General features: G+C 46.0%; 1 protein-coding gene and 2 long non-coding RNA genes across 10 annotated transcripts; 2 read left to right on the top strand and 1 right to left on the bottom strand.

Moving 5' to 3' along the window:
- The first annotated feature begins 10,632 nt into the window (after window positions 1-10,632).
- Window positions 10,633-37,106, top strand: LOC108406213 (uncharacterized). Its single transcript, XR_005055385.2, has 11 exons — window positions 10,633-12,773; window positions 13,577-13,672; window positions 14,889-15,021; window positions 16,512-16,840; window positions 21,487-21,900; window positions 25,487-25,767; window positions 25,873-26,112; window positions 30,395-30,531; window positions 33,397-33,635; window positions 36,341-36,484; window positions 36,969-37,106. It is a non-coding gene; the product is annotated as an uncharacterized lncRNA (long non-coding RNA).
- Window positions 18,074-120,821, bottom strand: ENPP6 (ectonucleotide pyrophosphatase/phosphodiesterase 6). 8 transcript variants are annotated; one of them, XM_073219185.1, is made up of 10 exons: window positions 97,261-97,388; window positions 95,887-96,073; window positions 66,288-67,067; window positions 63,655-63,834; window positions 44,729-44,840; window positions 37,780-37,921; window positions 36,903-37,082; window positions 34,004-34,141; window positions 22,759-22,882; window positions 18,074-18,389 (listed from the first exon to the last, which is right to left on the bottom strand). In XM_073219185.1, the coding sequence occupies exons 4-10, from the start codon at window positions 63,809-63,811 to the stop codon at window positions 18,184-18,186; spliced, it is 1,059 nt and encodes a 352-aa protein (XP_073075286.1). In that variant the 5' UTR covers window positions 63,812-63,834; window positions 66,288-67,067; window positions 95,887-96,073; window positions 97,261-97,388; the 3' UTR covers window positions 18,074-18,183. The 8 variants fall into 8 exon arrangements, with proteins under 8 accessions (XP_073075286.1, XP_073075284.1, XP_073075285.1 ...); XM_073219183.1 differs by lacking the exons at window positions 66,288-67,067; window positions 95,887-96,073; window positions 97,261-97,388 and adding exons at window positions 116,240-116,362; window positions 120,598-120,821; XM_073219184.1 differs by lacking the exons at window positions 66,288-67,067; window positions 95,887-96,073; window positions 97,261-97,388 and adding exons at window positions 116,240-116,362; window positions 117,505-117,661.
- Window positions 97,619-101,671, top strand: LOC118968021 (uncharacterized). Its single transcript, XR_012124037.1, has 4 exons — window positions 97,619-98,038; window positions 98,338-98,509; window positions 99,235-99,426; window positions 100,991-101,671. It is a non-coding gene; the product is annotated as an uncharacterized lncRNA (long non-coding RNA).
- Window positions 120,822-121,896: the final 1,075 nt, after the last annotated feature.

Raw genomic sequence — 121,896 nt, 5'->3', positions numbered from 1 at the left:
TTTCAAAAAATCTTGTTCCTATGACTGAATTTTGCTGCTTATGTAACCAAGCGGATGCTTTGTGTCGACACCGCCAGCCTTGACGGTTTGAATGGCCTTGCTGACGTCCAGCAGCGCAGCAGTCCAAATACGGGCAAACACAGCAGAGGCCGTGCGTACCGCAGCTGTGGGAGCTGTAGTGATGTGCTCGGGCTACGACACACATGGGCAGAACCGCCAGAGTGTCTCCCACTGTGCCAGAGACTCCCCACGAATAAGCAGCAGATCGTCTCTGCCTGGGTCCTTGGTTAAAGCTCTTTGCAGTTTTATCAGTCATAAGATCACAGCATGGATGCAGGAGCAGGGAGCAGAATCAAACCGTCACGTAGTCATTCAACAAACATGCCCTACATGGGGCCCAACATTACCCAAGGGCGCTGCATCTGGGTCGTCAAGCTCCTTGTGTTGAGCAGGTTGTTCTGCTGTGTTGCACACAACCCTTAGCAAACAGGGCATCTGGTATGTGGCAGATAATGGGAACCCCAAAGGTAGGGCTGCAAAACCTATGAAAATAGTCATGCTGTTGTTTCCATGGAAATGCAGGGCTACCTCTGGGTTCTTCACACTTGAATTTAGGGAGAAATTTTTGCCCCGATGTTTTCAGTTAGAGATAAAGGGTAACAAGACAGTTTCAGGTGATGGAGAGAAGACGGCTGAGGCCCCCATCACTCTACTTCATAACCCTTCCCGAGTTCTTCAGTGACAACCTCATCGAGTATTAGCGTGGTGCCATTAATAAGGACTTTCAAGAAGAGGATAATAGGCATCCATCCTTATCAAGGAGGACAAGGGAGAATTGAATAAACTTAGCTGGTAATTGGAGACTTCACACAATTATCATGGAAAATAAGTTTCTGGGCTGGGAGCTTCAAGTGCACGGGACAGAGCATGTGGAGGCATCGCCAGGAAGCAAGAGGGAAGCAGGGCCCTGACTCTGGACTCAGGATTGCTGCCTTTTCTCTCTCCATCTGCCCACCCTTCCAGCACCAGAGCAGGAAGACAGGAAGGAAGGAGAGACGGAGCCTTGGAGGAAGAGGATGCCTGGCAGCTGCACCAGGTTGTCACAGGAGGCTGTTCTGGGGCTCATTTGAAGGCACGGGCAACAGGTGATAAGCATCAGACAAAACCGACTGATTGGTAAACACACTTGGAAAGGTGGACGAGAGGAAATGGGTGTATTCAGAAGAAGACGGAAACCACTACCCTGATGTCAGTCATCATCGTCACCCTGCTCGTCCCAGTTAGAGCAACTTGTACGGGGCACTGTGGTCTACCACAGGCTGCCGTATCCATTTCCTCCGTGGATCTTTAGGAATGGGATTTAAACTTGGTCAGTGCCTTTGACTGAGTGACATAAATGTTACAGATTGAATGTTTGTCTCTCCCTCAAACTCATGTGGAAGCCCTAATTCTTAATGTGGCTGTATTTGGAGATGGAGCCTATATGTAAGGTCAAATGAGGTCATATGGGTGAGGCCCTGACCTAATAGGATTAGTGCCTTCATAAAAAGCAGCACCAGAGAGCTTGCTTGCTCCCTCCCGGCGTGCACGCAGTGAGGAAAAGCCTTGTGAGACTGCGGGTGTCTCTAAGCCAGGGAGAGAGCCCTCTCCAGAACCGTAAGAAACCAGATGTCTGTTGTTTAAGCCACCCAGCCTGGTCTTTGCAGTGGCAGCCCAAACCACTTAAGAAAGTCGCCTCCAGCCGCAGAGACACCTGGAAGCAGACGGAGTCTTTCAGCTGGAGCTTCTTGTGTTCGCTGTACTTGCTGGTGGGGATGAGGAAATAGACTTAAGTCAGACCTTCTCCAAGTGGGGCACTTGGCAGTCGCTGCCTGAATATTTTGTCTCTCAGTGAAATGAGCACTGTGTGGGGTTTCAGGTAATGTCTCGGGTCCATGCAGTAGGGCAACCAACACGTCCAGATTTGTCTAGTTTAGCACTGAAATTCCCACCTCCTGGAAATCCCTTAGTTCCTAGCAAACCAGGCCTGTGGTTCACCCTGCCACCTAGTAATCTGCTGTGAGTGTCTTCATTTTAATAATGTGGCTTATGGATAACCTGGATTCATTTTCATCAGAAATTATTACCTGACTTCAGTGCGTGTTCCTTTTGTGGCTCTGGAGGGGCATCTTAGTGAGGAGGTAGGCTGCTGGCACCCACTTCACCGGGAAGGATCTTAATGTACCAAGGGCCAGCATTGGTCAAGAAGCCTGGGTGCAGCCTTGAAGGCCATTGCTAATATATATTGATCCAGTAACACCCTTGCTCTGATTGGCTGTCCAGACTAATTCTGGGGAAAGTGAACTGTTGGGAAAGCCAGGACTTGGGCCCAAGGAGTTACAGTAGTAAAACTGGGAAGCTCCTGGGCCTGTGGCTGAGCTGGGAAAGGCCTGCAGAGGAGTTCCTGGGAGGAAGTGGATGGCATCAGAGCCCCTAAGGCCTGGTATTGTGGCTCAGAAAAGGAAAGGACACCCGTGGCAGGGGGAGTGGGAGAGGGTGGTCCCTTCCCATTTCCAGTGGACTCTCCTTAGGGACTGTCACTGCTCCTGTGACTCCTAATAGTTTTGTCTCCAGGTCAGGGCAAACGGACCCTTTGATTTCCTGGAGATGGTGGTCTTTATTTATGTTTGTGCCATATCTGCAGACATGTACTCCCTGGGCCGTCTCCGCTCTGTTTCCTCAGCTGTGCTTCCATCATTTATTCTGCCAGGCGCTGCCTGGCCTTGACACAGCAAACCATTAACTTGAAATTAGGGAAGTTCTGTGAGGTCTCTAAATTCTTTCCTCTTGATTATCAGGCCCTGTGCTAGCTGAAAAGAAAGGCACTGGACTGGAAGAGGAAAAATAATTGACCTAAATGGTTGTGGAAAAGTCTAAACAGATTTTCTTTCTCTCTCTACTTGCAGTGATTTATTTTCATGGTTTTATGAGACTTTAATGAGGAAACCTTATCTCTGTGCCTGGTAATTATCAGCCAAGTTCCCATTTCCTTTCAGAAAATCCACAATAAGTGAAACAAAAATGGTGGAACTGGGAGACTCTTTGGCCTCTGACCTGTGTGGCTGAGGAATAACTCATTGCCACATGGAGTGAGTGAGTTGGGAGCATGCCTGTGACTTCTCCTGGGCACTGAATGTCATCGCCACCTTCAGGTTAGCGTGACTCAGTGTAAGTAGACTCAGATGCCACGGATCTTCCTGGAGGCTGTCCTGTGAGGTTGCTGCTTGGAGCAAGTTCAGTCACCTTCTCTGTGACTTCATAGCATTTCTAGTCCGGTCTAGTTCCTGCTAGGTGAATGAGGTCATGCCCGAAACAAAAGTCTGACAAAATGCTATGAGCTTTGCATTTTTGAAAAGTTGAGGTTTTTTTTGCTTGTTTGCTATGAATCGCAGCTCCTACCTATAAATAAAGAAGCTGTGACCTGGGTCACTTGGTGAAGTCGCCATAGGCTCTGACTCCAGGCTTCCGGCTGAGTGGCCTTCACCCATTGGGATTCAAGCGGAGGGCTGGTCGGGGCCATGGCGGGTGTCTCCCAAATGTCTGGGATGGAGCCCACAGTAAGAGGTGTTCAAACCAGCTCACCAGGCAGGTGGAGGCTGGTGCAAGTGCTAGAATCGTTTTAGAATTTTTTGGGCACCATGGCACCCAAAGCAGCCAGGAAGAGGACACATCTGAGTCTTTATTTTCAGTTCTGGTTTTGTGAACAAGGTGAGAATCTTTTTCTTACACTTCCTCTAGGTGTAAAACTTGTCGTGCTCCCAAATAACCCACACATTTGTCTCAGCTTGTTCTTGTCATTTGGAAAGAGTTTTGCTAGTTCTTTAATTGTATCTTCTGTGTTGGCCTCTGGGCCAGTGAGAAAAAGAAACTGAATAAGAATGTAATGATTCCCCTTAAATTAAAGAAATATACTCTTCAGGAACGTCTTTTCAGGTCACTGCAGGGAGGAGCAGAGAGGCCCGGACTGGGTCTCTTACATTCAGTCTGGGAAAGATCTGTCTGCAGGTTTAATCACTTACATTAAATCTCCAGGAGGAGGAGGAGGCAAGGCCCACGTTTGCTCTCGCCCCCACTAGAGCTGGGGTGCCAGTTCCCTCACCCCTTCTCTGCATCTGTCTCCTTGCTTTCCTTCCCTGTGGGGCTGCGGAGGAGCAGGAGACAGCTGCTCTCAAGCACACAGGAAGGGGTCACCGGCAGTGGGCATTGTTGGGCTTTTGATTATCTTCTCAGTTCTTCATTAATGTCCACCCTTTGACTCTTAATGTGGTAGGGGTATCTGGCAGGCTTTACGGGCTAATGAATGAGCTGTGTCGGGCCTCCTCTTTCCTTTCTAGAGGGGATATTACAATTCAGTCACCATGCTAAGGTAGTGATGAAGAAGGGGCTTGGGGCCCCCACTCGAACTGATCTCGTATCACAATATTTCTCTTTCTCCTCAAGTAGACTTTGTACCCAACACGAGCCTATTGGAAATTCTGCAAATTAAGACCCAGACAGCATATTGACCTACAGCAATACTGTCCAATAGAAGTATAATGGGAGTCACATCAGTAATTTAAAACTTCCCAGGAATGAAAAAAAAAAACAAGTGAAATTAACTTTAATAATATATTTTATTTAAATTATTGCAATATTTCTAAAACATCATTTCAGTGTGTAATCAATATAAAAATATTAAATATTTTATATTCTTTTTGCATGAAATCTCTGAAATCTAATGTGTACTTCACACTTACATTAAATCTCAGTTTTGACCTGCCATATTTTAAGTGCTTAGTAGCCACATGTTGACTAGTGGATACCATATTAGCACAAATCTAGACTATCTACTCTAACTACATAACCTCGTCAGTTACCATATGCTGCTCTGGATATATTAGACTGTCCTTAGCAATGGGGTGAAGCCCCAGGAAATTTTGTTTTCCCCTGTCTTCTCCACTATCTACTCAGAAGCAAAAGTTAGAACTGGGGGTTAAATTAGGATAGACCCAGTCCATCTCTGCCTTCAGAGAATGATGTATCAGTTCCCTACAAACCTTCGGCCTGTAAACTGTAGACCACTAATTCTCAAAATTTGGGATACATGAGAATCAGCTTATTAAATGCAGGTTCCTGGGCAGAACTTCACGTCAACTGATGATAATTTCTGGGTATAGGACCTGGAACTCTGTCTTTGAAGAAAATCAGCAGGTGATTCTAATGCATCCTGAAGTCTGAGAACACAACCACAGACCTTCAAGCAACTTAGGATGGTTTCTCTAGGAAATTCTGGGTTTTACTCATTCAGGCCTTTGTTTGGCTTCACAAGACAACTCACATCCCTGCGCCTGAGAGGCGGATGAGCCCCCTCAGGAGGCTGTGATCAGTCTCTGTCCCATCATTTTTAATCATCTTGCTCTCATCCAGTGGCATCCACAGAACCGTGTAATACTTGCAACAACTGGAAATCACTCTATGGGGTATTTTTCAGACTCAAAGTCGCCTTTTGAACTCCCTCCATTTTTGTGTATGCCAAGAACATACTACATGTGTGACACCACCTGCTTGTATAACCACTTTTCTCCATGGGCTTTTAGGATATTATAAACATCTTCTCATTAATCTTTGTCGCATCCCTGTAAAATAAATAACAAGTGAGATTGCTTGCATTTTGCAGGAGGGAACTTGAGCCATCTGGCAGTTGACTGGTGAGGAAAATTTGGATCTGAAGTAAATGGTTAAATCCTTTCTCTTTTAGGCTGTCATTCTTGTGCCCCCACTGAGCTCTGCTGTGGTCATGGAAACCTATTTGGAAATACTTCTGATAAAAACATATACTGAAGATGCTCTGTTTGCCTACTTTCAGCCTCACTTGAAGAGATAGGATTATTTTATGTCCATGCTGGGGGAGCTTCCTCCATTTCATATTTATTTGAAATACTAATTTGACTATAATACTATTCACATTTTTATATGAAATTAGGTTTTCTAAACTGTAGAAGGAGTTTAGGAGTTCAGGCTAGTCTAATTTCATATAGTATCGCCTTCTGTTGTTTTCACGTAATGCTCAGAAACGTGGTGGCTGGCTCTCCTAGAATTCCTGCCTCTTCTCGGTCTCGTGCTTACCTGGACCTTCTCTTCCCTTCATGTGTCTTGCCGGTCTTGCTGGAGTTTAACTCGCAGCAGAGTCTGCTCAATGTGGGGCCTTGTCCTAGACCTGAGCATGGCTGGTGCGTTTCAGGGGTTCCTGGTGGACAGAGGGCCCCAGCCCTTCAGACATTGCTGTGGGCCCCTTGCACCCACTCTTGGTGGGATTGGCTGCTCCATGTCAGCTGTTAACATCACACACTTTTCAGTGTTTTCCAGTGAACATGCAATGATTATTTTGAGAATCCCTTGTCCTGTAGGTCCATCAGATGCCCCTGCTTCTGTCTGCTTCCTCTCTCACAGATGTGGACACAAACACAGGCCTTAGAGATATTGGCAGTTCGTCCCCATCTGCTTGAGTCTTGGGTTCTTGGCGGTACTTTGTCACCTAGTTGCATTGTAAATGTTGCCCATGAGTTGCTGATTATGCTGCCTGGTTGTTCTGCCTGTTGAAGTGGAGGCTCACAGAGATTTTGAAAAAACCTGAACTGTGTCTGCTGCTATCATCACCTTCCCAGAAATCTTCTTAACTCTCAGAAAACATAAAATGAGCATTAGAGCCTGGGTGGGAGCACATCCCCAGCCCTGCACAGCTCTTGGTTTAGGCACGCTGCACTTCATCCTGTGTGTAGAACTCGACTGCCCCCTGTATTGTCCCAGTGCCCACCCATAAGCCACCTTTTTTTTTTTTTTTCATTTCCCTGAAGCAGCCTCCAGCCATACCGAGCTACCCACCTGGATCATCTGGGCGATCGCTGAGGGTACCAATGATTGCTTTTGGTACTGTTCTGATCACAGATGTGCATCTTACTTTGTTCCACCAGCCTTAGGAGATGTAGCGCCCAGCTTTACAGGATGTGAAGTTTTTTGATAAAACATATACTGCGTTATCACAGAAGTGGCTGCTCATACTCATATATGACAGACAAAAAAAGCACAGGAAAATAATTAAGGATCAATGTGTAGAAAACTGTGCAAGTGAGGAAAACAAAACAATTGTTAAGTCGGGAAAAACACATGGCTGTTGAGAGAGGAGATATTAGAGCAAAGTGAACAACACTGACATAATAATATTCTGATCACTGACTAAAACTTATGAAATTATCACAGGGAGAGGAAAAGAGAGGTGCAGTGGGCATGATAATCGGGTGGATATTGTCTGAAAATGTAAGAACTAGTGGCATAAGCATAACAGCTATGGACAGAATATGGAGATAAATATCACAGGAAGAAAACCTGCTGAAAGATCAAGCCCAGGACTGGAAGCCTGGAATCAAGCACAGAGGACTGAAAAGAACAGAATGTGGGCTTGTTGCTTTCATTCTAATCCCTGTAGGGCTGTTTGATTTTTTAAACATGTACGTGCTTGATTACTTTGTTAATAATTTGAAAAGACATGAATGAAGCCATGCTGGGTTAAAGGATACGTCTGTTTACCAAGGTTCTTACACAGAGGGTCGAGCTGTCCTCAGAAGGGTGCACCGAAGTTGTGGGGGTCACTGCTGGGCGGACGGGGCACATCCACACAGAGCTCCTGATGGTTCCCTGATGCAACTATTGGAACACCTTTGCCAATTTGATAGAGAAAAATAGCATCTTACTTATTTACAATTTTGATGACTCCTGAGGTCATGTAATTATTTCATCTGTTTATTAAACATTGGTAAGTAGTCGTCTGTACACTTTGCCCATTTATTTATTGAGGTCTTTGGGGTGTTCTTATTGATTCTGATGGTTTTTTTTTTTTTAAGAACAGGGAGTTTTGCCATTTATCCGACTTACTGTGATTCTCCTCAGTGTGTTCTTTGGTTGTTTGGAAATCACCTTAACTTCATTTTGCTTAGCTTGTGGCACACAGATGTCAGACATGTTTGTGCTTCCTTTGGTGGTTGCTGTCATTGTTCTTGAGCTTCAAAAGTTCATCTTCCCCCCGCCCACCACCCAGCCAGCCTGACGGTTTGGTGACTAACATTTCGTCATTACTCTTGATTGCGGCAGTGGCCTTTGCTGGGGTAAGGCCGTTCCACGTTTACAGGGGGGAAGTAGAGGATGTCACTGTCGCCCGCAGTGCAGGCAGGTTAAGAGGGACCTTCAAAGCCTCTCAGCTGTGTGCTCCAGTGCTCTGCCGGCCATTCCTGGCCTCTCGGGACCCCTGGCAAAGGCAGCACCTTTATGCATATGGTACTGAGCTGGTGCCCGAGACCACTCATGGGATGGCCTTTCCCTAGAAAATAGTGGGTCTGACCTTTTGAGATGCAAAATCCCTTCACAGAGTATTTGCCTAGTACATTTTGATTCTGAGTAACTCTCGCAATGTTAAATTGTCTGGTCCTGCTGCACTTACTATAGTCAGTGTTAATTTAATTGTTAGATTTGATTTTCTTAGTTCATGCTGATGAGTAAACCACGTGAGACAACTGCCCCCAAAGACAAATTAAATTGCATCCTCCACAAAACTTCCTATCTCGGGGCCCAGAACGGGGCCTGCTGCTTTTCTGGCTATCCTCTCCCAAATATTTTGTTCCAGCTCGGCTGATGAGGTTGCTTCCTGTTTGGCTGGTGGATAGTTCTGGTCAGGACTAGTTGCAAACAGTCGGTGGGAGGGCTCTACGTAACGCGCGATGCACCACCGGGACAGTGTTCGTCTTCCGTGCGGTCTGTTCCCAAACAGAAGCCATTTTCTAGCTGACTGTATTACTTTGGTCTTTATTAAAATATACTAGTGACTTCCAGCACACTGACTGAGATGTAGTTTCTACAAAACAGCAGAATACAATGAATTTCCTAATCTAGACCAACTCTGATGTCAAACTCATGGAAATCATGCATGTTCCCTTAGGATTCTCAAAAGGGTCTCTACGTTCTACTAATATTTTTCTTCTTTTATTAATTTCTTTCTTCCTCTTGGGTGTTGGTCATTCCTGGTTGGACATGAGAATCACCTGGGGAGATTTAAAATAAATATATCAACACTTGGATCTCCAGACTATTTGGGTCAGAGTCTCCAGGGTTGGGGTCTGGGTATCAATACTTTTAAATAGTTTTCCTCAGCTAATTCTGAACAGCCAAGTTTGCTAAACACTGCTCTCTGTTAAAGGCTTTAACTGGTTAAAGTTATTGCACAGTGAACTAGGAAAACATTGGAGCTTATAGAGGCCACGTGATGGAGGCTTTGGGGTGAGCAGTGGCCTCTCCAAGAATATTGTGGGAGGATCATGGGGTGTCAGTTTGGTGGGGTGGGGGGATGTCCTAAGGGAATGTCTGAAGCCGTTTGCAGAGCCAGCGTGCTTTGTCTGCATGTATTTAGTGCGGATGGAGATGGGCAGGGCCGGGCAGGGTGACCAGTGCTGTGTGCGTCTCCTCCCACCCAGAGTCACACTGACTGGAGCTCTGTCCTAGCTGTGTGACCCTGGGCAAGTCATCTAATCTCCAGGCTCCTCAGTTGCCTGCAATAAACAAAAGACACTGTGTGTAAAATGCATTTCGTAAGACCAGGCACCAGGCAGGTGCTTTAGGGTTTCAGATGCAGAGAGCAGCCCAAATCCGCCACGAGGCGTCTCCCACATCACACAGATTCCCAGAGATTGTCCAGGGAAATAATAGGTATTACTCACTGGGGCTTTGAGCCCAAATCCACCTTTGTTGAAATGGACTGTGGTCTGGGCTACAGGGAGCTTCCAGAATCCCTTCTGCTGGTTTAGTCCAAGAGCAGCAGGGTGCTTCCCTGTCTGCTTTTTCCTGCCCTGTCCCTCTGACCCTTGTCACCAACTGTGGGAAGGAATGGGTCTCTGAACACCACCTCCTTTTGGGATCTGGTGGAAGTCCACCTCTTGCCTGTCCCCTGACACCACCCTAAGGCCGGACTTCCCTGAGCAGCAGGGGCAGGGAGAGAGGAGAGGTGTGAGCCAGGCTATCCCAGGAAGGGAATTCTTAAACACCCCTTTCCCCCAAGAAAGCTCTTCTCCCCTGCCCCCCACCCCCCATTTCTTAGTAGCAAAGGCATATCAGACTCAGAAGACATGGAAGGGAAGGAGATGGTGATTGGGATTCTTCCTCCTCCTCCGTATGTTATGTCTTGAGCGTCCAAGATTCCGAATTCCCTTCTGTTGTCTCTTCCAAGCTGTAGGGAAATGACAGCACAAGCTTGTGTTAGAGTCTTGTTGAAAAGTCAAATTAAACATGGTGAAGACAGAGCTAATTTATCTTTCCTTCCTTTCTCCCCATCTGTTCCACTTCCTCTCATTCATGGCTAAAGAGGGGGCCTGCTGAAATGCTGAAAAAGGAACTCCTGCCCTCTGGATTCCATGTCACCAGCTAGTCATTTGTCAAACCTGCTGCCTTCTACAGAACGTGCCCTGCGTCTGGCTTTTCTACCCCATCGCTGCTCGAGAAACTCTCTTCAAACTCACAGGATTTTCTGACCACAGTGTCCTAACTTTTTCACGTCACTCATTCATTCATTCATTCATTCAATAATTCATTCCTTTATTCACCAGACCATTACCAGCTGTTCTGTGGCAGACCTCACTGTTTGAAGACTCCAAAAATGAGAAGACACAACCGCAGCGTTCTGCTTGGCCCACAGCCAAGCTGGGGAATGCCAGAAAACAATGTGATGTGACTTACTTTGTGATAAACGAAGCAGATGATTATGGAAGAATATGAAAGCATGAAGGCTTCAGCAAGAAGCTAGGCTATGAAGGATCAATAAAAGTTTGCTAGACAGACAGTGGGAAGGGGCATGCCAGACATACAGTCAATGTAAGAAGTAAAAATGGCTCTTCCCAGGGCTCACCTGGGGATCTGAAGGGGGGGGCGGGGATGTCCGACCACAGAAATTGGTCAGAAGCAGAATCTGGGGTTTAATTCTATAGGAATGAGAGTGACAGGTGTGGTTTTCAGACAAGTGAGTAACAGGACTGTCCTTACTTTTGCTGACAGATAATTACATAGGTAACGTGAAGAGCATACTGGACAGGGGCATCCAATGGCCCAGAGCAAGATCTCAATGTGGGTGATGGATTCCCAAGGGGGCGTCCGGGGCACAGGCAGGGGAGCTCCCCGTCCCCAGCTCCTCTGCTCTGGAGCCGACACCCCCCTTCACTGTACTGCTCCCATTTGCTCTGAAACTCTCTCTGTGCCTTGCCTGGAACAACCAGAACATGTTGGTCCACAGAAAAGAGACTCCAGTGCTGCTCAAGAATGATAGACATGAAATGACTACCTTCTAGTTTCGATGAGGACAGTATTTTTCCTTCTGTGTATTCCCAGAACAGAGCACAGTACCTGATATGAAGAAGGAGGTCCGGAAACCTTGGCTGAGCCAGACTGACTCCCAGAGCCATTTGTAGGGTGTATTGGTTGCCTGTGGCTGCTGTAGCAGGTCGCCACACACTGGGTAAAACAACAGAAATCTCATCTCTCCCAGGTCTGGAGGCTGGAAGTCTGAGATCAAGGTGTCAGCAGGGCCAGGCTCCCCTGAAGGCTCTAGGGAAGGGTCCTTCCTCGCCTCTTCCAGCTACTGCTAGTTGCCAGCAGTCCAGTGTGCCTGGGATTACAGATGCATCATTCCAGCCTCTGCCCCAGGGCTGTGTGGCCTTCCCCAGGTCTAACTTGCCCTCTTCTTGTAAGGACGTGAGTCATTGCAGCAGGGTGCACGCTAGCCCAGCAAGACCTCCTCTAGGCTTGATTACATCGGCAAACACTTTATTCCAAATGAGGGCACAGCATAGGCACCTGGGCACTGGGACTTGGACTGTCTTTTTTGGGGAACAATTCAGTCCGTATAACAACAAAGGATGTGGTGTGTGCCATTCTTCTGTCTCCAGCAAAGTGCACCGTCTCTGGAGGGACTCATTCCACGTTGGACAGGCTGTGCCCAAGGCAGCTGCAGAACTTCAGGCAACTGCATGATATAGTCAGCACGTGCTTGCCCCCGACCCAGGACCTGGATATGCAGAGGCGAAGGGGCATGCCTGGACTCCGCACTGAGTAAATAAAACTGACTGTGTTTTAAACTTGCCAAGAGTCTAACAAACTCTGTTGGCACTTACACGCCTAGAAAGCTTTTTAGGAAGAAAGAAAATTAATCATACTTTTGCCAACAGTTAAACGAAGACTCGTGATTGGGAGAACATTTTTTCCTAGAATTATGCCTTATCTACAAGGGCTTCTGGCAAACTGTGAAGCGCACTTCGGAGTGCCCGGAATCTGAGCCCAGCCGGGAGCCCAGGGCGGGAGCAGGTTGGTGGTCTGACAGGAGGGCACAGCGCGGAGCGCCTTCCCAGGGACCAGAGGACAGACAGCCCTGTGTGGTCTCATGCGGGCCAGGCCGTTCCGCACCCTGGGCATCACCTGGGTGCCCCTTGTCCCGGCCCAGGGAGGATGCCAGGCGCCACAGAGAACCACCCCAGCAGGCCTTCGACTTTGGGGGAATTAGCTCCAGAACTGCCACACCTTAGTCTTCGTGCCTTCTGGCCGTTTGCTTCCCTCCATGTCGCTGCAGAGCGCTTACAGGGACAGGCCCTCGGTGGGCACCTCGCTGTAGTCCAGAGGTGCAGCATCATAAACTGCACGTCCGCGGAACTACCAGCTTTGCCGTAACAGAGGTGACCTTTCACTGTCCATCCACCACGCCCTGGGTCTACTTCAGTTGCTTAGAAAATGAGTTGGGAAGCTAGGATGGCAGTTATTAGGGTCCCCTCAAATCCCAACATGAAAAAAAGAAAGAGGGAGAAAGAGAGAGATGGAAGGAAGGAAGAGAAGGAGGGGGGGGAGGGAGGGAGACAGTCAAGAAAGCTCTCTGCTTCCAAGGAAACTATTATCTGATGAGATAGGGAAGAAGAATGTAATTGCTTCCATATTTAACATGCAAAACAAACTCATGCAAAATAGGGTATGTATGAATTCAAGGAGATAGAAATAAAGGCAGTTGTGAGGCACAACATTTCTCAGGGCTAAAAGGAAACCAGTGAAGTGATTAGGGAAAATGGGGTTAGCTACGAAGGCCAGACGTGAGATTAAATGGTGAAGCAGGAATTTTAAAAATGTGTGTGTACGTGTATGGTTATAAAAATGGGAAGAAAATGCAATAAAATGCAACCCAGACATTTTGAAAGGCGAATAAGACACTGTCACTTCCTTTCTCAATGGAACTCCCAGTGAGAAAAACAGACAATATTAAACAGTAACTTTAATTATTATTGATTGGAATTTTGATCAGTGTATGAGAGAGCAGCACAGGGCATTTGTGAGCGGCTAGTATATAGAGAGAGTGGATAGCCAGGGGCCCTGACCTGGTCATGGGCAATATATTTCTGGAGTGATTATTACCTTTTTTAAAAAGGGGTTTATGTTCAATAGAATCATTTTAACATTTGTCTATGAATTAAATATCCTTTGTACCAAACAGTTTTGGGAAAACCAGATATCCACATGCAAAAGAATGAAGTATCACTTCCTCACAGCCTACCCAGAAGCTTCCCTGGAATGGATCAGAGGCCTAAAGGTAAGAGTTAAAACTGCAACACTCTTAGGAGAAGTGAGAGAAGTAAATCTTCATGATCTTGGGTTAGGTAAAGCCTTCTTAGATAGAATGCAAAAAGCATGACTGACAAGAGAAAAAAACAGATAAATTGGACTTCATCAAAATTAAAAACTTTTGTGCCACAAAGGATGCCATCAAAAAAGTCAAAAGAAAATGCATAGAATAGGGGGGAAAGTGTCTGCAAATTATATACCTGATAAGGGAGTTGTATCATGAATACAAAAAGATGTCTTACCACTCAATAATAAAAAGGCAAAAACCCAATTTTGAAAAATGGGCCAAGGGTTTGAATTAGACATTTCTTTAACAGAGACAGACAAATGGCCAATAAACATATAAGAAAGGGTTCAACGTCATTTATCATTAGGAAATTGCAAAATCAAAATCGCAGTGAGCTATCACATCAGCTCCAACAGGAGGGCTATGCTAAAAACGATAATAACAAGTGTTGATCAGGGTGTGGAGAAACCTAACCCTCATACACAGCCCGCGGGAATGCAAAATGGTGCAGCCAGTTTAGAAAAACCCGGCAGTTCCTCCAAAGTTTAACCTAGAGTTACCATTTCCGCTTCAGGTATATTTCCGAGAGAGCTGAAAAACTATGACCACAAAACTCATACATGAATGCTCAGAGCAGCGTTCTTCATAATATCCAAAAAGCGGGAAAAACAAATGTCTGTCAACTAATGAATGGATAAATAAAATGCGAAATGTCCATATAATGGAATATTATTTGGCAACAAAAAGAATGAATAACTGATTCAAGCTAAAACCTTGAAAACGTTAGGCTGAATGAAAGAAGCCAGTCCTAGAAGACATCATATTGTGTTATTCCATTTTTATGAAATATCCTAAACAGGCAAATCTGTAGAGACAGGGTCTAGTTCAGTGGTTGCCTGGGGATGGCGGTGGGTGGACATGGGGAGTAACTGCTGGTGTACTAATGGGTATGGAGTTTCTTCTGGGGGTGATAAAAATGCTCTAAAATTGATTTGGGGATGGTGGCACATCTCTATGACTGTCCTAAAGCCATTGAACTGTACATTTCAAATGGATGAATTGTATGCTATGTGAATTAAATCTCGATAAAGCTGTTATTTTTAAAAGAGTAAATATGTTTAGCATGCTTAAAATCTAATCTCCTTCTTTCCTTCCTTCCTTCCATCCATCCATCAAGTTTATAAGCCTTCAGTGGAATACATTTAGCCCATGAAATGAAATATATTATCAGTTGGGTGATAAGAAAAAGCAGCAAGCCAAAAATGACAAGTTCATTTAATTTGAGGAACTACAAAAAGACCATCAGAGGGGTAAGCAAGTCTTCTTAATGGTATTTATTCCTTTTTTATGCAACATAGATTTGTAGGACATTTATTAAATATTTGAGGCACTGCACTAGGTGCTATTTTGCGATTTTGAAGCAACAGATATCCATATTTTCCACAGCATATACCTGAGACCAAGTTTCATATGTTTTATAACCAGTCTGCTAAGATTACCACCTCCCTTTCTTCTAGCAAGTACTTCACAAGAGCTGACTTCGGTCTGTCACAAATTGCTTAAAAAGATTAAGTGCAATCACATGTGGACTTGAAATTTACAGAAATGCAAAACACTTCCTTAGGAAATTCATAAAATACCTATGTGTCTTGAGCAATGAGTTTGTCTGGCAGCACAACCTATGTATCTTGAGCAATGAGTTTGGGTGGGAATCTTAGACCCACAAGGGAAGGGTGTGGTCTTTGTAGGTGCCTCTGTCCGTCACTGGGGGTTACAGGCCTGCTTTGGTTTATGGAGGGTTGAGAGCGTGGCTCAGCAGGGGGCAGGAGCCCATGCCAGCCTGCTGCCCCCTGGAGAAATGGGCAGATTACAAAATTGCTGTCAGGACACTAGGGTCCACCAAGGTCAGTTCAGAACCTGTCTCTTTTCAGAGCAGAACTCAGACCTCAGGCCAGTGTCATGTAAAAGTGTTGCTGAGGTCCCACCGCAGACCTTCAGAACCTGCTGCATCTCTGTAAGTGGGTCAGATGATGCCAGGAAGTATGCAAACTACTGTATTTGTACTCAGATCTAATGTGGGTTTCCAAGGTCCCTTTAAAAGGAAAGAGAGTTGGGACTTTATAATTCAGGACTCTTAGAGGCTAGAAAGAATTCCCTGGGCCTGCACTAATTTATGCTGAGGTCTTCAGAACTTAATTGAATTGGGTTCTGGAGGTTAGGCATATGGGCAGGGAAAGTAGCCATTCATCTCAACTTTAATTTAGGATTATTCCTTTCATTTATCTTCAGTATTTGCAGGTCCAATTCAGTTATTTTCCTCCTGGAATTAGCAATAAAGTAGTAAAATAATCCAGGAGAAAAGGTGTCTATATATATATTCAGATTCTACTCTGATGGAACAAAATGCATTTAGAGAAAGCAGAATTCTCCAGGGGAAAAAAAAAAAGTTGGCTTTAGAACAAAAATCAAAGGAAAAAAAATGTAGCCAAATACTTAATCCACTAAAATGTATACGTTATTTTAGGAAAAGGGTTTTTCTCCATTCAGTGTCTAAATTTTCTTTATTATTTACCACTATTCATGATGCCAAAAGTGTCTCATCTAATTCATGAATGCATGATTATTTATTGAGCAACTGGGCTGTGTCAGACAAGTATCTAAAATTGTATTATGTGACTGAAGGATGAGTGGGGGGAAAAAACGGCAGACAGAGCAGGAGAACCTGTGAGACTGTGTCCGTGTTTGGGTCCCTCTTGATTTTGGTGATCTGCCTTTAACTGAATCACTGGGGTGTCTTTAGGGGTTCTCCCTTCATGGGCGAGGAATGTGGGCTCTACTGAATTCATTGAACACTGTCCTTGGAGAAGGAAGGAGACTTTGAGCAATAGATGCCTGTTCTAGCAACCACTACCGGTGTTGCTTTCAGCCAGGTAACACTCATTTACCTTCCTTCCAACTGATCTGGTGGTTTGCTGGCTCTTTTAAATCACATTACATAAATCCTTAGAAATCTTTTGTGAAGGTAAATTTAGTATTTTTGAGCACTGATCCTTTGCTCTCCTGATTCCAGGCACAGAGGCGGCTCCTGGCCTTCCTGAATCAGGGTGAGCGCTGACAATCATCTTTAAGGTAAACTCTGTGCAAGAGCTTTGTCGTCCTGACGAGGCCTGCTGGGCTGTCTTCCTGATAAAGTCTCCTTTGCAGATGCACCTCCTGTTAATGAGTGATACGTGTTTGTGACTCGATCATTTAGACATGCCATTATCCCTTGTTTTACAAGATTTCCTACAGCAAGCTCAGATGACTAAACTCAAAACATGTCAACTCAAGCTCAGCGTCTCTTCCTGGGAGTTTCTAAAGAACTTAGGTCTTGGAGACAGCACGCTGACCAAACTCTTTCCTAATCAAACAGCTAATTGGTTAGTGACTGGGATTCGGCCCCATCGTGTTCTCTCCATCCTCCACCCCCCACCATTTCCCTTGGACTTCTGGGTCACTCGAGGATTCACTTTATTGTTGTTCTTGCTAGGCGAGCATTGCTCCAGGACTACTAGTGCATAAAACCCATGCTTAGTGCATCCCCGTCCCAAGCAGAGGACTGAGATTTCTGCAAAGATGTCCATGCTCTCATCAGCAGGACAGCCCTTCCCCGGCCTGTAGTGATATGTCTGATGTTGCTCTAGACTACACTCTGTATGGGGCCCCAACGGGTAACAGCCTCTGAGGAAGCCTTTACTCAGGCAGCTGGGCAGGCAGGCCCTCCATCCACAACCTGCCGGGCCCGCTATGTGCAAGCTACTTATCTTCTGTATGTATGGCAAGCTGCTCCACTCCTCCAGGCAAGGGAGAAATGTCTGTGCACTCAAGTCTTTGGGAGGGAGCCCTTGTCTTTTACCTAGCTCTTCGAGTTCTCCAGTCATTACTGATTTTGAGTGACTGCTGAGCCCCTTTCTGGGACATTGTATGAGATGAAAAACCCCATGAGCTGGGTCAGTAACAGGTGGCAGCTATTGCTTTCATGTGGACCTCTTTCCAAGATGGATAGAGCCATACAGGATTGTAGCTATAACTCCAAGGAGGGCTCCTTGGTGTGGGGACGGCACAGACAAGGGCCTGTTCTGTGCAAGGCGGGACAGAGAGGGGTCCAGGATTCCACACAAGAGCCACTCAAAGTCTGTTTGCTCCAGGGGCAGGCCCTGCTCGGACGGTTCATCCGAGTAATTAAAGAAAGGAGAAAATGACACACAGTTGAACAAATGAAAAGCTAGGATTTTCCCTACCTCCAGCAAAAATAGTTGGTTTGTTTTTTCAAGAAGTAAGGACTTTTATATACAGAATCATCCAAGAATAATGTATTTACAATTTTTGTGGCCTTGATTGTGTTAATGAAGCTATTATTCACATGGGCAATGAAAGCCATTCCGCCACGGAGGCACACTTGGCTGAGTGTTGGGGGGCAACAGTAGGAGCAGCTATGCAAACAGTAAGAGGAGGGTCACGGCCAGCGCACAGCTGCTCGGTAGGGCAGATGGAACCGGGCCGGCCCGGCCCTCCAGCATGCACACCACTCTGGACCAGGAGCCGTTGTTGGGCAGGGGGGCGATGCCTGCCGCGTTGCACATGATGTTGTAGACATCCACGGATCTGATGGGAGCAGCTCTGAAGTTGGATTTGAAATCTGGAAGGGAAAGGCAAGCAAACAGGTTGTTACGTCACTCTGAGGGCAGAGAGGGGGCGAGCCACAGTGCGGAGGAATTATGCTCCTGCTGCAGGCCGCTGTGGGATTGGAGAATCAGCTCTGTCCGTGGGACACACAGCCAAGTGGCCGTGAACACGGAAGGTTATCTGGATGGCTGTAGGTTGTGAAAGGAAGTAGCTTTCTATGGCTCATGGAGATGAGTTTTTTTTTTTAAATCAAATTATCAGACAGTCTTTGTGCATAACTATGATGCTCCCTGTGTGACAAGAGCGCTTTCCTGGGAGGCGAAGGGCCATCTGAAATGGCTCACTTCTTTGGGGCCTCGGAGAGCAGGTGTGGTCGTAGAAGGCTGACTGCTTTGCTGGACTCCCCCAAACCCAAAGAAATGGTGTGCTTATCTTCCAGAACATCTTTCTGGCAGGGCCTGCACAGCCAGGGTGTCCCATGGCGACTCAAGGATGTCTGTCCCTCTCCCTGCCCCATCGAGGTCCCAGGGCTTGGTGTGTGGCTTCCTCGGTGCTGGCTCACTCAGAGGCGATGGCACTGGTTCCGGAACACTTTTGGAAGGTCAACGGAGCATTACTTGGGAGCCTTTCTCTGGCAGATAAAATAGCTCAGCCATGTGGAGAGTACGCGAACAGGTTTTGGAGTTAGAGAAATAAGGAAGGGTGCTGGGGGGCGGCGGGGTTCAGGGCTCCTGCTCCACAGCAGGCAGGAAGGTGCTGAATGCAAAACACTTGTCCTTGCCAAGAGTGAGTATAAAGCTTAGTAACACACATGAGCAGGTTCACTTTTAGGCCCTAAACCAGAGCTCCAGCGAAATACCCAAAGCTACACTGAGGTTGAATTCAGGAAGGAGACTTTATCTGTCAGTGAAGGCCTGTGCATGTGCATTTAGTCCCACTAAGACTTTTAAAGGAGATGGTTCCTTTGGGCATTATAAAGCCACACTTTCTACCGTAGGAAAAATCTTTATAATTGCTTTGCTCAAATGATCACAGGCACTTTATTTGCAAAGCAAACCAACACCCACGGCAACATAGTCCAGAAACCTCAGTACCAAGTCTGCTCTTGTATTAACCTTGAAATTACAAATATGGAAGGAAGTTATATACAGAAAACGGCCCCAGAGCATGTCAGATCCAGGCCAACTTCCATGCTCACTTTGGAGAATTAAAGTTGAATTCAGTATAAGAGGCTCATGGGCTCTCCAAGCAACAAATAGCCACTTACTAGCTGGGTAACCTCAGAACTTGGGCATGGAAATGGCACCTAAATCATAGCTCCAGGTACACTGTATATGCTCAATATATGGTAACTATTATTATTAATAAATACATACAACAAATGCCCATTAAAGGTAAACTATGGATTGAAAATACCCTGTATGTTATTCCAAGGGTTCACTTTACTCTTGGGGCAGGGAAGGTAAGGGTCAGCGTAACCTCCTGGTAAAAACGAATTAAAAAATCCAGAACCTCTCTGGATAGGAGAATGTAGGGGCCACCCCAGAATCCCAGGGCTTCTTAACATCAAGGCAAATATTACAGTGAGGTGAGGGTGGTGATTTCCCTTCCCCAGAGAGCAGCCTCTCTCCCCACTCTGACTTGCCGCAGATGGGCCTGGGTGCGACCCTCATCCTGCCGCCCAGCATGGTGCCCCGTCCTCCTCATGTGTGTGGGTGGGAGGGCGTGGACGGTGCTGGACAATTGTGCACCCAACATATCCTTGCCTCACCGGTAATACCTTGGCAGGAAAAATTAAGATCAAGCTCTACTGACAAAAAAATGTTAGAAAAGATTATTTTTTTACATTGAAAGTACAAAAATCAAATCCTGGACGCATAAAGCAAGATGAAGAGTTGGGTTTTCTTTCCAATTCCATCTGGTTCACGGCTTCCTATTCTGGAGGGGCTGGGACTTTGGGCCCAATGCAGAGCTGACCCAGGCCAGAATGAGAGCTTCTAGAACAATACCCAGTGCAATCTGAGAGGATCCAGCCAAGCTCCCCTAGCGCAAGGTGACATTTTTGAACCTGGACTGGGAATCCAAGTTATTCCCACAGGTTTAAATTTTGTGGCTATTAAAACTGTTGCTCTAAAGACAGAAGGTTCTCCACGCCGTGCCTGGCCACCTCGGGCTGCTTTCCGAGGGAGGCTTCCGGGCTCACAGACGGCTCACTGCATCACACGCCTGCTGTCTTATCTTGAATGTGGAGTTCCCCAGGGTGAGATTAGGTTGTTCAAATTAGAAACTGGGATTAGCCAGAGAGAGGCTATCTTCCAAGAATGATTTCCTTTTCTTTTTGCTGCCCAGACTTACTGATTTCTGAAGCCCTATCTGGGCAGCTGCAACGATGCCCGGCTTCCTCCCTAAGCGGGAAGCACATACGATCAATCAGGAGGGCTGCGCCTTTATCTCAGAGTGCAGCTAGATAGCTGGTAAAGGCCCCACTCTCCAATTTTCTTCTGAGTAAACAGGCCGTGTGTAAAGCCGTTCAATCTTTCATGAGAATTGCAGCCAGAAACGTGGTGGTTTGCGGGAGGCTCTCAAGGCTGCGTCTGCCTGGAAACATTTTTGCAATTAGCCCAGTCCATTTTTATCAGGGGTCATCTTTCTGTCTATAAAAGACTTAGGCTTTTAGTTTTGAAGGAGCATATGATGGAGGCCTTTGTTAATGGACAAAATCTCCTCACTGAATTTAACTTTAAGCTAATGCAGCTTTGGGTACTTTGTTTAAAAATTTTGGTTTGAGGCTAGATTTCCTTCTACTTTAAAATATGCCCCGAGACTCTTGCTCATAAACACTCCGATTGACAACTGTTTTGCATTCACGATCTTATTCCTCTCCTCTGGGGAAGGAGGAGGCGATGCTTTTGAATGAAAGCCCTCCTGTCTAATGTTCTCCTGTATAAAGGCCATGGCCCTGGACTGTCTCCAGCTTAATCTAGCAGTTGACCTCAACAAGGTCCCCATGGCTCCATTCCCTAATTCATTCCATTTCGGGCTTTGTATTATCTGCCCGGGGGTCTGGCTGCCAGGGAACAAAGCACCTGATAACTATTACGGGTTCACAGCAACATGCTTAGGCATCTTCTGAACTCCTCTCGGGCCAAAGTTGTGAACCCAGTTGATGCTCTACAAATGCTTGCTGTTACTGGCCCTCGTGCTTACTTCAGGATGCAGCAACTTGGACCACAGGTGGGAAAGGATCGGGACTGCCGTGTTCCCTAAGCTCAGACACCCAAGGGGCCCCGGGGTGGGGTGCAGAAACTGACGCTGCAGAGTCCTCAGCAGCTCCTTTGTGGTAAGTGCAATGACCCAGCTGTCAATAAAGATTGACAAATATCTTTCTCTTGCTACCTCAAGGAGAAGAGCAGACCTTCCAGACATGGTCGCTAACGATAATGTGAAAGGAAAATGTGGACTGTCATGGGTTGAAATATTTCGATCTATATCCGGAAAAAGGCACTTGGAACAGAGATATCAGGGTGAGCTTATTATATTTAATGAGGAGGGCGCGCAGTAGCAGGAAAGAAGGCCAGCTCCTGGGCCAGTCAACTGATGGCTGATGGCTGTTGAATGCTTTTTTTCCCTTTTCTCTCTCTTTTTTTTTTTTTCTTGAAGAAGGGGGCATTCAGGTAGTCACATGACCTTCAGAATGTTTGATAAACTATTCCAGACTGTGAATTTAAAGTGCTCTGTCCATTAAGGCAAACGACCAAATAGGCCTCTCCCGTCTCTTTCTGCCCTAGCAATTTATCTGGTCAAGGAAGGCACAGTAAATCTGCTTTCATCCAAGGCATCCCTGGTCCTTGTGCTGCATTCTCAAAGTCAGTCTCAGGGTCATTTCCTAGCCTGCCCTTGAGCGGATCCCAGCTTCTGGTTGGGCCCTAAGCTGAGTGACCCACACCGAGGTGGGTGCTCTCGACAGGGGGGAGCTGTGAAGGGGTCCGACCCCGTGAAGTGATCCCGCCAACTCTGAGACTCATGGCTGTCAGCAACCTGGTGTCTCATAAGCTTTTCCTGGACAGCAGATAGCTGTGAAATAACATTTTGATGAATTAAGTAAAAAATGAATCACAAACATGTGGAATACATTTTCTTCACTGCACTCAAGATTTAAAAGTTACAAGGAAAAGTATTTGGCTACATTTGCCAAACCCAAGAAGCACTTGAAAGCCAGCCAGCAAAATATGTTTCATGGAGACCAGCTGGGTCTGCTCAGCTTTACTCATAAAGAGGGTCCATACAGAGACCACCCCAGCCTTCACCAGTGCCATCAGCCCCAACCGGACACACTTCCGCGAATAAGGAGAACGGAGGGAATTGGGTTCTTTCTTGCCTACCGGGTCCAAAGGCCAGGAAGATGCCCCGCATGTCCATGATTTCATTGTCATAGCCATGCCACCCGTGCTGCCAGCCTTCCCTCTTGCTGGTGCTGTTCATCCAAAATGGGAGCGTCTCTCGATTCTGAAACGAGGCGAGGCGACTACATTACCCTGTGTCCCAGCGATCGTGGTGAGGGAGCATCTGGTCCAAACCACCACCCGATGTGGGGGTTTCCTCCCCCATCTTCTCCACTGGGGGTCATCCAGCCTCAGCTGGACCACCTTCTACTCCAGGTAGCCCAGACTTCGGAGGCAGACCATTAAATTGCCAAAGAGCTGTAGGTATAAAAGTATTTTCTTACATTGAGCTGAACTGCACCTCATAATCAGTTTTAGAGCCACGAAAGATAGCATGTTAGAGGCAGAAGGGATGTTAAAGGGTATCTGTGGTCTAATAAAAAATATATTTGGCCTTTGTCCCAGGTTCCTGGACCAGAGCTCCTGAAACCCTTTGAATTTCCCAAGCAACAGGAGTGCTTTGTTTTCTGTAACAAGCCCCTAGTTCCCATACCTGAGTTTATGCTAATGAGATGACTTACGGAGGTGGAGACTAGATAGCGTCAGGATGGGGGCTGGTCACCAGAGGGACCAACCACATCCGGAGAGGGCTACACCTTTCAACTCCATCCTCTGAGCTCTCAGATTGAGTTGAATCATGCGGCCAATGATTTAATCAAGCACCATGCCTGCACAATGAAACCCCATAAAAAGACCCTAGAACAATGTGGTTCAGGGCACTTCTGGGTTACCCTGCTGTCCCAGAAGTGTGGCGTGCCCAACGAGAGCGTGGAAACTCTGTTCCCCACCTACATCCTGCCCTCCGCATCACTTCCATTGGCTGTTCCTGAATTGTATCCCCTGTAATAAAATGAATCATAAGCATAGCACTTTTCTGAGTTCTGTGATTCACTCCAGTGAATTACCCAAACCTGAAGGGGGCCTGGGAGAACCCTCAAATTTATAGCCAAGTCAGACAAAAGTGTGGGTACCCTGGGGACCTGGGACTTGCGGCTGGCATCTGAAGTAGGGGCAGCCTTGTGGGACTGAGCCCCTTAATGTGTGGGGGCTGCTCTACCTCCCAGGAGTTACTGGCAGAACTAGACTGAATTGTGGGACACCAGGTGCCATCCAGGAACTGCTGTTGGACAACACGGCGTCTAATCTGATCACCTCATTTCCTATCAAAGCCATCAGTGCCCAGAGGTAGTCCACTCACTGCTACCCCACTGGTTTTCCCACCATGCATACCAGCCTGACCTGACTTTTTCTAGCTCCTCTGTTGGGAGCAATTTGGAATAAATGAGTCCCTTCCTCTCACTTTAGCCAAACGTTTGAGGATGAGGCTCACATTGCTCTTCTCCAGGCCTTGCATATCTTCATTTCCTCCAGCCATTCTTCATTTGGGCTGGGTTCCGGCAGCCTCACTGCACTGTCACCCTTCTTACCTCCAGAGCTCCTGTTTTCTCAGGCCATAGATGCTCACCTGTGAGACAGAAGGCTTACGGAAGGTTCTGAGAATCCCGAGGAGGCTGCCGCCAGCTGGACACAACCCTCGCCCTTCACTGCAGACTGACTCTTCATTCTTGATGTTCCCATCATCTTGCTGAGTGGGATTTGTTATCACAACTATTTCAAATGCTAAAGGTGGAACTGACTGGTTGTGATGGGTGAGAGGAAGCCAACAGCCCAAGTGCCAGCCATTTACGGGTTGGCTCCGAACACTGGTAGTAAATAGTACCAGGTATTTAATTTGCCATACGTTCACCGAGAGCCTACAGTGACATTCACTCAGTCATCAGCACATCCCAGTGTGGAAACTGTTTTCCCCTTCAACCTTGCAGTCAAAGGAACCAAGGCACAGAGAGGTTAAGGAGCACTCTTAAAGCCACACAGCTGTTGCAAGGCAGGACTGGGATGGGAACCCAGGTCTTCTGTCTCCCAGTCTTTGTGCAGCCAAAGGGCACTGGGCAGTGAAGTGTCCCCCACCCCCTGCCTCTTCATTCACTGAGTGGTGGCCAGTCATAAAATACACAGAAAAGATCTGGGAACTGCATTGGTGTGGGGCTGAATTCCAGTTTGCCGCGTCCCAGCTCTGTGGTCCTGACATGCTACCCATCTCCTCTGAGCTTCAATTTCCTTGCTGGCTGTGATCACACTGCCTCACGGAGCTTTTGGAGAATGGCACGACTGTGTGCTGAGAGCCTAAAGGCTCATGGAAGGTTCCGTGAATGCTGAGGAGGCTGCAGTCAAGGAACGGGGTTACCTTTACTAGTGCCATTAAACTAGGTGCTCAGTAAATGGCTGCGGATGGCCACCAGACGCCGGCAGCTGTGGGCGAGGCGACCTGGCCCTGGGCGGCAGGGCGGGTGAACTCTCCCTGGCTTGCTCAGCTGTCATATCGCATCGCATCGCATCGCGCACCCATCCGCTCTCGCCCATAAGTCGCTCCCTGGCATTACCACTTGCCGAATCGCCCTATTTCACTGCCTCCCTGTTTCCTGAGTTTCCGCCATCTCTGGTCCCTCCTCCAGCGGTAGCTGGTACTTTTCCATGGCAATGTGTTTATTGACTTACTGCATTTCTAACTTGTCACACTGTTTTCGTTCTTCATCTGTCTGCAGTGATGGTCACAACACATCCCGATTTAGCTTCGTCAGCTGATTTAATGTGTCGCTTCCCCTCACAGGCACTAGGTGGGACGTGCTGCTACCGACGACGACTTCACTGACTGTGAGCCCCAGGGGCTGTGTGCACCCCGTGACCGAGGGGCAGGTGAAAAGGAGGCGAGGGCGGATGACCTGATTTAAAATTCAGCGAAACACACCGCGGTGAGGGTCTCAGCCCCGAAGGTAACGGGCGTCTGGCCCATCACCGGGAAGTCTGCCATTTTTAGTCAAGTGACAACTTGCTCCAGCAAAAGAATGATTCTTCCCGGTTTTAAGGAATATTAGTAAACTGGCTGGTTAGGTGAGAAGCTAATAGTTTCATCTACCTCGTTGAATGGGTTACGTTAAGTATACAGCCTTGACTTCAAAATGGCGAGTTGGTGATTTTCTGCTTTTCTCCTCCTAGTGGCTTTTGCTCAAGTACTTGTCCCGGCGCGCACCGTCCCAGAGGCACACCCACGGGGCCAGGCTGAGGAAGGGTGTGTCAGTCCTCTCCGCCTGCAGAGGGGGAACCCCAGGCTGCAGGTCCTCCAGCCACTGGCCGAGGAGCCCGGCCCCATCCTGACCCTACCAGGCCAGCAACCACCACACAGTGCCACCTGGTGACCCCCCGGGGAGGTGCCCAGACCCTCAGATCCGGCCAAAGGTGAGGGACTGGGCAGAAGAGTGGTGCGCGCAGCAGGGGACCCACGGAGGAGGCCCCACGGGAGGCTCTCACACTGATGGGGGGGTGTGGAGGCCCCCCCAGCAATGGGACCTTTTGGAATTTGGTGGGGAGGGTCTGATACAGAAGGTCCTGAGTCACGGGGGGACCTTGCACACCTTGTGTGGGAAGAGCATGAGAAGAAAGCAGTCATCAGACAGGGAGGAGGGAGGCACTGGGCACTCTCCACTCTCAGTGCCGCCTGAGGCTGGCCGGTCCGTAAGGTGGCCGCCTGTCCCGGTTTCCCTGGGACTGATGGGGCTCCAGAGATGCAAGACTCCCAAAGCTGAACCAGAACAGTCCTAGGCAAACGGGGACAAGGTGGCCACTCTGCACTGAGCACCGCCTTGAAGTTTAAATAAAATCCTCACCGAGGGTGATTTGTTCAGCACGCTCCAGTGCCTCCAGGGCCCTGTCCTCGGTACCTGGTGGACAGCAGCGCCAGCACCCTCCCCGGGGAGGCCCCCAAACGAGTCAGTCGCTTCTAAGGAACCAGGAATAGCTCCACACGAGGCAACCCTGTGAGCCACGGTGTAGGTGCACACGTATGGGCCAGCGCTCCGTGTGGGCGCCCGCGCGGGCACTACCAGCTCACCGCCACAGGGTCTGCCGTGCGCTTGCCTGGGTCTGAGAAGCAGGGGAATATGTGTGAGACAAGAGCCACAGTTGCCAGCCTAGATCTTCCTTAGTGGTAAAAAAAAAAAAAGGAACATTCACTGCTTACTCCCGAATCAGAAAAGCAGTTAATGGAGTTTGCTCAGCACTTGTCTGGATGCATCTCTTAGAATTTGGAGGCACAGTCAGAAATGGGGGGATGGCTGGAGACTCGGGTGCAGGCGGGAGAAGAGAGGGGAGGACGGGAAGAAACGGGAAGCAGCCTGTGGCCAGGGCACTCGCCATGGCAGACTCAGGGGCCTCGACACGTTCTCATCGTTTCAGCTGCTCCTTCTGGTTTCCCCTCGGTAATAGATCAGAAATGGTTGCTAAGCCTGGGAGAAAAGTACTCCTGAGGATGTGGGAGGGCTGCCAGCTACTAGATGACACCTGGACCCCAGCTCTTGCCCTGTACCCCAAAATGACTTTTTGTGGGCAGGCAAGGAGGTGGAACTCTGTCCTGCATGGGTTCCCTCCCCAGCCATGGAGCTTCAGGGGCATTGGTTGGGTGACTTCCTGTCCAGTCTCCCCCTACCCTGCCCTGTCCCCAGCCCTGGGGCCGTAGTGGGCACTCCCACCTTGAAACTCAAAATTCCCAGCACAGACCGTGTACACTGCAGGCACCCCAGCCTGGCTGTGTGGAGACTGCCCTGAGCTTATCCTGAGCTCCCTTTGGGTACCTGCATTCAGTAGGTGGGGCTGAGGCAGAGGATCTCTGTTTAGTGATCTCCTCCCAGGTAACTGGGGTGCACAGTCAGGCGGGCCGTTTACTCGGCCCCTGTGATGGGCTGTGACGCGTGGCTGCTGGTTCCCTCCTGAGGACCCCTCCTGTTTATACTGGAGCACCACGCTGAGGCCCGAGCCTGCGCCCTTGCTCTGTCTGTGGCCTGGCGTGGCAGCAGAGGGGCTCCCACCCAGAGGGCCTCGGGGGGCACAGAGCCAGGCGGACTCGGCTCCCATGGGGCTGCTTTCCAGAGCAGGAAACGCTGCGGCCCCGTTGGCCTCTTCCAACTGGCACCCAGTCTCCTTGACTGGTGCTGTGGGTGCTGGCTCTTAAAGATTTTGACTATCACCCCTTCTTTCAACAACTAAAAGTATATTTCTTCCAGGGATGTGAAGTCAGGGACCCAAATTTCCCCCTCCCTCCCTGAAGAGGCATCTCAGCAGATCTCTAGGGCACCCAGAAACATGCCTAAAATCTGGTCAGATTAAAATAAACGAAAGGTGAACACCTATCTAAAGTGGGTGAGGAGCCGAATAAAAATTAAATCTACTTTATTCTCCTAGGACAGGATTTTAAGAGGAGCCTCCCATGCCCTGAAAATATAACAATCATCTCAGGCTGAAAAGGCATCTGATAACCACCCCCCTCAGGGCAGCTTCATGGGAAATGCCTGCTGCCGGGACCACGTTGGCCGGCCCCGTGGCTTTGCTGCTAGGGCCCAGGGTGAGAGGCAGTTCCTGTTACAAGCCAGTATTGCTCAGATTTTGTGGCATTGCTGTTTCAAATTCTCCTTCTGTGAGGCTTCCTGTTGGCATGACTTGGAGCCCCATGGGAGTGGTGGCTAGGAACCCCAAGATGTGTGTTTGCCGCACACCACTGCTAAGAGATGTCCTTCGGAGAGCTTCTCTGTCTTAGATAGCTGCTTCTTTCTAAACAGAATTTAATTACTCAGGCCTGTGACCCTGGTCTGACCCTGGAAAGCCCTGATCTTTGAAATGGAAAATGCCAGATTGCAAAATCAGCAGGAACGGAGAACCAGAATTCCTTGGAGTAGAGTGAAATTTTGGAGAGCTCTGAGTGGATAGGGTTCCTTCCCTTTTCCCCACGATCATGTTCACTGCAGTGTGCCAGCGGTGAGGAGGGCGTGCGTGTGCTCTCGGCTCGAGCTGACGACCCTAATCACTGCCGGAGAGGGGGCAGCTCCCGGCTCTCGGCGTCCGACTTCCTGAAGCCCAAGTAGTCGAGCCTGGACAATACCACTCCAGCTGCCACTAAAACTCAGAAGCCATGCTTTCCAGATTGTCTTGATTTCCCCCAACTATTTTGGGTCCAGGCCTAACTGCCATTCAAGCACAGGCCTTAGAATTGAGCCTGGCATTTCATATCCTTTGCCAGTTCTCAAAATAAATCTTTACTCCAGAGACAAATATTGGCCTCTCTTAGAAGCTTGAGCCTGAATTGCCTTATTTCTCTCCACTCAGGCAAGAGTCCAGAAGATCAACAGCGAAGCACCGTGTTTTACAATCTCTCACCAGGTTGGGGTCCATCCTGTCCTTTTGAGCATGATGGCATGAGGTAGAGCCATGGGAATTAGCCCTTGACACTGGGTGGGGACTGGGAGAGCTGACGTGTCCTGCCCTTGGGCTCCAGCTGTGTGCTCACTGGAACCAGGCAACCTGCCATCAGTAGATTCAGTGTCCATTCCCTGTTGAAAACTCTCTAAAAATTAGCCAAAGTTAAAGGCCTGACTTAGCTTTCCTCTCTGTTTACTTGATTACTGATTTGTAAACCTACAAAGCGAACAGCCTGTTGATAAATAACCCAGAATCAACTGTCTCAACATCTGTTCATTCATCTTTGACAAACACCTACTGAGCCTCTGCTGTGTACTTGGTTCCATGGAGCAAAACGTGTGTTACGATGCCACAGACCTGCCCTCAGGGAGCTTCCACCCCAGGAGGGTGGTGTGCAAAAGCAGACGGGCAAGCACAGTCCCCAGGGCAGTGACTCAGGTCGGATCAGAACTCCTAGGCGGAGGGAATCAGGGGAGAGCTGGGTGTGACCTGCAGGAGACAGAACTGAGCTGGGCTCAGGGGCACGTGGGAGTTGGGAAGGGCACTCAGGGCCCCTGCTGACCACCTACTGGGCTGATAGGTTACCAGAGCCTGCGGAGAACAGGCATGGGGAAGGAGGGCATGCAGTGTGTTGGGACCCCAACCTCTTAACTCTTAACCCTTCAGCCTTGCACTGAAAGCACCATTTTCCCACACGTGAAAACTCTGGGTCAAGTGTGTGTGAATCGCCTGTGTCGGTGCTAGAAAAGGGGAGGGCCGCGGTGTAGGGAGAGACAAAGGGGGCCGGGGAGCAGCTGAGCCAGTGTAGAGCTTCTGCGGGGTGATGTGAGCAAGCAAACGAGAAATGACGATGTGAGAACTTTTGTGAAAGGGCTGAGACTTAGCCCTGGACCCTGCTGGGACCAGAAGGGTGAGTCTGGAATTCCAAACCATGAAATTAGAAATACATTGAACATTTTGGTGAAAGGTGTGGAGGGTCTTTGGAGGGTGGAATTGACTGTGAGCCTAATGGTTACATTGGGGTTGAAATCCTGGCTTGGCCTTTCCTAGATTTGCAACACTAAGCATCAACAACTCTGAGCCTCAGTTAACTTAGTAGAATTGGAAATAACATCCACGGGGCAGCGATAGTAACCAGGGAACACTTAATTCAAGAAAGCTGTTGTTGCAGGTGTGACGGGCTGGGGTTTGACTTCCGCAGACGGCCTGGTCCTTGCCGTGTCACGTTTAGTCCTCCGGGAATATGAACAGCTTCGGATTTCTGCCTCTGCAGGAGGGGAGGCCAGAGGAAGGGCCGGCAGGAGCTGGAGGTCCCGTCTGGATGCTAAAGAGCGCAGCAGCAGCAGGAGGAGAGAGCCTGGTTTTAAACGGCCACGACAGCAGTCGCCTGGGAGAACTGTGAAGTGCCAGGTGACAAATTAAATTTGTTACTCCGTCTTTATCTTTTTCAGGGCGCGCCCTCTAAACAACCATTCATAAAAGAGAACTCAGTGAAGTCTTCCTGTTAGAGCAGCTGCCTTAGAGTCAGCAAAACCTAAACTGGTGGCCCAAGTTGCTGTCTAATATGAGAGTGGCATTTTTGCCAAGGAAACCAAATCTTGCATGTTTATGGGGTGGAGGCCGTAGGGGGAAAGGAAGGGGAGATGGGATTCGGTTTGGGCCCCAGCCAGCATCCGGTGTCCTTACTCAGCTGTTTTCCTGATCATGCCTGAACCAAAGCTGCCTCTGCTATCCAAACCTAAACCCAGAGAAACTGCTTTCAGGGCTGAGAACTTCGCCCTGTTGCAGATGCAAAATGCGGCCCAGCACAGGAACATCTGGCACGCGCTGTGCACCGGTATGCGGGTCACAGAGCACGGCAGGGTCCTTATACCATGTGGAGAGATTTTGCAGATAGGAACAAGGGAGATGAACAGCCCTGGCACAGAGCAGTTCTCTGTAGTCAAGTAATAATAATAAACGTCAGAAAGATATCAAAGAAAACGTCTGAGACAACAAGGAAAGAAATGGACACTTGTTTTTAGGTTTTTTCAGAAGACAAAGGGAGAAAACCCCAATGTTATGTCAAAGTAGAATTAGAAATTATAATTTTTACATATCAGTCTTAAAAATAAAAATCCATAAATTCAAGGATAGGAGTTAAATGATTAAGGTATTCAGTCTGTGAAACTAAGGCACAAAAAAGAGTGACTAAAAGACATGTAAATCTCTCAGAGGCCTCACGGACAACCACGGTCTTCCAGTGAAACATCTGTGTTTTTATGGTACAGACAGCATAAGTCACAGTATATAATTGATTGTACTTTCCGCTTTGAGTTGGCTGCTAGGAGGCTCAGAACTGCATTTGTGTTCCCTTTCATGTTATGGTATGTTAGTTTCAGGACTAACACTACCCACAATGCAGAGTCACAGAGAGAATTAGACATAGTAACCAAGAGGTACTTAACTGAAAATAGCTATTATTATTGTCGTCGATGTTGCTGAACAAAGTTTTAAGAAGTAATTTTTCTTGATGGACTTACTGTAACAGCTAAAATGACTTTATGTACATGGGGGGAGGAATCATCCTACAGCGTGTTATGAGACAGGCATGACAAATGGCGAGTTTTGCAGTGCCCGTTATTACCACCTGAGGCTGTGTGAGGCGGCAGTGAGAGCCTCTATATTCAATGCGTCAACGTTAAGCCTTCAGAACTAATCTTATTTTTTCACATCCTGTTTCCCTTCTGATTTTCCTTCTTTAGAGAAAAAGCTTTCTGGTTCAAGTATTTTAAAAAATCACCTCAAATTTCCTTTTTGAGATAATTATATATTTTTAAAGAGCTGTTCAAGTAATTGTCAATAGTGAAGCATTCTTCCTGTCCATTCTTGTGGCTTCTCCCCTGTTCTTAGGCATCCAGGGAAATATTGGGTAGCTCACGTGAACTGACTGACACTTCTGATTCACACAAACAAACTTACGTATGTGTGTTTGTGTGATACATACAAAATATGCCGTACTTAGTATCGTGTGCAACTATCCTGTGGCTTTACCCTCAGAAGACCCTGGAATTGGCCGGTTGCCGCAGGAGGGCAGGGCTTGGACCCTCAGAAGTGTGGGGGGTGTGGGGAGGGAGGGAAGGGTATGTGGGGGCAGGACGAGGCCCCATCAGCTCTGTCCCTGGGCCTCCTGCAAGGGCCTCTGCTGGTCAGCAAGCTGGTCCTTGGTCTCCCCTCACCCCTTCTTTGGGACCTAAGAGCTGGGGACCTTGTCTGCCTCATTTCCAGCCCCTGGATCACCTCTGTCTTGTGACTGTGGCCCCCTGGCATCTTATTGTCATGTTGCCCTCTGGCTTTACCACTCTCCCGACCTCAGCCTGTTTTCCTGTAAATTACCCCAAATCACCTCTGTCGTTCTTTCTAACAGCTCCCTCCATGCCATGAACGAGCCCTACAGTGTGGTTGGTTTCCCTAAATACAAGACAGTAAACATTAGAGACACAAAGTCATGCTAAGAAATGAGTGACAGCTAACTGTGGATTAATCCTCATCATCCATTTGCTTTTACAAACTCAAAAGCAATTCCACCAGGATTTTCCAAGTTGACAGCGTTACAAAATGTAAGCCCTCTTAGAAGACTTGGACAGCTGGCTTTGGGGCATAAAGCTGCACAGGCACCTACCGAGCTGACCCACTTGACTGCATGTGTGTTCACGGCAAAGCCCTGAGAAAACCACTCTAAATGAAAATGCTGTGAGCCTAGAATAATCTCGCTCCAGGGGAACGTCAAACATTGTGCTAAAGTGAAGAGAAGCATTTGGTTCTTAGAGGAGACAGAAGCAGTGGGCAGAGGGCGTTCTTGTAAACTCTTAGAATCACATGGCACAGGACGCCAAAGTCTGTGCATTGGGAAGGCCCAGTCTGGCCTCAGCACTGGGTGGCTGACATTGCCCACAGGGCTGCTGTGTTTCCTTGGTGACCAGCTGATGCTTTTTGTCTGAGAGCACACAGGAATGACTTAGTCCTCCCGAATGATTGAATTTTTCATCTCAAGGAACCCCCATTGGCCCACACCCAGGTCCCTAGACTTCCATTCATGTGCTGCATCATATTTCTGTTGGCCACTATCTGCCTTCTCTCTGGCACATTGGATACTTAGTCTTAGGCCTTATATTTTATCAGCCCTGACCAAGGAGCCCCATGTACCGACGTCTGCCACTCTCTTTTACCCTGTAGTCTGAACTATTTGCAGCCCATCTTCAAACTCGTATCTACAATAACCCGTGTCTTCTTCAGGAACGGGTTCTAAACAGGACGTGATGGTGGATTCCTCATGCTGGCCCAGTGCAGAAGCTGGTTCAAGAGCCTGCTGAGCTGGGCGTCCAGGCAGGCAAGGGGGAGGCCGCTGAAGCCATTCGGGCACGAGGCAGTTAGGGTTTGGCCCCAGAAAGCAAGACAATCTCTTCTGTGACATCGAGCTGGTAGGCTGGGACCCGGATGTACGGAGTCTTGTTTGATGAACATTTCTCTTAAAGGTAAGAGCAAAGGTGTGTGTCTCCTTGCCTTTCACTGCCCTAAAGCAATTGTGCTGGTTCGCAGTAACTGTCCTACTTTAAACTGAATAGGTTACGTTGTAGGCGTGGGTAATTGAGGTAAGGTTCATTTGTTAGAATACAGAGTCTGGAGCCATGAAATCTAAACCATGATTCCGGGTCCGAGTCCACAGTTTGTCTCTACAAAGGCACCTGACCAAGCCTCTTGATCCTCTGAAGGAGGAAATAATGCAATGAATTGACACAAGTGAAAACAAAATCTTTTACATATAAAAGTTGAATAATTATTTATCTCTGGCTGTTTGGTAGAATTTGCATAATGAATATATTGTCATATATTTTGTAATTACCTCAGTTATGAACCATCCTTCATCGGCCACCAAGGTCAAAGGAGAGACGAATTTCCCCTTCTTGTAATGGAACCTATTTGGTATGGCTTCTTTCTCGTAGACAGTCATGTGTTCTACAGTTCTCAGTTTGTTATATACCTGCAAAGGTAACCAAGAATGGTCGGTTTGTATTTGTTTTCTTAAATATATGTGAATATTTATTAGACCTGGAGGAGAGGGAGGGGTTCATAAGACCAAAGAAAGAAATCACCAAAACATCTGATAGATTTGACTGCATAAAAATGAGAAACTTTTGTCTCAGAAATCAAAGTGCCTTTATCTAGTAAAACTAAAGATCCACATAGCCCATGACTTAACAAGTTAACTCCTAGGGACACATGAGAACCCCTCATTCACATGTGCCTGTAGACACATAGATAGATATATACTGCAGCTGGAGTGGCCCCAATGCCCAGCAACAGTGGAAGGGATAGTGAACGGTGCTGTGGGTCTGCAGTGGAATACTATACAGCAATGAAGATGGGTGCATTACTGCTGTGCAGAGCACCTGGAAGAAGCTCAGGCATCTTAGCTGAGAAAAAAGAAAAATCAAGTTGCAGAAGAATACAGACAGGTTATTCCTTATATGAAGCTTGAACAGCTATACAACCAAAGAACACATATGGTAAAACTATAAAGAGAATTATAGAAATGAGAACTCCTACTTTAGGACAGCGGCTTTCTCTGAGGGGCACAAAGGTGATGTGGTCTGGGAAGGGCACACAGAGGAACCACTACCAGTGGTAATGTCCCATTTCTAGAATGTTTAGTGACTATGAGGTGCCTATTGTATATATACTTTCCTTCATGCTTTACAAATAAAAATTTGTGATATCGATTATATTTAATATAGTATGATATTTTATACAATATTTTAATATAAATTTACATATACGATACTTAATATAAAATTTTATAATAACTTTTGGTATCTATGTAATAAACAAATTACAGAAGTTATTTGTGTCAAAAGGCAAGTGAGAAACTGGTCTGCCTAATGTTAAATACCAAGGTCAGAGAACGAGGATTTGTTTTTGACTTGACTTAGAACATGTCCTACTTACACCTGGATCTTAACATGGTAATAATTATTTGCCACTAGTTACACTGCTAGTTTCATGATGAAGGTATAAACTCTGTACATATTTCCACTACTTCTAAGCAGCTTAAATATTTGTGGATAAAATGAAAATCAACCAGCTGATGTTGCCTGTTGGCTCTTAGCCAGAGCCCTACGTGCCCTGAGTAAAACCGAATATTAAATTGAGTTTATCAATTCAAGTCTGGAAAATAATTAGTCTTTAGGCTGTTTAGTAGGAGGTTTCCGATGGCCCTTGGCTTAGGATTTCCCTTTGAAAAACCTGTAAGTTTTAAGGAAAGTAGGGTGTATAGGCAGAAAGATTTTGGACAAGTGAAAAATCTGATGACACATAACAGGTCTTACAAACTGTTGTGTCCATCACGTGACAAACTGTCACCCAAACATAGCCCCCACTTTTGAATAATCTACCAACTGCTTTAGGCAGGCGGCTTGCAACTGCCTGACTTAAACACCACGTTGGAGGAAGCTCTTCCCAGTTCGTAAGCTGTTGATGCGAAAGCGTTCTGGAGACAGCCCGTTGCTAAGTGCCAACCTAGAGATAGGGATGCTGCTCCTCGCCAGAAAAACAGAGTTTCTTCGCAAGAAACCATTGACTGTGGGACCTGCCAAGTGTGTTAAATATTCTTCCCAGTTTCATATTGTGCTCCCCAAACCCCAAACAGCCAGATCTTAGAGGCTTATACAGGGGCACACGGGGTTGGGAGGAGGGCTCCCTCTGGGCCACGGAGGAGAGACCCCTGCATATCCCAGCTCTCTCCATCAGTACCGGCACCACCAGCTATATCGCCACTGTGAGGTTGGGCAGAGGCCCCCGGCCCACCAGGCCTATTCCGGGGTCAGCCCCTCTACTGGCAGCAGGGAGGGGGCTGGCTTTCTGGTCCTGCACAGCTTTCTCTGGGTGCAGACAGAAGCTCCAGAGCAGGTGTGGGGAGGCAATGTGGCCACACATCAGCCAAGTGCCTCATGCACCTCCGCCTTTTCTCAGCCCGGTTTACCAAGTACTGCCGGGAAGTCATGGTTTGGAGAGGCGGGTGCATAGAGATTTGGTCCTCCCGGGTGCTGTGGTCCTGGGGGGCAGTGGCTGGAGCAGAGCCTGGTCCCACATCCACTCAGTGTGGGAACTCAACCACCTCTCTTGGGAATGTCCCCATCACTGGTGATAACTGTACTAAGTGACACATATGTTGTCCTCCCAGTGAGCCCAGGACGGTCCTAAATGTACTTCACAGCAGCCCAGGGGCACAGGGACAGAGAAGCAGCAGAGGGGGCAGGGCAGAGCAGCCACCCGGGCACAGCTGAGGACAGAGCTGGGACTTGAGCCCAGCAGCGCGGCTCCCGCGGTGAGTAGCTGGTCAGGGCACACACCCCCTGTTCACGCTCCACTTTAATCTCCCATTTTCTGATGAAAACACATCAGACCAGCAACTTTCTGCCAGAGAAAAGGCATTCTATGTGGGCATCCAATACTCCCCAGATTTGCCTGAGAAGCACTGAGTTTGGGGCAGTAAAAAAGTAGCCCTACTAAGCACATAACACACTACGTCTCAATTTCCACTAACATTGGGAGATATCACTCTGCCCAGGTCAGAGAAGCCAGGGACATGGGAGAACAAGGTGACAGAGGCTACTCAGTGAGTGAGTGGCAACATAGGCCCCTGCCCCCAGAGTCCCAGCTGCTGACGCTGCTCTGTCTCTGGCACTGAAGCTGCAGGGCACGGGCCGCGCACCCCATTCCCTCCACCACCCCTCGCCCCTTGCCTCAGTGTGTCTCCCGGGGGCTGGCCACAGGCTCACAACTGGCCCCCGGTCCTTCATTTGCTGCAGGTCGTTCAGGCTGATGTACTTATCCAGCTCGATCACTTTGTCCATCCAGAAGATGTCGGCCATTCCGTGATCTGAGAAGATGATGACGTTGAGGTTGTCCTGCAGCGCCCGCTCCTGTGGGCAGACAGAGGAGGTCAGGACAGTGTCAAGACGGAAGCGCCTATACTCGGAATCTTGTAAGAGGTGTTTCAAGCTACAGGTAGGAGGAGAAGGACACTTCCTCGATTCTGAAACTGAATTGTCTGCTCCTCTTCCCTGATGTGACAGCGTTCAGAGGCATAGCAGAAGCAGCCCCCATTTTAGGGCTAAAAATAATACATCCGGGACTTGAGCCCTTAAGGTACCTCTCTGTTCATCTTCTTTGGATCCTTCAACAAACTTTGTGCGGTAATATGAGAACTCTCATTCATCCATTTTATAGATGTGAAGAATAAAGCCCAGGAAAAATTTAAAAAAACAATACCTTGCTTAAAGCCATTCAGCAAGGATGTGGCAGACCCAGGCCTGGTTTCCATGCCCACACCAACCTGGTTACCAAACGTGGCAGGTTAGGTAAAGACCTGGGCCGCCTCGCCTGCTAAGCCAGGTAACAGTGCAGATCTGGGTCATCGCAACCCTGCTGGCTGGGCTGAGAAACGGGGGAGCCCCTGGCACCTAGAGAGGCATGGCGTGAAGAGAAGAGACCCAGTGCAGCCGGTGCTGGCCTCATCAGCTACCAACAAGGGGAGGACCATGTTGAGGGGGGTGACCGTCAAGGAGGCAGAGGGGAGTGACAGGAGGGAAGGTGAGCCTGGAATCCTTCCCGCGTCACCTGGATCCACTTGGTCATGTACTTCAGAACAGTGTCCACAGCCTTCAGGGCGTCCTGGGTCTGAGGCGAGGAGGGGCCATGGTGGTGGCCTTCCACGTCAATGCGCTCGTAGTAGACGGCTGCCAGGTCGGCCCGGCCACTCCTGGAGGGAGCAGGTGACAGAGGCAGGGTTGAGGGGGAACCCACCGCTTCCTCCCTGTCACCAGCAGTGCTCTGTGAAGGCCCTGGCACCCCCAAAACCCTGCCCTGCAGGCCAAGCAATGCTGATACCTTAAAGTGAACCAGGTGAGGTCTCCAGGGGAGAGACAGGGCTGCAGCACCAACAGTGCCAGCCTGGGACCCTTGGAGGCAGTTGGCATGCCCACAGGTCACCCCCCTCTGGGCTCAGGGGGCACTGCCCAGCAGGTTCCACGCACTTGGGAGATGTGGCAACCGCAGGGGATGTGTCTGATCGCTCCCCCACCCCCACCCCACCCCCACTGCCCTCAGAGGATCAGGGCAACCAGAAGCCATCATTTAAATAAAGACAGTTTGATTGTTGCTGGACTTCAAGGAAGTCTCTAAAGAAAACACTAGCCTGAGTCTAACTGACTGACAAGAATAAGAACAAGTTTACCATGGCGACCTTATGGGAGGCAAAGAGGTCGGTGTTCAGGGCCGGATATCAGAAGACACCCAAGGACCCTTATTCTATGGGGCACATGGAGGGTCCGCTCCAGCGTGAATACAGAGTGAATTCTAGCAGTGACAGTACTTCTGTGGGTCCCAGAAAGACTACGGTTCTGGAAAAGCTCCCCTTCTCAGCCAGAGTACTGAGGGTCAAGATCCAAGCTATTTAACCCTGGATGCCCAGCTAAGACGACCAGCAGCTAGTGATACAGATCGGAGTGGGAAGCTCACGGAGGCAGGGAGGGGAGGGAACGCCACGCCATGCGCCTGTCCTTGTTCACGCAGGGCTTTCTGCGTGACTCCCCCGCCCGGCTCTGGCTGGGCCCACAGCCTCTGCCTGAAGCACCTGAACAGAACAGTGGTGGGGAGGGGGGACGGAGGAGAGGATGGTAACAGTACAGTAACTGACAAAAGCTGAGGCAATGGAAAAGAAATTAAAGCTAATTCCTTTGCTTGGATTTTACAATGGCTAAAAATTAATACTCTTCGCAGGTTGCCTTGTTTCCCTTGAAAAATTATATTTTAAATGCACACATAACACACACAGATCAGATGGCCTAGTCGCTCCTGATGTGGCCTCCCACCCTGGAACATGAGGGGTAAAAGAAGGCAAACCCTCAGAGCCTGTGTCTTGGGAATACAGTCCACGGAGGGGAAACAGCCTCACAGCAGTTGGGAGAACATGGTTTGCATGACCAGAGTTACACAGCTTCCTCTCTTACATAGGGGAGGTGCTGCCTCTTCCAGGAAGCTGTCCTTGATGGCCCCAGCTCAGCGGAACCCAGCTCTTAGGTTCATGTCTGCATTTCCCACACTGTGCTGTCATTGCCATACGTGTGCCCTTCCTCTCTGAATGGTGGGCTTCCTCCAGCTTAGGGGCGGTGGTGTGTCCCCAGCACCTGTGTAGTGTTTCCTACCTTATCAGATGGCTGTGAGGATTAAATAAGATAATGTATGAAAAGCTCTCAACACAGTGCCTGACCCAGAGTAACTATCATATGGCGCAATTCTTATTATCAAGCATTCAACCGACAGTTGCAGAGCGCCTACAATGGCAGAGATCGTCGCAGGTCCTACTAGCATGTAAGCGGTGGGTGAAAGCTCTTACTAGTAATGGCATTTTCTTACAAATCTCTAAACTTCTTGAGGCCCATGGGCATTACACTGATGGGCTGAAGGGGCGTCCTCCCCCACTGTGTTTGAACGCAATGGAACCTTCCATAGCCTCACTCCCTCAGACAGGAGTCAGACTTGGGGGCTTTCTGTGCCTGACATCTGCAGCTAGCTCCCATGGTATATGCTGTTGAGGTGTACACTTCTGTGGGGCAGGGGGCAGTGTGTAGGGGAAAAATTTCACAAGCAAGGTTTACTTTTGCTTTTAGGACCCAACATTTTAGACATATACCCTGAATACAGCCGCCACGGGGCTGGTTTCTTTGAGGCTATTTACAGCACATCTCCAGGTGATCAGAAAGCCTGCAAGGATCACAGATTTACCTGATGGTTTTGGGTCAGGAAGCTCCTCCTACAGGTAGGAACAAGGTGACAAGCCACTGAACTTGCCAGGAATACTGGATTCGGGGTGCTTGTGACCCGGAGGTTTCTGCATGTGCCTTTTGTGAAGGCCTCTATGTGGAACTTCACCAATTCAGGAGGGGCCTCGGTCCTCAAGGGCGGAGAGCTCTCGCCAGCTTGGAGTGGAGCTGACAGATTCTTGGTTGCCAGCTGTTTTCCACGTGGATCTGGTCTCCATCACAGGTCGGCTCATTTGTAACAGAGCGAGGGGTGGAAATGCCTGCAGATCTGTTATTGGCCATTTACCGTGTTAGGGTCCAGGAAGCATGCCAGAGGACCTGTGGCTGTCAGCCTGGTTACCTGAGAGCTTCGAGGGGCCCCTGGCCCTGGGGTTTCTGGGACACCAGGGTCTCCCATCACCTTAGGATTCCACCCAGATTTCTTTTCAATGTAAAAAGTTCATAGTGTCCCATTCATTTTCCTTACTGGAGTCGGTTAGAAAGAGAGCAATTAGGCAGAGAGAAATGGAGACAATCTACAGGAATGGTAGAAGTTATTGACTGTTAAGGAAAATGACCCAAAACTTAGAAATAAGGCCAAAAAAAATAATGGCCTGTCTTCTCAGTGTTGCTCAAGAGTGGTGTCTTAAAAACTTGCCTACAGGTCACCAGACTTAACCAGCAATTAGAGCCCGGACTCTGTACTCACTGACAAGCTGTAGGACACGGATCACATGGAAATCATTTCTGTCTGCTGCAGAAAGGTGTCCCAGGGATGCGGCTGGTCATCCTCTAAGCCATGAAGCATTTCTGCAGCCAACAGCCCTCACAGCCCAGTGCCCCCATCACCTTCCCTTTGGGTGCACATGTTTCTCATATTCTCCTTTTAACTAACCTCCCTTGGTAATAAGTAATCTGAACTTTGGCATAATTCTCATGTATATCTGAGTATATGACAGGGTTTTAATTTCGAAAATCATACTTTGACAAGGCATTGGAATTAGACAAGTCTGGGTGCAAACGGATGCTTCTCTCCTTACTGATCCGGCAGTCCCAGATACAAGGCAGAAACGTCTCTAAGCCTCAGTTTCCCGTTTAAAGAACCTCCTCAAAGAGCCGTGTGTGTGTGTGTGTGTGTGTGTGTGTGTGTGTCTGAAATGTGCCAATATTTGTGATGCGCTTGGACACACAGTAAAAGGGGAAGAAGGCCTCCCGTTTCTCTTTTTCTTCCTGATGCCCTGGCCAGCTTTTCTGTGCTCTGGCCCCTTCTCCCAGGGTCCACAGGGAGGAGGGACAGAGGCAGGACACTTGAGCCGGCTGCCGAGTGGCCTGTAGAAAGACCCCATCACCATCCAGCCACACCTTTATTGGCACCAGCGGCCACAGAGCTTCTGGGATCCTGTGGGAATCCTTTGGTGCTGTTTTCCATCTCCTGGAGCTTGACAAAGAACAGCAGCTGTGTCCCTGCTACCGCTGTCCCGTGTTGCCTGGCCACCCCGTTTGCAAGGTGGCATCGGTCTGCTGGGCCCATCCTGGGAGCAGCCGGAGCCCTGGGGGCAGTGTGGCCGCCACTGCTCAGAGCGGCTGCTGCCCTGCACCTCCTGCCCCAGATGAGCAGCTCAAGGCTTATTTGACCTCCAGCACCACACACCTGTTTCTGCTGCCAAAGAATGAATATCTTGCAAACAAAACTTCCAGGAGGATAGATTAAATGATGCAGATCTCAAACTGCTTTCTTTAGACAGGCGAGGTGGTGATGCAGGCGGCGGTGCTGCCTGGGTGTCCCATGTGGGCTGCTGAACACATGAGACACTGAGCAGTCCGCGAAGGCCGCTGGTCCACTATGGCCCTGTGTGAGCCCTCGAGGAGACTCGCAAAGCAGGCAGCACCTGCTTGTTGCCCTGCCTGGCTGCGTTTCAGGGCCTCACGGAGGTGTGGAGGGAAGGGGACTGAATGCTGCCTCTGGAGGTGCTGCAGCCGCCTTGCACCTGGGGGTGCCCCACAGCCTGGGTCCTGAGCCACCGTGCAAAGAACTGGGCTCCACCACCTCCCAGCTGTGCGAGATCCAGGCAAGCATTTAACTTCCAGGGTTAGTGGCCTCTTCTGTCCAAGGGGTGAACAACAGCTCTGCCCTACAATGGCTGTGGCAGCAAAATGGCAATGGGGCGTCTGACTCAGTGCTTAGCAGAAGGGCGATGAAATCCCCATGCTTTCCCCCTTCTTTCCTCCATGCTGCAAGTTGTCTGGGTGCTAAGGTGGCATCCACAGGGAGTGTGCTTTGGGTCACTAAAGCTTCCTGGGCTCTGGAAGGCGAGACCCAGCTCACAAGTGGAGCCAGATGCGCCCTTCCCACAGGGATGTGCAGCTCCCGGCTGCCCTTGAGCTCTGGGCAGTGGCGTTCACACACTCTACCGTGTGAACGATGCCCCTGGAGCTGGCGGTGCAGGCCTGGGCAGGGTGGAATGAGGCCAGTGCAACTGTCTGTGGAGCCTTCACACCACCAAGGTGAACAGGGCCACCAGAAACAATGCCTCTGAATTATGGGTGGAAAGATGGAGACCCACTATCTCTAAACCTAGTCAGGGCTTGAAATGAGAATGAGAGAAGAAAGAGAAGAACAGTAACAGGCCAGATGATGCCTGCTGCCTATAGAGGGGCTCGTCCCCAGAGAAAAAGGAGGCGCCTCTCCTGGCCGCCCCCCCGCAGCACGGCAGCATGCCTGATGGCCGTCCGACAGAGCAGGATCAAGGACTGACATTCACCTAGCCCAGGAACAGTCTGGAACCAGCCAGACCATTCGCCTGTAGCAGCAGCTTGCTCATGCAAGACTGTGACTCGAGGGAGTCACGGATTCTCTTGGTGTGTGTGTTTAGGGGAGACGCGTTGTTACTGACCTTTCCCTCGGAGAGCCCTGAGCGCAGGAGCCCGTTTAGAGCCCCACAGCTCACCCCTGGTTTCCGGGCAGCTCTGCTCAGACTCCCAGCTGTCATCTGAAGAGCACTCGGAGTCCCCACCCACGAGAGGGTGCACACACACACACACACACACAGACACACACACACACACACACAGACACACACACACACAGACACACACACACACACACACACACAGACAGACACACACACACACAGACACACACACACACACACAGACACACACACACAGACAGACACACACACACACAGACACACACACACACACACACACACACACACACACACACACACACACACTTCTCTGTCAGTCTGCTTATTATCTTTGTCCACTTTGCTATCAGTAAGCAGTAAATACAGGGACTACGATGTGCACGGCACCAAGTCGGGCAGTGTGGGGGCTCCAGGTCACACCACGTAGAGGCCTTGCCTGGGGCCACTTCCCGAGGCTTCGGTTCTTTGAAGCCTTTCTCTCTAGGGGAGCCCACTGTCTTTGCTAAACACACACACACACTGCCACCACCACTACTGTCGCCACCACCACCACCACCCTCCCTGTAAGGGCTGTGCTCCAAGGTAATGATGTGACCCCCCCGTGCTCCATAGCTCGGCCATGTTGCTCAAAAAGGAAAAAAGAGAAACTTCTCTAGAAACAGAGAAACAGAAAGTTGACTAGGAAACAGAGCTTGGCATCCTGGTGCACCTCAGGACGAGGACGTCTGCGTGGATGGGCCGGCTCGCAGGCCCGCGCCAACCTGGGGCTCTCTTGGCCCTGTGCTCTGACCTCGTGGCTGAGCGCTTCTCTGCCGGCGAGCCACTGGGCGGTTTACAGTGAGAGACGGCTTGGCTGTCAAGGCCCAGCGAATTAAGAAAAAGATCACACTGCTGAACCACGTGTCGGGTTAGTTGGAGGCATCTGTGTGAGAGCTGCGCTCTAAGTGTTCATATTTGCCGCAGCAAAGGCCGTGCGGATGGCTAGCATTTCAGGTGTGCTGGAAAAGCACGGTGTAGACGCTGAGCTGCTCGGAAGTTCCAGCTCTGCCCCTGTTCTGTACGAGCCATGCTCTTCTGCTTTGCTCGCACACATGAGACCACACCACGGGACTCCAGTTCATCTTCATGTGGCTTCCCAGCACTCATGGGTGAGATGGCTCCAGATCTGAGGCCATCCTAGTTACAGGCCGACTCACGTGGCCAGTGCCAGCCATCCGCACACTGTGCCCAGAGGATGCTGGCTCCCGGCATCTCCCCTCTTGAACCCAGTCTCCTTGCCTCTCTCCTGACCTGTCCTGTTGGTCAGTTTGACAGGCAATCAAGTATTATTAGGGCAACATTACTGATTTCTGCATTTTTAAAATTCTGTGTCATGGTTCTGCATGGAAGGGGAGAAAAGAAGGTTCTGTGTTCTAATATGTTAATATGCTTTGTACATTCCAAGAAAAGGGTAGCGTAGGCAATTTTTCACCACAGATCTTCCCTTTTGGCTGAATACTTATTAACATCTTCTGAAATCCAAGCATTCACTAAATCTTGATTAGAGAAATGCTGACGTTCATATTGCTTCTCCAGGTCCACCAACATAAAGAATGACCCAAAACCCTCAGGGATTTTCTTGCTCTCAATTCAACATTTCCAAAGAGTACCCCTGAGTGGAGTGACTTGCTTACAGTTATTCTCTGGTAGCAGTTAACTGTCACCATGCAAAAGGCTCACCACCTCTCTCAGACATGGTCTCACTTATACCAAGCCTTCCTAACCCACTTTTGCATTCACTATTGGTCAAAGAAGCAAGGAAGAACAACGGTTTGGCTAAGACTTTGGAACACTTACTTGAAGGAGTCAAGAGCGTCGCTGACTGCATTGGCAAAATTGATATCCGTTGGGACGTTTTTATATTCCAGGCAGTAAGTAGGTCTGACACCAAGAATCTCAACCTCACAGCCTAAAAAGGAAGAAGATGGTAAATGGTTACTTTCTTCAATAATCAAAGTGGGGTTATGAGCCTGTTTTGGGAAGCAATCACTGTTAGTCAAAATAAAAGTTTTGTTCATTTTCATGAAATAAAAGAACTTATTTGCTGATAGGTGGTGTGTTTACCTGTAATTTTGTTTGAATGGAGCAGTGGTTCTCAAATGTTGTTCTTACGCAATGCCGGTGTCCCATGACAGGGACCAGCAAAAATTGGTTAATGGTTGTCTTTCTCAATTTGAAACAAAAGCAACAATAAATTAATTTGCGCATAGATATGCCTCAGTTAAAATCATTTTCCTATGGGTTTTCAGAACTACTAAGTCTTCTAGTGTATCCTTGCCTATTCTGGGATCAAGTGTTAGGTAGGATCTGATTAGTCTGGGAGTAATAAAATAAATATCTCATTAGTCTAATTGGAACTTAGTGGTACTTCACTAAATTAGCAAGCCTGGACACCCAAGTGAGGATTCTAAGCCATGTCCTCACCTCTCCCAAAATGAAGCGAAAGAATTAAAGGCGTTCAGATACAAGGAGCCGCCATGGCCTCAGCCCCAGACCCCTGGGTAGGTGAGAGTAGTTGCACTTTATCATCAAAATATAGGGCAGCAGAGGAATGAGCCCTCTCAGTTTAAGTTAGTTGAGTACATTTATTGGGCATCTACTGTGATCACCATGTTCAGACACAGTGGAAACAAAAGTGTGTCAGTCAGGGTCTCCATCCTGGCACATCCCAGAGTCTAGTGAGAAAAGGCACACGGCAAAACAGTGTAAGCTTTGAAGTCTACAGTCAGGTGCACACTTGCTGGGTGCTGTGGTAACTCAGATGAGGAGCTTTACTTCAAGTATTATTTATTTCCTCCTGAAAGCCTTCCTTGAATCCCCAGGTTGGGCTCAGTCTTACAGACTGGGTTTAGCCAGTGTATCAAAAGATGAAGGTGGGGAAGAAAGGGATCTTCGAGGCAAAGAGGGCGGAAGAAGCAAGAGGGGAGAAGCAATAAGGGGTGGAGGAGAACTATAGGCAAATAAAGTTTCAAACAAGTGTTGTCAGGAGACAGGATAGTGAGCTTTCTGTTAGCCCAGGGAAGATTATCTCCAAGGTGGAAGTGGGTAACAGTGTGACAAGTTGGGAATGTCGGAGAAAGGGTCTCTGCCAGGAAACACACAGACGCCACTCCTGGGTATATGTCTCCAGTCAGTTACAGCTGATGCCCAAGAAGGTGGGGCTGCCTTCAGGAACTGTGGTTCAGCATACCATAGCAAGGTCTGAGTGCCCAGTGTGTGACTCCATCTCCCTCTCTCTGGTATCCTGGGTTCAGGGGAGGAAGGGCCATCTAGGATAACCAGGAAAGACCCAGGACTTGAGGAGAAAGATGAACAGGCCAGACAACCCAAGAGTAAATCCTGTCCATGGGTTCTTGGAAAAAAATTCACTATCATAAGAAATACCAGTGGGATCTTGACTGGTTACAGCACTTTAGATACCTGTGTTCTATGTGTTGAAGGTTATTTGTGATTGTTTACTGTTCTTTTGAAACTGTTATTCACCAATGTATGTGGGCCATAATTTGTATGTACTTTGTGCTATGTCAGTACTCAAAAGCAAATAAGACACCATGCAGATAAAAGAAACTGCACACTATTTTGTGTTTGCACATAAATATCAAACCACAAATTTTTTTGTATAATAAACAGTAATTATGTTTGTTAATGTTATCAATCATATATTTTCTTGATCCTTTTATTGGATTAAAGTAAACCTGGACTTACACTGGCATTAGTAATATGCTTCACCTGAGAAATTTACCCTTTCCTCAGGTTAAAGGAAGATATAAACAATTTTTATTGATTAATTATAGGTAGAATTCTATAGTAAAGGCAGAGACAATATGTGGCAAAGTAGATCAGTTGTTATGCTGTTATGGAATTTTTTATTTTTAAAAATTACAATGAAGTTTAACTTATTTAAGAATCATGGCAGCATTATACCAAAGGCTAAGGGTAGGACAGGAGAATCAAGAGAAATTCCCCCAAAGTACAAACTTCACTGAATGCAAATGAACAGGGACAGAACATCAGGATAAAGAGATTTTCCAAGTTGCAGAAAGTCAGGGACAGAACTGAAGAGAAAAAGAACTCCTCGGTGATCCAAAAACTTGGCAGCATGAACTCTCTCTCTGAATAATAAGAATTATCCACTGGACAAATTCCAGGACTTGCTAAAGGGATAATCCTTATCTTCCCTCATGACATGTGAAGTTAGTGGCAAAGTGAATCTAACTAAAGCTTCACAAAAGCCCAGACCTAAGTCAACTACAGATTAGATGGACTTAGCCTCCACCCTAGAGGCCTAACATAGGAAGAGGCATAAACTTTTCTGGGAGAAAATGTAATTTATTACACTCTCTCCTATTCTTTTTCACACAATGTTCAGCATATAATGAAAAAAAAATGATGAGATATGCTATGGAGCAGTGAGATGTGCCCCATAATTAAGAGAAAAATAGTCAACAGAACCAGACCCATAGATGATACAAATATTGGCCAGAATGGCTAAACATAAAATTCTTTAAAAGATTATTGACTATTTAAAGCAAAATTAATAACAATACATTATGGGATTAAAAACATATGTATAAGTAAAATAGATGACAATAAGAATGATAAGAGTGTATATGTGGACAAATGCCATTACAAAATTCTAAAACTCTAGCTTCATTTGTGAAGTAATATAATATTTCAAAGTAGAACATGAATAAGTTAAGGATGCATGTTGGGAAGTCTAGAGTAACCATTAGAAAAAAAAAGAATGAAGTCTGAAATCAATAGAGATGATGTGATAAACTTCTAAAAGTACTCAATTAATGGAAAAGAACACAGGAAAGGAACAACATAGGAATAAAAATAGTTAAGATAAAAAATATAGTATAAAAATGGTAGGCTTACACCCACCCATATCAATAACTACATCAAATGTAAATGGACTAAACACTTTATTTAAATGGCAGAGATGATCAGACTGGATATAAAATTAGGACCCACATATCTATAGGAGAAACTTTTTAGAAATATAAATACATTAACTGGTTAAAGAGAAGGGAATGGAAAAAAGTTATATCATGCACCAATGAGTATAAGCACATTGACATGGTGATACATTGAAGCAGAAATCTGTAAAATATCAAATGATAGTGAAGGTGAGCAACTGGAACTCTTGTAATTTTCTGGGGAGACAGTAAAATGATATGGCCACTTTGTAAAACTGTTCAGTTATTTCCTATAAAGTCAAATATACATCTTCCCACACATTTTTCCTCCTAGGTATTTTTTACAAGAGGAATGAAAACTATGTCCACTAAAAGATTTACATAAGAATGTTTGTAGCAGCCTTAGTTATAATATTTCTAAATTGGAAATATCCTAAACATCCCTAAATAGGAGAATGGGGAAACAATTTTTTATATATTTATGCTATGAGAGAAATACTACTCAGTAATGAAAAAGAAACTATTGATACATGCCACATAAGCAGTAAATCTCTAAGCCATTTCACTGAACAAAGAAGGCAGTGACAAGAGTATATATGGTATGATTCCATTTATATGAAGACTGGGAATGAACAAAACTAATCTATGACAATATAAATCAGAAAGCATTTGCCTCTGGGGATGAGGAACGGTTGACTGGAAGGAAGAATAACTAATGGAAAAATTCTATGCCTTGATTTGGGTGGTAGTTACACAAGTGTATGCAATTTTGAAAATACCAAACTGCACTCTTATGATCTCTCCGTTTTATTTCCAAAAAAATCAATGTAATAGTAATTTAATAGAGTACATATAATTTGCATGATATTGTACTAAGATGTGAATAATGTTGAATACATATGGTAATGTACAAAGATTAATAGTAATGATAATAATCTGCTATTGACTGATACTAGTCCCAGTGCTAATATACTTTACTTGGTATAATCCTTACAAAGCCTCTAAGACAGCTGATAGTGTCTCCATTTTATAATGAGGAAATGAATCAGAAAGGTGAAGAGTTTTCCACAGTTACCAGACAGGTACAAGGTAAAGGTAGCATTTGAATATAGCTTTATCTGACTCTTAAGCTGGTAATTTTAAAATGTATACGGAAATTTCAGACGTGAAAGGACAGACATTATGCCTTCACTACTGTGAGGATGCACTCAAGCTTGCTGAGAAAGAAGTAAAAATAAAAGAACCCAAGAATGAAGAAGGTAGGACTTTAAAATAAATGGTAGTAAACAATGAAATGGCAAAACATAGTTAAATTTAAGTAATAAATATTAATGTAGTTATGTGAAAATATTTTATTGAAGAAGAAGGTGCATATTTAAAAAATTTTAATATCATAATCTGGATTTAAAATTCTGAATTATTTCAACAAAAACTGGGGAAGAATGCCAGGGAAGGAAGGAAAAGCATTTTTGTTGTTATTGGAAGGAAGGAATCATCAGTATATAATGTTTCATTCAAAACAAACTGCCTTAAAAAACTGGAATATACAGAAGAAAATTGCATAACTTCCAAATCACTAAAGGAAGAGAAAAGAAGTATCAAAATTAACCAAGTTTCAAACTACAGGAGAAGTGAAAAAAATGACAGAGGAATATTCAGGAAGCACTAATACTGAAAGCACAACAGAAGAGAAAACCAAATACATTAGTCTCAGAATAAATATGAATGGATTAAACTCTACTCTCAAAGAAGGTCAGGATGAAGCAAGAAACAAAATCCAACTATAAACTACTTTAAAAATTTACACTTGAAATAATATGACACAGAAAAGTTAGATATAAAAGAATGGACCCTCAAGAAACCCCAAAGGTAAACCAAAAAATCAGTCAGGTCAATAGTATTAAAGTAGATTATGTCTCAATTGCCGGAAACAGCCACAATCCACATTAAATAGTTAAGAATGCGCGTGATTATTTATATAACATACTTACAGAACAGCCCCAAATACATACAGATTCAAAGAAATCTTGGAAAAATAAAGTGCAAAATTGCAATCTCTGTGGAAGATTTTAATGACAGCTGAAGATATAAAGAATAAACAACACATAGCTATGTAAAAATACAGAAGATTTGAATATTAGTATTAATAAGCTGGATTCAGTAGATATTGACTTTTTTTTCTTCTTATTATATAATAGTCATTATTTTCAAAGATAAGAATGGAAAAAAATCATTTTCTGGTCCACAAAGAAAATCTCAATAATTTCCAAAAACAGAAATTTTATAGGCCACAGTTTTATTGCTTATTATCTTGGCCACAGGTAGTAAAATTAGGGTGTAATCATAACAGTTAACTAAAAATAAATCCAACTCTTTATAAATAAAAAAGAAAGCCTTTATATAATTTGATGTAAAGAGGAAATGAAAGTTTCACTGACAGGCTAGTTATTAACAACAGTGAAAATTCTACAATTCAAAACTTCACGGGATGCATTTTCATTCAGAAGGGAAGCAAAGCATGAATGTTGCCATGCAATGCTGCTGTCATTTGTTACTGTTACAGAACTTGTTATCAAGGCAATTAACAAGAAACAGAAATAGAAAATGAGGCCTGGAAATCAGGAGACATGTGTGGGGACGTTTTGTCTGTAACCTGTGGTAAGATACTCATGACACAGTGCAGAAACATGCACATTCACAGCAGAAGCAAAAATTTCACCAAACTATTTGCAATGCCTGCTAAATATTTTCTTGTTCTGTTCTACTCTGTTCTGTGTGGTTTTAAAAAAATACTGATTAGCAAATCTATAAATTGATTACACTTTCCAGACCTTTGTTCGAAAGACACTAACGAGACATATACCTCGTTGTGGATTCCTAGGTCACTCTCATCCACAGAGAATGAGGTAATATTCATACAATTTTTATTGTATGCATGCTTTGCCTAGCAAGCCACTTCTAGGAACATATTCTAAGAAAATAAAATTGTATATATACAAGCATCTTTATTTACAATGGTATTTATGACATGAAATGAAGTAAATTTAAATGCTTGGTATAGAGTCATGGTTCAATTATGGCATATCCATGTAATGAAATGCCACGCAGGCATTAACCATTGTCGTTTGTATTTGTTGGCATTATGTTAGAGGTGAAAGAGGGCAAGTAAATAGTATGTAAAGGATTATCCCAATTTTGTAAATATTTAAGTCATATTTGTGTCTAAAAAGAGTGGAAATGAATATAACAAAATATAAGAAACAGCACAATTTGGGTGGCGGGTTTGATAGACTATTTTTTCTAAACCGAACTCCTGTCTCCCTTTCTACCTTTTACCTCAGAAAGAGGAGAGCTTTCTCCCCGTCAGAGTCCTGTGTGGCTGGGTATGTTCATGTGACCCAGTACTGGCTTGAGACCTGCTGAGGAGCTCAGGTGCGAAGCTTTGCTTCTATAGGAAAAATAAGGGTGCATTGCTGGCCCTGCCTCATTCCCTCTTTTCCAGTTTCAATGCAAGTTTTGGGACATGATCCGTGGCTCTGTAGCAGCCATTTTGAAGGCAAGAAGAATGAAGATAAAAAGTGAATATGCTAAAATGTAGCAGGATATAACAGAGTCTGGGTTTTTAAAATGACATTGAACCACACAGAGTACTTGTGGTGTGGTACATCTAATACTGGGACATTCTGTTAGGGAAGGTTTTGAAAGATTTCATTTAAAAATAGATAGGGAAGCATTCTAATTTCCTACTTCTTTTTGTCAGTTTTGGTAATTTGCCCCCAGAAAGTTGTCTATTTCATCCACGTTTGCAAATACTTTGGCATAACATTTTTCATAATATTATTTTACTGGCTTTTTAGTGTCCATAGGGTCTACATTGATACCCCCTTTTCCATTTTATTATTGGCTATTTGTGTCTTCTCTCTTTATTTCTTGATAAGCCCTGTCAATTTTTCATATATTTTACTAGTTTTTTTTTTCTAAGAACAAATGTGGCTTTGTCAATTCTCTCTCTTGTATGTTTGGTTTCTATTTCATTGATTTCTTCTTTTAGTATTTCCTTTTTTCTGTTTTAGTGGAATTTAATTTGCTTTGAGTTGGAGACTCAGACCATTGCTTTTCAGCCATTATTCTTATTTAATATATGCATGTACGAATGTTAATTTCCTTTTAGGCATGATTTAGTTGCATCTCACTTATCCTACTGCGTTATATGTGGTATTTTCACTATCTTTCCATTTAAGATATTTTTTAAATTTCCACAGTTACTACTTACTTGAGTCATGAGCTATATAGAGGTCTCTGGTTATTTTCCAAATAAATGAGAATTTAAGAGTTTCTTTTTATCATTGATTTTATATTAATAACACTGCAATCAGAGAACACATTCTGTATGATTTCAGACTTTTCCAAGTTGTTGAGAAATGCTTTACGGCTAACATATGGTATGGTCATCTCTGACAAATGTTCTGTGTGCATTTGAGAATAATGTGTACTTAGCAGTTGTTGGGTACAATGTTCTAATAATATCAGTTAGTTAGATATGTTAATTATGTTGTATAAATTTTCTGCAGCCTTCTAATTTTTTGTTCTCTTACTTTATCAGTTACTGAGAAAGATGTCTTAAATTTGTCTACCTTTGCGAATCTACCGATCTCTCCTTTTAGTTCTGTCAATTTTTGCTGTATTTATTTTGAGATTGTATAATTAGGGGCATTACAATTTAGAATTGTTACAGTTTCCTGGTGGATTGAACTTTTATATCAACAGGAAACGTACTTCTTTATCTTAAAAATAGGCTTAGAGTCTACATGGGATGATGTTCGTATAGCTGTACCAGCTCTCCTAGGGTTCATTTGTGTTATGTATCTTTTTGAAATGCTATTAATTTCAACTTTTCTGCATGCTTACATTTAGTGTATATTTTCTATAAGCAGCATATATTAGTTTTTGTTTTTACCTAGTATGATGATAGTTGTTTTTAATATAAATTCCTATTAAAGTTCAACATGGACACACACAAAAAATGAATAAATCGTCAGTTGACAGCTCAATGAACCCCTACAAAGTGAATGCTTCTGTGTAACCAGCACCCAGATCAGGAAACAGAACCTTCCCATCACACACAGGCACCTCGTGTCACTATTCTCCCAAGCATAAACACTATTTTAATAATGTAGATTAGTTTTACCTGTTTTTGACCTTTACTCAAACAGAATCATTCAGATTAATTGGAGTATTTAATAAAATATTAGTAAAAAAGTAGACTTTAACATGTAATATATTACTACCTTTGTGTTTAAATCAGCCATCTAACTGTGTATCTTGTATTCATCATATATTTGAGTTTTTCTCTCCTTTAGTGATTTATTTCAGATTAATTATTGTACTATTATTATTCCATTTCCCTTCCTCTGTTGGTCATTTATATATTAATTAATTAATCTCTTCTTGGCATGGTGCCCTAGAGACGGTAAAAAATTGAAATATTGGTCTATTGAAGTCTAATGTAAATTTGCAATTCCATAACTTTCCAGACAATGCAAGGCATTTGAATACTTAAAACTCTGAATTTTACATTTCTCTCACTTTCTGTGCTTCTGTTGTCATGTATTTTAATTCTCTATGGAGTTTTAATCCACAAAATTATTATTATTATTATTATTACCTTACCTTTCCTTATATATTCACTCTTTTTGTTGCTTTTCATTCTTTCCTACGTCTCTGCCCCCATCTGTGACCATTTTCCTTCAGCCTAAACAATTTAGAATTCCCTTTACTCTAAACTTGCTGGCCATAAGTTCTCAGTTTTATGTCTCTTGTCATTATTTTGCCTTCATTTTTTAAAGGTGTTATCATTGGATGTAGAATCTGGGGTTATAATTATTTTCTTTAATCATTTTGAGGATATCATTATTCCATTGCCTTTCTGGATTCCAGTATTTCTGTTGAAAGTCAGCTGTCAGTCTTATTACTGCCCCATTGAACAATTTTTTCTGGCTGATTTTAAGATTTCCTCTTTATCTGTAGTTTTCAGAAGTTCTGAAATTCATGACGTTCTTTGTTGGTTATACAGCACTTCTTGAATTTATGATTTGATATCTCTTGTCCATTTTGGATGGTTCCCAATCACTACCTCTAATACTACTTGTGTCTCATTCTCTCTCCAATCCTTCTGTGGCCTTTTCGCTACATTCTGTATGTCTCTTACATTCTTTTCTACCCTTTGTCTTTCCACATTTAAGCTAGATAATTATAGAATTTACTTTTAAAAAACATTCTAGTCTATTAGTGCAAGTCTCCATTTTATCATTTAGCTCTTCTGTCTGCCCTTTCCAAGTCCATGTCTGATATCTGGTTCTCTGTCTGCTTCTTTTCTCTTGATTTTTTCAGTCAGGTCTTATTTTCCTATACTCTGTTTCTTTTTTAAATAACTGAATGCTGCATATCACATATGAAAATTGTAAATATCATTTAACACCCCATATGTTGTTATCTTCTAGAGATATGCTTTTGCTTATCGTGGGCACTGCGGCTATACGCAGACCATTTAATCCAAAGTGGATATAATCAGGGATTAAAATGATTCAAACTTAACTTTGTCTTTATGAAGACTTAAGTCCTCAAAAAGCCTCTTATCCATTTGTAGCTCACTCTTACTGTTAGGGTATTGCCCTTTATTGTCAAACTGAAAGTCTGGGATGTTTACTAGATCTCTTCTCCTTGGTGGGCTATGAACTCCATTTTTGTCATTTCCACATCCTGCAATTCTGTCAGACGCTCAGTTAAGTTTCTTAGTTTCTTGACTGCTTTTGAGACCAGTATTTGACTGGAGGTGAGTTTTGGTCCCACTTGCCAGATACAGTCTCCCTTTGGTCTTGGTATGTCTCCAATCCATCACACACATGCACACGTACACATGGTCCAGCAGTTTTTCTAGTTGTTGCTGGAGGGAGGAGTTATTTCAAAACAACTTGGCCTGTCATTGTACCAAGTAGAACCCTAAATTTCAATAAATAACTTTTAACCAAAAAAGTTATATTGTATTAGAAATGTATCTCATGCTGAAAGGAACAGGGGTGATTCTAAAAGTCAATTAATATATCCGTGGATGAAAATGACTGGTCTCTAGAATGAGACAAGTTCAGAATCCATTTTTTCCCATTTGTTCAATCTAAGTGCTAAGAAAACTGTCACATAAATAAGGAGATGGAAAAAGAAATAGCTTGTAACAATATCTAATTCTTTGAACTGCTTCTTTTAATGCCAACATTCACATAGTGATCTATCATCATAAATTTTTAAATAGTGTTTCCATTAGTAACTTAAATTTTCTTAAATAATTTAAAATCAAACATTGGAAGACTTTTTTTCTTTTAAGTTTTGTTTCTTTGTCACTACATGTATTCACTTTCTCAATACCTACCCCGAAATGCTGAACACCCCCCTCTGTCTGATGCCTGGAGGCTCTCATATGCTGAGGCAAGGTACCTTAGTAAGGTTCCGGGGGCTGAGGAGCCTTCCTTTCTGATGTAAAGTAGGAAAAGGGCATGTTTTCAGTTAGGACAATTTTCACAATACATCTGAAAGTTGAGGATCTGAGAACTATCTTGCTCTTGCAAATCCTTGGAATCCAGTTTGAAGACCCCTGAGCTAGGAAACGCGGCAGCCGTAGTTTCATTCTATGGGCACTGTAACGGGAGGGGCATGAAGTGGTGTGGAGGCTTGGCGGTAAGAGAGAACTGCCAGCTGTGGAATTTATTCTCCTCGGGGCTGCCCCACAGCTGTGGCTCCATAAGCAGAGCAGACGGAGGAAGAATCTTCATAGCGGAGCAAATGGGGCAATATGATTTTGTGTAATTTCTGATTACATCCAGATAATGAGAAAGCCAGTGGATGAGATGAGAAGATCCTACCTCAACCCATCGGAGGTGCCCCTAAACAAGTCCTGCAGATATGGCTGATCTGGATAGAAGCTGTGACCTCCAAGGGGCCCTGAGAAGGAATTAGACTAGTCCCCCCAGTGGATGGAACCTGGGGCAGATGCAACCCTTTTGCTCTGTTTGTCTACAAGAGTCTCTCCTTGGTAAAATCTAAAAGGCAAAAACATTCACCTTACCTCTAATCTTATAACCCAGAATGAATAAATGAAACATCCAGCAAGAAATGACAGCCACAATGCAGTGGAACATGGAACGAGTGGGGTTGGCAGTTTCAGAGAGAGCAAAGCTAATTATTCCAGGTAAGTCTGTGAGAGAGCTTTGCTTTGTTTTCTTTAGTCTTTCTCTGATACAAATCAACAGACTGGAAGAGGACGTGTCTTGTGGACCCCACGAGATAGTGGTTTAATTAGGAGTCTGTGGGCCCTGTTCTGGGTCTACCACAGGCTCAACCTGTAAACATGGACACATTGCTCAACGGTTTTGACCTCCCCAGGGAGCGTGGAACTTGGCCAACTGAGGTCATTGTAGGTCACCCCAATGTGAGTGAGGAAAGCATGAATTTCTGCAGGGAAACAAAGGCAGTGGCCTGGATCTTGCACTTTCGAATATTAACTAAGAACCCTGGAGTAAGATTTTTGGTTTCACAAGACTTTGAGGGCATGTTTTGGCCTTACTCTATCTTGTTTCCTCATTGTTCTCAGGGAACGCTGAAGGGATTTGCCCTTAATTAGTGTTCAATTTTAAAGACCTCATCTTATGTATGTCTAGAGTCTGCTGGATATTCCCACCTCAGGCTGGGCGAGTATCATTTTCTACAAGCTACCAAATTTATCCTGAGTAGAAAATACAGAGCGTTAGAGAGAATTTAAAGGACAACCGAACAGGACCACCACGAAGTCCATGCACCTTTTTCTTTTTTTGGTATCATTAATATAAAAATCACATGAGCAACATTAAGTCCATGAACTTTTGTGCAAAAAATTTTAAGGCATTCCTTCTTCAAAGCACTTAATTTCCATTCATCAGAAAATTATTGTAATATACTTACTTTATCACAACACTGGACTGCCAAATCTATGATGTCTACAATGGCACCCCCCACAGATGTGGCATCCTTGTGCAACTAACAGCTTTCAGCCCTTCATGGCAGCCTTACACCAAACCCTGTATTTTGCAGCGGACATCACATGGGAGAAGTGACTGTCCCAAGGTCTTCCTTTAGCCTGGTAATCAGCTCTCCTAACTCTGGTACTTTTCCACGATGCACACAGCTTTCTTGAATGGTTCCTTGCTTCCTGGCAAGTCTCTCTCTAAGGACCACCAAGTTGAGGCCATAAAAAATTACATTTCTCCAACTTCCTAGAGCACAGGACTCGTCTTCCAAGTGCAGCTCCGCCTGCCAACTTTGACACATCTTGTAACAATAACCCCTGTGAGCTGCATTTTATGTGATATGAGGCAGGTGTACAACTGTTGAATACATGTTTCAAGAGAGCTTATTAAAACAGCTAAGCCAATTAACTCTCTTAGAAACGTGGAAGCTTTTCCAGGAAAATACATCTGAGGCACAGGAGCTTGTGGGAACAGGTCCCTGGGGAAAGTGCAGCCTTTGATCTCAGAGACCCTTCCCCTGGGGCTGGCCTGGCCCACAGACTGAGACCTTTGGCAGCAGTTCCCCTCTGATGCGGAGAGGGTGCTGGGCTGGCCTGAACCCAGGATGCCGCTGGAGATTGGTCTGTGTGCAGGGGTGGAGAGCAAGCCCAGGAGACAAACGAGATGAGAAACAACTCATCCATTAGAGCAGATTCCAAAAACTCAACTGAAAATGACTCACTGGACGTAAAACGTCTAATAGGAAAACCAAGGTGGGAAGGAACGGATGCTTGACCCAGGTTGAATCCCCACTTTAGGAAGGTGGTGGTATATGACCATTAGGATTTGGCACAAGGTTGGTCTTAAATCTAAAGACAATGCACTTTCCCAAAAACTTATGAAAATGTTTCCCCAGTTTAAGCAAAGACTCACCGTCCACACAGTTTTGTTAGCCAGGACCCAAGTGTCATGCCCATCACTGCTTGAAATCCTTAATTTCAAATCCAATCCATCCCTAGGTCCTGGAATTTTAATTCCTAAGTATGTCCCCAGTCCATCCGTTTCTCACCTCTTCGGTTCCCCTAGTCTTAGCTATTTTCACCTCTCTCCTATGTCCACACAACTTCCCGACTGGCCAGCTGCCCCCTATCAATCCACTTCGGACGTCTATGTTCCATCCTCCGGGCTGTAGGCAGAGCGGTCTTGTCAAAATGCACATGGAATACTGTCACCTTCCTCCTTAAAATCTTCCAATGACTCTTTATTCCTCTCAGGACAAGAAAAAAATTTTCAGGCCCCTAGAGCCTGGCCTGGGCTCAGCCTCCCTGCACTGCGTCCACCCTCCCCTCTCAGTTTCCTGACCCCTTCATGCCTCTCCCGTAACCCCCAGGACCTTTACACATGCTGTTCCTCAGTCTGGATGCCCCTTTCCACCTCTTCCCTCACTCCCCCAACCCCACCTTACCTGTCCTCTCAGGGGTTTACTCATGCCACCCTCTCAGATGAAACAGGATCCCTTATTAGATGATGTCACCATGCAATATACTTTTCATTGCTGTATTTTTAACAAGTGCACATTTATTTGGGCAAGTATTAGATTATCATCTGTCTCCCTGACTGGATGGGAAGTTCTCAGGGGAAGGGCTGGGAGGAGGAGACCTGCATCTGGTTTTGCTCACAGCTGTCTCCTGAGAGCCTCTTCCAGGGCCTTGAGTCACACCCTTTAAAGACGCTTTACAGAGAAATAGATTTGCCATGACTTGTGAAGAACGGAAGTCCGTCCCTGGATTTCTCTTCAAGGCTTTCTAATTACCATCACGGATACTACTGAGAAACTGTGAGCTCTTTGGGCCAAGATACCATCCTGCAAAAGGAGATAGGATATGGTTGTATAGCTATGAAAACTTTTTAACACATGAGGGATTGCTTCTGCTGGCAACAGTCCAGAGAGGTAACACCTCCTCAATTTCTTTGCAGCAGAAATGGGTGACACCCGGAAATCCTGCAGAATGCGTTTGAAGATCACTGCTTTGAGATAGCCTCAAACTGGAAACCTCAAACTGGTAATCTTTTTCTTGCTGACACAGACAACATCAGTGATGCAGACCTTACCAAAGTTACCGACAAACAAAGGAAATGACCCAAGGTGAATTGAACCCTAAGAATCTTAAGAGTACAAATACACACTCGAATATTATTCAGCCATAAAAAAGAAGTCCTGCCATTTGCAACAACATGGATGGACCCAGAGGGTATTATGCTCAGTGACATAAGCCAGGAGGAGAAAGACAAATACTGTATGATTTCAATTATTTGTGGAATATAAAAACAAAACAAAACAAAGTGAACACATTAGCAGCAGACTCATAGGCACTGAAAAGTGACTGGTGGTTACCATGGGAGGGGGGTTAGGGGTGGGTGGGTGGGGAGGATAAGGTGATAAAGGGGCCCCAAAATTCTCAATCATAACGTAAGTTGGTCACAGGCATAGTAGTACAGCATGGAGAATAGAGTCAATGATTCTGTAACATCTTCCTAGGTTGACAGTAACTACACTAGTGGAGGTAAGAATTTAATAATATAGGTAGCTGCTGACCCACTGTGTTGTATACTTGAAACCAATATAAGATTGCATATAAATGATACTTCAGTAACAAACACTATCCCTAACTTTGTACTCTTGCCAGACAACATTAGTTACAGGAGCTTGGGTTTCATTTGATATTTTGGTGAGTTTTTAACATGTTTTCATCACATTTAAAAAACCAAATCAAGTAGCTATTACAGATACATAGGTGTTGCCATGTGAAAGACCTCTTGGTAATCCTTATCATTGTAGTCTCTTACATTACATGAGCACAAAATTGTGAGTGTCGTGTGTATGGGGGTGGAATTCTAGAAAGGGAATCTATAGTTTTGATCAGTTTCCTAAAGAAGCCTTGATTTTACAAGTGTAGGAACCAGCAAACTATATACTAAAGCCTCTTCCAGCTCTAAAATTATATACATCTTAAGGTCTAAAGCTAAATTGGTGATATTATTGGAAAATATAGTGAAAAACTGAATCCTTTGTGTATGTAATGTCCAATATTTGCCTGGAAAAAAATCCCAATTTTTATCCAGATGTTTGGAGTCACATTCAGAGTCCAGGAACTCAGCCATAAAGGTAACTTGCACATTTGTGCGACTGATGCTGGGCTCCTAATAGTCCCTGGGCCTATGTTCAGCCCAGCTGAAGACTGTCAGGGACCCACCATGGCAGGAAAGGAGAAGATGCTGTGAACAATCCATAGTTCCTGATCAATAGCTAACATGTGCCTCCTTACTTACCTAGATGAAATCACCTTGACTGTAACAACCAAAATTTCACAGGAGCTCAGTCAGATACCCACTGTTAGCTCCCCATCCAGTGCACCTCTGGGAGGTGGGGAGAGGAAGCCAGATGGAAATGTGTCTTCCCCATAAGAAGGTGTTTCATTTGTCTGAACACCTGACCAGGACAGGAAGAAGCCAGGAGAAGAGCCTAGACCCACACCCAACACCATCCCAAGGCCACATGAAAGGTTGCCCGGAGTCCTCCTGACTGCCTGGCTGCAAAATGCAAGATAACAGATGTAGAACCTGGAGTCTTCAAACACTCACTCCAAAGAGTTCTAACCACAGACTCCAGAAATAGCAGAAAGGTTGCTATTTTTTGTTCTTTTATTGCATTTCGTGAGAACCATAAGAAAAAACTTAGAACTCATGGCACTGATGTCTGAAAGGCTCAAACCCTATTAGCATGCAGTATCTTCCCTGTTTCTTCTCCACCCTCCCCCGACTCCTCCCTCCTCAAGGCGCCCTGCTCTGCGTCGGGCCGCTCTCAGTATGAAGTGAATGCTTCATACTGGACCCCCTTACTTTTCCCTTTCAATAAAATTCCTTTGATCTCAAGCCAGAGGGATGGAACAGGGAATAAAATTAGTGAATAACATACACTCCTTTGTAGAACTACTCTTCGGCTTCCCGAAGAAATACTTGATTTAGGGCCAAATATTGACTTAGCATCATTTCCTGGGGCACATTTCTCCCTGCACAGCTCAATGGCACCATGGGGTGGGGTAATAAAGGGTCTGTTTACAGTATTAAATTTCTCAAGACCCGGGGTGGGGTATTTTGGACTCTTCACCACTGATCAATTTTTCAGTCTGTTGCTTTATCTACCTGACAAGAAGACTTGAACTACTGCCATTTCTAAATTGCACTTCTAAATATTGACTTAATGGTGAGACTCAGTGTCATAACACAGCTCACTGGAGCAATGAAGATTTTCCAGGCCCCATCGAGAGGTCTGAACTATGTCCTATGGGGAGTGGGGAAGGGAGAGGAGGATTTGGGAAGAAAAATAAAATCGAGTCATGTTTAGAAGAAGTGCCATTGCACTTCACTTAATCTTGCAGAGACAAATGAACATTCCCTGGGCTGTTAGCTGTGGCTGGAGGGGACCAAGTGGACGGGGGAAGGAGAGCAGCCATCACTGATCCCTCTGCCACCGACCAGTGAGAACGGAGGGCGCCAGGGCACGCGGGCTGGGCTGGGTGGCGAGGCCTCCAGAGACAGCTAACGCTTCAAGAGGTTGTATGTGGGTATCAGTATAGGAGGACAGGACAGTGGCTAAGAAACAAGAGACTTCTCATCCAGTTTCTACCCAGACTTCAACACAGCCAGATCTTTAGCTAACCTTCATTTAGGTCACTGAGAAAATTCTAGGAGGCTATCTTTTTAGCTTCTTTCTTGCTGACAGTCAACACCTAAACTGATGTTAAAGGCACATTTGTCATGTCACATAATATGATGTGAACTGTAAATCGAAGGAAGCACTTGGCCTTTTCTTGCCCTCAAGGAACTGTTTTGGAGGAGCCACAAGATATTTTACATGCAAATTCATTTTGACATATTTTTTTTGAAACTCAGTGATATATAAATTCAAGTTGTTTATTATTAAGGAGTCCGTTCTGGATGAGATCAACAGTAATACTCTTTCATACAGCAGAGAGAAGTCTAAAATGTGGCAACTGCCTCCTTTCAGGATCTGTCCCCATCTTTCCATTCCATCCAGAAGGCCACTGGCAGGAGACCCCAGGTGGAGAAGGCTCATGGAAAGCTGGGGAGTGACTGTGGGAGGGGGTGCTCTTCAGGGCCCGAAAAGCTCAAGTTCCAAGACAGAAAGTTAAAGTGACCAGAGAAGCTGACCCCATGGCACTGGTGTGCTGTGCATCTTGAGGGTTCTGAGATTGGTTTGAAGGTGGTGCCTAAGGCAGCATGCCCAGCCGGTTCCCCGTCCTATGCTATGCATGGGGCCCTTGTATCTGTTGATAATGATTCTGAGAATGACCTCGAAGTGCGGCGATTACTTTGGGCTTTAGACCTCATCACATTGGGCTGCACTCAGAGCTTGGCTGGCTGACGCACAGCCTCACTGCCTCGACCTCACGTCCGACTCCATGAAAAGCTGAGTCTCTGTGTAAGATAACGAGGTCCCCTTAAGCCCTTTCCTTACCTGAAAGCTTCGCACGTCAGCTGATGTAGCTGCTATGGACAGAACCCGAGGAGTCTTCTGAAGACACTCTTAGCACTGCCCCAACTCTGATCTGCCAGCCTGTCTGTCTGTGCTTCTGCCCAGCTTTGGATTGAGGCAGCCTGCTCTGGTCTTCCTAGGCTCAACTATGGATGCCAGTTTCTGCTCTGTGGCAGGTCTGCTTTCTACGGTCTCCATATGCCAGTGTTCTATGCTCCTCCGAGAGCTGGCATAGCCTTGAGTGCCCTGATCAGCTCTCCACGTGGCCACCTCCCTCCGGGATGCTCCAAGCTCCTGCTGAAGGCCCACGTCCTCAGTGTGGGCCATCTGTGACTCAGCCTTCGCTGTGTATCCTTCTCTCCATGCTCCCCCATCTCCACCTGCCACCTTCCCCCACAACCCACTGTGCTCTCAAAATTCTGTCAGGCTGCTGCCCTCCGACCCAGGCCAATGAGACGCCTCGGCTGCCTCTCCCATGTAGCCCTTCATTTCTTCTAGGCCTCTATTTTCCTCATAGCTTCTTTCACAGTGGTGATCATCAGAATGACACCATTAAGAAATAGGAAAAAAAGTGTCCACAGCCATATATATGGAAAGGTCAAATTGCCCACTTACCTGGAGAATGAGCCCCACCCATAGGAAGACAGTGTAAATTCATTATTTTGTTATCACTGAATCCCCTCATTCTTAATAACAGATTTTCAACTGCCAAGATGAGAGTATTCTGAAGAATATGACTGTATTCACTGAGGTAAGTGATCTAATTTCTCACTGATCTACAATGTACAGAAGGAACATTAATACAAAGGGACTTCATTTAATGCACTACCAGTAAATTATAAGTGCTTTGAATCCTCTTTTCAATATTGTAGGGGAGCTCAGAATCTATTAAAATAGTATGCCAGATTCTTCTGTAAAGCAAATAAGGCATCCTATGTTTTATATTTCCTGTATGTCTAAAACTTTGCAAATGAAAAGCAGTAAATTTAACTGAACCAAAGAATCAGAAAATGGCAGTGTCTGATCTGATGTCAGAGAATTGAAAATAAAAATGTTAAATACATGCCCATAAGACATATTTCTTGAATAGAGATCCCATTTTCCAACCCCTGGCTTGATCTTTAAACATGATGTCTACATCGTTTGTCCTCAGAGACTCCACGGGGTTTGATATTTGGAAGGCTGGAAGGGCCAGGATGTGAACACACTCACCTGGCCAGTAGTACATGTAGACATTCCTCTTGGCCTTGGTCAGAGTGACCCACAGAGGTTCTGATCCGTTCCACCAGAGAGGCATCAGGCTGTCTCTGTTGACACCGATGTCAAATGACTTGTTGGTGTTGGGGTCCCACATGTAGTTCCCCGTCATCTGATGGACCTCACAATAGCGGCCTACATTCACGAGAACACGCAGCTGTCAGTTTATTGCTTGGGTCTTTTATATTTTATCTTTGCTTTCTGTCTATAAAAGCCAGCCCTGCACATCTAGGAAGTACAGAATAACATAAAGATTTGTTTTTCATATTTCTATCATAGATTCTACCATAAGGCAAATAATTGAGTTAAGTCCAATAATTGATTGAGGATGAGGTCATTTTGTGTGAAGTTAACTTGCCAAGTCCAAAGCTATTTTAAGTTAAACTGAGGACATTGTGTGCAAAAGCTGACCCGTTGTTTACGGCTTGAAGCTTAAATATGAATCAGTTTGGAAACTGCAGGTCGCCATGGGACTTGGGTAAGGTTCCCACCCCAGAGCTCTCTCCACACTCACACTCCTCCCACAAGATCACAAATCTAGATGCTATGGAGATTGTTCCCTTTTTTCCTGTAAAAGAGGAGTCATTGCTTCAGCACAGGACAATGATAGAACCTATGACATTCGGAACAGAACGGTGAAAAATAAATCCAACTTTGAAAAACAAAGCAAGAAAACAACCCTCCAAATGGAGTGTTATATAGAAATGAGAGTTGCTTCTGTTGGGCACAGCTTAGTCCCAGAAGAGAAGCCAGGAGCAAAAGACACAAGCGCTTGGACTCTTTTGAAACATTAGGCTTAAATTATTTATTTTGGAACAATCTGTTACATCTTTAAAGTAAAAATAACACACACATTGGCAAGTGCATCAAAAATTGCTGCAATTTTAGTGAGCATCATTTGGCACCAGGATGAGACATGCTTTACTGAGCTTACTAACTATGCTTAATCAAAGTGGCTTTTTTTTTTGTTTTTTTTTTTGTTTGTTTGCTGTTGTTCTTTTTCTTGAGCACCCCCAACACACACACACTTTATTTTTCAACAAAACATGGAGAAACCATAAAATACAATTTCAAAACTTTGGAGACACCAAATATCATAAAGGAAAAACCTTTTATTTCATCACAGAAACCCAAGCATTCCACAAATCACCCTTTGAATTTAAAGTCCAGAGATCCAAACAGAACAGGTTTTACCCAAAGCTGTGGAGTTAGTTTATTGATCCTGACTGAAGCTTTCACATGTAGATTCATAAAATTAAAAAGTAAAACAAAAACCTTGAGCAATCTCTCCAATGGTTAAGGAACTTACTAGTTTTTCTTTTTTATTCCTTCAACTTAATATCTATTAAGTGCTGCTAGAGGCTATATACTCTGATAGGTGCAGAGATTGAAATCTCATGAACGCGGCCCCATCCATTACAAGAGCCTTGTTATCTAATACTCAACGGTATTAGAACAGGGCCGTCTTCACAAGAGACAGGCTTCCCTGGACTGGGGCTGAGAAGGGGACTAGGTTGCAGCTTTCACCGGAGAAACATGAGATTTCTCACCCACTCTGCTGCTGAGGATAATTCCTAGTATGTTCTAACTCATTAAAAGTAGGGGCATACTTCTTACTGGTTCGACTATGTTATATTTGCTTGCATATTGAAGTTTAATAATAATAAGGGTACCCCTCTCATCGAGTAAAAGTTCTTATCTATTTCACTCACTATGTTGCATCCTGTATCTAAAACATCTTTATCATCCTAATGATGCTCACTCATCCTTCTCACATGTTCCTATTCCTTGGGACTGTCTCCTTCAGGGTCTTTCTCTGCAGGTGTCCCCTAATGCCCCCTCAAGTGCAGGGGGCTGGGGGGATATCTCACTGGGAGCTGGTACAAAACCAAGGAAATCCTCTAAATGAATCACTGCAAGGGCTAGGGATATCAGACATGGGAATAACAGGGAGGGCTGTGTTTTAATTTGAACAGTTTCAAGCATTTTAGAAGAAATGCCTGAAACCCAAATATAAGCAGGGGCCTTATGGGATTCAGTTTTCACAAGGTGCTGCATTCAAGGAAGCATGAAGCAATGAAAAATAATTTAAAAAACACTTATACTTTTTACTGCATATCTCATGAACGCCACAATACCATTTGATAAAATTTCTTTTCAACATGCGTTCTTGACACTGTGGACTCCAAAGGGTGCCAATGCTCTCACCCTCCTGCTTTCTGGGTAAAAAACTGTAAGGAGCTGTTATATGGCTTGACTGGTGACTGTGTGTGTGTGTGTGTGTGTGTGTGTGTGTGTGTGTGTGTGTGTGTGTGTGTGTGTGTGTGTGTGTGTGTGTGTGTGTGTGTGTGTGTGTGTGTGTGTGTGTGTGTGTGTGTGTGTCAGACAGAGACACACAGGCAGACAGACAGAGAGAACACTTTCCCAGAGAATTCCTGCTAAACTAAATTCTCCACCTCCCATGCACATTTTCTGGAGACACCTAAAGGCCCTCACTGAGGAAAGGCAGGGTCTCTATATGCAGTTAACACACAGTTCTAGTATATTTAAATTTTTTCCAATGATGAAATCTTGTTTCCTGTGGTTACCTGGGTCCCTTGGCTTTTCTCAGAATGGATCTTCTCTTCTAGTCAGTGTGCAGGGTGTAGCATTAGCCTGCGTACTTCTTCACACACCAATCAAATCACAAGCTGTGCCCGCTGACTCCCGGGACCTTCAAAGACTAATGATGGCATTCCTCAGGCAAGCTTCTGTGAGACAAGGACCCCAAAGGTGGCTTTGGCCCCTGCTCCCATCCAGCATACTGCTTGGCCTAGGCTGGCCCAGAGGGGCTCAGCCTTGCTAAGGGGAACTCCAACCTAGAGAGGTCAACACTTGTCCAAAGGCTGGAAAGATGCACTCGCACAGAGGTGAGTGAATCGTGAATGAAGAACATCCTGGAATCAGAGGTTTGCCTTGTATGAGTTGAAGAGTTTCCAAGTGTAGAGGGGAGTCTTTCAACAGGAAGGTCACCTCTGATCCCTGTTCAGAAAAGTTTCATTCTTTCAATCGATGAACTGGGTCCTGAGTTGAAACGGGAGGGTGTACTCTTCAAAGGCTTAATCACAGATGTAGGGCCAGTGCCCAGGGGCACCCTTTGTTCTGGGAAATGCTGCCTTCCATGGAAGCCATCAGGACAACGTGAGCTCCCCTTCTCATCCTCTGCTCAAAAGTCCTCTCCCAGCTGGGCTGATCTTCCTTCCCGTGAATGTATTCAGGCTGGCAGTCTGTGCTTGTGACAGACGGAGTCGCTCTCACTCAACCTGCCGTGCTCGCCTACCCTGTCTCTCTCTTGCTCTTTCATCTGACGGCCTGGGTAAAAGTGGTGGCTGAAGGAACAGAACACAACACAACACGATGTACTGGCTTCTGCAGCCCACATGCTCTCATCTCCACGGTCCTGCCTGGCCCATCTCTATTTTTAGACATCTGCAACCCTTCTTGGTCTTTCTCTGCTTTGGGCTTTCCAGACAGAACTGTGCTGTAGTTTGATTATTTGGGCCCTTTGCTCTAAGGCTTCAGTAGAAGCTTTCCTGGCGCCAGCATGAACCACAAATCCAGGGGGTGCTCAGGCATGGTGTAAAGAAGGTCTGCTAATGAGCCTCCTTTCCTCCTCCCAGTGACAACTCTGTGGCGCTACACAATCTGTGCCAGGAGGCACAGTACTCATAGCTCTTGGTACAGAAATTTCCAGACACAATTGAAGCTTTTCCTCCCTTTCCCTCTCTTATCCCTAAGACCCAAGAGTTGATAAACTTATCAACCCAAAATGTGGCAATCAACCAGAAACTTGAAGCCCATCTGTCAAGCCCACCTCGGTTTAAGAACCACTGTATTTGCCCTGGGCAGCTGGTGGCTGCCTGGGCGAGTGGCCAGCAGGGGCTACTGCTCACCTTTGTCAGAGGGAGCTCGTGGAAGTCTCCATACCCAGATCTGCTGGACGAAAGGAGCAGGAAATCACCCTTTCATGGTTTTTTCCCCCAAATCGTAATCAAGTGTGTTCTGATGTAATAACTATGACCAGAAGCTTCTTAGCAAGTACCCATAATCCTTTACACCAAGCACTATGTTCTCTAACATCTCAGAAAAGGCTGGCCTTCACGTCAAATGAGATGACTGAGGATCTGTCCATTTTATCTATAACTGATGGGCATCTATAAGGTTGCTGCTACCTAGTCTTCAGTCAGTCCTAATTTTTTTCTCATTATCTTAAAATAGTAATTGTTAATTCATTTTATATTTCTTTACTTCTTTTATTCTTTTCTTCCCTTCACTCAACAGGTATTTAACAAATAATGCTTACATGCCAGGTGTATAAAGATCAAAACATGGTCCTTGTCTTTGACGTGCCCACAGCACAATAGGGGCAGGAGTGTGGCATAGTGGTTAAGGGGACAGGGCTTGGAGTCTGGCTGCACAGGTTCAAATCCAAGGTCTACTATTCACTGACTACATGACCTTGGCAAGTAGACAATAGACGCGCTGTTCTAAGACACCCCGTTTGTGTACTTTGTTATAGCAGCCTTAGCAAACACATACAGCATTTAATCCTCACAATATTGCTACAGGTAAGTCATGGCAGCCCCACTTCACAGGTCAGGGAACTGAGGCCCAGAGAGGTGGCTTGCCAGTCTCACACCAGCTGATACAGTGGAGCCAGGATTCCACTCGGGGAGCCGGCTTCCAGAGCTCTTGCTGTGAACCACTCTGATCTACGATCCCGAGTTTGCCTGCGTATGACCTATGACCTAGCGCTGAAGACAATGCACAGCACTTCATGAGCCCTGAGAAAGGGCGCTGCTGCGGCTTGAGCTGGCGACCCCTTCAAGGGCAAGATGGCTCCACGCAGGTGCAGCTTCCGGGAGCCAGCCTGCTCCAAAGCTCTCCCCAGGGGCCGAGCAGGGGTGCGCCACAGGCTGAGTTAGGCGCAGGGGGGCCATCGCCTGAAGGCCAAGGGCCTGAACCAATCTGACAAGTATTCGCCGATCAGCTTAGTAATAAGACTAAGTTCTTGGTCACCTCCCACATATTTGGAACTGGGTGCTTTACGCTTCCTTCTTATTTAGTCTTCAACTTAGCTGAGTGATAGACAACATTTTCCTCCTGTTGTAGGAGGGAGAACTAGGTCCACACAGCTAGTAAGAGGGCAGTGCCTCATTCAAAACCAGGTCTCACTGACTCAGTACCTGTCTGGCCCACACTCCCCTCCAGCCACTCCCCTCGAGCAACTCCAGCCATGAGTTGCTTGTCTGCCCACCAGGACTTGGTCATTTTAATAGAAATTGTCTCATAATTCAGGTCAGCATCTGAGACCCTCACCAAGGCAGCCATGGGGAGGGGCACAGATCTCCAGAAATGCAGACCCATCTCTCTCTTGGAATTGACCATCAGGCATAGACATCACGGTAAATATCTAAAGGAGGGAATGCTGCCAGACCAGGGTACTAACAAAGCAGATGAGGATCTTATGTTCCCTCCTTCTGGAAAGAGTCCAGCTGTGGAAAGAGAGGCTCCCAAAAGTCTGAAATCTGGGGATCTCAAGTTAAGGGTGCATTTTAGAGACTGAACATAGATACATCACCTCAAATTGATGTGGTTCCAAGACGAAGTATATGCCCGATTCAGAGTTGGGCAGCCTGAGAATGTTATGTAAGTCAGACTTTTTCACTGCTAGACTAAGGACTTTTCTGTGGGCACTTGGAAGGTCTAAAGGTTAGATTCCATGTAGATGAATGAATTCAAATAACTACTTGATGCCCAAGAGACTTGAAAAATGAATGATGCATTGCTCAAAACACCTAAATAACAAATTCAAATTTGTTCTATGGATCACCTTTGCTGGGAAATACATCTTATTTTTTTCTAAGTTGTTCAAAGACAGGATTGCTATGTTAAAGAAGTGGTTTCAAATTTAATATGCAAGATCGAGTAGAGAGAGGTTAACAGTTTGCATGTCTTTAAACGTAAGTACTGATCTATGTGCCAGACAGAGTCATGCTTAGAGTCTGAGTCACACATAGTGTAAGACCAAGATAACAAGCTTTGATTACAGTGTGAAGTGTAGGGACTGCAACAAAAAATAACCCCAAAATCTTAAATGGGAAGGTATTTTTGATTAGAGACATTCACACTCACAGTTTTGAGGTCACTGGACAAAAGAATGCACAGCTTTATTTTTCAGGAGTGTGCTAGCTTGGTGCAATTGTTTAACAACCAGAATACAAGGAAATAAAAATTATTTTCCTACCAAAGGACAAAAATGTAAGGTTTGGAGTTTTTATTTTAAACACCATTGATTTTCGGGAAGCTTATTTTTATCAAAACTCAAAGATATTTCCAGATAATTTAATCTATTCTCATCTCTGTGCAAAATTGGAAAAGAGCTCAAATTAAATGCATTTACAATGGAATCTCTTGAGACACATTCCTATTGTTACTATTTCAAGGTACTCTAAGAATGGTAGGTATTTGGAGGGGGAAACTTCTTATGCCTGACCTTAGTCTTCTGACATGAGAAAGTCGGCCAGTATCTCACGCTGAAGCTCTCCTTCCTGCCCCCGCTGATGGGGCTTCTTCCCCCACCCGCTGATCTGCCCTCTTCTCCCAGAGAGATGCCAGATTGGCTGCATTCCTCACGCTACTGGGGGTGGTTCCCTTGGCATGAGGCAGGCTCCAGCCCTCTCCCATCCTGCCTGCCCCCAGGTGGTGGGAGCACCCTTTTGTACTCTCCCCTCACCCAGGACGAGAGTTCCCAGTCTGGACAGGGGGTTCCTCCAGTTCTCCAGCTGCCGCATTGTGATGAAGGCAAGAGTTGGGAGGGTAGGGGTGGTAATTACGAGGACTCATCCGTCCAAAAAATACAAAATAAAAAAAGGCACATTCAGGTCTTGGATCCAAGCCACATTCTCCAATCCAGCGTTTCAACTGGTACAGAACCTGGAATAGCCAATGGGTGATCTCCAACAACAGGGACCACACACCAAAATACTACTGGGGCAACCATTACTGCCAGGAATTGATAAAGAATGATCAAACTCAGTTGTTCAGGCGTATAAGGTAATCAGCAATGTCAACAGATCAGTCTAGGGTGAACCGACAATCTACCAAATACAAAAAACAGAAACCACCCCTTCACCCCCATTTTGGTAAGAAACAAATGGAAGAAAAGCGATTGTCAGTGTGGTGAGTTTGGTGTATCCTTGTTACACTGTGGGAGGTATGATGCCGGCCTGTCCAATCCACTACCTTGGGCCAGGTGTGGCCATAAAGAAGTGAGGCTAGTCTGCCAACTCATGGGAGAAAAAAAAAGCTTATGTCATCGCTGTAGCCCCAGCTGATCTGCTGTGATGGATGGTCTCCTGTGATCAGCATGTAAACACTGCCACTGGTACCGCGCCTCACCTGACAATCTGTGTATATGATTCTCCTTGGGTGCTCTCAGTATATGTAAAACGTGTTGAAAGATAATTTGCCTTATGCACGAAGAGTAACTCCAATGAGCAAGTCATCACTTGGCTGGGTATGAGAAGTCTCTTTTTGATGTTTTGGTAGTCTCCCACTCCAAGGAGGAGACAACATGGAACGGCTGAGTTTCTGAATCTAAAACAGAAGCATCAGGTGCTGAGAACTGGCAGAAGCTGAGGACCGAGGAAAGGCATGTAACCTAGCGCAGTGTTCTGGAGCCAGCAGACCACAGTCTGAATCATTCCGGCTGTGGAGAGTCACTTAATGGGCCTCGGTTTCCTTATCTTAAAAATGGAGATGATCATACTTTCTTGCAAGCTTAAATAATTTGGCATAGGTAAAACTTTAGCACGGTGTCTGGCACATAGTAGGCATTTGGTAAATGCACATCACCATGGAAATCCCCTTAAAAAGAGCAATGCTATCTACTAGCAAGCAGCTGTCGGTGGCTTCTAGAGAGGAATGTGGCTGGGCAGCCTATTTCTTACTTGTCAGATTGTAGTCTGACACATAGATCTGCACATCATAGTCTGACACAGACTCAGATCCTTGAAGGAAAAGAAAAGAAGCATTACCGTGTATGCGCCTTGCTCAGGAAGGTTTGCGAGAGGTGAATACTAAACTGAGAAACAAACCACGAGCCTCGGGGCGACTGAGAAAGCACCTCCCTGCACCGGGTGCCTGGCCCGACACTGTCCTCTGCTGGCGGTCGCCGTCACCTGCACCTCCCGCAGCCTCCGCGGGGCCGCGCGCCTGGGCTGGCCTTGGTTGTTTCGCCACCTCACTCTATAAGGCACCCCAAGATTCTTAGGGCTGCTCCTGAAGGTGCTAAAAGTGCCGAAAGTCCAGGCCTAAGACAATGCCTTTCGTCTCTGCACCAAAGGGAGCCTGCAGCACCAGGAGCATCCCCGGGTCCGGGCCTAACTCCTCTCCGGTACGTCCTAGTGCTCATCCCCCGCCCCCATCCTGATCCTGGCTTTATTGCACTTGTCTTTTGGGGATTCCCTTCTGTTTGGGATTTTATACCCCGGCCCTTTATCACCCTCCTTCTTTTCTTTGCTCTTTCGGTTCAGGTCGGCGACTATTTCACCCCAGTTTGTAATGGTCACCGCGGTGGGTATTTAGCCCCTCCAGCCCTTGTCCTTCCAAAGCAGCCACCCCTGCGGCTGGGGAAACCCCTGCGCGCTCCCCTCAGCCACGCCCCTTCGGGAGAGTGAGGACGGGGCTGCGGCGGGAAGAGTGTGGGCATCTCTCCCGGGCTGGGCCTCCAGGGCGCCCCAGGCCCGGCCACAGCGACAGCTGCTCCCGGACCCAGGCCTGGGCCTGCCCGCAGCTCCTCGGGGCGGGAGGACACATTGTGCCTTGGGGGCGGGGCCCCCAGAGCCTTCTTTCTGCCTAGGGTGGCAGCTTGGATTTGCGCCGCCTGAGTCCTTAACCTGTTTCCAGGTCTCATTTTCCTGCAGCCACTACACAGGCTCTGGGGGCGTCTCTGGCCCTTTGCCCTCCTGCCTCGGCACTCAGCGCCTGGCCTGGGCCCTGGCCCTTGAGGTGCCACCTCAGAACCACTGTGGACCCAGCCCCTGGACCTGAGCGGCACAGGGCTTGTGGGCACAGGCCTCCCTCTGCAGCCTGCTCACCCGCTCGTTTGTGCTGAGAGAAGCGCTATGGTCTAGGCCTAAGTTTACCTCTTCTGAAGTGCTTAGATGCAGTTTACAAGCTCTCTATTAAGGACATTTTTAAATGTACAAAAACAATGTGATGAACAAAAAGAACATTCTGTTCTGGTTTCACATGTTTCCCTCCTCCCAATGGAGTATTTTTAAGGCGAATCCCAGACATCATATCTTAAATCTTAAATAATTCTATGCTATTTCTCATACTGAAGAACTTTCCAAAATATCACACTGTTGTTTTACACTGTTGTTTCACGCCCAGGAAAATGAATGATAATTCTCGAATATCATCTAGTTCCCAGTCCATGTTCAATTTTTCCCTGATTATCTAAAAAATGCCTCTATGCAGTTGTGTTTCTTTGAATCAGGCTTCAAACAAAACCCATATATTGTATTGAGCTATGACTCTTAGTGTCCTTTAACCTATAAAGGTTTTCCTCTATTTTACTTATTACTTATTTTACATTTATTTATTGAAGAAACTCTGTCTTTTGTCCTGAAAGCATCTCTTATGCTAGATTTGGCCGATTATATTCTGGTGTTATCAACATGTTCCTTATCTCCTTGCAATTTTTTTTTTCTTGCAACTACTAGTTGGATCTAGAAGTCTGATTAGATTCAGGTCCCTCAAAAGATTGGTCTACTCAGAACCTGTGGATGTGATCTTAGATGGAAAAAGGGTCTTTACAGGTATCACTAAGTTAAGGATCTCAAGATGGTATCATCCTAGATTATCCAGGGGTCCTTTTACAAAGAGGAGAAGACACAGACACACAAAAAGGAGATGGCCATGGGAAGAGAGAGACAGACATCACTGACAAATCCATAAACCAGAGACCAGCAAGGAATTCTGGGACAGCAGCAGCGAGGAGGGAGGCACAGATTCTCCCTCAGAGTCCTTAGAAGGAAGCAACCCTGCCAGCATCTTGATTTTAGACTTCCAGACTCCAGAACTGTGAGAGAATAAATTTTTGTTGTTTTAAGTTTGTGGTTATTTGTTAAAGCAGCCACAGGAAACCCATGCAGGGCTAAGAGATAATAAGAATAAACAAGAGATGCCACGCTATATTTAATAAGAGACCAAGAAAGAAGAACAGCAAGGCGGGAGGAAGGGAAACATTACAAGAGAGAATGGCTGATACTTTCCTAAACTGATGAAATACACAAATCCTTAGGTAATCACAGCATATAAAAGAGCAGGCTAAATTGTAATACCAAAATCCATATGAAAACAAATTGCATGAGAACACAGGGCCTGGGGGTAGGGCTGCTGGGTGGTGGGGAGAGTGTGCCCAGGACAGTTCTGGTTTACACCTGTTGTTCCAAAGTGATGATTCTTAGCAACTTTTTCATTCTCAAAGTGTCCTGATGCGCACAGATCATGAACGTCACCCCCCATAAAGACAGAGCCAAACCAACATCCCATGGACAGTATCTACGGCAGGCTAAGCGATGGAGTGTCCCTGGGAACCTCAGGGGAGAGCCTGCAGGAACAACCCAATCAACGCTACTCAGAGCCAGGGGGCCGCAGCATCCCTGTGGGGGCAGCGGTCCTGACCCTCTGCTAGAGTGACGCCAACACCTTGAGACTTTAACTCACCACCTTCTCCCAACTTTTGTGACACCTTGTCCTAAGTTGGATTTTTTTTTAATGTGTCATTCTTGCCAAAAAAGGCTTAACTTGAACCTAACCATGAAAAATTAGACAAATCCAAAATGCAGCCCGCTTACAATATAATGGGCTGGGCTTTTCAAGAATGTCAACAGCACAAGGTTCAAACAAAACAAAAGGGCAGGATGTCACCCTTGGTGAGAGCAAAGAGACATGGCAACCAAAACACTGCCTGAACTCTGATCATACTTTTTACTCATTATTATTTATTTTGTATTAATGTTCTATTATTTCAAAAAATTTTTCAGGGATTTTTTTTTGGGCAATTGAGAAAAATCTGAAAATAATTATAGCTATACAATATATACTTATATTCTATACATGCTGAATTATTTAGGGGTACGGTGTCATGATGTTAGCAATTTACTTTCAACAGCTTCAGGAAAAACAAAATGGAAAACAGAAACCAATATTTCTCAAGGGAGAATAAAGCAAATTTGGCAGGTGTTAACAATTACAGAATCAAATGAAGGGCACATGGATACTCATAATAATATTTCAGTGTTTCTGTAGTTTACAGATATTTTATTATAAAAAACTCGGGGGCTATGCATATGAAGGAATACCAGTCAGCAATAAACAGGAACAAACCTGGACACATCCCACAACATGAATGAACCTCAAAAATATCATGCTCAGTGAAAGAAGCAATACTGAAGAGACCACTTATTGAGTGACTCCATTCATGTCAAATATCCATACAAGGCAGGGCTAAAAAGACATAAAGTAGATTAGTGTTTGCCTGGGGCAGAGGTGGGGACAAATGGGAATTAACAATAACCGTGTGTGAGGGGTCAGACCTCACCACCAACGGGAGGAGAGAGAGCGGGGAAAGGGAACAGGAAGCGAACGCTGAGGCCCCCACTGCGAAAGGGCCGGCAAAATGGACGTCAGTGGAAGTTACTAGAATGTGAGACTGAGAGGAGAGAGCAAACTCGGAACCCCAAAAAAGAGACAGTCTCTAGAAGGCAATGACGGTCAAAGGTAAAATGCCGCAGAGAGATGCTGAAAGCTGTCACTGGATCTTGCGATTAGAGGGTCTTGGCTGAACTTAGGAAGAGCAGTTACGGTAGAAGGATGACATCAAAGATCAAATTACAATTCATCCCTTTGCCCAACCCAGGTCCGAGCTTAGGCCTCGCCCTTGCCGACGTTGGGTCCTATTCTCCGCACCCCAGTAGCCAGAGTGATCTTTCTAAAAAGGAAGTTACATCACACTGTTCCTCTACTCAAAACCCTCAAAGGCATTCCCCACACTTTCTGCACCGTGACCCACAGGGACCTGACGTGGCCTTGTATCAGCTCAGGTCCCTTGATAAAGGGACATTGTGACAAAATCAGAAAATGATTGGGGGAAGCATCAGATACAGATGAAGGGGAGGCGGCAGGAGTGGGAAGGAAAACCCTTCACTTGTCAAGGTGGACATTTGTGAACGAAGATGAAGGAGGAAGGGACTGGTGGGAAAAGACCTCTGCAATTCTAAGAAACTTTGGCCAGATTGATGGGGGTCCTTCAGCCAAACCCCATTAGAGCCACGGGTCCCCCCTTGCTCAGCCACTGGCTAGGATCAGCCTGGGAGAAGTGGGGGACTCGGGGCAGCAGCTGGAGCCATGGCTCAGCCATGCTCCCAGCGGCTGGAATCTGCACGGCCTGTTTTCAGGGCCTCTGAGTGTGTGTGGCCTCTCAGACCTCACCTGCCACTCTCCCCATCTCTCCTTTCTCCTCGGGGCTGTGCTGGCTCGTCGCAGTTCCTCCAGTATCCTGAGCATGGGCCTGCCCCAAGGCTTCCATCTTTGCGGGTCCCTCTGCCTGAATGCTTTGCTCTCAGATGCCAGCCCCCTTATTCTCTTTAGGTCTCTTGGAAAGGCATGTCCAGGCCCTTCTATGTAGAAGGGCACCCTCATTCTTGGTGTCCTTAACTCTCTTTAACTTTTTCCATGGAATTTATTACCACCTGACATCACTGATATCTGTTTGTTTATATGTCTATGGCACTTCAGAGGATATAAGTTCTAGAAGGGTAGAAACTTCTCCTTGTTTCGTCCATGTTTGTCTCCAGTGCCTGGAAGAGCATATTTCTGGGCTCACAGAAGGCACTAGATACTTTTAGAAGTAAATGATAAATGAATGATGAACACCTCTTATACCCACAGAGCAAGTGTTCTGAGAATATTTGTTTAAAGAATGAACATGTTGGGCACTGTTCCAGCAGCTGGGGTACAGCACTGAACCAAAGCTGTGCTGTCACGGAGCACACATTCTCGAATAAAAATAAAGATGGGTGACTGAATGCCAGCATCTAACAGATCATTTGTGGGAGCAGAGTCGTCTTGTCATAGGTCACTTGGCGTTACCTTTAAGGGAGCCTGCGCCCAGGGCAGATGACCTCTGGAAGAGGGCTTGAACAAGCCTGATGCTTTTTATTGTTATTCCCGTGCTGCTGTTTCGATTCTGGAACTCAAGCGCCAGTTTACGTTGTGTCCAAAGCCTTTCCCAGTCATGTCCCCTTACAAAAACATTAACCTAGCTTAGCTTTTGTGGGGTAAATCCCAAGATTTACAGAGCAAACATTTTCTCCAATTACTAACCCAATTCTATTCAACAGAATCAAACATCACCTGGGGTTTTTGCTCCAAGAAGGTCATTTCTTCACCAACTGTCATTTGCACTCCTCCCAGTATTATCTAAAGATCTGAAATCCGTGCTCAGTTTGTGTCATCCTAGGCCTGTGGCAAGAAGCTTCCTCCCCAAAGATGCCTCTGGGCCTTGCTACTCTGTGTTTCCTGGTGGCCACTAGGAGTCCCCTCCTTGGGACCACGGAGACATCTCACATAAGATGTAAAAGGAGCTCAGAAGAAGTCACATGTGAAAACTGCTGCCAAGTAGCTCCAGAAGCCTGAAAATTTAGGAACAATTTAGCTTCAAAGAGAAGCAAGTCTGATGAGAAAAGATTCAGGAAAATGTATTGCCAATTAAATGGTGGAGACATTTTAAAATAAAGGAATCAAACCACAAATGTGCAATTCATTATTAGTCTCCTGGGCCCACGGATAAGAACACTTTTGGCATTTCATTTGTTTTCTTATGTGATAGGAGAGATATTGAGTGCAGCGTACAAGTCAACCCCTGGCCTTATGAACACAGGGACTTGAAACCGAATAGATCTACAAAGATTGATAGGAATCAAGACAACAGGTAAGGTGGTTAGGCATATTTGCCATTCTTTTAAAACTTAATTTCCTGGATTTTCCGTCTGTGACCCACTGCAGTGGCCACTTGGCCCGTCAGGCTGTTTCCAGGACTGAGGCGGGGACATGAGCCGCTCTGCGTGCCGAGCAGGCCCGCAGGCCCGCAGGCCCGGGCTGAGGAAGCGCATCAGCACGGATACAATGCAGTCCCTCAGGTCGCGCCAGGGATTGTCTCCCCACACTGTCCTCCTGCCGTTACCAGACTCTGCCTGGGGGCTACTCCAGTGAAGTGGGGGATGGAGTACATTAGATATCACCCCCCAAAAGAATTAAACTTTGTGCCTCGGAAATTGGTAGTGAAGGATGTGATTTTTAAATAGAAATGTCTGGCTGAGGTTTCTAATCCCCAACATCCTGCCCCAAGCCAGCCCATATTCCTTCTTTTTAAAACCGTAATGCTGAGTCCTAACAGGACGAGGGGTATGTGTAAAAACCAAACTCGTACTTTGAAGAGTCGCCTTATGGACATACGGCTTCCAAAGCTAAGCAGAGCTGCAGCCCCAGGCGGGCTCCGCAGCCGCGCAGGGCGGCCACAGGACCAATGCCAGCCTCACCTCTGCTCTAAGACCAGCCAAGGTCAGGTTCAAGCGAGCGGCGGCCCAGACGCGATGATCGTGACAGTCGCTGAGACAAAGGACCTCGTCACAGCGTTTGCATTCACTCCGGGGAGCCCTTGGCCTCCTCACTTTTTCACAAAAGAAACTGGAACCCAGAAAGACTTGGAGGCCCCAAAGCTTAGATCCCTCCACAGCCCAGACGAGAACCCACGTCTCTTGCTGCTAGTCCATCCTCCTCCTCACACAGATTCCTTCCAGGACAGAAGAAGGGACCCAGCCAAAGCCCAGCTCAGTGTGAACGGGGTGGGGACGTGGGGACTCACGCAAGGGGAGAAGCATTGCGTTTGGCAGTGAACTGAAAAAATTCAAAATACGTCGAAGTAAAATGCAACGTAATCTTGTTTTGGCAGAAGCACTGCTTTTTTATTTCATGTTATTAAGAAATTCATATTCTCCTGCTGACCATGAAACCACCTGGAAGTGGAAATGGGGCTAACACAGGACACCTCCTCCCTCACACCACGTCGCCCCAGGGAGCCCTCGGTTCTGAGAACTCTTCCAGACTCAGTTATAAATGGCTTCAACTCCCAATCCTAAAATCTCTTAGGAAAATGAAAGTAGTTGTTTTAAACCACCGGAGCACTGGATTACTCACCGGTTTGGAATTTCACGAAAAAGGTGAACCGTAAGAGTTTTGAGTTGGGTGTCTACTTGCCTCTTAAAATATTTGACAGGGCTTGCAAAATAACTTAATTATACCCATGCCTGCTTTGTGTTCCCAGAACCTATTCTGGGCTGGATGTGGACAGGCATTGGAGAGAAGAGGGCAAAGAGAATCGTAGAGCTACGTCTGAAATGGTCTTTACCACTTCTATTTGGAATTTTCAGCTGCTGTAAGACTAAAAATGTTCCTCCCACACCCGATAGAACGGAAAGAGGAACCCCTTTTCTGTTGGTGAAACTGGCTGAGTATTTAGGATAAAGCAGTTTCCAAAAGCTTTGTAAAATTCCAAAGAGGGACCTATTGAAACCCTCCGAAGTGTCAGGGAGCATGGGACACTTGAGTGGGATGTAGGGCAATGGGAACCGTGCCCTCCTTGGGACCACCACCACTGTAATGAGGCCCCCCAGAACCAGAAGCAAGTAGTCAGGGCCGCCTCGTGGGGGTCTGGGTCAGTATCCCAGATGTGGCTTATCAAAAGAGGCCTGTTTAAACCATTCCTCACAACTGTTCAGCCTCAGCCATTTGAGATAAGTAGCTAAGTGTGTGAGGTTGAATCCTCTCTTTTATACTCACCCCAGAAGCGCTTATTGTTCACATTGTCCATTGAGACACACAAAGGAGGGCTTAAAAACATAGTTGCCTATGAGGTTGCTTGGTCTGGAGGAAGCCTGGAAGGCAATGACTCGGGCACTGCGGGTGTCTGTGTGCAGGCGCACGCCATGTGCACAGCACAGCTGCAGTGGCACTGTCTGAGGGACAGACGCTTACACGGGACGGGCTGCCCTGAGAGGCACTTCCTTACACGCAGGCAGGGGCACAGGATTGGTACTCAGGGTTCTGCCATGTATGGGCTCTGAGCTCTTGAATGAGTAATTTAATAGCTCTCGGCCTTGGTTTCCCTGTCTGTACAGAGGGGATACCTACCTTACAGAGATTCATGAGGACTCTCTGAAATAGTATTTGAAAGCACCTTGTACTGAGCACTGTAGACAACTAAATAAAGTAGTCGTTTGGGAAATGTACATTCTGTTCCCTGCTTGACTGAATCTGGCTGCTTTCAGCAAAGGAAGACAATGGAAGTGCTGCAGAGACACAGGCCACCCACTGTCTTCCCAGAGCCTGACGCTACCGACCACAGGTGGTGAAAATGCTGAGTGATAGATGGGGGCTGAGGGTCTCTGTTTTGGTCTTGATTTGCTCACTTCCTTGCTAGGCGACCTCAAACAAGCCGCCTACCCTCTCCAGACTTAAGTTCTCTCATCTGCAAAAATGCCCTTACCTAAACCCCAAGGTGATTATGAAGATCACTGGGGGTATAAAGATTAGAAAGGAAGAGTAATTGTCTTTATTTGTAGCCAACATGATCTTCTAAATTCTTGTATACAGAGAATCCTAAGGAATCCACAATTTATACTATTAGAACTAATAAATTCAGTAGAGTAGTCAGATACAAGGTCAACATGCAAAAACCAATTGTGTTTTCATATGCTGCAAAAATGAAACAAGATAATTTCATTCATAATAACATCAAAAAGAAGAAACTGCTTAGAAATATTCAACAAAAGAAGTGCAGGACTTGTGCATTGAAAACTAGAAAGCATTGCCGAGAGAATTTGGAACCTGAATAAGTGGAAAGACATCCCATGTTCATGGAATGGAAAACTTAATATCGTTAAGATGGGAATACTTCCTAAATCATTCCATCCTAAATTGTTCCATAGATTCAACACAATCTCTATTCCAGAACTTTACAAGTTCATCCTAAAACTCATCTGGAAATACAAATGACTTAAAGTAGCCAAAACAATCTTCAGAAAGAAATACAAAATGGGAAGAATTATACACCTTGATTTCAAAACTTACCTCAAAGCTAAATAATCATGGGAGTGTGGTCCTGGCATAAAATAAACATTTGGAATAGTATTGAAAATCCTGGAATGAACTCTATCATTTATGGTCAGTTGATTGCCAACAAAAGTGTCAAGAGAATTCAGTGGGAAAGAAATAGCTATTTCAACAAATGGTGTTGGGGCAACTACCTCACACTATACACAAAAATTAACTCAAAATGGATCACAGACCTAAATAAAAAGCTTAAAGTACAGAACTCTTAGAAAAAAATCATAGGAGAACACAGGAGTAAATCTTTATGATGTTGGGCTAAGCGGTTATTTCTTAGGTATGACACAAAAAGTGTAAGTGATAAATAGGACTTCATCAACATTAAATGCTTTTGAACTTCAAGATGGTCCACCCAGAAAATGAAAAGACAGCCCATTACCTGAAAGAAAAATATTCACATGTCATATATCCCTGTAGGAACATCTAAGAATAAAAAGACAACTCAATTTTTAAAAATGGATAATAGAATTTGAAAAGACTTTTCTCCAAAGAAGGTATCAATGAGCTAATAAGCACATTATGTTAAACATCATTAGTCGTCAGGGAAATGCGAAACCAAACCACAGTGAAATGCATCATTCCACTAGAGTGGCTCCAATAAAAAGACAATGACGCATGTATGTCACTGGGGGTGGGAATGTAAGATGGTACAGCCATTCTGAAAAACAGTCAGACAATTTGTCAGAAAGTTAAATACAGAATTACCATATGAGCCCACAATCCCACTCCTAGGTATATGCCTAGGAGTAATGACAACATTTGTACACACAAAGGTTTGTGCATGAATGTTCATAGTGGCATTGTTTCCCATAGTCGAAAAAAGTGTAAACAATCTAAATGTTCATCAACTGATGAATGGATAAACAAAACATGGCCTTTCCATAGGATGGTGTCCTTCTTGCCAATAAAAAGGAATGATGTACTGATACAACACGCATGACCCTCAAAAGTATTATGCTTGGTGGAGGAAGCTAGACATTTTGGAACACATTTTTTTGTGGTCCCATTGAAATAAATGTCTAAAAAAGACAAATCGTTAGGAAAAGAAAGTAGACTAGTGGTTGTTGAGGGTGGGAGGTGGGGATGGAGGGCAGCTACAGGGCACAAGGTTTGCTTCTGGAGTGATGGAAATATTCTAAAATTATATTGTGGTGATAGTTGCATGCTTCTCTAAATATACTAAAAATCACTGAGTTCTACACTTGAAATGGGTAGATCTTATGGCACATACATCATACCTCAATAAAGCTGTGACTAATAATTTTAAAATAGCAATTGTGATCACAACTATACAGATCCATATATCAGACCTCATTAGCAATTTTGAGATTACATTAGATGGTCCAGATTCCCAGCTACACGACTACCAGCCCCCAGATCCTCCAAATGCAGACTTTACCTACATGCATGGTCCTTCTCTCCCTCCCCCTCTGGCCTCCAAACTCTGCTGCTATGTACAAATCCCTGAACATAGTGACTGTTTTGTTCCTTCTTTTTCTGTTGTATGATACTGTCTCCTTGGACTGAATTTAATTTTCCTGTTGATAATGCCTTGTCCTCCTTGATGTCTCTGACCCTGTTTGCTGACTTTCATTTGTGGTCTTGGCTAGAATAGTCTGTGGTGTGTCTGTCCTTCTTCCTTGTCTCCTTTAGTGGATCTTCTCTTACATCGCGCTCCCTAAATGTGAGCAAGTTCCGCCAAGGTTTCATCTCAGCCTCTCTCTTCTCTTGGCATAATCCTCCCAAGGGGCATCAACGACTCACATAATGAGGGTATCTGACAACTCCCAAATCTACGTCTCCAGGCCATCGTGGCACTACACGGAGATATTTTATTGAAATACTACTTAGCCTGTTCTCTTCCTGAAGATTCTCTTCCATTGCATTTCAAGCAGGTATCCAGCCCCTGTTGTCTTCAGAGAGGTCTGTGTTTCTGGAACAACAGCTGGTATCATCTGCTGGAGACATTCCTTCCTTTAGGACCTTTTTTTACCATCTCACACTGAGCTCATTCGAACACATTATGAATGGGTTTCTAAAGGGGAGGGGAGGAAGGAAGGTATATATACATCTTTCAGAGACGCAAGGAAGAGAGGAAGGCAGGAGGGGCTACCTAATTTGCAGGACCTAGTGCAAGGTGAAAATATGGACTCCTTTCTCCATAAATTATTGAGAATTTCAAAATGGTGACAGCAGAGCCTGAACGCAAGCACAGGGTGCCTGCAAGCGCAGATCCCAGTGTGACTGCATAGGTCCCAGGCTCATGAAGCTGGTCCTGGTGGAAAACTCTCCTCCAAACCAGGGAGCTATAAGGACTCAGCTGGTCCAGTGAGAGTGGAAGATGATGCACTGCTTGGTGGCAGAACCCCAGGGGGACACTAACATCTGACAGATACAACAGGGGAGGCTGGAGTCACTGTACAAGGTTTCCCAGCTCAAAGCAGCAGAGCCTTGTCTCTGGAGCCACATGGATCAACAGGTGCCAAACTCCTAGGTGGTTCCGTCTCCTCCCTGAGGATCTTTGATGAAATCTACACACAAAGCTTCTTTGAATCCCATCTCCCTTTCAGCTTGCATGCTCTGGGAGATACTGGGAAAAGAAGCAAAAGTCGTCTAGGCAGGGACGCCCGGCCGTGAAAGTGGAGGGGTTCAGAGCAAAGCTGAGAGCCCAGGCCAAGTGGCTGACCTGGGCGAAAGGCCAGCCAGGGTTGGAAAGGGTGCCTGTGCATCCGTCCCTGTTCATGTGAGGGAGGCCGGGCTGCAGCCCCGACTGGGAGGCCTGTGCACGGTGAGGGTCTCTGCCCTTATCTACCACTGGATCTCAATCTGATGCCTGCGTCTCCTGTGTTGCACAATGAGACAAACCCACTAGCATTTCTAAGGCATCTTCTGCTTTTCACATTTTGTAATTCTGAATGCCTTTGGGGGAAATTTTGGATTGGAAATAGTGGATTTTGTAACATATTGCCAAGCTTATTCACATAGTTTTAGTGTTATATTTTACACTGATAAATGCGCGCTAAAATGGACTATGAAGGTCACAAAGAAAAATGTGCAGGGAGGGGTGTCATGGTTTGGGACAAGGCCAGCTGGCCAAGCTACAGGCGAGTTGGTCAGCCTGGGAGCAACGGGAACAGGCAGTTAGACCCGCCACAGAGCCCAGCAAAATCAGGAACAGCCTCGGGTGCTGGGAAGTCCAGGATGACAGGCTGGGTGTGGCAGTGGTGTTGCTTTGGGCCCTCAGAGGGGGAGCATATCTGGTGTGAGGATACGCTAGGGGAGTCCAAGTCCAGTGGGGTGAGGGAGTGCACCAGTGGGGTGTTAGAGAGCAGAGGAACCGCAGCAGAGGAGGCTTGGCAACAAAACTCTAGGGCCCAGAAGAAAGCTGGAGGACGTAAGCTGCTGCCACCAGGTCAAACAGAGGTCAGTGGCCAACCCTGAGCCAGAGAGTCCAGCACACATGAGTCAAGTGCCTCTCCTGAGCACCCACTGGCCCTGTGCAGGCTGCCCACCCTGCACGGCCCTCCAAGCAGCGTGGACCAGCAAGCAGGGGACATGCCGTGTGGACTGGCCCAGCCTGCAGGGGGAGCTCGAGAGACCCATTTTGAGAATGGGAGCCCTTTAGACGCTAGACAAAAAAGGGGTCCTGATAGACAGAGGACTTGTCTTTAGTCCTGCTCCTCAGAGGGGCAGTGGCAGCTCCGATGAGGCAGAAGCGTTCCAAGGATGGCGTTCAGGGCCTTAACTGGGTCTCCTGAGCTCTGCCTGGCTGGTTTGCAAGTCTGCAATCACACTGAGAAAACCAGACCAAACCACAGAACATTACTTTATGCTCACCAACCCAGGAAACATCTTCTAAAAAACTCTTTCAGTGTGAATCTATTCCCCTAAATCACAAGGGGAATGCAATGGGCTGAATACTTGGGTCCTCCCCAAATCCCTACCGACATCCAGTCCCCAAGGTGATGATATTAGGGAGCTGGGCTTTCGGTGGGTGACTAAGTGAAGAGGGTGGAGCCCTCAGGAATGGGATTAGTGCCCTTGTAGAGCACTCCTGCCCCTTCCACCATGCGGGGACAACAAGAAGACGGCTGTCTGAAGCCTGGAAAGGGCTCTCACCCGAACCCCAAGCCTGCCGGCACCCTGATCACCCACTTCCAGCCTCCAGAACTGTGAGAATAACACTCCTGTTGTGTGTAAGCCCCGCAGTCAATCGTGCTTTGTTACAGCGACCTGAACTAAAACAGGGGACTTACTCAGTTAAATTAAAATGTCTGCTTATCTGGCTAGAGATGAGCAAGTTTCACTGGATATGGCTGTCATTTTTAATTTTTAATACTTTGAATATATAAATCATATTGTTCAAAAAACAGGCAAACAGGTATCTTTCTCCCATCTTTGTCTGTCATCTCTCCAGTTGCCACTCCAATAGATAACCACAGTTCCTGGTTTCTTATGTATCTTCAAAGACATGTTTTCCAGCCAAGGGGCAAAAATCCTCAGCTGGGCCCTGCATGGTGGCATCTCCCAGCAGGGGCTGCTCGCTGCCTCCTGCCTCCTGGGGGCACCTGGCTGGACAAAGGGCAGTACAGAGGCTGCTCCCACACCATGGAGCATTTGGAGAACATGCGTGGGAAGTTTTTAAAATAACTGACCTGGCTTCTGGGAACATCCAGACTAAGGGACTTGGTGGCATTTTCCAGGGGGCTGCTGGAGCCCAGAGTGGGGACCCTGGTGGCTTCTATGAAGTGCGCTCCTGCCCTGACACAGCCCAACCTCACATCTCCCCCTTTTGATAGACTCTCGGTGCGACAGCTTGCAGGTCAGGGGTGAACCCCAGAGGGGGTCTGCCTCCTTCACAAATGAGAATACAGAAGCCCAGAGAGGGATTGGAATGCACGCTGCCAGTGGGGGCCAGACCTGGTCCAGGGCCCTTCAGAGGTTCATAGTCTGACCTGCACAGGGGTGGCGGTGGGGGAAGCACATTCCAGGCTGGGCCTGTGGTCTGCAAGTGAGTGACTGAGAAGCCCAATATTTGAGGTTTTCTCCCAAACACCTATGTTTGTGTAAGGCTTTTGCCTTCAACCGTTAAAGTTTTCTCAAGCCCACCTGAGAAAGCCAAAGCCTTGTGCACACAGATAATTTTTCAGGGAAAACTAGACATGCTACAGAGTCGCTGGGCTAATTTATTTGATTTGTGTACAGAATCTGGAAGATGAGCCCAAGGCCCAGAGACCCTGTTGGCAAACTGTGGGTGTCTTACCACTATATCCAGACATGGGGACCTCCACCTGCTGCCTCTCACCCTCCCCTCAGGCCACAGTCCTTGTCAGGGGCCATCAGCACCCAGTGGGACTAACTACATTCTTCAAATGTGTAAAAGCGGTCAAGGTGGAACTGCTGTGACCGTAGCAGAGGATGCAGAATGTCATCAGAGCCCCTTGTGGACACCTTTCCCTCTGCCCCACTGTGGCCCTGAGAACTATCGGAACCTCGCCACTGCATTCCCAGCTTCTAGAACATTCCCTGCACATATCGGGCACCCACTAAGTACAGTGCTAACCCCAGGGGTCCATCTGCCCAGGCCTCTCATTTCAAAGTGGTGAGAACTCAGGTCCGGAAGCTGCTGTGACAGATCCAGAGTCCTGGTGGGGTGTAATGGAATCAAGGGCCTGGCCCAGCTCCCTTCCCACGCTCTCCCTGGTCCCCCAGGGCTTCCCAACCTGTTTCCCACCACATTTTGGGCTGGGCAACCCTAGGTGAGTGGGCAGGGGAGCCAGCCTCTGCGCACACGTGTAAGCCCTGCATGGCCCCTGGCACACAGGTAGGGACACTGCTGCGGACATTCACCTGCATTCGCACAAGGACCCCGCTTGCCCTCCTGCCACAGCCCTGGCCACCACGTAAGCGCCCACTTTTAAAGGCCGGTGCCAGGGGGAGTTGCTTCATTAAGAAGGAAGTATCTGCAGGACCCCTGATGAAGTCTGTTCATGATTTCAACCCTTTGTCCAAATGAGTCTGCCCACACACGGGCCCGTGATCTGCTGCCAGCCCTTCCTCCTTGCTGTGGGCAGGGTGAAAAACAGGGAGGAGGCTGTGATCAAGCACCTAATCCAACGGGAGCCAGATGCTACGCATGGGCCTGGAAGGAGCCCCAGACCTGCCCCAGGCCCTCGCCTGGGGGACCGTGGACACAATGGCCCTGTTCACAGAAGGGGACACTGCAACACAAGTAGGTGTTGTTTAAAGTGTCTCTGAAATAAATGTTGACATGTCGACCCAGGCTCCCTCCAAATTGATTTTAAATGTTCTTTAGCCCACTTTTGGCAGAGCATTCGCGGTAAGGCAGGTCCTGCAAGCAGCATGGTTCAGCCGAACTCCCAGAAGCCTTGGCAGGAGGCACGTGGTCCTATCAATCAACAGCTGGTTGGAGAGGGTGCGGCGCGTGAATGGGATGGAGGCCGCGCTGGCTCCGCGAGGGGGAACCTTCTGGAAAAGGGTTTGCTGTTATTTTAATCAAAAGCTTTCACCACATTTTGGAGCTTTCCCCGCTACCCTAAGCAGCCCCTTCTTCAGGGAGTGTTTCCAGCAGCTGAATGCCACATAATGAGAACTCCCTCTCATCACCATGGAAGCCAAGAGAAACACACTTCTTGAAAAGTGGCACTCCAGTGTAGAGAGGTCTGTTGATGGGAGCTTAAATAATGATGTGCCAGGAGAGATTATTTTTGTGAATTCTTGGAACACACATTTTCCTCAGGGCGTGAGCCGATGAGGGCTCTTCATGGCTCCTGTTGCCCGGCATCTCACCTCCCCACCTACTTCTTTAAGCAGCTTATTCAGAACTATTTACACAGAACATCGTTTTAAGTGGAAATGCAGAGAGTTAGGTGTCCCTGAGACTAAGTGACAAAATTTAGACAGAAGTTCATGCAGATGAGGAGACAGATTTAATTGTGTATCTGTGAGAAATATCCTCTACCAGTTGTGTAAGTCCATTTGCTGCGGTCCACTGGGACCCACTGGAGCAATTTCTTTCACCCTCATGCATGTTTCTGGAACTCTCTCTTAAGACACTGTCTCTTACCCCTAAAGGGCCGACTCCTGGTGAACCTCCTACTCCAACCTGAAATCTATTCTGATGAACACTTCCTTCCTCAAATAAACAGCGTTCCGCTTCCCCATCTCTGCTCACTGAAGCCCCAGACTTCTGACTATCCTATAGCCCTGGACTTAATTCAGGGCTAATTTTTGTTCCTTTTTGTTCCTCCATATTCACCCATTATCATTTGGCAAGTTCTGCACTCTGGTGATCTTCAAATTCAACTCTTCATTTACAGCCCATCATAAAGAATACATGTTCCAATGTTTGATGGGAAAAGAAGGAAAGGAGGAGCTTATTGGATTATCTTCAGTTTAGCTTTCAGAGCCTCCATCAACTCTGTGCCTTTTTTTTTTTAACAAGTTTATCTCTGGAACCTTCCAACCCCACCACGTGGTGAATGGGTCCAGCGTCCCTTCGCCTGTCCTATTAATGCTTCTCTCATGTTGCTTATGCTCTGGCCCTCAGATCAGCACAGTCTGTATAGATTTCTCTTTTTTTTTCTTAAGATCTAGTGCAAAATTCATCTACTAAAAATCTTTCCCCTCACCTTTTCATGTTTAGTTCTAGGTCTATCTTCTCCATGGAAATGTTTAAGACCACTATAACCCCAGTAATGCCTCTCTCCCCAGAACTGCAGACACTTAACTCTATCCACCCATTTTCATTAAGACCCACAGGTTTCTTATACAATGCAGCTAATACCCCATTCGGTGTCTGTGATAGATTGCATTAACGTTAAAGATAATCCACGGTGGAAGGATTATACATCCCTGACCTACTGGCAGCAAGCTTGGCAATATGATTTGCTTTGGCTGATGAAGTGAGGGGTTGTGACATGTACCCTCTTGGAGCAGAAGTCGGAAGCATTATTGCATTGTTTGGCCATTTTCCTTCTCTCTTTGCCACATGAGCTGCAGGTCTCACTTAGGTATTGCTTTTTTAGCCAGGGTCTCAAAATGAAGAAGAAACAGGTCTAGAGTTAATCCATAATGTCCATGTACGTGAGTGAGAAATAAACCTTAGCTGTTGTAAGGCCTTAGTATAGCTTGTCAGTGCAACATAATTTAGCCTGGTCTTACGGGTGAGGTGTATAATACGTACAGCTTTTATAATGGTGGTTTTACACAAAGTTTCTCATTCTGTCCTCACAACAAGCCTGTTGGGTAAGTTTCACCTTCTCCAGTCTACTCATAAATGATATTAAAACTATAAAGAACTTGTTCAAATTCTTAAAGTTAAAAAAGTGACCAAAGAGATGAAAGTAGATCTTCTGCAGCAAATCCATAGCTCTTCCCACTACACCATGCCTTGAGGGTTGAACTGTGTTCTCCAGAAAGGTATGAGGGGGTGCTGCCCCTCAGAACCTGCATGACCTTACTTGGAAACAAGGTCTTTGCAGATGAAACCCAGGTGAGATGACATCATTAGGATGGGCCCTAATCCAGTGTGACTGGTGCTCTTTTAAGAAGAGACGTACATAGGGACCCACAGGGAGAACGCCACGTGGCCACAGGGGCAGAGATCAGAGTGATGCATCGACGCATCTACAAGCCAGGAACATGGAGGATTGCCGGCCACACCGGAAGCTAAGAGAAAAGCACGGAACAGCATCTCCTCTGGGGCCTTCAGCGGGAGCACAGCCCTGGCCAACACCTTGATTTCAGGTTACGGCCTCCAGAACTGTGAAGGAATGCATTTGTTTTTAAGCAGCCCAGTTTGTGGCAATTTGTTACGGCAGCCCTGGGACACCAATGCACTCTGACTGCTTCAGCTTCGGGGCGGACACCACCAGGAAGGCTCAGGAAGTAGGTGTGGGGTCTGAAGTGGTCTCTCTAAAAAAGCTTTCGTTCTTCCATAGGCAGCCTCGTGTCCACACCCTGTCTGCACTGGTTTCCAAGAGCTGTCATAACAAAGTGCCACACACCCGGGCGCTTAAGCAGCAGAAGCTTAGACTTCACAGTTCTGGAGGCCGGATGTCTGAGATCAAAGGGTCATCGCCAGGGTGCGTCTTTTCAAAGCCCCTCGTTGGCTTGCAGGTGGCCGTCTTCTCTGCATCCTCACATGCTCTTCTCCTCCGCCATCTGTGTCCTCATCTCCTCTACTTACAAGGACACCAGTCAGACTGGATGAGGGACCTTTTGACGGCTCTGTTTTAACTTGATTACCTTTGTAAAGACCTATCTCCAAATACAGTCACATTCTGGAGCCTTGAGGGTTAGGACCTAACACATGAATATGGTTGGAGACACAATTCAGCCCTTAGCACCATCTCATGTTTTCAGTATCCAAGGAGCTCCCTTGTGGCCTAGGCCATTTGAGCAATAGGGGATGGAGGCCGAGAACACAGGGGTGGCCCTGCCCGCGCTTTAAGTTGCCAGCCCCACCCCGGGGTCTGACCGCCAGGACCACACAGAGCTTAGCCTTCACTGTCTTCTCACGGTTGTCAGCATGGTTCTGAACTATTTGCCTTGTTTGTGCTTTGCTGTGTATCCACCTCCTCGGCTTCAGCAGCCTTGGCCAGGCCTGGGCTCTCTCTTGGGCTGTGTGGATGTGTCTGGATCACACATCCTGGTTATACGTCTTGCCAACACCCCAGGCCTCTGATGCCCACTTTGGGCATAGCCCCGCTTCTTCTGGGTATACTCCTTCCCACCCTCTTGCTGCCTCCAGACTTTTAGCCAAAATTTAAAACAAAATCAGTAGACATATTCTGAAATATATTAATATTACTGGACATAGCTGGCAATCAATGCACCTAAATGGCTGTTAATTGCTTTCAGGAAGCAAAGCATAATCTCAGCATTTCCTCCTCATTAGTTTAGGTCTGTCTAAAATCAAAATATTAAACAACAAGTTCCCTGAAACGCCGAATGTTTTAATCATTATTATAATGCTTCCTCACTGTAGTTAAGTTTTATTTGAAGCAGCAGAATAAATGGTCACACCGGTGCTGTGCTACACTGGAGTGAGAGGGAAGGACAGAGTGATGTGAGCACTGCGAGTGGGGCCCCAGGGGAGGCCTGTCCAGCACAGCAGCTCTGGGGAGAGACCTGGAGCAAGCAGCCGAGCAAACATGGGTCTTTTGGGGGGAAAAGCACCGCAGCCAATGAACAGCAAGTTCAAGCGCCCGGGAGCAGGAAAGGGAGCGAGAGAACCAGGCCAAGGGGCGAGCTGACCACATGGGGACGGTGCTGTGAGGCCTTCAGATTCCACAACGTGAAAGCGGAGCCCAGAGGAGCAAGCCGCTTAGATGTGCGCTGGGAAGACGGCTCTGGTTCGGAGCAACGGTGGCCTGTAGGGCAGAGGGAGGCGGGAGCAGGAGCCGAGAGGAAGTTGGCCGGGGTGCGGGGCCAGAGGGGGGGAAGATGGGTTCTGTGGTCCAGCCTGAAAGTACGGCCACGCAGAGGTGACCGGTGACACCACCGCCACAGCTGGGTTTGGTAGCAACGAGGGGCGAGGGAGAGGCCACACCCAACAGAGCGCATCCCAGCAGGTACCTGCACCTAAGGGGCTGGGATGCTGGTGAGCTCCACGCGGACGCTGGCCTGGGGCCCGGCCCAGGCTGCCTGGGCGGCCGCGCTCCCCAGTGAACCGGAGTTCTCCAGGAGGCTGAGGGTGCTGGCCTCAGGGCTGCTCAAGTGCTTTCTGTGTGGACTTCCTTTGGTCTGAGTGACAGCAGGTGTTAATTTAAATCAGCCATTTTCTTAAAAGCAGAGGAAAGCTTACCTTACCCTGCAACCTCTCACTCCACAACGTTGGGTCCTTGATATTGTGAAGAATTTACTTTATGTGCAATTTCCAGGAGGTCAATAGGAAACTTGTTGGCACAATTATCACTTCTCAGCTGTTAATTTCCTTAATTTTGCTTTGATTTCAGTAGAGAATTAATAAAGCGCCTTTACTCAGGCCCTGGCTGCCTCCTGGACTAGTGCTGGGGAGACCTTGGTCCCAGGTCCCCAGGACGCCAGCTGGGTGCCCCCAGACTCAGGTCAGGGCCCACTAACCGCTGTGTGCGAATGAGGTGTGATGCTACCCTCCAGTCTCAGCCCTGCTACTGACACTCTTGGGTGCCTGGAGCGAAGCACCCACTCTCCCTTCACTTCCCTTACTAGTTCCTAAATGTTGAAATGATAATAACATCCTGTATAGCAAACTCATTTCAACACAGGTTCAAATCTTGGTAGATTATGTTCAGTAAAAATTAAATCTAGACCAACTTCCCCACAGCCACTCAGGACCTTTCTGGGCTACTTTCCCCAAAAGCTTAATCTGAAGTACTCAGGCATTACACACGTTGCCACTGGCCTTGGCCGACCGATGCGAAGGTGTGCTGCCTCGAAACATACCAGGCATTTTCTCTTATCTGTGATCTGGATTACCTAAAAATAATGCTTTTCTTCCATGGATTTTATATTTAAACTTTACTTAATTCACATGTGGCTTTCCCTCAAAGAGAATAATGTTACAAAAAGATGCACGGTAAGAGAAAGTAGAACAGAAAGCAATCTAGAGCAGTTACAACTGCTGTGTTTAATTCACATTAAGTAGACCTTTAGAGAGTGTATGCATAAAGATACAACGAAATAGGCCATGCTTGTGGCTACTGACTCCAGCTCAGAGCCACCTCCTCCAGCATGCTTCCACCCACTATTCCAGCCAGAGGACATTCTCCTGCCTTTCGGTCTGCTGCAGTCCATTCTCTGTGGCCTCACGTGGCCTCTTCTCCATGCACACTTATCCCTGGGTTTCCCTTTCTTAAAAGGACACCCGTCACATTGAATCAAGGTCTCCCTCTAATGGCCTCATTTTAACTTAATCACCTTATTAAAGATTGTATCTTCAAATACTGTTACATTCTGAGGTACTGGAGGTTGGAACTTCAATGCACGGATTTTGGAGGGACCTGATTCAGCCCTTGTCATTAAGTTTAGGAGATGAGCAGTTTCCTGATGGGTCTCACTTCCTCAACTTGAGTATAGACAGGAAGGCCCTGTTTTAAGATTCTATGTGTGTTCACAGCAGTCAATTGACTTATGGTTCTTCTTGATCACTATTAGAATTTTGTTTGCATTTGTCCTGATGCAAACATATTTTGAAGGAGGAAAAAAAATCAGCTAGGGGCTGGGCGAGGTGATTTCCAAGTTACCTTACAAATCTTGCAACTGTTCACTTCCCATCACTCTCAACGGGCTTCCTGTGAAATTCTTCTCTCTAGAGAGTTTTAGTCATTTACTTAATTTCTTATATTTGGCCTCCTGAGAGGCTCTAGTCCTAACTTTTTCTAGTTCTCCAAGTGTTGCTTATGTCTGCATCCAGCAGCATCTGAGATTCCTGGCCTGCTTAGGACCCCAAAGCTGAGGAAACTGAGGCTCAGGGCAGCTCAATGACTTGCCCAAAGTCTCCCACATCCTCCTGACCCTGTGAGGACTCCCCCCAAGTTCTTCCAGCTTCAGGGTTGGGGTTCCTTCCAATTACCCATTATTGCTCATTATGCAAAGAGAAGAACACCAAGGGCTTTATGTGTTATGAGCAATAATTCATGTAGTGAAGTGAGATCATAGTTTCTCTTATAAATAATGAGGAACCCTAAAACAGCATATCTTTTAGTATTAAAAGGGTCTGGTATGATTCTTTTGTTCATTCATAGAATGGTTAAATGCTCAAACCATATGTTTAAGTACAATTCCCAATGGCTCTATCCTTCCTTACATGAGAAAAGAGGAATTTTTCAACATCAGGTGGAAAAATGAGCATGGATATTGGGAGAAACAGTCTAAATTTAGTCCTGAGTCAGTTCCAGGGCAGTGGGGATGATACCAGCTTCATAGCCTGGCATCTCCCAGTCTGCCATCCTGCTCCCAGCCTCCACCTTTGCTCGGTAGGTACAAGACGAATCACACCCACAGACATTCGCCCACAGTCTTGAGCCCCGTAGACACATCCTGTATACAGATTGTTCCAGGAAAAGTGGAAAAGCCAACGTAAGTATCGAGCAGGCTTTCAAACCAGATACTACAGTTTACCACCTAAAAGTATACAGGCATAACACCTACAGAGAGCTTGCGGCTTCCTCCAGCCAGGCTCAGTTTGAGAGTGAAGGTGAGATCTTGGGCAAACGCCCGTGGGAACCGCCCTGTCCCACCAAGGAAAGGGCTCTCTGCCATGCCTGGACAAATGAAAACACCCACAGCCTGAAAAGAAGGTGCATCTCTCCGTGACTGAGGCTTTGGCAAATTATCCCTTGTGCCAGTGCCAGGGAAGTGGGTCTGACAGACAAAAGCCCGTGTCACTGGCTCGGCTTCTCTGTGGGGAGTGGAATGGTCTGACATTCTAAAATGGATTTTGTTCATCTTCCACAGAGACTGAGAAAAGAGCACGTGGCAGTTAATGAATTGGGTCTCCCAGCAAGGCTCTGAAAGACAACTGGAGTGGGGGTGGTCTGCCTGCGTGCAGCTCCGCGGACAGAACCGAGGTGGGGCTGTGACACACAGTAACAGCTATGTGGGGCCTGCAGCCTGCACACTGCTGCCCTGCCAGGGGACAAGCACGCCAACGGAGGACGAGAGGCCTTGTGTTCATCCTCTGTATCTCACAGATGCTCGGGGTTTGTCAGGAGCAATCTAAAAATGAGCAAATGAATTCCTTGCTTGTGTGCAGTCTGGATTACTTTTCTCTCTCCATGCCTTCATTTCTAACTCTCCGAAGTATCTTTCCCCTGTAGTTTTATGGCATTTTTCTGTACATATGCTTACAGTGCATAGAGTCAGAGATGTCAATTTGTCTTCCCAGATCACTTCAGCTTGGCCAAAAGAACCTCTTTGGTTCTGGGGAGATCCATAATGAGATACAAGAGTTCTCATCCCATTCCTGTTAACATAATTTATAGAGTTTTCCCTGTGCTCAGAGCACATAGCTCAGTCCTGCATAAGCAGCAATAACAGTGCATTCTTAACAGCCTCCCTGGACAGTTTGCTAAATTCCTTCTGAGAGCCTCTTGCTGGCCCTCACAAAGGTTAGCTGAAAAATAAACTGGAAGCTGGGACTCCAACTGTGTGAGCAGGAAGTATGTTCTAGTACACAGAGAGGCACAGGCTCATGCAATCCCACCTGAGGTTCCGGCAAGCCCAGATGAAGGTTACCTTCAGGCAGAAGCCAGCTTTCCCAAGCCGAGGCACGGTCTGGGCTGGCTTCACTTTGCTTTGGTTTACTTTAATAGATGTTAGAAGTTAAAAGTGGAAATCTGAACTATGCAACAATATTGTTCTTCTCCAAGTCATTTTACCTGGCCCAGAAAGGGCAAAGAAGGGGTAAGTGACATGCTAAGTAAGACTCAGGTCGTGACCTAAAAACTGCCTCCAGGTAACCCAGGATTCCCTAGTCTAGCACATTGATAAATAAGCCAAAACGCCTCCAGGATGACTGATGACTGCAGAGCAAAGGGACAGAGGAACATGATACAGACACATGAAGACCTGTTGATTTTTTAAACTTGAACTTAGGAAGTAGGGAGTAGGGAGTTGGATAGACTTTTCATTTATAAAACAAATAACTACTTTTTAAATCATCCATTCATGTAGTTCTCTGTTCTCCACACTGAGAATCCAACACAGGTCCTTGGGATAACTCTGGGGGAATAACACAATCGTAAAAACAAATCTTGGTCAAGAACCCTGACTTCTTGTCTATCTTCAGTGTCCCCAAGAACCAGGGAAACTGGAACATTTAAATGGGCCTCTGCTGCCAGGGGCCAACTGTGCCCAGCTAGATCCTCCCTGCCCCCCCGCCGAGGGCACAGTACTCACCTGTCATTAGGGAGTAGTAGTTGGGATAGGAGAGACTGGGAAATTCTGGGGTCAAGTAATCCACTTTTACCCCCCTGCTCACAATCTCTTTGAAACCAGGAAAGGACTCCAGGGCCTCATCACTGATGTAGTCAAAGCGAAAGCCGTCCAGCAGGAACACCAGGAGCTTCCGGTGGGCTGAGGCTCCCTGCACGGGGCGGAGCACAAGGACCAGCAGGAGGGCCCCGAGTGTCACTGCCATGCTGCCGGGAGCCTGCCCGAGCCTGGCTGGCACAGCCGTCCCCTTGCAAAGACGGGGGATGGAGAATCTGTAGCTATTCTCTCTCCTAGGGGCTGGACCTTGACTGCTGGCCTTCCTGAGCCAAGTTCACTCTCAGAATTTAAAGGTACAGCACCCCCTTTTAGAAACACTGATGCTTGCCCTTCACTGGAAAGCCTGGAGAACAACCCTTCGGAGGAACCAGGGTCCCAGACAACCCAGAATTCACACCAGGCACGAGCGTGCATCCTTATTATGCTGGGTGAATGTTCCAGAAATACAGGTGTTAGGCAGAAAGAAAGAAATGAGCGCGATGAAAAGAGGGTGGGGCCCACAAAGAATTTAGGAAGCTAATCAGATAAAGCCAGAGAGCCAGAGATAACTCAGGATTAATTGAATGCAGCCATAGGGACCTAGAGTGGCCGTGAAAGGCCCAGGCACTCCCCTGATGACAATAAAAGTCCACAGATAAAAACGGCAGAGTGCCGCCCATCCAATTCTCCAATCAGATCAAAGACCCCAAGGCCAACGAATGCCAATCAGGGGCTTCTCTGCCTTTGTCTACCTTGGCTCTGGGCCACTCCTCCCTTGGAGGGTCAGCACATAAAACTTCCATTTTGCTTCGCTGTCTCTTTCAATGCTCTGTTGGGGTGGGGACGAGGAAGAGGAGGATGACCTCAGCACCCCACACGTGAGGTGCCCTGGGGCAGAGAGCAGCTCCAGGGGTGCCCGGGCCTGCCCCTGGCCGGAGGCACTCACAACTCACCTATTCTCTGGGAATCCTCCCCTTCCCTCTCGGTTTCTCACAGAATATGTCCATGCAGAGACTTCCTTCTCAAATTTCTCCTACTCGCTGCATTTCATTTCTTCCCTTCCTCCATGCCTTTGTGCTGGCTGTCAGTCGGCTAGCTGGGGCGACCTCCCCGGAGACCCCATCTCATGATCCCCCGTGCCGTGTGGTGTCCACCAAACCCCGCCCGAGGGCTTGTGCTCTTGTGGGAGCCCCTCCCTGGGCGGCAGCCCGGGCATGTGGCCCAGAGCTGCCCGGAGATCTCTCCCTTTACTCTCCTCTTCACCCCCGGCTCCCTGCAGCAGCCAAGAGCCTTCTCACTCACCTTGACCCTATGACCCTTTGCCCCTTCATGCTCAGGGTCCTTTCCATTGTCACATCTGCTCTATCGGCTCCATTTTCCATTTAGAGAGGAACAGAGACTTTTACCCTAATGGGATCTGCAGGTCCGACTTGACTCTGACCTTCCATCTCCAACAGCTTCTCCGGCCTGCCCGGCAGCCTGCGGGGGCAGCACAGCCTAGGGCCAAGCCCTCTTTCCCGACACTAGGTCTGTTTACTTTCATTTCCTCATGTTTGTCTGTAGTTTCAGCTCTCCGCGTTTCTTTCCCAAACTCTGCCCCTCCCTCGGGGGTCTGACTTCCATCCTCCTTGTCCTTTGACAGCAGGCTCAGCCTCCCTGTCCCCTGTGTGGACCTGCCTGTCACTCTCCCACTTTAACGTTAAGCTCCGCCCTCACTGTCCTTCCCCCTCGCCTGCTTATTACAAGTCCACTCAAGGTCTTTTCATCCTTCGATCTTTATCTCTGGTTTCATCCCAGACCAAGTCTCAGTCACCTGTAACTCCCCTTTTTCTCCTTTGCTGTCGCTCCATGGCACACACTTCTGGCCAGAGGGACAGAACTGAAGAAGTTTCCAGACTCCTGGGATTCTCCTGGTAGAGGACGGCATCATCCCGGGACTCCGAAGCTCAGCATGCCCCTCCCCTCCCCTCAGCTCTCTGTCTGCCTGGCTGGGCCGAGCCTCCTTCACGCTTCCATAAGGACCTCCCCTGTCAGCCTTTGTCGTCACCCACCACGTCTCACGGGACCACCACAGATCACGGTAAGCCCCTTTAGCCCTTCACTAGGAAGCCACGAGACTCCAGTCCACCATACCCCACCATATCCCACTAGGAGACGTCTGAGGGGGGAAGAGTTATGGTCTTGGGCAGCCAGCTGTGCCACGACCTCTGGGGTAGACCCTGATACACGGGGCTCTCTAACCCATTCCAGTCCAGTCTCTGCCCTGCCCTCACAGACGTCCAGGACAGGAAGGGTTGAGTTTCAGGTCGCTAGAAGATAAGAGCTCTGGGACAGACCCTGGGATGCTGGGCTCTAACCCATTTCTTTCTTCCTAGACAGGCCATACCATTGGGCTGCATCTGGACCCTGGTCTCAACTCGACCCTGAGATGCTTAAAAAGAAAAGGCGAATATTCTTTTACCATACAGCTTGGCCTCAATACCAACTAAGAGATCAGGAACAGTGGTTTAATCCTAACACCCTTATTCAGTTGTATCTTTTCTGTTAGCAGGTACGTAAATGGGCAGAGGTCCCTTATGTTCAGGCTTTCTTCCATCTCAGAGGTCAAAAAGACCCATGCCAAGCTTGCAAGCTTGGCATTTTTTACAACTTCACACCATCAAATTCAAAAGGTACTTTTACCTCTAGTTAATGCTGAGATTTTCCAGAGGACCCCTGGAACATGTCAGAGGATTTTCTCCTCATAAAGGAGAACTATTTAGCTAACTCAGCTTATTCATTTGATATATATTTACTTGGGAGGCATTGTCAAATGAATGATGCTAAACTTTAGATTACTGAACTGTTATATGTTACAGAAATAACCAAATTTCCTTATCAATTGCCTTATGATGAACTCCCATTAGATCTTTAACCATTGCCATTTGCAAGTCTTTTGTCATTTTTAGTTACTGTTTTACTCTGAAACTAGCGAAAAACTAGCTTCAGGCAGAAACACACGACTGAGTAAACTGAAGAGGATGATTTTAATTTTCATGACATTTTTGTTTCAAATGTTGCTAGTCTTTTAAAAAACATTGTGTTTATTTTTAAACTTTTTCTCTTAAGCCAACCTACAGCAGTTTAGTAAATTATACCTTTTTAAGCAGAACTGAATTTATCTTTCTCTCTACACGATCCTTCCAAAACTTGGAAACTCTCAGTGAGTATTTTCTTATTTTATGGCAGTAATTTTGTTTGCATAAGTTCAATAAGTCTCTGTTCTTCTTGAAACAGGACACAATTGAAAACACTGGTTATATTACCAAGGCTTTGACTGGAATGTCATGTTTGAGACAGACGTGCATTGACTCAGATATGACCAGACAGCTTTAAGGAACTAAAGTTGACTTTATGGAACCAACAAAGCCGCTTGGAAGAAGAACTGGCCTGACATCTTGCTTACAGGGTTCCCAGCAGCCTGACCAGGTGAGTAAAGAAGGTCACTTCCTGGCAAGTGCAGGAACCTCAGAATATCTTGGGGATCTTAAGAAGAGAAGAATTCACCCAAAGCCACAGGTCCTGCAGGCAAAACCTAATGGCAAGTCTCTGGCTTGGCTTTCCTAGACTCAAGAGGCCTTTACAAGTGCTATCTGAAATTCTTTATGAAAAGTTCCAGCAAATCACATCTAAAAGAGCCTATGTGATCAATTACTGTTCTTATGTAAAATAATCAGGCTAAGTGTTCTGAAGCTAAACTTATTTTACAAATAAGTTGGCATTTAAATGGTTATCTCTAATAAAAATAAAGGTGACTTTAGAGAGAAAAGTATTGTTTCAATAGTGCAGCCTTATCAGTAATAGATTCTAATACTAGTCATTGTAAAATATACGAGATCCTGAATTCTGGTTTCCTCAAAAGATCAGGCTATGACTCTCCAGACATTTCCAATTCCCTTCCATCATTTCGGCTCGGGCCTTATTATTCCTAATCCTCATATTTGGCCATACATTCTTAACCTCCTTGTCAAGTTTGTTCCCTCCAGAACAGAAAATCCAACTCTAGATGCTTGTCAGACAAAGATTTCAGCCCATGCTTCATGCTGATGAAGATGCATAACAATAGCCTCGCCATCTAGTTGCACCCTCCTTTCATGTGCCCTTGTCCAACTCAGTCACTGCTACGACATCTCCATGCCCTCTCTCTCTCCCTGACAGGCAGCAAAGAAACTAGCCAATCAAGCCTCTGATTCCTCAGCAGCTCTTAGAATCATGAGTTTAGTCCCACTCTCGGAACGGGGCATTCTGGCTACTCCCCTTTGCTAGACCCCTACTAATGCTTTTCCGAGCCCTACTGTTTAGACCATGCTTACTTAATCTGATCATATTTGTGTCTTCTCACCTAGAGGCACTCAAACTGCACTCATGCAGATGGCCATGAGACAAAAATTCCAACCCATCCTGAGGCAGGAGGTAACCGGTGGGGTGGGTAGAACAGGACATGTTGCCTTGGTAGAGATCGGCCAAGCAGGATGCTGACACCAGGCATCGTGGTCGGCCAGCCAAGCACAACCTTTAAGAAATCACCCCCGGAAATGGCCAGCCTGAGAAACAAGGGGGTTTTCTGATTCCAGCTCAGCCCCTAGCAACAAGTCCTAGGCAACCAGGCGGACTTCCTCCTTTCTAGTGCCTAGAATCCCCTAGACACTGCAGCCCAAAGAGCTTTCCATTGGAGCCCCTCCCAAATAGTGGGAATCTTCTTTTCACTCTTCATTACAAGCTTAGCTGGTTGCTCTGTACTCTTGTCTGGTGAATTTATTCTTTGTCACCTGTGAGACACGATCCTAGAAAAAAGAGCATCTCAGCCGGTAACAATGCCATCAGATGACCACACATCCATCTTCATGGAACCACTCGACTGGCACCCCTACAGCCAGACTCCCCCTTTCCTCAACAGATAGCAAGGACTGAGACATGCCCCCACTCAGGCAGAAACAGCCCCACTGTTTAAACCATGCTTACTGAAACTCTTAAACAAATTTATTTCTTCCAGACTACAGTCTTTCGAGATTAAAGTCCTATTGTCATGAATATTTAAGCCTCTACCAACTGATAAATTAGCTGACTTCCTGAGACCCCAGGACGAGCACCCTCACTGCACCATCCTGACAGTCAGCAAGCAGAGGGACCCAGAAGGACTGCCCCTCACTAGCAGGAAGCAGCCAGGGCGGGCATCACCCCTCAGCCCAGTGACCTGGGTCCCGACTGCTTGGGGGTGGGATATGAGGCGAAAAGACAGACATGAGTGGGAGGAAAAGAGGGTGGGGCCCACCAAGAACTCAGGGAGTTAATCAGATAAAGCCAGAAAGCCAGAGATAATGCAGAAGATGAATTAAATAAAGCCACAGGGACTGAGAGTGACTTGAAGGGCAGTCACTCCCCACATAACAACAACAACAAAAAACCCCCAGATGAAAACATCACAGCACAGGCCCATGTCTTCAATCCTCCAATCAGATCAAGCCCTCAAGACCAAAGAATGTCAGTCAAGAACTTCTCTGCCTTGCCAAAAAAACCCACAAAAGAAGCCTCCGGGTAAGCAGCCTGCCTGGGTCTACCTTGACTCTGGCCTGCTCCTTCCTTGGGGTGTAATCAAATAAACCTGCCTTTCATCTACCTTGACTCTGGTCTGCTTCTCTGGAGAATATTCTAATAAAACTTTCATTCTGCTTCACTACTGTGTCTCTGCCTTTCAATTCTTTGTTGTGCTGGGGACAAGAACTAAGGAAAATAAATGCAACCTCCAACACAAGCAGCCACAGAGAGATGGAATTTTAGATGATGACAGAAGTCAACACGAACTTTGCCGTCAGGCTGACCGAAGGCAGGAGCCAAGGAAAAAGGCCATCTTTTAATTGCTCTTATCCCACGTTGTTGCCCAATTTAAATTCTCTTGCTGACATCTGTGCTTACAATTTGGTAACATCTTCCCTCAGTAAATAAACAAAAGACAATAAAATTAGATGGGCCTAAGTATAGCACAGAGAAGACAAGTAGTGAGCCTATAGCATCTTACTATGCAGACGGACAGTGACTGTAATGGGGTATGTGAGGGGGACTTGATAATGGGGGAAATCTAGTAACCACAATGTCGCTCATCTGATTGTATATTAATGATAACAAAAAAAAAATTAGGTGGGCCTATTTGTGAACTTCTGAGCAGTCATAAGCATTAAAAAACAAAGCATTTTGTCTATGTCTCAGCCACTTATTTTTTACATAAGCAGGTACAATGTTTATTTTTTAATTGTTCAGGTCACTGGTGTCCAAACCCATCTGTAGGAGGAGGTGGTTCTTAGCAGAGCTGTAGAGCCAGAGGGCAAGCTCCAAAGCTGGAAAACGGGCTGTCGTCACTGGCAGACTGGTCCAAAGTAGCATGGCCCCAAGAGGGCAGCATGGAGGGCCAGAGCTCAAGACAGAAGAGCAGGGCTGGAAATAACCACCCAGGCTCAGCAACAGGAAGAACCAGGCAGAGGGGGACTTGGATGCTGACCAGGAGGGCCGGGAAGTGCAGCAAAGTTGGGTGAGGAGACAAAGCACCGAGTCCAGATTCCCAGGGCTCCCTGGGAGGGGCCTTTCATGAGGCTGAAAATTAAGTGTAAAAGCTTATAAAATGTGCATGCCCATGGCAAGTGTTTAACAAATGCTAGCTGTTAGCATTATAGTGTTGCTTGGATCCTGGTGACTCCTGCAAGGTTCAGAGCAAAGATTATAGGAACTGAAGGCAGTCGGATCAACAGCAGCCTCTGACCTTGACCAGTCCTAAGATGCCTCCCTCCCCGCTGCCCTCTGCCTGCTGGGGCCTTTTCTTCTCTCCTGTTCTACTGGATTTAGAGTCAAGCCTTTACATGAGATCACCAGTCACTTTCTAAATTGTGCTGCCAACAAGGAAACATATCAGCCAAATTATCGCTCCCATCCCAGCCGACTTAGACAAGGACCAGACTTCATTTTTCCAATAAAAGTAATGCTTTAGGCAATTAAAAAAAGTACAAAAAATAGAGGAGCCTATTTTTAATGCTTGTTATTCTGAAAACAATGGTATTATTATTTCTTTGCGTTATGGGGTGTTATTATTATTTTAAACAGAAAGAGCAAGAAAGGAAGGAGAGAAGGAGGAGGGGCCGGGAGGAGGGTTTGGAAGGAAGGGAAGGAAGGAGGCGCTGCTGACCAGCTGAAGGGCTGCCCCGCGGGGGTCACAAACACTAAGAGAAGACAGTCCTCCTGCAGCAGTGGTCCCGGGAGGCAGCAGGCACAGCTAGATGTTCTCAGGCAGTTCCTGGAAAGATCCGGGGCTTTTAGACTTGTGGAGGTGGCGTAATCGTGCACGTCCACGAGACAGTGCCCTGCGGTGGTCCCTGGCTTCACGCGGAAGAGGTTAAGGAATCTAAATTTTAAAGATGAATATAAAGGGGGCATCCTTAACTCTGCCATCGGCTGGGATACAGCCCAAATTATGGCTCTCTGGGTGTCTTATCCAGCTGTTCAGCAGGGCAGCCCTTAGCTAACTCGGTCCCAGTCAGTGTCCACAGGCGTCCAAAGGTTCCCACGGCTCCACTGATAGTGTCCGGGGGCGGGGGCTACTGCTTATGGGCCCTATATTGTTGTACAATGATCTTACTGTTTTGTCATTATGTTTAGACGATTTCTTTAAAGTTTGGGGCCAATAAATTATTGTAAATAAGCATCTTTAATATATATACCAACATAAGAAGAAAGACATGGGATGGAATCGTGTAAACCAAGGAAATCCTGGAATTGCCTATAGTCAGACTCCTGGTCTTGTACCTTCTGACCTAAAAAGGTTGGAGTAACAGCCAAAGGCAATAGATGAGAAGGTGTAGTGAGATCTGAGACATCGTGTGCCTGTCATCTCCATGTACTCAGCTGAGGGTAGTTAGCAGCACCTAATACTGCAGGGTGCTTCTTGCCACTTGCTTTTCAAGGGTTGACATTGTTATAAGGTCATTGCCTACAGGGGTTTAACCCAGATAATGCAGAAAAATGAAAAGTTTCCTCCAGAACTTGGGACCACCTTTGGACTGAATGCTGTTCCAGGCCCTGCTAGAGACGTGAGTGAGCTCTCAGGAGTGCGCTGCCCGGAAGGGTCAGCAGCCTGCTGCCTGCCTCCGTGGGAAGGCAAGTGAGGTGACGGGGGGAGTCCTAGGCTTGGAGAGAGAAGAAGGCAAGGTTCCAGAGCCTGGGTTCTGGCACTATGAGGTCGTGTGATTCTGAAACAGCTGCCTTCGCACACTTTCGCTGAAAAGGGACAGAAGCTTTAAGGTCCTTTCCCGCTAAGTACCTGAATAGACATTTTTCCATAGAAGAAATACACAGGGCCAACAGGTATGTGAAAAGATGTTTAATGCCACTAATCATCAGGGGAATCAAAATCACAACCATAATGAGGTATCTATTAAAATGGCTAGTAAAGGCAAGAGCTAACAAGCGCTGGAGAGGATGTACAGAAAAGGGAACCCTTGTGCACTGGTGGTAGGAATGTAAATTGGCACAGCCACCGTGGAAAACAGTGTGGAGGTTCCTCAAAATACTAAAAAGAACTACCATATGATGTAGCAGTCCCACCCTGGGTATACAGCCTCAGGAAATGAAATCACCTTCTTGAAGAGATGTCTGCACTCCCCCCAAGTTCACTGCAGCATTATGTTCAAAAGCCGAGACATGGAAACAACCTATGTGTCCAGCTACAATGAAAGGATAAAGAAGATACCGTGCGTATACAGAGTATAACTCAGCTGTAAAAAAAAGAAGGAAATCCTAACATTTGCAGTGATGTGGGTGGATCTTAAGGGCATCAAGTCCAGTGAAATACATCAAAGACAAATACTGTATACATTATCACTTACATGTGGAATCTAAAAAAACAAAATCACAGAAACAGAGCAGCATGCTGACTGCCAGGAGCTAGGGAGAGGGGAAATGGGGGGATGTTGGTCGAATGATACAAACTCCAGTTATAAGAGGAATACATTCTGGGGATCTGATGTGCAGCATAGGTGAGTGTAATGAACAATTCGGTGTTACATACTTGAAAGTTGTTAAGAAAGTAGATCTTAAATGTTATCACCACACACACAAAAAAACAGGCAATTATGTGAGGTGATAGAGGTGTTAACTAACCTGACTGTGTTAATCATTTCACAAAATATATGTGTATCCAATCAAAAAAGAAAGACAGAGAGAGCACTATGCAAAATGTTAGAGATAAGGGTTAAAAGGAGTAAAAAGCAGCATTAAGAAAATACATACAACAAACATTGTATTTGTTCCTACTAGGATGGTAGTCTTTATCTGTGTACATTTTGAATTAAAAAGGTCTCCAAGATCATCTTCCCTATATGGAAGGCAGCTGACTGGGCAGGATGACAAGGATATTGAGTGGAATACCTAGGAACTGTCGGTCTGTCTCCTGATTGCTGCTTTGGTACCTCCTTGCTTTTGGTGGTGGGGAGCAGGGATCCCCTCTTTATTACTGGCATCAGTGGGTGAGGGAGAACTCACTGTCAGCCCTCAGAGGGGGCCCTAACTCAGGTCGACTGGGGTGGACCCCTGCTCTCACCTTTCTAGAGTACAGACAAGGGCTGAACCTGCCCCACCAAAATTCTCATCGTAAGGCTGGGTTAATATGTATCTTTTCAAGTTCCTCAGATGATTTTGGTCAAAAGCCAGACTAACAATGACAGGCAGCCAAGGACAAGTCTGTGCAATGTCGCGTCATCATCAGCTATGCATTCTAGAAAGGAAGCTCTGAAAGCTGTGTGGAGGCAATGATGGTGCTGGCGGAGGCGGGACTGATGTTGTCTGCCTTCCTTGAGATTGAGAACCTTACATGCAATAATGCACTTAATCTCCTGATAACTTTGTAAGGTAGGTATTTATACCCTTGTGATACAAAGGAAATCAAGGTTTAGAGAAGCCTAACATCAAATGGCCCAGAGGGCCAGAATTAAAATTCAAGTCCTGGTGTCTTTATAACTTTATATTTTGGGGGAATACATTCAATTTTTTAAATAAGGAAGAAGAACCAAAGGCTGTGTAAAAGAAAAAATAATAAGCTCTAAATATCTTCAGTTTATCTTGATTAAACTGAGAAGGGACATAGAACATCACCGTTAGAACACTACAGAAATAACCTGCAGGTAACATTCACATACAGATGCTAAAATCAGTGGGTGAACCCCCAAGTATGGAAGTGTGCAAAACACGAAAGGACGATGCACATCAAAGGGACACAGGCGCCTACCTGAAAGAGCTCCAAATGGCCACAGCTGGGGCCATTTGAACCATAAAATAACTGTTGCAATATTGGAATATTAACCCAAGGTATAAAATAATATACAAGTCAATACCGGTAGAAATAAATGACTGAATAAATAAATAAATAGGGTAGAAGTGACAGGTCTTCCTTACAAAAGACTTCCAAATAATGTATGTTGATAACCTTCACTCCAGGAGGTGGGAACTTAATCCCCACCTCCTCCCCATCAAGGGTAGGCTCAACCCAGTGATTCACTTCCGAAGACGGAGGAAGGAGAGGGAAAACCAGTAACCGTGCAGTGGAGAAATCTGGCGATCACATTAGCCAAGCAATGGAGGTTAATATCACCAGTGACGTCACACGGACATCATGCATCCCTCATGCTGTGAGAGGAGACCGGCACTTTGCTCTGCGGTGTTCTTTCCAAAAGCCCATAAAACTAGTCTTATCTGAGAGGAACACCAGCCCGACCCAGACAGGGATGTTGTACATGATGACTGACAAGTACTCCTTCAGAATGTTAAAGTCATGAACTTCAAAGGAAGACCAAGAAACTGTCACAATCCACGGGTAGCTGAGGAGACAGGGCAACTAAATGCAATGTAGGATGGGTTCTTGGACCAGAAAGAGACATCAAGGAAATTTTGGTAAATCCAGATAAGGCCATTCAGTTCATAGCATTGTGCCAATGTCAATTTCCGAGTTCAGATTTCTGTACTCTAGTTACATGCGACAGTAACCTTACGGGAAGCCAGGTAAAGGGCTTATGGGAAGACTGAGTTATTTCTGCAACTTTTCAGTATGTCTAAAATTTTTTCAAAATAAAATGCTAAAAAAACTAAACTGAAACCAGAAGCCTGGTTATCAATAACAGGAACCTTGATAAAAGTGTTTTTGAGAATACCAAGCAATGGAGTATTTTTAATGCCTTTTGTTTAGAAGCTAGGAAAGAAGGTTATCTCGAATGTGTACATACTACTACCATAAGGACAAAATCTACACTTATTCTGCATCTTGTCACAATAAAGTTCCTAAGTTTTCTTACTGAAACAGACAAAATGTTTTTCTGTAGTATGAAAACATTTGTTGTAGTGGTTGCAATGACAGTAAGCTCATAACTCTGTGACCAAAAAAAAGAGTTAGTTAAAGGAAATCATGGATGCTAGTGCTCCACTCCACTCTCTGTGCCATAGGGTAGCTCACCTGTTTGCTCGCACAAGGAGAGAGGCACACGGATATTTGCTGCAGCACTGGCTGCAGTGGCAAAAATTAGAAACAGTGTAAATGTCCATTAACAAGGGTAAGAATGAGTGGCATCGATATTCATGAAACGGAACACTATACAGCTGTTCAAAAGAATGAACCAGGCCTACATCTAGTTCTTGGGTGGAACTCAAGAGCAATGCTGAGGGAGAAAAGCAAGTTACACATGGATACATACAGTGTGAAACATTAACATAAAAACATGCAGTACAGCACTCTACATAATAATAGTACCCACACCATGGAAATTATAAACACCAAAATCAGGACTGAGGTTTCTTCTGGAAAGGGGAGAACAGAATGGGATCAGAGAGGTGTGCCAGGGTTTTAACTTTGTCTGTAATGTTCTACTTATTTTAAAAACAAAACAGACACCTGAAGTGTACATATATGACAAAATGTTATAGTTTCACAAACCTGAGGGTTGGTACATGGGTGTTGCTTTTATTACCCTCTCAGATTTTCTGTAGCCCAGAAACAGAACTTCTTAAAAAAAATTAGCAGGCGTTGGTGATTAATTGAACATGTGGGTGGTAAGGGAGAGGGAAGGGCCTTGGAGGATTCCCAAGGTTCTGCCTCAGATGATGGAGTGGTACTATTTGTCAAGATCGGTACTGTAGAAAAATTGCCATCTTTAAGCAATCACCTCATCATATAAATCAGAAGAAAGAGAGAAGTTAACCTAATTCAAACCATGATTCAAGGTAACAAAGGAACTTTATCTTTAGAATAGAACTAGGGAAGTGATCTCAGCACGCTGGTCAAGAATGAGCAGTTCTGAGTCCTGGCTCCAATACTTTGTACAAATGACCTAATGTTCTCCCTTTATGTCTTTGCTGGATAAATTGAAATCATCGTGTATGCACAGGGAAGTGAATTATTTAATAATTATACATCAGTTGAATGTAAAAACTCATTTAAAACCAATTGAAACTGCTCAATGGTTTTCTGTTTTGTTTTTTTTTTACAAAAACTGGAAAAATGGTTAGTCAAAGGAATATGTTTGAGTTGACATTGTGTATGGGAAATATGAAGGGAAAACACAGTGGCATGTAAACCAGAAACGCCTTGACAAAGAATTGCCACATCTTGGCTGCTATCAGATGCTTTGAAATAAAGGAACTAGAATCACAGAATTATAGAATTATAAACATGGAAGAGATTGCGAAATAATCCAATCACAGTGTCTTAATTTTAGAGAAGAGAAATCTGAGGGCCAAATAGGTATAGGAACTTGCCTGAAGCAGTGCAACAGCAAAGACTGGCAAAGTCTAGAGTATGTAAAATCTCCCATATTTGTGGAGTTTTTTTGAGTTCAACTTTACTTATTCTGTTTCCTCCAATCCCATCTCTGTTTATGTGCCTGTGATATATTTGTTGGTTGCTTTTAATGGTTCAGGTCCACAATCCAGGTGAATTGTTACTCACCACCAATGATAGGACTAAATTCTCTCCTTTAAAGACAAGGATGATCAAATTGGATTTAAAAAATGCAATGGTATGCCATTTATAAGAATATTATTAAAAATGCAAGGCTACAGTAATGTCAAAAATAAAAAGGCAGCTCAGGGATTCTAAACAGAAGTCAACAGATGTGGCTATATTACTGTAAGACAAAATAGAGTTTAAGGAAAAATTCTAACTAGAGATAAAAAGAAGCTGCATAATAAAAAAGTTTAGTTTACTAGGAAAATGGATCAATTCTACACTAATAACTCACTGATACAGTCTCAATAGATGTGAACGAAAAACTGACAACTGTGGGAAATTGAAAAATCTAACAATACAGTGGGGCATTCCAGAACAAAATAATCTCCAAGTAACTGATAGTTCAAAATCATTAAAGATGTGTGTTTGAACAGCATAACCAACAGGAATGATATAATGGACATATACTGAACATGTGTCAAGTAAGCAGAGAATTCATATTCTTTCCAAGCACATATCTATGCAAATAGATCATAAAACTACTCAACAAATTTCAGTTTGGTACCATATAGCCCGTATTCTCTGGCCACAATCTAATTAAAATTAAATCAACCATAAAAAGATAACTCTCTCATTATTTTTCTAATGATAACTTTCTGGATCACATGTGTTTGGCAATTAAGAAAACATTCAGTAATTCATGGATAAAGAAGAAATCATAAGAGAACTAGAAAATATTTAGAGAAGAATGATAAAATCAATACTACTTGATAAAACCTGTGGTGTGCAGCTAAGATTGTATTTAGAGGGAAATTTATAACTTTAAATATTTGCATTATAAAATAAGAAAGCTTAAAATCCAACTTGAGAAATTAGGAGTAGAACAACTGAGTAAACCCAACAGAATAAATAAAAATAAGAGCCAAAATTAAAGAAATAGAAAGCGGTACACCATGACGGAATGGTTACTCTGTCGGGCTCTGCAGGATCCCATGACCGCCAGGGACAGCGGCTGCTGAGCGCTTCCCTTCTGCCACTTCCTGAATGGCAGTTTGTTGTGGTGATCCTGCCCCTACTCTGCTGGAATGTAATGGAAGGAGGTGGGCAGATGGAGAACTCATCTTTCGGTCTATAGGTTATTGGACTGCAAGGAGCCCCAGCTGGACCTATTTAAAGGCTTCTCCACTGCCCAGAGTTCCAGGACTATGAACAATGGGACTCTGGCTCGTTCTATTTTGGCATCTCTTTGTTATGGCAAAGAGATGTGCCTACTACTTAGGTACTATTTCCATATAACCATCTATCTTTTAAAACATCTGTTACTTTGGGAACAGGTGCATTTAGTGTCTCTGTGAGGAAAGGTGTCTATGAGTAAGCACGTGACCAGAATGGTTAACTGCGGCAGCAACTATAAACTGTTCCCTGGTATCCAGTCCCCTCTTCTGAGTTTTAGCAGGCATAGTGCCTCCCAGCTGGAGATTCTATTTCACAATGTTTCTTGCAGGCAAGAGAGGCCATGTGACTAGATTCGGGATGTGAGTAGAAGTTACATCTGCCTACAGGCAGGACGGGTCACTCTGTGCTCCTCCATCCCCTTCCCATGGGATAAGAAAAGGAGACCGCAGAAACAGCCGCCTTGGGTCCAGAGGCAGGAGCTCCAGAGCAATCTGGATTCCTGCATGATCTTGTGGAGCAAAGCCAGCCTGCCAGCCTGCCAGCCCCAAACTGCCCTACCTTTGAAAGTTTACATGAGAAAAAAAAAACAACTTGTATTTTATTTAAGCCACTCTATCTTGGCATCTCTTTGTTGTGGCAAAGAGATGTGCCTACTACCTAGGTACTATTTCCATATATCCATTTATCTTTTAAAAGAATATATTTTTTATTTGCAAAGGCTATGATCCCCACATATTTTTACATTTATCTATCCTGTTTCCTACTTCCAAGGCATAGCCAAAAAATAATAGGACTGATTTCTCCAAGATGTGCTTATAAATCTACAGTCACAGTTGAGACCCTTTTACCCCCTCACGACACAGGGCAATATGGCACATCCCCATTGCTAACAGTGGTTTTTGTGGCAATGCTTCCAAGGTGGAACCAGAGTCTCTGTGTAAGAGTGAGAGATGGAGGAGAGAAGCTGGTGTGTTATTTCTAATAAACCCTCATGTGTCTGAGATGCCTCACACAGAGCATTAGGCTGAAGTCACTCCACTTTGTTCCACCTCATTCCTCCTGAAAGAAGTCACTCCGCTTCATTCAGGCCCTGTGTGCAGTCACTGTATTCCTGAATTGGCTATTTGGCATGTGTGGCTGATTTTTCTCCATAATGCCTCAATTGGGCTCACACAATTACCATATTAGACATTTTACCTCCTGGAAAGCAACCTCTTTACTAGGGAAGTTGCCATTTTTCAACTATGAGATGTCAGGAGCAAATCTTGGATCAGGGAACCCAGAACTCTCTAACAGAGGAAGTGCATCCTGATGTGTATCACACTTCAGAACAGTATTGTCAGATGACACGTGGTTACAATAGGGCTTGTCTGGGTAAGGGGTGGCCACTGTTTCAGACCCTAAGGACAGCACCTGTAGACCTGATTTGGGATTCTGTGTTTTTATACAGTGTCAGTTATTGACAAGTTATTGGGCTTTCATCCCACAAAGTTGCCCTTCAGGGAGTAAAGACAGAGAAGATCTTTTAACATGTTAAGCTGCCAATGGCTAGGTAAAAAGGAGCCTTGCTTTGAAAGGCATGGCTGACTACAGAACTGGAGCCCCGCGGATGATGGCGAAAGCTGTTCACGGAGGTCTGCACGGGGAATGTGGGTGGGAACTGCCCTGCCACTGTCTACCCATTAGGTCAGCCCTGGGTGCCATTTTTAAACAGAAACACCTTTTCATCTATCTACACCCACAGGCATGAAAAATGGCCTCAGTTCCTCAAAGAGTTGTCTCCCTCTAGTGGCCAAAGATTTTTTCTTTTTAAAGACAAGTGTGCAAGGGATCGTGGGTCCACTAGAACATTAAACCCTTAACATTTTTCTGGGCAATGTGTAAATAACCCTTGGATTTGGAAACACCATTATAGCATGTAATCTTACAAATTTCCTCACTATAAATCTGGGAATGATAATATCAATTTCAAAGGGTCACTGTGAGCACCAATCTGAACATTAAATGAGACGAATGGAGTGTTGCAATGTGACAACAGGGAGGGGGCACAGGCTCGCTCACCAGCAAGGTACCGGCTTTGGCACAGAAGCAAAATGGCAAGTGATTGTATGACACGGGCCCTCATTATCACCCCCAAATAGCTGAAACCAAGAACCTTCAAATCTTCAGAGCTCAAGACTATGGGTGCCAAATTGTGTTGTAGGGACTGCCCCTGACAAACTGGGGATGCCCTGGGGTAGGTAGAATAATGCCCCCCCACAAAGATGGCCTCGCTCTGATCCCTGAAAGCTGTGCATAAGGTAGGTCACATGGCAAAGGAGAATTAACACACCAGATGGAGCTAAAGTCTCTGGGGAGATGATCCTGGTTAATCAGGATACATCCAATGGAAGGACAGGATCCTTTGATGCGCAGGAGAAGGAGCAGAGGAAGTCAGAGTGATGCGCTGTGAGAACCGAAAGACCTTGAACCAATGTTGCTGGCTTTGAAGAGGGGGGAAGAGGACTCTGCACCAAGGACAGGGCAGCCCCCAGGAGCTGGAAGGCCAAGAAAACAGTCTCCTCAAGGGTCTCCAGAAATGATCGCAGCCTCGCCAGCACCTTGATTTCCGCCCTGTGAGACCTATTTCGGATTTCTAACAGGCAGTGCTGTAAGATCATATATTATTGTTTTAAGCCCCTGAATTGAGAGTAATTTGTTAAGGCAGCCATAGGAACTTAACATACGCCCCAGTTGCTATCCTGGAGAAGATGTAAGATACTGTCAGGCCTTTAGTCTACTCTCCCTGTTCAGAACTGACCTGCCAGTAAGCCCTGTACCAAGGGCTCAGGAGGCTCAAATCTGACGGAGGTTCCGCTTGAAGAACATGGACCCCATGGGGAAGCCGCTCTGCACCCCGTCCCATATTAAGAGGGGACGGTCCTGCCATTCTCCCTCAGCCCAGCCAGGCAGTTAAGTATGTTACCATGCTAAATATGCTTCTCCTCTTACAAATGAGAAGGTAGGATTAGAAACCTCAAGGGTCCCCTCCAGCCCTACACATTCTATGAAACCACGAGTTTTTAGCGTGTGCAGCAGTTGATTAAATAACAATGGTATTTCCCTTCAGCAATTCTGTCTGTTCCATGACAGGCTGCGTGAAAGCAAGACCCGGAGCTTCTGGCTGAGACTCTTGGAGCCATTTAGCGAGCCCGAAGTCCAATCCTTCCTGCTGTGAGGGGGGAAGGGGCGAGAGCAATGGGTGTTGTTCCAAACCACCCTCAGTCCCTGAGAGGCCACGCTCCTTTCAGCTTCTCCTGTCCTGGCTGGAAGGCAGCCCCAGGGGCTCAAGGGTTCCCACGCACTGCCTGGTGGGGGGGGGCAATGTGAGCAGAAGCACGGGCTGCGGAGACCACAGCCCTGGAGCAGGGGCTGCGGCTTAGGGCCAGCCCCCTGCTGGGGCGGCCATACGCCTCGGCTCTCCCCGCTGAGTCTTCAATAAACCGGAGGTTTCGGCCTGCAAAGTATGGCGCAGGTTTTCTAATATTGAACCCCCAGACCCGAAGCCAATGCCACTGGGCTGGTCAAGGGTTTCTTAAGGCTGACAGTTCCAGGCCGAATGACAAGACCTCTCATTCTCGGAGCTGGCGCATGTGGCATACGTGCCCTGCTGGTGGCACAGGAGTCTGTAGCTGGGGTTCCAACACAATTTCTGGAAAGAGCCACTGCTATTTGTTTTGGCTGAGTCTCCTGAAGGGCTTTGCTTGGTCCATAAATACCCTTTTCCGGCATCATTCCAGGCTTAGAAATCAGTGTGGAAAAGTTTACTCATGGGTCTGATTTCAACTGCATCTTGTTTCTATGGAAACCTAGGCTGCTCCATAAGCCCGACTCGACATTCCTACTGCCCAGCCCCTTTAAGTAGCAGCTTTAAGTAGATTTTCAGCTTCCCTGGGTATTAACCTTTGACTTTTAGAAGCTGCAGGAGCTTTGTGGAATGCAGAATATCCATATGCAAAAAACTCACAAAGGGCCAAATCCAAAGTACCATTTTATATTTTGTGGTTTTCAGACACAGTGGCCCATTCAACCATGAAGACAAACTTGGTAAATTCTCCAGGAAGCATCAGGTACACCTGTGATGAGAAGCTCCTGAGGCTGCACTCACACTTGACTCTAGAGTGCTGTGATTGAGGGTAATGCCTGCCACAGACCTGGTGGTGGCCATGGAGGCCTGTGCGTTCTCCCTCAATGAACTGTGTCCACTTGAGAACAAAGCCCCAAATTCAGGCAGTTATTCACATGGACTGCTAGGAGCTTAGATCTATGGGCAAGCAGCACGTTCACAGGAATCACTTCAGATCCACCCAGAGCACTTCTAGAGTCAGGTTCCCTGGGGCGTGGGCACTGGTGTCCCATTCCTTTTATCTGGGTCAAGCTACATGCTCGCCCTGAGCATTCACTATAAACCACAAGAGTTAGTCCTATCCTTAAATGGGAGCCTAAACTGCATAGAGCAGGGGCACAGAGTATCCGATTTCCCCTTCCTAGAATTGGAGGCTCCTGGGGTATCACTTAGGAATCTTGTTGCCCCTCCTGCAAGCAAAGGGAAGCTGGCATGAATTAGCTCAGCGTAAGTGTCAGACTATTGTCCAGTGCCCTGGGACTCTCACCAAGCCCAAGAGAGGGGTGGGGCGCACTGGGGCCTCAGTGACAACTGTCCTAGCAGGACTCTCCCACCACCTGTGAGTCTAGTCCTCTCTGCCATTGGCCTTAGATGCTCCACTGGCTCTTCTCTAGCCAGCCCGTGCCCCTCAGCTCCGGAGCCTCAGCTCCTGATCAGAGGGACTGCTTCCTTCCCTCCATTCCAATTCAAACAAGTCTGGGGAGGGATTCTCATTGGCCCTCAGGACTGACCACCAGGACCAGGGCTGACGTGGTCCGACTGGCCTAACTTGGGGATGGTGCCCATACCAGGGGAGGCTCAGGGCTGAGGACCCAGAGCCGTTTCCCAAGGCCCGCTGCTTAGCAGCAAGGCCTCCCCCTGGAAAATAAGCAAAGTGACCACTGGTTGCCCCTCCCTGAAACAACCCCCCACAAGCCAGGATAGCGCATGGAAAGGCGGAGCAGCCCTGAGGTCATAGGTGCATTAGAGGGGTCAGAAATGTGTCAGAACAGGGAATCTGAGGCAGAAAGCATCAAAGGTGCCATAATAACCAAAATTCAAGACAAAAAGCTTAATTTTCTCCAAGCTATTTGTTTCCAAGCATTTTATAATGATGTTAGAAAAATGAATCATGCGCAATATGAAATCTTTGCATACTGTTACCCACCTTCACCTTCCCAGTTTTCAGTTCAGCAATTCTTTGAGACCATCGTCTGTGTCAGACACTGTACTAGGTTCAGGGGAATCCTGTCCCGGACAAGTTCCTAGTAAGTCACTTTCTAAAAATGACGTGGTTTTATGTAAACCAATACTCACTACCAGTATCTAAATTCTGAGTAACAGTATTCTCCCGCAGGTTCTAACACAAACTGGGTGGTGAGGGGAAGTGCTCCAGCAACTTTAAACCCAGGAATGGAAAAAGAGGAGCCCAGTCTCCACCGAACAGAGCTGCATGTGCCTGAAGCCACACTCACGTACAGGACGCAGCAGGAGAGGCGAGCTTCTGAGATTAAGTGGTCAGAACACAGAGCGGATGACCAGGTTTTGTGAGGGAAAGGATTGCAGTCGCGCGCGTGCGTGTGTGTGTGTGTGTGTGTGTCGGGGGGTGCAGGGAGTGTGTTTGCTTGCTTTTGCCTTAATTTTCTGTGAATGCTGTCAGTCTTTGCTTGACTGAAGCCAGAAACAGAAAACAGGAAACCAGGAACTTTCCCTAACTAACTGTGTAATATCAATGGACAATAATGCTGATGAAACCAAAAAAGACCCCTTAACGTTCAACAGTATATAGCTCAATTTCAAACAAGTGAAAAACATTTAAACATTAAATTCATTTAGGTTTGTAATGATTGCCTAAATAAATGGACTTATTCCCTCATGAACGGGCCACATTTTACATATATTTCTAATCCCAAATCAATGACTACAAAAGCAGAGGTCACTCGGTCACTTACTGTTGGAAGGACTTTTTTTAAGTGTTGTGTCATGATCAGATTGGAGGTAAATTTAGCCAAATGCTTCTTGAGCCTGGAAAACATTCACAATCTTTGGCCCAGTTTTCTTTGTAGGAATCCAATCTAAGGAAATAATCAGATATACAGAAAAGATTTATGTACAGATATGTTCACATTAGTGCTATCTATTATAGCAAAAACACTGCCTATAAAATTGTTTTGTCAATAGAATTGAACATTAAAGAAACCATTAAACACCATGCTTCTAAAACTTAATGTTTGGGGAATAGACAATATAATGTTTACAAAAATGAATAGGATGTAAAACTATATTTACAATAAATAAAATGTCACATGTAAGATTTGTGAGATACTTATATATATTTAATGATACATATATATTATATATACATACACAGAAAAAAAAAAGCCAGAACCAAATACACCAAAAATACTAATAGTAGTTTTCTGTAGGTGATGGGATTATGGGTGGTTTTTATTTTCTTAATAATGCTTTTCTGTTTATTGAGGTTCCCACATAAGCCTGAAGATCTGCAAGAAGAAAAAGACTATGTTGGCCAGGCTGACACAAATGTGGTTTGCAGGACAATTAAACACCCAATTCTAAAATAATAAACTGATATTATTTTTAATACCTTGATATAAATATTTAGTGGCAATAAAAAAAATACAACGGTGATGAAAAATTTAGCAAGTACTTAAAAGTGAAAGAATCAGGGAAAGAATCACACAGAATTCCACCGCTCAGAGGGCAAGGCTATTATTAATATCCTGTGACTGACTGAGTCGGTCCCTTTGAGCTGTGCGGTGGAGGCCTGTGCTTGCCATGGGAGGGCCTCAGAGGCTGGAGAGAGGGGGCTGATCGGGCCATACAAAGCCCCCTTCCCACACTTCAATTAACATTTGCCTATTAGACTTTCACCTAAGGTCTCCCTGGAAGACAGGCTCCGTGGTGAATCAACTACAAAAGTAACAGCTGGAAACCACCATAGTAAGCCTCCCCCCTAGAGCAAAATATTTAGGTTTTTTTTTTTTTAGTTTTTCGCTAACATACAGAAGGGTAAGTGATTCTCTTTGTATTTTAACCTTTGCCTATATTTCTGTCCCTATGATTGAAATTTCAAGAAAAGGGTAACAATTATTCTCCTGCCAATGGGTTTCGGCCCCAGGCAAGTTCACTATGGATTCGCTGTGACCAAGGAAATGATAGTAAAATGTTCTTGGGGTGAAAGGGTTATACCAACTTTATTTCCATGGTGGCAGGTCAATCACTAACATCCTGTTCACTCAGAGCGAGTCTGCAGGCAGCAAGCCGGTCTCTGCCTCTGGGCCTCTGTCCTCAGGCACTGCCACCACTCCAGCCTCTGCTTTGCTCTCCTGCAGCCTTGCAGCCGTACCACCGTGTTGCACAGAGCACTGGGCGGAGCTCTTTATATGAGAGTCAATAGCAACGTATTGCCCACACGTGTGTAGTGAGCTAGCCAACCAGGGCCAGGTGAGAATCCTGGCCACAGGAACTTTCATTTTATCCACAATCATTTTCAAAGCTCTTATTGCTAAATTGCCCACACAAAGTTCACCCTGCTGACACTCCCATTAGCTTATACCTCTTACCACACCATTGCCAGCACTGAACATTAAAAAAAAAAAAATCCTTAAGTTGATAGATTTAAAATACAGACCTTCATCATGCCTGCCCATTTTAAAGACAATGTCCCACCCCATCCCAACTCTGCTTGGGTACATCAGCAAAATCCCCAGTAAGAAGACATAAGCACCTCTCACTAAAGTGCCTGGAGATGTCCAAGCAGCTTGGGCTTGGATTTTCTCCTCACTGGGTGCCTGGCCAGCCGCACGACTTAACCTCCGAGGAACCCATGGGAATAAGGCACCTATGAGAAGGTCTAAAGCCCATCCTCCTTCTGGAACACTCTCCAGAATCAAAGGATCTCAGAACTGGAAGGTACCCCTGAAAATAGTCTTCTTTCAGATCTCTGGCTATAAAGATTCTGAGCCCTGGAGAGGGACACAAGCATACCAGGTAATGAATACCAAGACCTGGGTGTCCTGGGAGTCCTTGCCCAGCATCCTTCCCACCAGGTGCCTCTAATAACCATCAAACAGTGACCACAGTGAGCCCTGGCCCTTCATCCTTCTAGTTGATCATGCTCTAGGAGGGGCCTGTCATCATCCAGACATAAGGAAATTACACAAGGGTTCCAGACCCAGGGGCTGAGTGGAACCTGAAATCTAGCTCACTTACAGGTGCAGAAAATAGAAGCAGAAAGAAAACACATTGGGAGAGAGCTTCCCCCTGAAACGTTAGAGCTCAACTCAACTTAGAAGTCAACATATGAATGGCCACTAGGTGGAGATCTGCTTTCAAAATAAAGTCTTGACCCCTGAGCTCTGTACTGGCATTCAGTTCAAATGGCCTTTGCTTGAAAATATCAAAGGCTATTGCTCACCAAACCCGCTGGCTCCCATCCGGATTTTATGCCAAGCAACAGTCTTCAGTCCGTAGTGCCACCATGAGCTAACCCTTTCCATTTTGGTTCCTAGAATATTGTCTTCAAAGTAAATACAGTGCACACCTGACTATGCGTGTGTGTATTTCAAACGGAACCAGAGAAATTACAAAACGTGTATCTATCTCAGCAACAGAAAATTTTAAATATTTACTTAAAATACAATCTAACTTATAGAATATACATTTTAGTACACATTACATAAATGTAAAATACACTTAATACATATTTGTGTAACTGTACATATATATTTAATTTTAAATATATATTTTAGCACAAAATATATATTTGTTATATTTTATGATTGTGTATATTATGTATTTAAAATTCTTTCTGCTGTTGAGCAATAAATACATGCTTTGTAACTCCAATTATAAAGTACCCATTAAATATCTTACATTATGTTTATATATAGTATGTTAAATGTTTTACATAATAAATTATTTTTAAATAAATATTTAAAATTTGTTGCTGAGTGACAAATACATGATTTCTAGCTGCTCTGGTATGTTTTTCCCATAATAATTACTAAAAGCCCTGAAAAAACAGAATAGCCTTTTTATTGTCTATTCAAGAAATTTTTTTCTCTAGCCCAAATCTGCTCAAGTAATAGTTGAAAACACAAAAGAAAGGGGAATTAAATTTAAAGAGAAGTAGGGCTTTCCAATTGTTCCTTTCCAATTGCTCCTCGCTTAATTACGACAGAAAGCAGAGGCCTGCGACCTGGGCCCAAGTCAGCCTGTGAAGAGAATTCGGATGCTTGCCAGAGAGGTCTGTGCTCCATCATGTGGAAACTTTTTAACTCTGTGGCCCTTTTCTTTCCTGTTCTATTGAACAATCTTTATTAAAAATTCTCAATTGTCTTGACTGAAATCAGAGGAAAAGGATACTTTTCCACCTGGGATAGTTCAGATGCAAGGACCCAGCAAGGTTAGGAATGATTGCTGCTGGGTCTGGGAGAACATGGGGTACAAGCCAGGTGGGGAAGGGGACGAAATGCCCAGACTCAAGGCTTCATTCATTCCAACTAGGCCATCTTCTTGCAGCACCTCACCTAACAATGCCCATGTTTCAGATTTTCCTAGACCCTCAGCCCTCCTTCCACATCTGGATTCCGTATTTTCTGTGTATCTGGTGCCTGCTTTCCAGATTTGCAAACATATTCTGCATATTCACTAGAGAGTCAAATGAAGTCAGGACCTTCTGGATCATGTCTTCAGCACTGGATGTTCACTAGTAGGTTTTGGTCAACCCACAAAGGGCCTTTGTGACTGTCACATATGAAAGTTACAAAAATATCGGAAATGTACTTTCAACTTAAAGGATAGTCATCCGGGGACCAGTAACCATGCTGATACCCAGAGGCACCCTGAAGCAGTGTGGTGGATTTCTCCAGGCCCTGATGTGGGCTTCTTCCCCCCTTGCTTTCCCGCTTCTGCATTTCTACTCACTCCTTTTATTTGCCTCCCCCCACCCCTCACCGCCCCGCCGCCCTTGTCTCGATTCCTTTCTAACCCCCGCCCCCACACTCTTATTTCTGGAAGACAGGTGCATGCCAGATGTCAGCCCGTGAGGGCAGGCAGAGGGTTTTATGCTTTGTTCCCCGCTGTGCCTGCAGCACCGAGGACTGGGTGCACTGTTTGGTGAGTGAATGGATGAATGAATGAATCAATGAGGGAGCTAATGGCTAGCGTACGCTGTCACACCATCACATCTCTAAAGTGCACCAGGGTTTCTGGCCAAAGCCTTTTGCTTTCTTGATGACTCACGGGGGCGTCAACAACGGGCACTTGTTTCCTAGAAGCTCACCCCTCCTCCAACGATGTCTTCATTGAGATGAAATAAGAATTTCCTCTGTGAATATAGTCTCGGGCGCCACCCACTTCCCGGTCACGATGCTTCAGAGCTCGGAGGAGATATTGGAGCCCTGCGGTTTCCTGCACGGGCTTCCTTTGGGAAACTGCACGTATGCCTGGGGACGGGAGTTCTGCTTCCTCTCTGTCCGCACCGCTTCATTAAGTCAGTAAAAAGTGCTCAGCGGAGCACCACAAAACTAAGGCGGCTAGCAGGGGCTGCGCAAAGTGTAGCCGTCGTAAACCACGACTGTCGTAAAGAGCGGCCGCCGTGAAGGGCGGCTCGCACCCGGCGGGTTGCTCCAGGCCCCCGCCCTGCAGGTCCCTTCTTGGAAAGTTCTGAGCGGCGGCTGCGCCCCAGTTCCTGCGGCACGAAGGGAACGCCCTGAACGAGCACTTGCCCTAGTAATAGTCGCAAAGCAGTCACTCCTACCACTTTGCATGCGTTTTCTCACTGAATCCTCATGTAAGAACTCTCTGAGGCACGTACTGTTGTTAGCCCATTTCTCAGGAGAGGGCTGAGGCTAAGGGATTTGCCCCACGCCACCAAATTACTAAGTAGACGAGTCAGGATGTGAATGCAAGTCTGCCTGGCACTAAAGTTTGTCCTATTCACAGAAAACTCCAGATGAGGGTGACAACAGTTACGCACAGGTGCTTGGGTTTCTCACTCTCGGGAAGTGCCCCCTATGGGCACCCTTTAGAGGACAGACGCCTCCCTGGTAAACATCTTGCACATCGAAACTGCTGGCAAAAATGTTTGCCTCGGCACGTCGTTTTGTTATAAGCATATAGCAAACCATCTATATTTAGTATAAAAGAGTGGTCTTGGGAATCTAAATATAACGTATTTTGTTTCTAATTTACCACCAACTAATAAGGGGAAGTTTGGTCTTCAGCCTGTTTATTACATCAGGCACTTTCTGAATTTTCTTCTAAAAGAAAGGAATGGGCATTTAGTGGATGGTCTTTGTATGTTACCTGCTTTGCAGAACGCTCCCATCTACTCCCATAGCCCAGGGACAGAGACCCTTCCCTCGTTTTGTAGGTGAAGAAATAGAAGCTTAGGCACAATGTGTAGCAGAATCCGGGTTTGGGCCAAGTTGCTGTGCCAAAGCCGGGCTGTTTTCAGGGGTCCTTTGAGTTGGCTGGCACCCTCCCCACAGTGAGCACTGTGCACTGACAGTGGGTTTTATGGGGATTGGGAGGAAGCAGGGCACGGGCAGAGCCCAAGAAGTGGTGCTGCACAGAAGAG

This window comes from Manis javanica, chromosome 12, assembly GCF_040802235.1.
Source record: "Manis javanica isolate MJ-LG chromosome 12, MJ_LKY, whole genome shotgun sequence".
Lineage (NCBI taxonomy): Eukaryota > Metazoa > Chordata > Mammalia > Pholidota > Manidae > Manis > Manis javanica.
This window is presented reverse-complemented; position numbering and strand designations above follow the sequence as displayed.

Bases quoted from the DNA above. Each gene is read 5' to 3' on its own strand.
- ENPP6 (XM_073219187.1), bottom strand. From the start codon at position 96,127: ATGGCAGTGACACTCGGGGCCCTCCTGCTGGTCCTTGTGCTCCGCCCC. The intron at 44,841-63,654 runs GTGAGTGTGTTC...CTTCCTTTTTAG, and splicing joins CTACATGTACTACTGGCCAG to GCTGTGAGGTTGAGATTCTT. The intron at 18,390-22,758 runs GTAGGCAAGAAA...TTTCCCTTCCAG, and splicing joins CTTCCTGGCCTTTGGACCCG to ATTTCAAATCCAACTTCAGA.